The following is a 138,039-nucleotide window of genomic DNA, read 5'->3' as shown; positions in this document are numbered from 1 at the left end:
ACCCTCAGCCCCCATTTAACAACCTCTCCCCGCCCCCCTCACCAGCTGCCCTTGATGGGGCGCCCCTGTTCGTTTATTTTAATTTTTTGTTCGCCTGCGCTTTCGTTTTTCAGAGAGCGAAAAAAGAGGGATTTTCTGCTTTGGTTTTTCCTCCCGACAACAGGCAACATTTGCTTGGCACCCCCGACTTTTCCGCTTTTCCGCCGACTTTTTTCCTCTGCCGGCCGCGCAGTTGGCTCAATGCTCAATAGGTCTTGCGCTTGATAGGTCAGTGACCCACTTGGATGCGTTGTTGTTATCCACCATCATCGTTATCATCGTGTTGCTAATAATAATGACGTTGGGAATACGGCTGCGGATGATGTTGCTGCAGAAGGGTTAACACTGACTATGTTGCGCTTTAAATCTTTATATTTAGATGGTTAATTTGTTTTTATGTTTATTTTTTAATAGAATTTTGTAGAAATAGCAATATAAAGCCCTTGAAATATGCCTATATGTTTGCATATATTATTATATTCCTAATAATAATATTATTATTATATATATTGAATTTCTTAGAACTTCCTTAAAATACATGAAAAATAGCTTTCATTTCATTATTATCAATCTGCATTTTTAAATTTAATTTAATTTAAATTTAATTTAAAAGAATTAGAATAATTAGAATAAGCAATATATGTACATTTAGGCAACCTTTCCAATGCTTAAGTGGCACACTGTGTGCCCAGCCCCCTTTTGGGGCTGCGGTTGAGCCCCTTTGCTCGCCCCACCGCCCCCCCCCTCCTTTCAGCACTGCATCAAGTTCCCCACATCGTCATCATCGTGTTCTTTTCCCCCGATTTCTTCTCTCTTTTTTTTTTTAATTTTTGCCTTTTCCACAAAGTCAACGTTCTTGGCGTTTTCGCAGCTGCTTCGCTTTTTGCCATTGCCCCTGAAAGGGGAAAGGAGATGGGCTGATGCGAGAGTGTGGGGTGGAAGAGGGACAGCCTATGCTGGGGGCGTCTGTATGGGTGTGTTGTATCTGTGTGTGCTTGGAGCTGGCCAAGATTGCGGCACATGTGACGCTTTGGTCGCGTGCTGCCTTTCGCTCCTCATCTGCTCCTACTGGTTCTTCTTCTTTTTCACTTCCATCATCTGCAGGGACTACATTACACTGAACAAAAAGGGATAAAATAGATAAAAAGAATATATACCGATTACATATTATGTAAAACATTTTCAAATAATCATATCATAACCATATCATTTATCCATTTCATTTATAGCAACAAAAGGGTTACAAATTCCTGTCATATACTAACTAAGGTAACCTTGCAATAATTTTTTTGGTGCATGCAACTGCTGCTGCCGCTCGCTTCATTTGCAGCCACTGCAGTTGCGATTGCAATTGGCATGGGCGGTGTGAAAGGGAAGGGGGCGTGCTGCCTCCGCTCTTATCAAGAGCAGGTCATCGGGAGATGGCAGATGCTGATTGCAGGCGGAGGGCTCAGCAAAAGAAATGAGAAATGGGTGGCCATAGAAAGTGTAACTTCTTCAAGGGAATAATATTTAAGCTGCTGGAAAAGCGAGTTCGAGGGGAAAACTGGAGCTCTAAATCAATAAATTGATAGGGGAGTGACATCCACATCCTGGAGACACGCCATCGCACATCTACGATGGGCCTGGGGCCAGATCCCAAGGGCCATGTGTACATACACACATATATATTCCCCAATTAAAATGGCTTCTAATAATTTATTAAGCCATAAGGCATATTAAAGAAAGTTTAAAGACATGTTGCAAATATTATATTATATTACCAATTCAAAAAGAAAGAAATCTGCACTATAAAACTATTTAAAATACTATAATAACGAATAAATAAAGTTTTTATAAATACGTAGTTCTTTCTCTTTCACTTTTAGACTCTCCCTGTCTCTGTCTGCGCGTTAACTTTCCCGCTTAAGTGACGAACGCGAGCTCTTAATTTAACGGTAATTTGTGTAGAACAGTCTGCTGCTGCTCCATCGTCCGTCTCGCTTCCACTTCCTTCTGTCCCGCTCTTCTGGGGCCGCTGCGCAGGCGCACAATTTACTGTTGTTTAGCCTCCTAATTGATTGCCATTGTTGTTGTTGCTGCCGACTGCTACTTATGGCAAATATGAATTATTATTTATTTTTATTGAAGCGAACGGCGGCGTTTTCGTCACAATTTTTTGCGTAGCCAGCCAGAAATAATAGTAAACGCAAGCTGAGTGCAGAAATTTATTTGTTTTCATTGTTGTTGGGCTGCAGAAATTGTGTAATAAATAATTTACGCTCGCTTTTGCAGCGTGCCACATAATCATATTCAATAATAATAAAAGCAACAGCAAAATGGGCTGGGCCCCAGTTAAGGAGGTTGCCCACGAGAGCAAGCGAGACGGGCAGTGGGGAGCGAGCGGGATGGCAGAGTGGAGCTTGTTTGGGTCGCTGACCCAGAAATGTCAAACAGGGAAGTCTTTTAATTTGTATTTCTCCATACTCCATTTGATTTGCCTCTATCGCGTGGTGAGCTGATTTGTGGGACTTCAGTTCTGATAGGACTGGATATTTTTAAGTGTTCTCGGACTGTTAATATTGCAATGGCAGTGGTAAAAATCTGAATCTATCATACACAAGTCTTATCTTAATTTCGTTTTGAAGGTTAAAAATATAATAAATTTATGTTTTAATAAGTTGTTTAGATAAAAAAGTTTTTTACTCATTGTTTTTGGCATTGTTACTCTTGGTGGTTAAAATACATAAATTTCTTTTATTTAAAATTCATATATTTATGTTTGATATTATTTCAATTGAAAATAAGTTTAATTTTGAACACTAGATTGCTGTCAAATATAAAACTTCTTTAAAAAAGTATGGAGAATAAAGTTACTGTCTTTGTGTATCCAGAAACTGCGTGTTATTAAACTTATAACACTCCAACGTTGCCTCAAGTTGATTTCATCACCCCCATTCAAAACACTGTTATCTGAAAACCCCTGCCCTTTCTAAAATGGCCTGTTCAATCGTGCATTTTTCAAAACAACACATTACTGTTTATTTTGCTTTTTCTGGACACTGACAGCCAATTCGACGACACAGTGCACTCATATTACGCTTAATCAGTTTCGTATCCAAATATTTTGTATTTATTTTGCACTGCCTCGAGTAATTGGAGTTGCGAACGGGAAAGATATACAAATAATATAATAAAGGCGATCTAAAAACACAAGCAAAGCTGAGGGAAAACAAAAAATAAATCACAAAAATCGAGCCCCTTTTTCTGATTAATCCCCGTTTGCTCCTCCTCCTCCAACTTTTGTTCTTTTTGCTTTGGACTTCTTCGCTTGTTGCATGCTCGCACATGTTCATGTTTTTTATGCCGTTTTGTGCAAGAGTGTGCTTGAATTTCGTCATCTTGGGAAATCCTTGCATAATGTACATAAATATGTTTGTACATCCATACATACAGTTGTCGTCGAGTCGTTAGCCTACGTTATCGCACTTTTTGACCTCAATCTTAGTTTATTAAATAAAGAAAGTTTTTAATATGGATGAAAGCAAAAAAGGTGTCGGTAGGGCTAAAAACATAATTTAAGGAATCCAAACAATTATAATAAAACTAAATTAAATGACAGTGCATTTTCTTCAGATTTTTCGACGGGCCCCTTTGTTTAATAGTAGCTCATATTAAACTAGTTCTAAGTCTAACTTGTTTTTAATTATATTGCGTGCATTTTGAAACACAAAATTATTAAGAGAGCTACTACACACTACATATATACATACATATTTATGTATGTACATACATAGATACAAAGCTAATAAATGGATCTAAAGTAATGCCAGCTACGACAATTATTTCCCGTAAAATTTAAATTAAAAGCCAAGAATTGTTTTACGCGTATTTCGTAATTTTTTTCAAGCGTTTTCGCGCGCAAAGTTGGAAATGACAGAGAAGCCAATAGAGAGAGAAAAGGAGAGGAAAAAGCCTGTTTGTATAACGTGTGGGAGGGAGAGGGGAAGATGCAGAGGAAGACAAGAGTAAGAGCGAAAACAGGTTTTTCATGTTGCACAGTCAATTTTTGATATATGGTGAAATTGATTAAATATAGCCAACATCCAAATCGGAAATGTAATTAGCTAAACTCCTTATCATATATTCAAAATCACGTTTGAAATGTTTAGTGCGAATAACCTCCAACTTAATAATCTTTATTACATTGCTTGAATACACAAATAATAAAACAATTTAATTTATTTTGTTAAATACAATTTACTAAATAATCATTGTCTGCATATATGTACATTCAGGCAATAAAAACTGATTGTTCACGCCAGAAGGGCGCAAACAGTTGAGCGGCAGTGTAAGCGGCCAATGCTTTTACTCGAAGCTCCTCCACGGCTCGCAAGCACCGCTGCTCGCGCTCTCCTTCTCTTCTCTCGCTCTCCTCCCTTCCCGCAAGGTATTCACCACTCCGCGGTCCCGCGGTATTGCTACTGTTAATGTTAAGGCAGTCTTAAGTTACAAGTGCGCGAATAAAGACCGGAATTCTCGTGAAGTCGATCCCGAGTGTTTCATTACAGGGAAAAAAATCAGCAGCAACCGCAGCAACCCACACCCAGGATTTTTCCGCCCACTCCATTTCATGGTCCTTCGAGCCGGATGAGCTCTGATCCTGCCAGCGCTCCTTGCGGAAAATTCAAGATAAGTACGGCTTTAAATTCTATTCCGTCCGTGGTCGCCATTTTCGTTTTTCCAACGGCGTTTATTCTTTCCGTCCATCCGTATCAAGTGAAAAGTGAAAATATATAAGTACATGCGCCCAGCCACCGTGATTACTTTTTTTTAAGTGCATAAACAAGCACTTTGCCAATACCGGCCTCCTAATTACGGTGCTCCGCTGATATCCAAGCGCATGTACACACATATATACACTGTCCAAAATTCACTGTTATCGTCCGCTGCTAAACTGCTGTTTTTTTTGTGTGTGCCTCAATAAAATTTACAACCCAATACAAATAAAACTAAATTAAATTAAATATACACATATATATTAAATATATAATTATTGTAAATTAAATATAAACATACATATATTCACCCAATATATTCACATACAAAATATTCCAAATAAAGTTCACATACACACAAATACCCATAGCCATATACACATACATTACGACATATCCATTGTCAGACCTAGCTTCCAACGATATTGACATACACACAGTCGCGACTTACGCAGACTTTCCAAGTGCAAGTTCTTTCGTCTCCTCTTTGTTCGTTATTGCCCTGACAAAAACCAGCGCATAGCGACGAGAGAATACCCTATTGTCGAGACATAAAATAAAATAAAAAAAGTCCGACGATAAAATTTAAAAATAAATAATTTAATAAAAAAAAAAAAGGGAAATAAACGATTGTTTTAATTATTATTATTATTGATTATTATTTAATAATTATTATTTAATAATTATTTAACCCAAATAATAATTTTTTTTTTACAAGCTATTTCTGGCTCCCATTTCTGGTTCCTAAATTAAAATAATAAAATTGTGGTCCTAAATCCGGTAGCTATTTTTATAAATTTAAACTTGAATTTTCTAGCTATTTTCCATATATTAGCTATTTTTTTTTCGGGATTTCCAGTCGATAGCGATTTTTTATAAATCCTTGGCTATTTTCCAGACTCCAGCCGGTAGCTATTTTTATAAATTTAAACTTGAATTTTCTAGCTATAGCTAGCTATTAACTAGCCAATTTCTAGCTATTTTCTAGCTATTTTCTAGCTATTTTCTATATATTAGCTATTTTTTTGGGATTTCCAGTCGATAGTGATTTTTTTTATAAATCCTTGGCTATTTTCCAGACTCCAGCTGGTAGCAATTTTTTAGCGATTTTTTCAGAAATTGCAATTCATAGTTTTTGTTTTTATATAAATTTGAGCTATTGTTTTTCTGGACCACCAATATAGCTATATCTTCTTGTGGACTTCACTCTAGCTGTTGGTTTTCTTTTGTGAATCCTCCTAGCTATTTTTTTTCACACTGAATTTTAGCTATATTGTGCTTCATTTAAGCTTTTTTCAAGTTGATTGAAGATCTATTGGGCCTTATTTCACAAAGACTGCGATTTTTGTTTCTTTCGTGCTCCAATCTCCAGATCCCAATTGCAACTTTCTCCCGAATTCCGACGGGATCCTTTGTCTATCCAGATTTTGGTGCCCTCCGTATCTGGTTCTTTTTTTCTCAATTCCACATTTTTTTTTGTTTGCGTCGTGCAGGCCTTCTTGACTTCCTTCTCTTTGGGCATAGCTGAGCATGCCCCTAGAGGGAGACAAGAAAAAGACCACCGCACCTGGAAAAGAACAAAAGTTCAACCCGCAATCTCCGCTATCCACTCGCGGTAAGCCAGCACCCAAGTCCGTTAGTCCTAGGGTCAAACCCGCGACTCCCACTCCGAAAGCAAAGGGTTCGCCATCGACCAGTTCGAAGACAACTCCTAGGTTGGTCATTTCCCGACCAGTGACGCGAGCGTCTAGTGAGTCTTCTCTATCGAGAAAATCCGAGAGTCCCTCCGCTGTCGGGACTGATTTCCTCCGCGTCACACGCTCTAACACAAGAAAAATGGCATCCTCTGAGCAGCCAACGCCCGCAAACGCAGCGTTGCATAAATTCATCGCCGTCAGCGATCGCGTAAGCCTTTTCGAAGCGAAGATCAACACTCCTGATCAAGCCTCTCCGTCCCTACACACGTTACAAGTCCGTCTGCAACAGGTGCGAGCCTTATGGGACAAAGTGGAAAGAGAGTACGAAACATGCTCTGACCTAATGGCCCAAGAAGGATCCCTCGACACAGTGCCTATTCTCCAGGCCAAATATGACTACTGCTACTCAGTATACGAGTCATGTGCAGCACAAATTGGCGAAACAATCGACAGAGCAACGCCTCAAGTCGCGCAAGCACCCTCTCAGCCGCTAATTTCGTCCGGCTGCCGCTTACCTCCATGCGACACGGAAGTCTTCGATGGCGACTACCTCCGATGGCCCACTTTCCGGGACCTATTCACGGCAATTTACGTAAACAACCCCAGGTTGACTCCGGTCGAGAAGCTATTCCACCTCCTTACCAAAACAAGTGGCGAAGCAAAAGCCATCGTGGCGAAATCTCCTCTCACGAATGATGGTTTTGCTTCGGCTTGGGAGGCGCTTCGAGATCGGTTCCAAAATAAGCGACTTTTAGTCAACAGCCAGCTCAAGCTTCTTTTTAACTTGAGCTCAATTTCGCAAGAATCTGGTCATGCTCTAAAAGAGCTACAATCCACGATTCAGGGGTGTTTAACAGCACTAGAGCATTCCCAGGTATCCACAGAAAACTGGGATTGTATCTTGGTTTTCCTTTGCGCGAGCAAACTGCCCAAGCAGACCCTGTCCTTATGGGAACAGTCGCTAACTGCTAAATCCGAGATCCCAGCTTGGGAAGAAATGAATGCCTTCCTGAGCGAAAGGTATCGGACATTGGAAGCCATCGAAGATATGAAACCGACTCAGGCAGTTCCAAAAAGGCTTCAATCCTTCGAGACAAAGGTCAGCACCAAACAGAAAGGGTGTGACTTATGTTCGAAGGAGAACCATCCGGTAAGATTGTGCCCGCGTTTTCTTCAAATGTCTGTTGACTCGCGCTCCGGGTATATCAAAAAGAAGCAGCTATGTCTGAATTGTTTTGCCAGAGGTCATCAGCTACGGGACTGCACAAGCACGCACAGCTGCTTTACATGTAAGGGCAGGCACCATACGCTGCTGCATCGCAGCCCCCCAAATTCCGAAAATGCGAGTTTCTCAACCTCGCCCCCTACACAGCAACTTCCGAGACCCTCTAGCAGAAATGCATCGGCAAGCACCTCAGCGGTGCAAACTTTTTTCGCGTCCGGCACTTCAGCCGTCCTACTGAGCACAGCGATGATTGACGTGTGCCATTTGGGGATGAGCTACCGAGCCCGAGCCTTAATCGACTCGGGATCCGAGGCGACGTTCATTTCAGAACGCCTGTTCAACCTCATCAAGTTGCCATTCCGCAACACCCAGACCCAAGTCTCCGGGTTAAATCATTCAGTCTCCGCGAAGTCCTCGAAGCTGTGTCACTTCGGGATTCGCTCTCCTACTAAGCCAGGTCTACAGTTAGACACTGAAGCTTACGTCCTTCCGGAGCTCTCAGGCAAACTGCCCTCCTATCCGATCCCTCGGAATTCTTTGAAGGACCTGCCCGCACTCCGCTGGGCAGATCCTACCTTTTTTGAGAGCTCTCAAATTGATGTATTGATCGGGGCTGACATTCTACCATCCATAATGATGGATGGCACCCGACAAAATATTTGCGGCTCGCTCCTGGGCCAAGAAACTATTTTCGGGTGGGTGCTAACGGGGCCGATTTCCAAGGGCAAGCCGAAACGGGTCGCATCCTTCACGACCCAGGTGCATGAAATAGGCGACCCTGATACGCTCGACACGCTTCTCAGCAAGTTCTGGGAGGTGGAGGATCTACCAGTAAAGATGGTAAAAGAGTCGGACTCCTATTGTGAAAGGAACTTCCTCCAAACAACGACAAAAGACGCAAGCGGGAGATACGTGGTGACGCTCCCGTTCCGGGATCCCGAGAATATCGGATCCGATTTAGGATATTCAAGGTCCATTGCGCTAGCTCAGTTTCTTAGAAACGAAAATCGTTTAAAAAGAGACTTTCCATTAAAAGAGCAATATGACAGCGTGATCCAGGAGTACCTGGATCTGGGTCATATGAAAGAAGTTCCGCCGACTCACAATTCTCCATCGTATCATCTTCCTCATCACGCGGTAGTTAAGCCCGAAAGCACCACTACAAAGCTTCGCGTTGTATTCAACGCTTCAAGTCCGTCGGCAAATGGGACCAGCTTAAATGATATTCTTCATGCTGGTCCAGTCCTACAATCCGATCTAACGATCCAGGTCCTGAAATGGCGTTATTTTCAATACGTCTTCAGTGCAGACATCACGAAAATGTATCGTCAGATCTGGGTCGATCCGAAACATACCCCGTTTCAGAGAATTCTGTTCCGAAACAAGGAAGGAGATATCCGAGACTTCGAATTAAAAACAGTTACCTTCGGGGTCAACTGCGCCCCCTTCCTCGCCATTCGAGTCTTGCAACAGCTGGCAGAGGATATCCAAGTGCCATTTCCAAATGCCAGCCGCATCATCCAGCAGCACATGTACGTCGACGACGTTCTGGCAGGGGCGAATTCCGTAATCGAAGCCCAAAGTTCAATTCGAGAGTTGCAAGCAGCCCTAAGTGCCTCCGGGTTTCCGCTGAGAAAGTGGACCTCGAACAACAAAGGCGTCCTTAAAGACGTCCCGGCCGAACACCTCCTTCATAGCGAGTTCCTCGACATCGATGCCGAAAGCACGGCCAAGACGCTCGGTATTCGGTGGAGGGCAAAGTCCGACGAATTCTATTTCGTTCCTCCAGACATAGTTGTGGAACCCTCCTATACAAAGCGAGAAGTTTTGTCCCAAATCGCTAGGTTGTTCGATCCTGCCGGGTGGCTCGCGCCGTTCATAATCCGTTCAAAAATGTTCATGCAGGAGATTTGGTTGCAAAACTTAGGCTGGGACGATAAGCTTCCCACTGAAATGTGTCAGCGGTGGCAATCGTTTTTAGCCGAGTATTCCGACCTCAACCAGATCCGCGTTCCGAGATGGATCTGGTACCAGCCTGAGGTAATCATAGAGCACCACGGTTTCTGTGACGCGTCCCAGAGAGCCTATGGAGCGGCGATATACATCCGCGTCGAGGTGGGGCAAAAGATCCTGACTCGCCTGCTTACAGCCAAAACACGAGTGGCCCCGGTAAAAACCGTCTCCCTTCCTCGGCTAGAGCTCTGTGGTGCCGTGCTGTTAACCGAAATGGTGACAGCAATCCTCCCGCACATGCCCTCCGCCAGTTCAAATATCCGCTGCTGGACAGATTCCACAATCGTCTTAGCCTGGCTACGAAAGCCTGCGTGCAACTGGACCACATTTGTGGCCAACAGAGTTGCCAAGATCACGCAGGCGACGCCAGTCGACTGTTGGGCACACGTTCGCTCAGAACAAAACTCCGCCGATCTAGCCAGTCGAGGCGTATCCTTACATGAATTGGCAGATAACCATCTCTGGTGGCACGGACCAGAGTGGCTGCAAGGGCCACGAGAGCTATGGCCAGCACAAAGTGACACTCTTCCAGTGACCGAGCTAGAGCAGCGCGCGGTCAAAGTGCATTTTGTCAAGGCCCCGTCCATCGACTTTCTCGAGCGTTTCTCCAAGTTGGACAAGGCCCTGCGAGTTCTGGTCTATGTTCAACGCTTCCTTAAACGCTGCCGCAAAGGTTCGTTCTTGCCCAACTCACGCCCTACAAGTGAAGAGATCCGAGGGGCAGAACGAACTCTGACCTCCATTGCGCAGCGCAGAGCATATGGCCAAGAGCTTCAGCATCTGACCGAGAAAAGGCCTCTTCCAGTGTCAAGTCCGTTGGTGAATTTGTTCCCGTTCATTGACCAACACGGCCTGTTAAGGGCGTGCGGCCGTCTCACTGCCTCCAAAACCCTGCAATATGATGAACGTCATCCGATTATTCTCCCCTATAACTGTAGACTGTCGCGCCTTGTCGTCCAATTTACTCACCAGATTACTCTTCATGGCGGTAGTCAATTGATCGTACGCCTGATCCGATCGAAGTATTGGATTCCTAAAATCAAGAATCTGGTGAAGGCTGTGGTCAATCCTTGTAAGATTTGCACGATTTACAAGAAGAGACTCCAAACACAGCTGATGGGCGATTTCCCGACAGATAGAGTCTCCTTCTCTAGGGCGTTCACCTACACGGGTATCGACTATGCCGGCCCGTTCGAAATAAAAAACTATACAGGGAGAGCGTGTCTCATAACGAAGGGATATGTTTGTGTGTTTGTGTGCTTTTCCACGAAGGCTATCCATTTGGAACCCACTTCCGATCTAACAACCGAGAAATTTCTAGCGGCCTTCGCTCGTTTCGTAGCGAGGCGCGGTTGTCCTCAACGGGTCCATTCGGATAATGGTAAGACCTTTGTGGGGGCGGCAACTTTGATTTCCAGGGACTTTCTCCAAGCCATCAAAGAGTCCGTGACTGATGCATATAGCCATCAGGGACTCGTATGGCGATTCATCCCACCCGGGGCTCCACATATGGGGGGTTTGTGGGAAGCAGGGGTGAAAAGTTTCAAAACCCTGTTCCTTAAATCGACGTCAGCCCGCAAATATACATTTGAGGAGCTGGCGACACTTCTCGCTAAGATTGAGGCTTGCCTCAACTCTAGACCCCTCTCCCCTATGTCCGAAGATCCCTCAGATTTGCTGGCCCTCACACCAGGCCATTTCCTTATTGGAGGGCCGTTGCTTTCCACGGCGGAACCCGAGATAAAGGGCGAAGCCAAGTCGATAATAAATCGATGGCAACACCTCAAGGCACAACATCAGCAGTTTAGTGCACGGTGGAAAGAGGAGTATCTTAAGGAACTCCATAAACGAAGCAAATGGCAATTTCCGACCAGGAATCTCCAAGCCGACGATATGGTAGTTGTCAAGGAGGACAATCTACCACCGCACGAATGGCGGCTCGGCAGAATCGTTTCTGCCTTTCCAGGAGCCGACGACCGCATTCGAGTCGTCGAGATCCGTACGTCTCGCGGCACCATAAAACGCCCTGTCCACAAGGTTATTCTGCTACCGATGGAGGACAAAGAGTCCTCCGTTCCTAGGGATTAGGGCACTTCCCCCATTCCGGGGCCAAAAGAGTAGTCGGCTCATACTAAGCTTCTTCATTTCTTTTATTGGCAGACTTACTCACTTCCTCCAATAATGGCTCCGCGACCTCGTGCCACCCAGTCGTTGGAAAGCAGACGTACTCGAGGTATCAAATCCTACCGCTGCCGAGTCTGCTCTGGAATCCATGCACTTCGGAAGTGCAAGAGGTTCCACAAACTGAGCGCTGAAAAGCGCCTTCGGGCAGTACTTATTAATAAGTACTGCTCGAACTGCCTCGCCCATCAGCACTCAGGAGGAGACTGCCGAAGCCAAGAGGGATGCAAGAAGTGTGGAGGAAACCACCACACTCTACTCCACATGCACGAGGTCCGTCCCGCTCCGTCCCCAGCAGCGCTACCAGCTCCGACGCGCAGAGAGCGCCATCCCGCTGCACCTCGTCCGGTCCGGATTTCCCGCATTCCGCCACCAGCCCCAGTCGCCAACAATCAACGGCGTCCGAAGGTCTCCGTCGCGTCTCCGGCGGTGGCAACGGGGCAGCAGAAGGCTGTTCCCATTCTGCCTACAGCCATCGTCGTGCTGGACACGGGCTCGAAGACCTTCGAGACCGGGGCCATGATCGACCCATGCATGCCGGTGAGCAGCATCGACCGGTCGTTGGCGGCTGCGTTCCGGCTGCCCATCGCCCGGCTGGGAGGCAACGAGGTCTGCTCGGTGACACTCCGGTCCCGAACAAGCACCTTCCGACTCAACGTCGTCCTGAAGGTCGAACCCAGCCTAAGGATCCGGACACCCATCCAAGCTCTGAGCGACGCCGCCAGGGCCAAGTTTGACGGTGTTCGTCTCGCGGACGAGCGCTTCCACCGGCCGGCCTCCATCTCCCTCGTGTTGGGATCAGATGTATATGCCAACTTGATCCAACCGGGGTTCCTAAAAATTGATGATGGCTTGCCCGTCGCGCAGAACACGGTGTTCGGATGGACCGTTTCTGGAGCGTGCACGGAATGAAGAGGCCGATCCTGATGTCTAGCCGGCCAGGGATACCTTTGCCTACGCAAGGGGGGGGAGAATGTTCACGCCAGAAGGGCGCAAACAGTTGAGCGGCAGTGTAAGCGGCCAATGCTTTTACTCGAAGCTCCTCCACGGCTCGCAAGCACCGCTGCTCGCGCTCTCCTTCTCTTCTCTCGCTCTCCTCCCTTCCCGCAAGGTATTCACCACTCCGCGGTCCCGCGGTATTGCTACTGTTAATGTTAAGGCAGTCTTAAGTTACAAGTGCGCGAATAAAGACCGGAATTCTCGTGAAGTCGATCCCGAGTGTTTCATTACAGGGAAAAAAATCAGCAGCAACCGCAGCAACCCACACCCAGGATTTTTCCGCCCACTCCATTTCACTGATCTAGGCAAGTTTGATCATTTGTTTATCATGTTGTCATTCTTTAAATTTATATTTTAAAAAAAGTATTAAATAATATAACATTGTGAACTTCCCTTCTCAAAATATTTTAAAATGTAAAAAAGTAATCAAACTTTGCCTAAAAACTCCTTTTTTTCTACTACCTTTTTTACTCATTTAATCCGCTCATAGAATATACTCCCATTTATCATACTCTTTCTACTACGGTTTTATGGCCTCTTAAGAACGCTTGCTCTCCCTCCGCTCTCTTGTTTAAACAAATACAAATCAAAACCGAAAGCAAGAGCAAAGTGCAATAACAAAAACCACAAGCAAAGAGTGTTGTACAATTGCAGTTTTTGTTTTGTCTTGGCGTTCGCTGGGCAGCGCAGTCGGATTCACTGCCTCTTCGCTCCTTCTGATGACTTCTTCTTCTTCTGAATTTACCTGCTCGACAAGATCTTTGTGTACCCACACATACACGCGCACACAGCCTGCCCACTCACTCTTAGTTGAAACGAGAAAGAACGTTTTGTAAGAGTACCAACTAAGACATACCCTTCACATTGTTTGTTCATCTACGAGTTATAATTGTTACTTCAGCTAACAATTATATAATAATATTTTTCCAGTATGCGCAAGCCAATCACTTAAATTTTTACAATATTAAAACCCTAGATATGCTAACTAAGCTCCGGGATGCATATATGTAGTTGCATTTCATGGTAGATCGAGTATACTCTTCCTCACTCAGCTATTATAGGGTAGGCAAAGAGCGGGATTTTTTAAAATATTTTTTTCTCTGGAGTGTACCCGGCTCCCCCTCCCCATCTAACAACTACCTGCATGCATGTGCATGTGCAGGAGCGGGAGCGAGAGAGATTGCGATTGCACTGGCTGCGCGCCTACGCTGCCGCTCTGCCGACGTCGCGGTAGAGGCTCTGTTGCCGTAGTTTGAGGCCCCAGTGCGAACAGTTCATTTTTAGCCGCGGAGCCAGTAAGACGTGTTTCCTGCCCTCTTTCTTTGAGTCTGCGACACGTTTTAAGTGCTCTTCCCCAATTGACAACAGCAAAAGCAAAGAATACAAAAATAACAAAAAGAAAAAAACGAAAACCATCGTGAACAGTTTTGTGTTTTTAAATCAGTTCTAAACACGAAAAGGGTTGATGAAAAACGCAGAAGAATCCGAAAAACTAACTAATCGAGCAAAAACTTGACTTGAGTGTTCTTTGACAAATCAAGAAAGATAAAAACAAATCATAACAAAAAACTGCACGAAAAATGAAAAAGTTTCTAATATTCAAAATCTTGCACAAGAAATACAAAATCAATTAAAGTGAACTCTAACCAAAAGTTGAACACAAAATAAAAAGCAAAACAAACCAGCGAAGAACAATCACAAGAAGAGCAAAGTGCCAACAAAGTGCAGGAAGGAAGGAAGCGGATAAGGACAAAAAGGAAGCCAGCACACACACACACACACCCACACAATGGCCGTGCCCTTTTATTTGCCCGAGGGCGGCGCCGATGACGTAGCGTCGAGTTCATCGGGAGCCTCGGGCAACTCCTCCCCCCACAACCACCCACTTCCCTCGAGCGCATCCTCGTCCGTCTCCTCCTCGGGCGTGTCCTCGGCCTCCGCCTCCTCGGCCTCGTCTTCGTCCTCCGCATCGTCGGACGGCGCCAGCAGCGCCGCCTCGCAATCGCCGAACACCACCACCTCGTCGGCCACGCAGACGCCGATGCAGTCTCCACTGCCCACCGACCAAGTGCTATACGCCCTGTACGAGTGGGTCAGGATGTACCAGAGCCAGCAGAGCGGTAAGTCTACAAAGATCTCAATTCTCCACTCTTAAGAACTTTGAAATTGTGTGGTTAGTCAGGATATCCATGCAGTTTACCGTTTGTAGATACTCACAAAAAGAAATTTCAATTCATATACGGTTAATAATTGCCTAAATGTTTAAGAAGTTCCCACACATCTTCTTAATGTTTTAATGCCCAGAATAACAAATTTGTAAAGAACAACATGTGTAATACTTCGCCACTACTCAAGACTGGTTACCTTAAATTGCTTTATTCCTTTCAAAAAGAACTTAGCATTTTAAATTTGTTAAAGATATTTTCAAACTTATAAATTTGATCTATACTTTTTTTTATAAAATCGATGATTTTGGATTACCGCTTTTAATATCGAATATGGCAGTGCGAAGTTTTTAAGAAAGTTTCTGGACAGCCGGAGGGTTTCCCTCATTTTTAAATGGGTCAGCAATTAGCCAAGTTGTGACGTTATTTGTTAACTGCTTCAGTTCCCCTTGTGCAAGTTTCACTTTTCAAGGTTGTTGACTCATCCAGTTTCGAGTAACTGCGTCAACTGCATCCAGTTTGTTTTTGTTTTCTTTTACCCAGTTTTTTTTTTATATTTTGTGTATCAGCACTTTGTCAGCTTATCAGCGAAAAAAATGTAAAAGTCAGAGCGCAAGGCAAATTTCTCGGCCACAATCGAAAGGAAGCCGAAAAAAAGCGGTAATTCAATAAAAATTAATCGAACAAGTTTAAAAAGGGGAAAATTGAGAAGTAATTGAGAAGTTTCGATTGGGGGAGGGAGCTAACCCAATAAACGAAGTCACAAAACTGCAAAAAACACAAATATGGGGGAATTACTGTATCGAGTTTCAAAAGTGGGAATCTTACAAATTAAAAAATGTTTTACTGGAACAAAAATCGACTGATGTTATTCATAAATGAAAATAGATTAGTAATCGTGGTAACTAGCTCGAAAAATCACATTAAGGCCATAATCACCTAAACTAGGCTGTTAAATATCCCGCCAACAACGACTTAAATCTTTTAGTGTGTAAAGCTCTGAGAAAGAAACACCGAGACAGATGCAAGACAACTGCCGAGTTGGCTGTCATGCGATATTGTTCGTATATCTGGGCAAAAAATTGGGCGTGTGCTGAACAGGCATGGAAATAAAGACCTGGCTAAAACCAGGGAAACATAACCAACCAACGGCAATAAAACAGAGCTGGGAGCACAGAGCTAAGCACGTTTAATTGGCACGAGCCAAACTCGAGTCGAATGTCTTACTTTTGAGACTTTTGAGTGAGTGTGTGTGCCTGTGTATCTGGGTATCTGCAAGATATCTATCTCGAGCGTACTGCTCGTATATCTTACCACTCGACTAACCCAAATTATTAAACGCCATTTGACCTTAGGCAACTAGTTTTCCGATTTTCCAAAGGGGGCCAAACGGGTTGAGGGTGTGGGCCATTTGCAAAGTGTTTGACTTAACGGTTGTTTAAGTAGCTTTTGTGTTCGGCCACGTTGAGTGCGGTCAGTTTTTATTGTTTTTCTTTTTTTTTTTTTGCGCGCGCGCTTTTCATGTTTGCTTTGCGGTTTTTCATTCGCGTTCCTTAATTTTGTGTTGCCTTTGCATAATAGATTTTGTCGCTGTCGATGATTGCCAGCTGCGCTCTTTGGTTCCACCGAACAACCGAATTGTTACTTTATATTATTTTGCTGTTTTATTTGGTTTGCTGTTACCTTTTTTGCTGTCAGCAACAGTTGGTCAGCGTTCCCTTCTCGGATTTACAGTGAGTCACTTTTGGGCGTATCAATCTGTTTTCGTCTATAATATCATAATTTATACAGAGATACCATTTATTTCGCACAGTGGAAATTCGAATGCGCCGCATTTATTTTGAAAAACTTGCTAAAAAGACTCTAATCCACCTTATCTCATTTTCCCGAACCACATCTAAGCCCCTACTCAACGCATGCCGATCATGTACTTCAGTTAGCCACTCAAGAGGATAATTTATCTAATCGTGACACATCCCGAAACTAGTGAACAATGCTTGAAGCTCTTGAAACAAGAAAGGGATAAACTGTAGTTAACCAAGAAGCGAGAACCCTTTTTCCTGGTTCCCCCACATCTGCCATGCATACATGCAAGGCAGAATCACGGAATACTTTTAGCCAGAAACGCGCTTAGTCATCAGCCAGCAGCTATCAACCCTAAAAGCCTAAAAATGCGAGGCGCAAACAACCCCGACAAAAATTCCTAAATACCAACAGAGCTTTTCCCTACCAAAAGCATAAAATGCGGCAGGGAGCCTTTTGTTTTGGGAGAGGATTATGCATACAGCATCCAGAGCCCACCCCGTAACCCATTCCCAATGGCGCCCAACAAAAGGTGTAATGACAGCAGCGGTTCCCTAATCAGTGATGGGAACAGGTACATTTTATTTGCTGGTAAATTGGATGGAGATTGGAAGAACCTATCACAACCTTATAGCTTAATATATAGGTAGGCGGACTATTACATTTTTTGTTCAACATTTAGTTTTTAACCTAGATTTTTGTTATCATAATAATAATAATATTATGTACCCATGTAGGTACAGTACAGAGTACAAAAATGCTTCCCACCGTACTCAACTCCAATTTTTGGTCGCTCTGCTTTCGCTTGCAAATTCGCATCATTCGCTTTGCTGTTGCCAACAGCTGTTCTGCTGCTAGGCGTTGTTTTTCGCTGCCGGCGTCTCTGCCGCACTTGACATTTTCAACCATTTTGTTTTGCTCGGCAACTTCGTGTATGTGGACTTTAGTAGAAAAGAGGAGCCATAATGGCGGCAAAAATGGCGACTCCTGCCGCATCCTGCCTGGCAACAAAGCACAGCTGACTGCTGCGCAGATAGAGCGAGATGAAGCCTACGCCTGGAGAAAGAGAGGGAGCGCAGGGTCTCCGATTAACCGCAAGTTTTGAACTCCTCTTTTTTCTGCAAAGCATTCCGAAGGGGTGGGAAAATAGGAGGAGGGTTGGAGAGGAGGATTTGCCGCCGCTTTTCATCATCGTCATTTCCATCTCGATTTGCTTGGCCTGTTGCCAAGCTGATTTATACGTACAGGCGGCGAGGTTTTATTTTTTACATATTTTGCATTGCTTTTTTCTGTTTCTCTCGTTATCTGCTTTATTTTTTCGCTTTTCGTTGTTATTCCGGCTTCGCCTTTACATTGACCGTGATTTTTGGTTTCCTTTTGGTTTTGTTTTCGATTTTTTTATTTTTCCCTTGCAAATACATATGCAGCTTTTTTTATTGAGTTGGGTCGTTTGTAATTGTTACATTTCATTTAAGTTTTATATTGTCTTACAGCTCAGTTTTTTATGACTTTACTGCTTTCATAAATTTGGCATAAACATTCTTGACGATCTGCCCGAAACAGCTGCGACAAATCGAATCGGAAGTCTTTACTCGAAAACGATTTGATCGTAAAAGTTGAGAGTGGGTTATGAACAAAAACTTGAAAACCAGCTGTCAAACACATTTTCCATCTGAGCCCAGAACTTTAGAAGGAACTGTTTCACAAAAAATACACTTCTAAAAGGGTATAAAACTTATGTTATTAGTTTTTTCCACCCATTTATATATGTATGTTCAGCGTATTGAAACTTAGATAATCTGTCAGCTAGTAGTAAAAATAACATATCCAGTTTGTTTACATTTCACACCACTCAGCGCAATGAACTTTACACATTTTTCAAGTTTAAATGCCCGCCAGGCACTTTGCCTAATAAGAAAAAATATTACCTGAATGCGAATATAAACTTGACACTTTTGAGCCACTATAAGCGACGGGACACGGCTGAATCGGGCTCAGACGGTGGTAGTCAGCCAGGATGGCTAAGTTGGCTTTTGATTAAGTCTCCGCTGAGGCCGTGCTAAATTGTTTGCACTGAGGCGTTCGGGTTAAGTTCGTGGGGCAGTTGGGGGGGGGTGTTGGGGATAGAACGTGCTCAAGTTTTTGTTATGAAATTGAGCCTAGACAAGCTAGGCAAAACCCCATCTGCGCTGACAACTCGACTCCTTTTCAGGAACTAAGGACAATGCAACTTGTGCGACACGCTCAAGGCAGAAGTGGAAAAGGATATGTATCAAAAGGCGGAAAACTAAGAACAGGATATACTCCTCGGCACAAAACAGACGGCAGGGCAGACATCATACCTGGCTACTTGTTATAATTGGCAAGCTGGCAAACGCTCCAGACACCAGTTAACTTTCAAATTTTCCTCGCGATGAGCTCTCAAAGGAACATTCGTCGTTGAAGGTGTTCTCCGATTCCCAAAGGGAAAATGTTCCTTCGCGTTTTCCTTTCCTCATTTTAAAGAGCGCTGGGCGAGATCCAGTTTAAAGGGGCTTAAATGAGGAAGGATAGTGGAATGGTACTTAATTTGATTCACTGAGTTGAAAAACAAAAACACCATTTTGTATATTATTTTTAACAAAACCCTTTCATTCGGAAATTACCATTTAATGTTCAACACTAAGTAAACTACTGAAATATGAACTGGGCTTAGAACCCCGCTCCTATTTATCTACTGCTCGGGTGGAGTATCAATATCAACTTATTTGGTAAACAAATCAAATGCGCTTACTAAATGTGCAAACAAAGTGCCAAACGACAATTAAATCAACAAATAAGCTCGTGTAATTGTGTACGCCAAAGGCAGTCGGTGGGTGGATGTTTTCAGTGGCTCGGTGGGTTGGTAGGTTGGTGGGGCACATTCGATCCACTGGATCGAGTATAGATAACCCTACGGGCACGCAAGCTCCGAGTGGTTGTGCATTGGATGACGCAGCGAAGACAGCCAGTCTGGCCCAGTCGCAAATGCAATTCCCATTCATTTATTAATAACTTTTTGCCGCGGCTGTTGAGACGTGCAGTTTGCCGCTTTGCGGCTGCAGTTTTGCTTTTTTTCTCTCTTTTTAATTATTTTAATTGCGTTGCATCTGATCGAATGCTGGCGTACAGTTTTATTTATTGTTTAATTGTAATTTTCGCATTTACGTTGTTAATTGCAGCGTGGTACTGGGCGGAGATTCGGTTTAATCAACTACTAAATGCTTTTGGCTCGTTGCAAAGATTTAAAATTTGGTTAAGTGGCGATGGCATTTATGGCCATAGTTTAGTGCGGAAGTATGGAGAATTAAAATGTCTGATTTTCATATATAAGCACTAATAAGCTTTAGCGATTAACAAGGTGATAACTTAATGGAAAAGTTTAGTTCATCTGTAATATTATACTGAAACTCCAAACTAAAAAATTTTCAAATTACCGTGTAGAACATTTTCTTTAAGACTTTTTTATATTTGTTTGAACCTTTTTACACGCTGATTCAGCCAGTTATATTTTACTGTCTTCCCAAACCATTTTCAAATGCTCCGCTTGCTCACAAAACACATGCTCGCCATTTTCCACTCTTCCGGAAAATCCTTTGGATCCCCGGAAAATATGCAAACAACTGCAAAGACCAAAGACTTGTGTTTCGCTCAGTTTCCTGTCAATCGATGTGCATCGTATAAGTTGCTTGGGAACGTCGTCTTATGCCTGATTTTCCTTTGGCTTTTTATAGCCTTTTAAGCTGTTTTCCTTTTGTTGTGTGTGGAGTGAAGAGAGGAAATTGAAAAATTGCATTTGTCTGTCGCTGATAAAATATTGAGCAGCTTGCTGCACATTCTACCCGGTTTTAGCTGGGCTGTCGTGATAAGCGTTTGAGCTATTTCCAGAAAAAGCTCTCATGGAGATTGGCAAAGAATGAAAATGCGATGTGGGTGGGAGAATTTCGGAATTCCATTGAGCTGTCCCTCAAAAGGGTTTCCTCATTCTTTAAAGCCGTTTTCCAACGGCTCTTAATTCCTGAAATATTTAATTAAATTCTTTCATATTAGCTTCATGCGGGCTTTAATGGCTCGCGTGTTTGCTGGCCCCGTTTTTTTTTTATATTACGTATAACCTTGCTGCGAGAAGATTAAAATATTTTAAACGCATCACGATGCGAACATAACTGGACTGGGTTATAGATCATCAAAGCTATGATTTGGAATTGCCGACGATATGGGCTTTAATATCTTCATACACTTGACCTCGAGAATTTCTGCTGACTGAGTGTATTGTTTGTATTCTTGGATTCCCACACGATTGATGCGTGAATTTGATTCAATCGGGATTTGCCAAATCATCGAACAAAGAAACTTTCTCCTTGCCAACGAGACATTACGCAAGTTAATTAAATTGCCATGGTAAGAATCATCTTTGTAACATCCGACGAGAACTTTCTCCTTCTGTTTACATGAATCATTTGACATTACCAAATTTGTCATTAGCTTCCGCATATTTTTCCCCTCTCTCTTTTGGATATTTCCTTAATTCACAAACTTCTCGCATTCCACAAATGGCTAATTAGCGGCTAACCGAAATTGGCCACTAACAGCGGGATCTGATCTATAGATTGCGACTCGTACATAGATCGACACCTGATTGACATGCAGTTCGAGACAAAAACTGATCGAATTGTGAAAAACCCCAAAAAAGGCATTTGTAAAACAGTCGTCTTTTGTCATATATAGAAACAGCCAGAACACAGATTTTCTTAATCAGGAGTCGGCGCATTGTTTTCGGAATTCTCTACCAATTTCCTGAAGATCAATTAATTAGTCACTTGCCTTGGCCATGAGCAATTTTACCGTTCGACTGTGCGGCGAAAACATCGCCAGCTGTTGTTGCCTAATTAAATCGAGGTGACAGACCGACCGACCAGACGATCAAGTGAAACTCGAGTTGACCAACCAAATTAGTAATCTCGCATCGTGACAGACGACAAATCGCCTTAAATGAACGACTTCAAATGTAATTTTTGTGGGATTTTTATTTACTGTTTTTGGTTGTGGTTACAGCTCATACTGCTTCCTCTTCGTGTGTGGGCGTTATGTGGTAACTGTAAAATGAGTTTAAACACATTTCTTTTTGGCCAAGTTATTCGGCAATCCGACGGGGGCATATCATGTTGTAATCTTGGACTTTGCTTAACCCCAGTTTTGAGTTCTCGGTATGGAGTGTTTCTTTGTCCTGTCATCTTGAGCTTGTTTCGGCTCTGTTTTTTTCATGTTTTCATTTTTAAATTAAATATTCATCAATAAATGTCAATGTCAAGTGAAGTTGCCGCTTGCTTTCGAGAGGTTTCGAGATTTTGGGCGAAGAGATTGCAATTTGCTGAAAGACTTGGAGTTGTGATGGGCACAAATGAAACATGAGGTTATTCTGTGAATATATGAAGTATTTATACTTCACGTATACTATATATTGATTTTTGATTACAAAGATTCCAGTTTGAAGTAAAAGTTTTCTTAAAGTTTGTAAGTAACCTATGAGTTTATTATTAACAAAAACTTCGCTCCGCCGGTCAGGTTGTTGGCCACAACTTCTTTCCTATATCTCAGCTGGTCAATAGCTTCCTCACCCGATATCTGGCCGATTCATACGGCATTTCCCATTCCGTTCCACTGACCAAGTTATAGAACTCGCACTTTGCAAACTCGTTTAGCCCGCGATACCGATTGCGATCCCAAGTGCGACGCAATTGTTCGAGTTGGGCTGTTTGGAGATACGAGCACTCGAGCCCGTACTCGTATTTATTCATACTTACCCGTGCAGTGCGCGGTGGTGACTCTAGTATATTTTTATGTGTAGTTTTCTTGTGCATTTTTTCTCTTTTTTTTTTTTGCATTTAGTCAGCACTTCAAGGTTATAATGAGCAACATATGCTGCGGGTACGCCAACCAGCAAACTGCAACTGCAAATGCAATCAACTGCAAAGGCACAACTAAAAATGCATTTCAACGTTGCCGACGACGATTTGTTCTTTTGTGTGGCAACTAAAGCGAGGCATTTTTCACGTTTTTCCGCTGCCTCCGAGCTGTTCTTGAGCTTTTTCTAAGGCGTTCTGCTTAGTTAAACTTTTGCCTGATTGATGTTTGTCAGCTGCTGCCCAGCGGCCTTAGAAACGGTTGCAACATCGCCTAGAACCGATGGAGAATTAAAGTGAATTATACACATAATTGCATTTTTTTTTTCAGTCCCCGTTGTTTTGTCCAGATGCGACTGGCACTCGTAATTCAATTAAACATTTTGCCCATATTGTCGCCCGTGGAAATATAAGCGAATGCAGCAGTTCGAATAAAACAATACTGCTAACAATTGGTCACGTTTCGTCACCAGCAAATGCAGTGCTAACAACTATTGCATCGCCCGCATTGAGTGGTGATCATAAAAATCTTGCACCTTCCACCTTATAGAGATGGCCAGGAAAAGCCTCCTAAACTCGAAAATATATTACAGAAATCACATAACAATATTTAAATGGAAGACTACTGACAAGAACATAAATTTTCCCTTAAAATGCGTGACTCAATAGACGTGCTTAAATAAATTAACACTTTTCTTTACATGTACGAATTGATGTCAATATCTCATTATCACCTATTTATCGTGTAAATTATATAACGCATATAAGCCTAAGGTGCTATAATTAAGCGTTTAATAAATCAAGATAAATCAAACAACAATTATTTTGTGCGATAAAAAGAAACTATTGTTAAGCCAATTGTTTTAATAGAAAAATTCAAGCACGCTCACCTAAACAAAGATTAAATACCTTTGGATATAGTTTGCTAATCTAATCGTAGATTACATCGCAATCTATGGAAAATGCGCTATCTATCTTAGCTAATTCAAAAATATATATTAAATAACAATTACTCACTACAGTTACAGCTTGTAATGCTTTTAGCTCTAGAATTTCATCATAGATATTGTGTACGATGAGAAAAGCCTCTACAAATGTTCTTTATTAAGATTAAATAGGAAAGTTTATAATATATTTTAACAAATAGAAGCAAAGGAAGATGAGCACCATACATACATACATATGTGGATTTGATTAATATGAATATATAAGACAACAATTATTCTTTCTCCACTCATGGCTCGAAAAATTGTATCACCCAAGTGGTGATGGTATTTTTCTGTGTGTACCAGCATCGACATTGCATGGCTAGTTATATAAGTTGGCCAGGCAGTAATGATCCCTGCCGTTGGCTTCGCTTCGTTTCTGAAGCTGATGCTGAAGCCGAGGCAAAAGCTGGCAGATTTTCAAGGTTAACAGCGACTTTGCGATGGCGCGCGGTGAGCGCACGTGAGTTGCCTCAGCTGCTGCTGGCCAGCAGCAAACTAGTTTCAAATGCCTGGCAGTTGTATCTTTCAGATACAGATGGTAAGGCTGCGGCAAGGAGTGGCTCTTAACTCGCTTCGCCTCGGTTCGCTTCGGTTTCGTTTGCTTTGGTTCGGATCTTGGCCCGCAATTAAATACAGATTTTTTGCGCTCTTGCAACTGCAACTGCGAATGCAACAGCGTGGGCTCGTTTCGACTCGATTCGACTCGATTCGAGTTCAAGGCTATTGGGTCAAATTGCAAATTAGTCGCCTGCAGGTTGACAGTGAGTGACATTATTGTGTATCTGCACACTGACCACCGACAAAGCGACAGAAGGACAGACAGACAGACCGACGGATGGATGGATGTATCGGGTAGATTGTCGGGCATTCCCTGCGGTCAATTATCGTTCTTGCTGGCTGCTAATCGGTAAGATACACGTACTTCTGCCGCCGGCTGCTGTCGATTTGTATAAATTTTGCATTACAATCAATCATTTGTCGCTGGGCAATGGCTTTTTAAGTAAATAAACATTAAGAAATCATACAGATGAAAATGTACACCCAACTAATGGGGAGCTCACAATTTATGCGCATACCAAGTGGCCAGCTCGGCAGCGCATTTACCTATCAACGCTTTTGTTGGCGATTTGCATGAAATTGCAAGTAAAAAAAAAACAGGGAGGAGAATACAAAAATTGAAATACAACTGGAAGTCAAATCGCAGATACAGATACGCTTCTCGTTACATGCATAAATGATGCTAAGCTGGAAGATTTCGAAGACAGATACAGATACTTTTCAAGTTGGGCCACTCAAGTAGACCCTCTTGGCAATGTTTGCTAAAGATACAAAATAAAAAAAAATATTGTGGACCAAGTGAGCACGAGAATTGCCAATGACGTGTAAACAACTTGGATACAAATGTGTCTGCAGGCGGCTTTTAAGATACTTAAGGCTGCGAATAAGTTGAATATTAGTGGCCATTGTTCATGGATATGTATCAGAAGTGCAATATGTCGATAAAGTGGTGTATTTAGGAAGTTTAATAGTATTTGCTGGATGCACATTTAAGCGTTCCATATCCATTTATGATGAAAGCCTTAAATGGATAGTTGTTATATTGTTAAATAAGCCATATTACTTAATTAAGCAAAGGGAGCCGAAAGCCATTACAAATTGCAACGTTCCAGTTTTAGTGGTTTATTTGCTTTTATCTTAAAAACAACATTATGTGGCTTCCTGCTGCACCGGCCGAAGATATTATATTTTATTGTGCACTGAAGCCTGTAACTGGTAGGGGCTACCTGATCGTTTTATGGGTGGTTTTATGATCAGAGAGGACTTTATAATTGCGGCGGGTTTTACAGTCAGTCGGCTAAGTGGCAGTTGGCAAGACAATGGGATCGCCAGCGCCCCGACCTTAGACACTTCCCTACATTGTCACTGACTCAAGTTGACTTGATTTCAGACCCGGCCAATGCCGCCTTTGTTTACCTCATCCATTGTTGGGTGATCTTTATTACGGGCATAATAAGTAAGCGAACTGTACATCATCAAAATATTAAATATTTTAGACTTTTGCATAATAGTAAGTTCGTTTCGATTTCGATTTCCTTATTATGTGCCTACTGTATTTAAATTGTTATTCGCTTAACTTTCGTTTCAGCCCCGCAAATCTTCCAGTATCCGCCGCCAAGCCCCTCTTGCAATTTCACGGGCGGCGATGTGTTCTTTCCGCACGGCCATCCGAATCCGAACTCGAATCCCCATCCGCGCACCCCCCGAACCAGCGTGAGCTTCTCCTCCGGCGAGGAGTACAACTTCTTCCGGCAGCAGCAGCCCCAGCCACATCCGTCGTATCCGGCGCCATCAACACCGCAGCCAATGCCACCGCAGTCAGCGCCGCCGATGCACTGCAGCCACAGCTACCCGCAGCAGTCGGCGCACATGATGCCACACCACTCCGCTCCCTACGGTATGGGCGGTAACTACTACGCCGGCTACACGCCGCCACCCACTCCGAACACGGCCAGTGCGGGCACCTCCAGCTCATCGGCGGCCTTCGGCTGGCACGGCCACCTCTACAGCCCCCTCACGTCGACCTCCACGCCGTTATCGGCGCCAGTGGCGCCCAAGATGCGCCTGCAGCGCAGCCAGTCGGATGCGGCCAGACGGTGAGTAGCCAGCGATGCAGGGTGCCAAAAGATACACTGCGTGGGTGGTGCAAATCCAATCAAACTGGAATTTAGATTCAGATCGATGAGCATACAGAATAAGAGGGAAAGTTTCAAACTATGACATGTATTAGACGAACGATAGGATGCCATTTAGACCAACTAAAATATACAAAGCTATACAGTAATGCTTGTATTCGAATCTGAGATAAATATAAACTAAGCTAGGCGCTGAATTTAGTTAAAGAATAATACATATTTAACTTTTTATTATATCTAAATTCATTTCATTCAATTAATTATCCCCATGAGAAAAATATACAGAGACATCTTCAAAAGAACAGAGACTGGAAATATTACACACATGCTGTGAAATTGATTCGTACTGAAGTACCAAGCAAAATAGCTAGATTATTCATCGCAATCTCGACACCTTTCGCCCCACCCGACCCCTTTTCCAATTCCCACGACACAACGCCAAGTTATTAATTAATGAAATCGCAAAGTTGTCGCTGGATTATGTGCACACACAAGTGGCATATAGTGCTATACAAACCCGAACCCGAATCCGAACCGACTGATAATTGCTCATGACGTTCCCAAGTCAACCGTCTATATGTGCAGCGATATTTATAGTGCCCATTATGCGTCTCTTCCCACAGCAAGCGATTGACCTCGACGGGCGAGGATGAGCGCGAGTACCAGAGCGATCATGAGGCCACTTGGGACGAGTTTGGCGATCGCTACGACAACTTTACGGCCGGCCGGGAGCGTCTGCAGGAGTTCAATGGACGTATCCCGCCCCGGAAGAAGAAGAGCTCCAATAGCCACTCGACCAGCGGCAATAATCCAGTCTGCCATACCGACAGCCAGCCCGGTGGTACATCCCAAGCGGAGAGCGGTGCCATCCATGGCCACATCAGTCAGCAGCGACAGGTGGAGCGAGAGCGACAAAAGGCGAAGGCCGAGAAGAAGGTAAGAATTGGCCACCTATCCTAGAAAGCACTACGCATGCAGAGAAAGGGTATTTTCATTTCGGATAATCAGCATCACTTGCCAAATCAAGTTAGCCACGTCCGTTCTTCAGTACATTCCTTCCCAACTTAATCTTATGTTCAAGTTACTTAAGGTTTTAAAAAATGCCCAAGAAACTCAAAAGGAAGTATACAATCTTGCTGCAAATACATATAAGTATATTTCTTTGCTTAAGCCCCCCAAAACTATCCAGCAATTAGAATAACAAGAGGATATGAGTTGGGGAGTTCATTAACTCGGGACTTCACACATCTGCTAGCAGTTCGTGCCACTAAGTCCGTGGCACGTGGCAAACATTTTTCAAAGGCTCAACTAGAGAGAAGTGCTAAAAATACGCGGCAAGGAATGACAAATTGCCGTACGCGTAAGGAGTCGCAGATTCGGATGCAGATACGAATGCGATACGCTTGCAAATGTATCTGTATCTGTATTTAGTGGAGTGCGGCCCGGGCATGTATAACACTTTTGCACATGCTAAATGTGCGATAAAAATTAATTGCGCAGTGCGGAGTGAAAGAGTCGCTCTTGTCACTTGTCTCCGCTTTATGTTAATCAAGGCAGGCGCCTCTATATAGCCACATGTGCACCCTCCCCCTCCCCCTCCCCCATGCCCCTGCCCCTGCCCCCCTTAAGTCGGGCCTTTGTGTATCGGCCCTCATTGAGCTCACTTTTTTACGCGTCGCGTTTTTTAGTTTTAGTTTCTTGCGCGTTTGCCTGCGCAGTTGAAAGAAATGCAAACTTGAAGAAATTCAATCGCAATCGCATGACACATACATTGACTCAGACCTGATACCATTTGCAGTCCAGTTCAGTTCTACATTATGTTATTCCTATTCACTGCGATTTGTTTTTATTGTAATTCATATGGGCTCTGCTCTGGCCGTTCTTATCGCCCATCGTCGCATTGTGGGGGCTCATCCTTGGGGAAGCTGCCGACTGATCGGGAAGCTATATAGCGACTCCCTCGGCTCCCTCGGCTCGCTGGGATCTGACCTTATCCGAGACTCAGTCAGCTGCTAAATGAGAGCGTGAGAAATTCCGTAATCTGAAAAGCACAGGCATGCAAACTAGTGGTTCTGCAGATGTAAATGCATTTAAATTATTCTAATTAACTATAATACAGTCAAGGATTTGAGAGTGGAAAAATTGTAAGGAAAGGGAAACACAAATATTAGCATGTGACAAACTGTACCTACACATCTAGGATTAAAATGTTCCACTTAATTCATAGATACTCATAGATACTAAAGCACATTTTATTCGCATAATGGTGTGTATTTCACCATAATTTATTCTCCTGCTCATGCCAAAAATCAAATCAAAATATGGCCACATGTTCGATGGCCTTTCATACCATTAACCGCAAAGAAGAAGCCACAATAGTCCTATCAAAATATAGACTAAAATTCGAGCGAAAACAGCAGAAAAGCAAATTTGCATAATAAATGTGGGGTCAGTTGGATTTTTGGTGGTTGTAGTGCCACCACCACCTCATCATTCACACGTGCCGCACTGCAACCGTTGAAGCGTGGACTATTGGACAAATAAATGGTGTAAATTATCAAACCATTGATGCGGGTTGGGTGGAGTCAAGTGCGCTGTATAGAAAAATAATTACACCAGTGACCGGACAAAAGTTGACCGCCCATTTGGGTCAGGCCACATGAAGTTCATCCGCCGGACAGTCAATAGTTTCGCTTGATTTACGGTTCGAAAGAAGGGTGGTTCGGTCACGTGTGTGGTTTTAGATATTTTATGCCGCACAGGGGAGCTATTGGTTGAAATGAGAGTTTCATTGCGTTGTATTAAAGCAACTTGTTCTTTATGTTTAAGATTTGCCTTCACGTGCGCACCTGAACATAACTAAATGCTATTGTTTTATTCTCCTTTCAGAAACCACAGAGCTTCACTTGGCCAACTGTTGTGACCGTTTTTGTTTTGGCCATGGGCTGTGGCTTCTTTGCGGCGCGATGAAAGCGCAGGAGACGTGTAATCGAATGATCTATAGTGAAATCAGCTAGCCCTTAAGATACATGCCGATCTAAACATAGTTGTAGTTAAACCGTACATAAGTGCAACGAATTTATTGAACTGCAGGAGCGAAAGCAGAAAGTCATTAATTCGTAAATGGATTGTTAGATACACAAACAGCCAACATACACGAAGAGTGTGCCTATGTGTATGCCTAAGATTAAGAAGGTTGACGGGACACAAGAACAATATATTCTATTTGTCTATGGTAACTGCATTTGTATTTCTAAACCGAAACGAAGGATAACAATCTAAACTGCTCAAAGTAATGAAAACTCTTAGACTGGCAAGAGACTCAAATCACACTTATTTTTTTGCTGATGCATATTTTTGTACAACCTTTTGAGAGATATTTACAAATTATACTAGTACAAAAAGAGAGAGAGAGATAAGCAAAAGAAAACTGCCACATTTGAGATACTTTTGATAATCTTTGATTTGCATTTAATCATTTCCACACTTGCATTTTCATAAGCAACCGAAAAAATTACTTCTATTGTAGAACAAAGTAAACTGCAATTTCAATGTCTTCGCATTTGTAATTCCGAATTGCAAGAAAAACAAAAATATTTTAAATATGTTTAACTAGTAGAATTTTTTAAACATAAGTCCACAAAAACAAGCACACACCTAGCTTTAATTGTTGAAACAAAAGCAGAAAAAACGCAACAAAAAAAAAATGAATGAAAATCATTAAATTAATTTTGTATATAGTTTTTATGCCATTTTTGTGATGTTTTGTGTCTACGGTTTATGTCATGTTATTTTAGTTAAATTTCTTATGATTTATGTTTATTTGTAATATTTTTTGTCATTGTTTGTTCATCATCATATTCAAATTGGTCTCACAATATAATAGTTTTAAGCTCCACGCCCAGGAGGTTGATGGCAAAACGATTGAAACTTGGCCAGAAGAGAGATAGTTTTCCCATTCGTACACAGTCTTTTTTGGAATGCACATTAATGATCTCTCACCATGGAAATTAATGAAAATTGATCTCCGCAGCTAGCCAAAGTTAAAAAAGAAATGAAGAGGAAAACATATTTTATAGGCAATTTTTCAATGCTAATCGAATACAGTGACATGAAAGCAAACATAGCGAAAATATTAAGAAAATCAATCAAAAAGAAAGAAAAACCAATTCCCAAAAATCGCATTGATCTCATGGATTTATACAATACAATTACATCAACCGTTTTTTACAATGAGAAATGTTATAAAAAGCAGAAAGTGAAACACAGAAACATAAACAAAAATTAACGAAAAGCTTAGAATTAAGTTCGCCAAGCGTTTTAGTTCTACTTTCTAGAATGTCTAAGTCGGTTTAGTGAGTTTATTACGCTGTCTTCGGACACAAGTTTACTTGTATATAAAGCAATATTATTTGTGTAGCCTAAGTGACAGTCCCAATCAAATCCAAGCCAATCCAATATCACCCAGTCCCGGACATTTCCCAGCAAAACAATAGACTATTTTCGCGTTCACATGTATCAATCTTAATTTGAATTACCACAAAACAATGAAATACTACAACCATACCCAAATGAAAAATTATTTTTGTAAATTGTTTGCATCAAGTGAGCAGGGGATTAAATTAGGGAACCATCCTTGCTTTATCCCCTGCTTATTGCTAATTAGTTTTCACGATGATCTCGGTAAAGTTTTGTGGCCTTGCGCCCAAAAGTCGTACAGATTTTTGGTTTGCCATGAAAACTCGAACAAAAAGTTAAAGAAAAACGAAGCAAATGGAAAAAAATCAGAATGAAACACAAGAAATTTATATTTTTGACCCAATGCTACTTAATCCGTTTTTTAATTTAAGTATCTTTACTCGACCTTGTATATAGCGCAGTTCGAATCACAGAATCAAATGCCATTTTTGTATAGAATTTTGTTTGGTGCCAAAACAGTGACAGATAATTGTCTATGAACCCGTGTATTTCGCATATTATACATTTATACATATATTGTAACTTCAATGCTAAGTTTGATTCTGAAATTTTGTCGACTCAGTTTAAGAAACATTTCTGTTGTAGTTTAGTGATTGCTAGCAGAAAGCACTTTGTTTAATTGTACATTTTATATTATGCTGTAATATTTTAATATACATAAATATTATTACTGATCTCATGAATATGTTCATAAGACAACAAAAATTATATATATGAATACATCTATGTGTATGTGTAAATGAAATAAAAGCGCATAAATATTATGTAAGATTTACGGAACAAATGAAAATAAAAGTGAAAAAATATTTGAAAAAATTAAAAGTTTGTTTTTGAATTGAATGGGTTGTCATAGCTTTGTCAAGGCTTTCGCTGACATCTAATAATTTATTTATTAATTTTAGAAAGCTATATACTCATCCGAATTTCAAAAATCTCGAAAATAATTATAATTTAATTTGAATACCCAAAGAAATCTAAGTAAATATATTTGAAGTATTTTACATCGCAACATATTTTACATGGATTCTTACACGCTGATCACATGTAAAATAAATTTTACAGGCCTACTTTCAGGCAGGTATGAGAAAAGATCGCTGATGCATTGCGTGTGTGAGAGAGTTTTCCTCATCCCCTGAAAAACGAACCTTTTGTTAATTTTGAGGGTTGAAGTGTGCGTGAGGAAGTATTTTTGTTCGATTTAAATGGCCACTTGGACGGCAAATAACCAGGCGAAAGCCTAAACCAATTTGTAGTTTCAATTCCTTTCGTGGCTGCGGATTAAGTGGCCATAATTGCTGCTCCTGCAGCCGCGCCACGCGACTTGGTAACGGGATACTGGGCCACGTTGCTCGTGTCACAAAAATGATGTGTTATTAGCGGCTTAAGCAGGCGATGGCGATTATAATGAAACGCGGCACCAGGCTGGGCAATTATGTTAACCTGGCCACCGAAAAACCTCAGGCTCAGCGGTCATGACATCCGTTTCCGCCTTAAATCACGGACACATGCAAGTGTCAATCAAAACGGCATATTTAATTAGAAACTGATATTTTCATTGAATTTTAGGCGCGTGTGCGAATCACTTGAACGGACATCAAATAGCGATTGCTAATCGGACAATGGAAATCTTACAAGTTTTCAATTAAATGTTAAACAAAACTAATCAATAGACGCACACTCAGTCCTTTATTTATGATAATTACTTTTCGGTTCGACACCTGCCAACAGCATTAAACAATAGGTTGCCAATGAATTGAGGAAGTTAATGGAAAGGGACGAAACCTATCGAAAAATGTACCACAAACCAAATTGATTATTCAAATAATTTAAAGCCAAATTTGTGCTATACAATTGTCAATTTGCCGCGAATTAAACATAATTGACTGGCTGCGGTTTTAAGGAAGAAATGCTGAATATTAACTTATTCGCTGTACTATATTGTAAGTACGGTGGTTAACTGATTTAAGTTACTTTTATGTATGTACATGATTTTTTTTACCATCCCATAACATTAACCCCTTCAAATTAGTTTTCTTTACCCTAGCATAATGTTTTCATACGTTTTAATTAAATTGTATCCTGCTTAACTATTTGCCACTTGAAAGCCACTTAAAAGTAATTCAATTATAAATAAAACTCATTGAGAGTGTAAGGCATCTGCTTATTTCACATTTTAGTGGAAGGAAGAAAAAGTTAATTTCATTAAGGGAGAAACTCTCCCAGACATCGAGAAGCTTAACCCACGTTGTGCGAAACACACGGCCAGCAAAAATGCATTAAAAATTCATACGTAGTGCACACGAAGGACAAATCCTTCCCCTTCTTCGCAAGGAGCTACAGGTTTGAATGTGGATAAGTGGCTCATGGAACATGCACACAAATGTAAGAAACTTGTCTCGTTTGTCTGCAATGTAAATCCCATACCACTTTAACTTGCTGAAAACATGTGAATTCTACCACACATATTTTCACTTGTTTTAAAGCTTAGTCTGGAATGGGTTTGGAAGATAAGCAAATGGGAAATAAATAATCAATATTTCATATTTTACCAATAATATGTTTAAATTAGGCCTAGGGCATATTTTCCAATTTGCCATATATTTTAGTTACACATGTATGTTTTCCCTTTTCCATTAGCATTGATTATAAATATCATAAAGTTTATTAAAAATCTATGCTTAAGCCAGTAATAGAGAAGTTGGCTTCAATTAAATAACATGAGACACTTACTAGTTTCATATCTTACAAAATATCTTGTCATTTTAAGATGCCACAATTTGATTTGCATTCTAAAAAGGTCTGTTTACTTTGGTTGTTTTAGGCACTGTGATATTTGCTAAGTCGGAGCTAGACATGGAAAAGCAGAAAACAGAAGGAATAGTATCTCAAAGACGTGGAGGAAACATTAAAGAAGTATGGCGAATGGAAGGACATCATCATATGTATCTGGAAATTGGTATGAGCACAACTGGCCTTCAGGCCATCAGCTGGATAACTCATAAGAGCGGCAATATATGACGATCATAATCAACGTCTTTTGGCACTTTATTGACAAACTAATAAAAACCCAGGGAGCCAGGATATCCAAGCTAAAAGGATGTCAAACGGGAGACGAGTAGGTAGATGCTAGATGGTAGCAAACGATTTATTAAAATCCCTGTACATGGCATACATAATAAAAAGCAACCAGAACAGCAGACCCTTCCTTGCTGACCGTTGATGTGATGAGTAATTTGCTTTTGGCTTTTAATACTGACCCGTTACATTGTGGAAAAATATTCGTATTTCATTTGAGAATATCATTTTGTGTGCCATATGGTGGAACTGATCAAAATAAATTAAACTTTAAAATAGAAATCAAGTATTTTTCCACGTTTGAATAAGGAGACTCGAATTTTTTTAAGAAGTCTGACAAATTTGTTTTGAGTGCATGAACCCGACCAGACAACGAATAGTTGCAGGACACGGAAATTAGTGCGGAAACGCTTACTACGCTTAGCAATCTGTCAAAAAGCCAAAATGTAATAAATGAGAGACCCGCACGATGCTGGGCAGGGATGTGTGGGGGCCATCAACATAATTCATACGACATGCCAGCGCAGGACAAAAGGCTGACCAGCCAAGGACAAAGGCGCCAACTGGGGCTGGGCCGCGTCTTTTATGGCAGCAGATGCACCATATTTCATTACACGTTGATAAGTGGTCATTTGTCTAGGACCCAGCACGGTCGGAATATGGCTCGAACTGCGCGCAAAGTTGGTTTCCTGCATGCCAACAGGCATTTCATAATAATTTCAACAACCTCTGTACACAAACCTGCAGCCAGGAGCCCTTTGATTAAATACAGAGGACCGACTTTTCATTTAAGTCTCTTTACCAAGTCGGGAAATATGCATGTATATAAGTTAGCTCACGTGAGATGATGGGTCAGTAAAACCTTTTTTCATTCTATCACGATTATACGCATCCGTGCACTTCACAATTTGGCAAACGTACAATTATTAATAAAAATTATAATGCGTAAAATATTTTAAATTTGTAATATATTTTTATTACATTTAGATTTATTTTTATTAGCCACTTATGTTATCATGCTACATTTATTTTAAAAACCTCTAATGAGCCAAAAATGCAGTAAACTAAAATTGTGTACTTAATAAATTGAATATTAATAATAAATATTTTTCTTTACGAAATATAAAATTTTTAAACATGTTGACCAAATTTCTGTTTGGCGGTCCCTTAAAAATGTTATTTCGCAGAACTTTGTTGTTTGGTATTACTAAAACTTAAACAAACTTTAAAAAAAAATGTGCCTTGAAAAAGGTTTGGTAACTCGATTGCACTTCTTACCGCTTTAATTAGCTTATTATGAATATATTTATAATTATAATTGATAATAATTACTAATAATTTTTAAAAAACTTTTGATATCATCAATTACAAAGCAAACAACCTTTTTTCGGCATTTTTATTTTGACCAAGCTTGCATCTATGATTGCTGTCTTGGGCTTTACCACAGTAACGTGAGTTGGAAACCAAATCGACGACTCATCGACGACCTTTCATGGTCGTGCAGCACACCCAGATACTCCCACAGGCGGATATAAAAATCCGCCGACTTGCCCATTCATCAATCATGACCCGAAGAAGGCAGTTCGAGCTTTTTGCATAACTCGGCCGAAATGTAAACAAATTGCGAGACTGGCGAAAAACAAAAAAGCGAACCGGGTTGAATGACAGACATTGGCACAGATTGTGAGCCATTTGGGATTCAGTTCGGGGAACAGCCCACGATCTTTGGATGATATTTGGTTTTGCTTTCGTTTGACCGCCAAATCTGTCCCAACGAGAGCCCGTGGATGCTGGGTTACCTCAGCAGCGATAAAAAACGTGTAAATTATTATTACCAACAGCTGGGATGGGAAAAGAAAGCCACTTTTGGGGGGACTAGAGCAGAAAATTACTCAACTCGAGTCAGTTTCGGTTTCAGTTGGGTTCAGTTTGGCTGTTGGGGCTTGTTAGCTGGTTTGCTGCCCCAACTTTCACTCAGACTGGCCAACAATTTTCTGGTCGCCTCCCGTCTTTTGTCCCACTATAATTAAGCCATTTGGCTGGCCAACTGCCTCGTTGGTCAATCATTTCTCACTCGAAAAGTGTAACAAATGCGCCAATTAAGCAGCGCACTGCAGATGTAATTGTAATTGATAACGCCGTGGGTAAGCGAGTTGAGTGATCTGCTCAGAGTTAAGTACTGAGAAATCGTTTTGGTTAGTGTAATAGTTTAAGTAGTTCGTTAGCTATGTTGCAAGAATGTATTTATGGTTATAAAGCTTAAAAATACTTAGTAGGTTTAATGAGTTCTTATTCGATCCTCAAATATACTTTTAGATTATTTGTTATCAACTCAATAAGAGTAATAACAAAATAAAATAGCTTATGTGCCGTAAAAACTCCTAATCTGATAATTGGATCTTGTTTAGTGAGAAACACACCTAAAGTTCATATTTTAAATGTATACCTTGTTGGAAAAGCCCAAAACTTCGTTTAGCATTTTAACTTTAAACCATTGACCTTCAAAGAGACCCAACTGGTCGAGCTTCTCTGTACCCCCGTTAACGCTTATCCACCTGGCCAAGTCGAGTGGTAGTGGAGCTCTCTCTCCGCCAGGCCATAAGACTTCGGATATACATATCTGTAGAGAAATGGCTTGGTGGCTTTTCTGCGCCGGCGTCGCGTGTCAAACGATCGCCGAACTTAAAGCCGGAAAGACGTCGTCGTCGAATCGTCTGCGCGCTTGGCTTTTAGCTTTAGTTTTACAACGCTTACGTCCTCTGTTGCGTAGCTTTAGCTCAAAAGTTAACCAGTTTCGAATCGCATTTCGCTTTCAGTTTCGTTTGAGACACGCGGAGAAAAAGAAGCGGCGGCGAACACAAAAGTGCAGTGAGTAAGTTTGGGAAAAAACCCACGGCGAAAATCGAAACCGAAAGTGTGCAAATCGAAATCAAAAGCCGGGCCCCTAAATAAACTACTCCTCAAATGTAGCAATTCAAAAACCAAACAAAGCATAGCATTTGTGCCTAGAAACGCACCTGGGCAATTTTCGAGTTCAGCCAGCCAGGAAGAGCGAAAAGAAAGTTGTAGATTGAGGTGGAAGCAGCGAAGAATTGCGCAAAAATGGCATTACAAAAATCGGTGTCTCATTGGGTGCACAATGAAGTGGTTTAAATCAAAATAAATCTCATATTTAAAAATAAAAGTATAATTTAAAATAGTTGCATTTATTTGTGAAGTGAACCAAATGAAAACAAACTCAAATTAAATAGTAAATAATAATAAGATATTTTAAAGCTTCAACTGTGTGTCGCTCTAAAAACTTCAATCTGGCCGAAGCTTCCAAAAATATGAACTTCCCCATTCTGATTTAATTTTTTGTCTGTGCGAGTCCTTCAATAAGACTCAATTCGAACCTCAGCACGCCTTGGACATTAAAGCTAATTGGTGGGCGTTGGAGCAGGGAGGCGTGTTGAGTGGATTATGTAATTTGACAAGCAGGGGATACTTCCCCAAAGAATTCACAACACGTACGCCATATCCGCATCCGTATCCGTGTTCGTCTTTGCCCGCACAATTTGGAACGCATCTCGAGCGTAAAGTGTCCTTTCGTGTCGCCGCCTTCTCGTTTGGGTGTCGTTGTCGGTGTCCTTCCCCCACTTGGCCACTCCCCCCTCCCCCTATCGATGTGCATTTTGTGATCCTTGCACCTGCTGCAGTCAGCCGCCCCTTCTAATATTAGCTGCCATTTCTTGTTGTAAACTTCCATTGCCGTCTGCTGTCTTTTGGTTTAGTGCAGCGCCCTCTGGCGCCAGCCAGCGGCAAATGCAGTTTTCTGGTACTTCCCCGAATATCCCCGCCATATCTTTCCCCCCCGGATGGCATCATAAAATTTTTGGCTGCAATTACTGCTGGAAAAGTCTGTTGCCCGTCTCCGTTTGCAATTGCAAGGAATTTAAATTTTATATTCAACAAGACATTTGGCATAGGAGTTTTGTTTTTATATCGCACAAGCACAAACATAAATAATATATTTTTAACTCGGCACAGATGCTGCGAACACAGTAAGACTTTAACCACATATTTTCGAAATTTTCTGTGCGTCATCTTTAAAAAGTGCTTTATATTTCCGTTCACACACACAAAGTGTCTGGTAAAACAACCTTGACTCCCTTTAAATGCAAATGGAAATCGAAGAGCGCTAAAGACGCACTAAACAACGCGACAAACTGTGCATATTTTATGGTGAAATTTATGGTTTGCAGAAGACAAAAAGAGTTAAGGCCACCAAATCAATAAGTGTGTGCCAAAAACCAAAGAAATCAAAAAGATATTGAAAAAAGGTTTGCTCAAGAACATAAGGCACACTTTCACTGATTAATAAAATCTGGTTTGTAAATACGATATAACAATAAGAATGAAAGTCTATTAGAATAGTGATTAGTTTTAATATTTTAGCATGGCTTTTTTAAACTCGACTAGTAATAAGTAATTTATAAATATTTAGGCCCAGCTTTAACTAAATCATTTATATGGCTAATTTTTTAACATGAATACAGTTGAATCCGAACTTTCCAAGTCTATAACTTATATTTTTATATGAACAAATATTAAAGAACAAAGACCAATCATGGCAATGAGTATATTCCCAACCAGACTATTTAGAACTTGGCTATATGCACTCTAGACACTTGTCCTAATAGAAGCCGAGTATAAAAAGAAACCAAATCGCTGTGGGCATTAAACTTTTAGGGCCTGTCAGCGTCCCGCCAAATAAAACTTGACAATAATCCGAATAATTTTGCATGGTTCGCCGGGACTGAAGATGATGGTATCCGATTATTTCTGGCGGTCGTGCGGTTGCATAAACACGGCGCAATCATAAAAAACCGAATTAAACAAATGTCGGCAGGGAGAACTCCTTTCGGCGGATAGCACGTGAGAATTGCATTAATATGAATGCAAATGTACATTCCCGTGGGGTAACAGTGGGTGGTAAATCTATAAATTTATGTGCAAATGTAGCAAGAAAATGTCGAGCACAAGTCGTCGGAAATTGTGCGAATTCTTTTGTAGTTTGAGTTTGACAGCAAGTTTTTATGATGTTTTCCACCATTCCATTTTCCCGCTTTAGGCGACGTGCGAAGACAGTTTGGCTTGAGCTTATGAATCGCTGACGTGAGCAGCGGGATTTTCCACATTTTCCTCAAACTCCACCCGCAAAATGCAATTGCTATGGGAGCCGCGAAGTGTGCAATGCAAAATTGCAATTCTAATTATCGCATTAGTCCTCGACGTGTCGTGCATAAGAAATGGCAACGGGTAAGTTGATTGAGCTCTCTTGATTATGCAAATATTCCTAAGCCTCTGTTGTAGAGATTTTTCGTGTGCTTACTTAGTATAACTAATTATTATAATAAGTAATCCTTATCCCAAAAACTATAAAATTATAGAAAAAACATTTTCATATGGCTTTAAATCAATAAGATAAATAAATATATCTTGGCTATATTTTTTTAGAGACACTACTAAGATTATTTACTTAAAAATGCATAACTTTTTTCCCCAGTGAGGACGAACAGATATCCGTGAAACTGAAAAACTTCTTTCCCTCTGAAGAAGCTTCAGTTGGTCAGAGTTTTCCTGAAACTTCAGCCAGAGTGACAACGGGCGGAGGATTTAGACCCTCTCAAATGCTGGACTTCACGCCCTCCGATGTGATGCCCCAGTCTGGTTACACCCGTTATCCTCCGAGCTATTTGGAACCGAACTACAAGCACGAACTTCCCAGTTCTCTGGGACAGCAGGTGGCATTGGACAAGCAGTTCTCTTTTCCCCAGGAGTCACACTCGGTGTTTCAGAGCACACCGCTGCCCACAACACCGGTAGTTAGCTACCTGGATCCGTACACCCAGCAGAACTATCGCTACACACCCACTCCGCCTTCCATAATTCAATATCAACGTGAGCAGCCAGCCCAAGACGATCAGGCCTACACCGTGCAATCTTCCCTGCTGGTGGGAAGTCACCAACAAAACCACCAGCAGCCGCATCCTGGCCACGTGGAGGATGTTTATCTAAAGCGACCTGGCTACGTCTTCGATGAAAGCCCCGCCCCCTCGTATCGACGCCCCACAAGGCCACCGCCCTCGCTTCCACCACCGCCCACCACCGCCGCGCACAAAATCTCCTATGATAGCCATGATTACCCACCGCCCAGCTATGCGGCCGAGCAAACTTCCAATTTCGTGCCCCAGCAGCCAAAGCAGCGACCGCTGTACCAACGCCAAGACATCAAGCCAAATCGTGGGGGAGCAGGGGGATCAGGAGGAGCAGGTGGAGCGCCACCTCCAGGCTCGTCTAATTATGCAAACAACTTCGATAATTATTCGAAGCGGCCAAACCCACAGCAGACACAAATACAGAACCCAAACCAGGTACACCAAGGAAAAATCATATATAAGAAAGATATTAAATGGAAAATAAGTATTTTTTACGTATTAATTTCAAATCAATACGATATTTATTTCCAAATGAATAACAATATATATTGGTTTAGTATTAGGGAACTACATAAATATGCAAAAATATTTTACAATATTAAATTTCCAATCCCACACCATTTTTTTTCATTGTGCAGATTCAGACGCAGTTTGGAAACTATCAGTACAACCCCCAGAATGGAGGAGCAGGAGTTCCTGGGGCCGGACTACCCCAGCGGCCCAGGCCGGGACACAATTACTACGAGTACCAAATTGGCGAGATACCACCACCGCAGTCCCTGCACTTCCAGCAGCCGCAGCAGCAGTTCAACTATCGTCCTGCCACTCAGTCACCGGGTGTCGGTGGCTCCGGCGGCGGAGTGGGCGGCGGATTGGCCACCCTGGCCTCGCTGTACGCACCGCAATTTACGAATCTCCTCCTGGGCGGCGGTGGCTCCCCCTCCGCGTCCACGCAGTCGTCCAGCCCATTAGGCAGTCTCCTCGGCGCTTTCGCCGGCGCACAAGGAGGAGCAGGACAGCAATCCGGGGGGCTGGGAGGAAGTCGACCGCCCAACACACAGCTCATTAGGGCACTGGAGAACATCGCTCGCAACGACGATTTGCAGTGCGTGCCCAAGGTGCTCTGCCAGATGATTGCCGGTCAAACGTTACGTGGCCAATTGCCCGGATTCGTTACATCCCCGGCCATAACCAAGTGAGTATATCAGAAGAGTGGGAGAATAGTCTGATTGCACTGAGAAAAATAAGCAATAATATAATATTAGCACATAATATTTCAGTAATTCTAATTTAATTTTCATAAGATACAAGTGTAATGCCCAAAATAAGTCCGTCAGCTTAAAGGTTTTTAATTAAAAATAAAATTATAGTTTTATATAATCTTATATTAAAATGCTTCTTATATTTTTTGAATTTTTTTACTTGAATAGTTTGCTCTCTCTTTAAAACAAAATATTTGCCTATAATATCAAATATAGTATCACTTTGTTATAGTATTGTTTATCATTTAATGTTTCACCTTTTTACCTTTTTTGCAATTATGGTAGAATTTGTTTTCAGTGGAATGGAAGGGGCTGGTCCCCATTTTGCAGGGGCTTTAGTTGTGAGTAAATATTATTAAATTTGCATTTTGAGGCAGATGGGGGCATCTTGGTTCTGTGGTGCAGCGTTAAATGGGATTAGACTTCATTACTGCCTTGCAGACCATATTGATTGTTCCATTAAATGAGCTACGTCTGGTGGGGATTTTCTGCGGAGAATGGGAAATGGGATGGGGGTTGCGATAGTACCCATTGTAAATTGAAATTGTTTTGGCTTTGGCAAATTCTTGGCTTCGAGTCAATTAAGTTTTATAAGCGGCCTAGAGAGAGTCCAAAGGGCAGATGGAGTTGCATTACTTGTGTAAGTTATAGGAAAAGCTTAAGGGGTGAAATTTTCTGGCAACGATTCTAGGGTATTATTGTGGAATGGACACAGCTACTGAACATCTAACTAGGCTTTAAGATAATAATGGGAACATACATTTTAGTCACTTTTATACCCTTTCTACTGTTTGTAGAGTAAGCATATGTACATTAAGTTAATTCCTGGTAATGCTATAAATTTGTAAATTGAAAATGTAAAGATTTAATGACAAATTTCTTTTACCTTTTAATGCAGTTTCCTCGCTGGATTTCCAGTGGCATCACCTGCTCTTATTTATGGAAGAGCTGCCCTTCTTGGTTTGAGTGGTGGAGAGAAAAGTTGTATTCAGACCTACGTAAAGTGTCCCAAAAATGATGTGAGTAATTTTATATTGTATATTTTTACTTTGGAAAACATTGTCGTTATTTTAATTCATGAAAACCTTCTTCATGAACAGATGGAAATCATTCACTATTTAAACAATCATCGCGGCGGATTTTTCAAATTCTTCAGCGAGCCAGAGGAGAAGCCAGTGGCCTCCCAGCAAGCAGAAGGCGATTCGGGCTCCTTGCTTAGCATTCTCTCAGCTTTGACAGGAGGTGGTGGAGGTCAGAGTTACACCACCCCACGACCCGCACCGCGACCCACTAAGCGTCCCTCCACGGATATAACCAGCGGAATCGGAAGCTTTTTCACCCAGGTGCTATCCGAATACCTAAATGGAGTCGAGTACCAGAGGAGGAGAAGGAGGAGGAGCATAGATTTGGATGAAGACTTCCATGACGAAGAGGACAACCTGGACACTCAAACGAGTCAGCTGGTGAAGTTTCAGGATGATGAAGAGGAGGAAGCTGCCAAGGCGCACACAGAACTCATTGGAGTCCTGCAGTTTCCCGAAGATGAAGGAGAAGGTCGGGTGGTTAACTTTAAGGACATTCAAAGCGAGGAACAAGTCGAAGAAGGATCTGTCCGATTTCCGGATGCCACGCCAGCGGATGTTATCCGGGAGTTTAACCGCGATGCCGCCCAACGAAAACTGAAGTTTCCTGTAGATCAAGATGAACCATCTGAAAGTGTTCGACGTGGCAAGGAATTATCGTTCATGGATGGATGGAAAGTTGTCCTTCCCAATGGCCTGTCACAATCTGACTTGGGCGTGGATAAGCGCAGAGGAAAGAGGATTGTGTTTAGGGACACCAACGACCATCTGGACGAGCAGAGGCTGGAAGAGGAAAGGATAAGGGAGGAGGAACAGTTCAGAGAAGCTGAATTGAGAGAGGCCAGAATCCTAGAGAAGCAGATCCGGGAACTACAAATCAAAGAAGAACTCTTCCGAGACGAGCAAATCAAGGAACAACAGTTCCGAGACGAACAACTCAGAGAAGAGGAAGTTCGCAGGGAGCAACTTCGGGAAGAAGAAATCCGGAGGCAGCAGGCTCAGATCCTGCGCATTCGAGAGGCACAATATAACGAGCAATCCTTTAAGGATGACAGCCCTGCCCCAAATGCAGTTTACGATGATGCAGCTCCTCCGCAGCGAGGAGCTCGTGTTATCTTCCCCGATCACTATGAACAGCACATTCGCAAGGGCAAGATCCTTAATCGCCCCACTTATGCTCCCACCTATGAGTACAATGAGATTGGAGAGCCCAAGGAGGATCGCTTAGTGGTTAGCAATGAGCATAGACCCCACAACCACTACCGATTGGAGGGTGGCTTCAATTCCCTGAACTACGGAGAATATATGCCAGGAAACAAGGTTCGCTTTGAAAATCCCACAAATGAAAGACCACATTACAACTACCCCAATGCAAACTACATCAGCGATAATCGTTACGGGAGCAATCAAAATCAAAAGCCCCACTACGAAGATGACAAAAATATCTATGTTACCAACTCGCAGGGTGTTAACGAGTACTATATACGTCCAGATGGCAGTAAGGTTTATCTTAAAACAGGTTAACATAGATTTAAAAACTTTAAGATGGGCTTAGAAGAAATGAATAAAAATTGTGAATTCTTCTAAAATTGTAAATAATTTTTCAAAAACGATGTCGTACTTTGATTGTTATAATTCTTAGTAGCTTAACTAGAACAGTTTTGATTTGTATTTGTATTGTTTAAGTTTCCTATTTTTGCGTTTATAGAAACTATTATGGGTTAACAATGAAGACCCACACAGAGGCAGGCCACCACTTAGTCACATAAGTCTGTAAATATTTAACTCTTTAAACACTTATTTATTAATAAAACATAATTCAATCAACCGAGTGTATGCAAAAGGAACAACTTTCTTCATCGGCGACCATTGTTTCAACAAGTAGAACGAGCTGCCAGCGGAATTGCCGCATAAATCTAAAGGCAACAGGAATACGTTTGAAAAATTAAATGTGATAAACCGGGACAATAATGGAAACGAAAAAATGAAAAAAACAATTTGTTCAAATCATTTAGATGAAATAGAAAATACCCTCGTTTTAATATGAAAAGTTTAAGGAACCAATTCAAAGACATATTAACATGAATAAATTTATGCTTTTCTGAATAGATTTCTTTCATGTTTGCTTATTTATTTATATTTAAATCATTTATTAATTTTATTTGTTAGCACTGTTTTTTAATAGAGGGTACAAACAAGAAGTCAGTAGCAATGCAGTTCTAGTTGAAGTCTCTAGGAGTGCCCTGAAATAAATTTATTCTTTTTTCCCCGACAGCATTTTCCCAAATGGTCGAGCGTTTGTCAGCAGGAAAATCACACAGAAAATTCAAAAGTGCACAAAAAGTGCAGCATACTTTTGTGCGGCCCAGGCGACCAGAGTTGTCAGGGTTGCCATGGAAAAGGGAAAGCCCCCGGCGACATTTGCTGCTGCAGTTGCTGTCGTCTTATTTTATTTACAGCACTCGGGACGCCGACAGCAGCCGCCGTTTGTATGCAAACCATATGCAACGAGTTAATAAATGGGAAACACAGGCTTGGGGATTTAAAATTGGGGTTTGAGTTCAGAGACCCCCTTGTTTTTTAGTCTGTTGTTCTAAGAGGAAGGGCATAGGGGAGTACGAAAACTTCAAATCAAATAAAGTAAAGAAAACGACGACTAGATAGTACTTGGCCAAAAACAAAATTGTGGCTAAATTCAAAGGATGGATTCTGATTGTTGACGGACTCGAAATGGGGAACCTCAAATATTGCTGTTTAAAAATAGAATTTTTAAAAAATACTTTTCAACCGTCAACTTTTAATGATTTTCGTACATATATATTGACAACATATCTTTAGTTTAAGGAATTATCCTTTCTGTATATGCAGATGCATCCACACAATTTATAGGGTATTTGGAAGCCCATTCCCCTGCATCTTAATGCCCTGCGTCAACAAATTGTGAGTGGTGTTGCAGACGGCCCGAATTTTTTGCTGCATGCTCTTTGGGGTATCAATTTTCGCTTCTTTACTCGGCGAAAAAATGGGGAACGGGAAATGCATTGTCCGAGCGGAAAATTGAGGGACTCCAGACATGTCCCGGCATAGGAACACACAAATTTGGGTTGATTTTTTCCAACTGGTTTGTTTATTTATTTGCTTACTCATAAATCTAAGCGCCTACGTCTGTTGGCGGTCGTTCGTTTAAATTAAAACCCTTAAAATCAACTAAAAGTACAACGAAATGATGTGGTGTACAAGGACAGCACATGGCAGCTGGATGTGAGTGCCGAGAGATGGATGATTAACAAAGATGTCCGATGCGACTGACTAAGGGGACTCCATCCGGATGCTCATCCTCCCTCCTCGATACGAAATGCCCCTGAGTAGGCGGATCCGACCAGATCTTCACCGTGGTTGGGGCGCCGGCAGAGGTCCGACTCCTGGACAGGGCATCCTTTTGGCCAGGTGCTTGCACAGCGGCACATCCCGCACAGCATCGCCGATGAACAGGGACAGCAGGTACCATTGCTTCATCCCACTGACGCCCGATTGCACTTTGTAGTTCCTGTTGGCCGTTGGATATCCGTGTTGCATGTTCCGGGCGGGGGGAATCGGAAAGCGGATTACAAAAATAATTACTCATAAGTAAGTGGGTAATATGCACACACATAACAACAGAGGCTCCATCCCTGAACTAAAAACAAAAGCAATTTTCAACAGCAGCCCCAAAGGAAGAGTTTTCCTTCACAATGCAAAATGTGTTTGGTGGGGAGTGGGCTTCACTTGGGTTATTTGCATAATGGTCGGGATGTGGATGATGCTTATAAGGGGGTAATGAGTTGAGGCGGAATGTATCAAGCAGGGGAAAAAATTGCGATTGATTAAAGCCACTATTCTTGCGGGCTTTACTTTCATTGATCGATTTTTTATGTATATATGAATATTTATAATTTATATTGAAGTCTAAATATAAATGCAATATATTTTTTAAATAAATGTGAAATTAAAGAATGTTAGTATTAAACTATAAATAGTTATTAACATGCATGCTTTGGAATAGACAATATATACTAAATGAATTAACCTTCTTCTCCATTTAACTTATCTCTTGAAACTAACTCAGTTATTTATAATGTGCACAAATATATGTATTCCCTTCTCTATTCAGAAGAAAATTGCATATGTAGCCTTTTTGGACAGGACCCTTCTGATTACTTTGTGATAACATCCCATTCTGCCGCATAACCCTTTGCTTCACACCTACGGACCCATGGACAGTTCAAATTTCACACGTCTGCAGTGGCATAATTTAATCAACTCGGTAACAAACACATCTGCAGCTGCCCTCCGGAAAATCGGTGTAGCAACAACAAAGAGACGTGGAAAACTGACCAAGAGCTGGAGGAAAGCCGGCATTGGCATGCCATTTCCCACCGGGCACTTTCATAAATTTAATCAAAAACTTTAATCATATTTTATTATTACAAAACACGTCTAGTTGCAGAGAACTTCTTCTAATGCCAATTACATTTGCAGCGCAACGAAAACTAAACAAAAACCAAAACCAGTCTCAGTTTGAGACTCAGGTCGGGTCAGGTCAGGAATGAAGGTGAGGGCTCAGACAGACGAACATTTCAAAAATAATTTTGAATATTTGCTCTTGACACGTTGGCCAAACAACTTTTGTCCATTTTGGGTGATGATGGGATGAAGGGTGAACATTTTTGCACATTAAGTGTGAAAGTGTCAGATGCATGTGGAAACCTTTTTGCGATATCACAAAATATTAAATAGAATAAATGGAGAGTGGCCAAACAAGAAAATGTTACGCATACGACACGTCTGCCGAAGGGCCCTCCTAAGAAGCTTTTCTTTAAGCTGCCCTTTGTTCGTCCTGTACGCCTCAAATACGAGTATTTTTAAATGGAAAACTGGTGGAACAATAAAAATGTTTTACTACCACTGACCAGTCAAGCTTCCTTTCTTTTATTACGGAAAAGTCCCAATGAAAAAATCAAGGAAGACGCTGCAGAGACAAGCGCATTAATTATGAATCACAGCAGTTAGCAGGGGTTATCTGGATACTTTTGACGGGTGAGAAGAATAACTTGATGTCTTCCAGCATTACCATGACAATGGGAAGCTGCGAGGGCAACCAACTCATCAGGAACTGGCAAGCCAAACTAAATTTATGTAAACTTACAAATTGAAATCCAAAGTCGGAGTCCAACTCGTGACATGCAGTTTTAAACTTGGGGAACCCTGGGATACATTAAATTATGCACAGATGAGTTAGCAATGCCAATGACAATGGGCAAACTGCGAACTCCAGGATGAGACAGCGACAACAAGGAGATATAAAAATTGATTGGAAAACATTTTGCTTTAGCTAAAAACAAGCCATTCATTTGCCAAATGACAACTGCAGCAGCGCCAAACTGCAAACGTGGCCATAAGAAATGCAATCGCAGAACAGAAAAGGAACCAAATCCAACTGAAGTTCAAGTTGTTACAGCCAGTTTGAGTTGAGTGAGTGAGCCATAAAGTCAGCAGGAATAGGGAAAAGTACTCAAAATCGCTGATTGCAGCCAGGACCCTCTTGGATTTCCTTAAGACAAGGGTATGATAAATTAAATGAGAATCATATCTTTAAAGAATTCAAGGTTACTAAATTGTATTGGCAAGCTTAAAGAACTTGAGTTCTTGCCCTATTTTTAAGATTTTAGTGCATGCTCTTTCTAGAGATTTTAAAAAATTTAACAACCAAAAATACTAGAGCATTGAGCTATTCCTATGTTTATATTCACACAGAAAGCCATAATGATGTCAATTATTATATTTAAAACAACCACCATAGCTACATGCGTTTGATTTATAATAGCTTTTGTGTTAGTAGTAGCTTAGCCTTTTTTTGTATCTATAACCTACCTCAACACTTCCGACCAGGCAGCATGTGGCTTTGCTTTTCCATCAGGGAATCGGCCATCAGAACTGCCTGAATATTTGGAGGCGTGGACACGGCACGGCTCCTCCAGGATGCAGGCTTGGGGTCCGAACTCACCCAGGATCTGTTTCTGGGCCAGTTCAGCATCCAGAGCCAGAGGATGAGCGGTATCCCTTCTGGTGCGAGATCTATATGTACCTGTTCGAAGAAGAATCGCATTTATTCACATTTATTTGTTTGAAATTGTAAAAAATTATCATTTAAAATATTATATTTAGCAGTCCCGAGTTCAGATATAGCAACATAATTTAATTGTTAAATGTAATGAAAAAACTGCATTATACGATTTGAATAACCTTTTGATAATATGACCAGTAAAAATATTATCATAAAGAAACGGAGCTTCCTAAATGACTCTACATTATCTAATATTTTGGTTTAAAACTATTAATCAAGCTTATAAAGCGTAATTTCCAAAGGCTATTGAACTAATAAAACTTTTTCACTAGTCCCTCCCATGCAAATTGAATTTCCCCCCTATACCATCCAAAGTTATCCAAAAAGTGCAGATAATTATTGAAGTTTCGGGGTATTTCCCTGATTACTCATGCCAAAAGTGTATCAACTCAGCTGTCAACATCTTTTACTGATATTTGGTTTCCGGCTCGGCGGAGTGGCAATTTATATGGCTGAAGCCACTGGCTTGCAGACAGCCTTGACCCCATTTCACATTTAGTCGGCTAAGTGGACGACCACGATGGTTGGCAGCCGCTTTTGTCATCGCACTTGCAGATCAGGTTTTTACAGTCCAGAGCAATGAGCAACAAGTCACAACAATCAGCAATAGACACGCATTCACAAAATGGGTTGATGTGCCTAAACGGACAGTGTGAAATGTACGAAGCCACCAATTTGCATTTTGTATTATAAGTACCAAAGGGTACATAAATTATTACATTGTACATACATACAATATTTATGGAGGGAGGATATTTCTTTATCAAATGTGAATTAATAAAAACCACTTTGAATGGTGTTTTCTAATCGCATTGCATTAGCAATCGATGAAAAAATAGGCTAGGAACTGGATAAACTTAAAAAAGTTGCTCCAGAAATTTACCAAGAAAAATATTGTATGATTATATTTTTTTTATGAATTATTTAACATCAATAACATTAATACTTTTTAAGCCCAAAGCGTTTGAGTTTGATAGTTTTCCAGTCGAATTATAGATTTAATGTTGGGATATTAAAAAACATTTAAAAGATAATTGTGCATAGGAAATGTTGTTTAAATATAGTGTTATTTTGCCACACTTTATTGTTTTACCCATAATTACTATTTCAATGCACTTCACTTCATTCAGTTATTTAAGATGTATTATTTAAAATGGGTAAAGCTCACTCGAGTGGAAAGGAGACGTACAACAATTTGACTGCTTAATTTGGGAAATTTCTCCACCGAATTCCTGCACTGATTTAAACAATGCAAAACACTTAATTTATGCACAAAATATTTTAACTTTCACTCGATTGGGCGAAGAAATTATAAGCTTATTGCGATGGGCGCGGAACTTACTGGGACTGAGGGAGTAGGCCAACTTCTTGGCGAACTGGGACAGGCGGACGGATAGCACGATTACGGGGAAGCCGACCAGCTGGACGGGAAGCTCGAAAAGGGGGTCGGAATTCTGGGCCAGGCCCTCCTCTACGAATTCCAGCAGAAGCACCAGCAGCACGCAGAGCGTTGGCACGAGAGCCACAGTGCAGATATACCGCAGATTCATGGTCGCCGACAGTTGTTGGGTAATATATCGTAACACCACTGTGTGAATGTGTGGGTCTCCGAAAGACTCGGCTTTTTGGAGTGGAGCGGCAGGCGACTTGGTGCGCTTAAAGTCTTGGACTGACTGAAGCGACCTGCTGCCGCTTTAAGCCGCAAAAGCGCCGCATAAAAAACAAGCATACGTTAACTTCAACTTAAACGTAAACAAAGAGCAGCGGAGACCGACAGTCGCTGGCCGAACCTCAAGTGTAGGCCCCAAGAAATCACTTGTTGTGTAAAGCTCACACTCCCCTGTGTGGGTTTTGGGCTCCAGAGGCGGTGGGAAAATCGAAGGGGGATAGAGAAAATTTAACATTCGCGAAATTTTTTTTAAATCATGTTATGTGTGCCGCAAAGGGTAATTAATATCAGCTTAATCTTAAGCGTTATAATTACTTTTTTTTATTCATTTATCTGTTATATTATACTATTGATTTCAGAATCCAAAGAATAGTCTAATTAAATTAATATTTCAGCATATTATTTGTTAAGGATTTGCCTTTTTAAAGCGATTTATTCCCACCCGCTTGTTTTGGCGCCCCTGGCTGTTTAGGTTTTTTTTTGCGGGCCAAGTTTGTTTTGCATTTTGACCAAGTTTCGTGCGGAAGCCGAAGAAAGACCAGTAAGTGAAAGTGAGGCCCACCAAGCGGAGGGCGCAGCATAGGCTCTACGCTCTCTCTCTCTTTCTCTCTTGAGTCCCCAAAGTCGAGCGACTATATTAAGTCGGGCGCAAGTCTTTTCGCTCCTGCTTCTCTCGTCGTCTGGGCCATTATGAGAAGTTATGAAATCTTTGAGGCAAATGTCTGGGCATTTCGCACTTGGCTAGTCGGGATTTCCTTCCACGCTCTTTACTTCTGCGGTTTTATTTTGGTCTTGGCGCTTGGCTTGCATATCAATTACCTCATTTCCGTTAGATGAGGTGTTGCCGGGTGCCGCTGGTGAACAAATGGCCAGATTTCCTATATGGGCGAGCAAGTGATTTGAGCAATTGGATTCGCTTGGATTGGCTTGGGTTGAGGGTCAAGAGGCTGAGTTTAGTCGACCAACAACAGGTGAAAACGTGAGGTGTAACAAATCCAAGTTAGATGCAGTCGAAAGTTTAGTTCTGAGCGAATTTATTTAGCCAAATAATATATATTAGGTTTTAGAATTGGGAATTTAAATTAGGGATCAATGAAACCTCAAAGTCTTAAACTCGAGAAAGCATTTGTTGTAGGTGCGGGGAATAGTATTGCTTGATAGTTTGTCCCTAATTATTTTAAATCTATTAAATACTTAAACTATTTTACTCAATTAAAATTGAACTAGTTCCAACAGTAAACGGGCACATCTAACGCCGCTTAGCCAATCCCACCATTCACCACTTGCTTTGTTGGCCCATTTAATTATCAGCATTGAAGTTAGCTGAATGCCTATGCTCGTGTTTGCCAAATCGGTTATCAATCGGTGGCATGGAGCACGTGCCTTTGACCAGGTTAACAAACCAGAGAAAAGTGAAGTAAGGAAATCAAATCAGCATCGAGGAAATCCACTTTGAATAACTGTGCAGATGCAAAGAGGCCTCCTCCAGTAATAAGAATAATTTACTGGAGGCAATCGTCCAGCGAAGAGTGGTTCAATCAGTCAGTTGGCCAAGTAGCCGGGACCCGTTTGAAAGCACTACTGCCAGATCACGTAGCCGTCCCCGGAGTTACGTAATCGTAACCCAATCCACAGTAAACACTCGCAAGCGGCACTTGGATTGTAAACGCTCCAACTACCGCTACGGAAAATGTGATTTTTCCTCGTAACAGATGCAAAGTTTGCCTTACATTTGTGCACATCTACCGTACATTTGATTTTCTCCACGGTTATGATATTTCTTGATGTGCAGCAGGAAAGTAGGTTGGGAAATGCAACTTTTGTAGTTGGAAGTGTTCGAGTTTTTCCAGTTTTGCCGAAATGGTGAATCGATACTCTTTCTTTGAACATCTTAGTACCAATGACAACCAAAGAGATTTCTATGTAAAAAAAGTGAAATATTAAATATTATTTCTTTAATTAAATATAGTTATGGGAAAAACGTTCAATCCTGCACTTTGCGTATCTTTTATTTGTTTAAATTTTAATTTTTTTTACAAATAGTACTTACTTTTTGTATTATATGTGTATTAAAATGCATATTTTTCTAAAAGATTATTATACAATTTTATATTGGATGTATTATAGAGTATTAAAACTTCGTTTGTGAACAGCTCGTGCCAAAAGTTTGCTTTCATTTTCGGTACGCCAAGTATGCGGAAATTATGAAAAGAAAGAAAGAAACCAGCCGCTGACAGAAGTCTGGGACAATGCAATTGCACCTGGTGCAGCAGCTCCTCCCATAATCCGAGCCACCCCCCTGATGGATTGCATAAGCCAAACAACTTGTCAAACGTCAGGCCAAAAGCAGAAATTGAGCCGGCTTTAAGCCAAACATGAAATTTGGGCCAAGCCAAACAATGAAAGTTGCGCACTGAAACACGCAACTAGCGTAACAACAAAAATGCTGAAGCAGTTAAACAAATCTGACCCAATTTCTGTTTGATATTACGAATTTGTTGACTCTTATTGTTTTACTCCTTGTGCAATTTCTGGCCAAATTTGTTGCCAAACTGAGCGCGTATGTAATTGGAATTTCAATTAGGAATCGATTTTCAATTCGTTTTTTCACTCCCACCGTGGTTTCGTTTATTTATTGCCTCGTGTCACTGACTGATTTATGAATAATCGAAAAATCTAAAAATAATTTCTTGTTTTTGTTTACTTTCTAGAGTTTTTTTTAATTCAGCCATCAATATGTTTGTCATAATTCGACAATTTCACCGGAATGTCCACATTCGTTTTTTTTTCTGGAAATTGTGCTGTGAATAAATAATTGGTCAGAGAAACAATTGTAAACAAAGCGAAATATATTCTAATTTTTTTGCACAATGCCATTTAGGTAATCGAATTTGCATATAAAGTGTGCACTTAAATGTTCAGCTTTGTTTTAAGCTTATATTTCGTTCAAGGTGTGTGGTAAACATTTGTAGCTGCGCCTGAAAGTATGCGCTGAAAAGCTTTGTTTTAATAATAATCAACCCAAAGGTTTAAAATACCTAAAAATAACAAGGTATAACTATTGACTGATTTTTACTTACCTTATCGATTTAGGCAATAAACCATCTTAAAACCAATATCTAACTAAAATCAGCTTGGGATTAATAAATGCATTTTAAAATGCAGTTTGCAGATATCCATATATAGTATATCTTTTTTATAGTAATCGTATCACCCAAAAATACATTGAATAGGTTTTTACTCAGCTTACTTTATTTTTATTTCTGCCATACTTATTGCAAAAAATGCACGCAGCTTATATTAATCAACATATTTCTAAAGATGGATTTTCCATCTGACTTGGCATGCGATGTACCGCTTTAAGTCACATTATACTAGGCCAATTAAACTCCACCCAGTCAAACGAGAAATCTCCAATAGTAGATGGCCACATTTGATGACGGAGGCAACCTTCCATTGCATAACAATTTCTAAAAATAAGATTTCATTGCCAGCTGGTTGATATCGCTTCCTAGCAATTACGAATCTCGCACACCTATGAACTTGGTAGCCCGAATAAAAAGTGTTAGCTTTTATCGAAGTCATTTCACAAATCGCCCGAAGGTGAGATGGCAACAATTAAGATGGATAAAGGCAGACAATTGGGGAGTTTGCACACCAGAGTGTAATTTATTAACAATTACAGGAGCATCCAACTAACGACTAGGCGTAACGCTAAATCGGATCGTGACTAGTCACACGTACTATGTGTAATTACAAGCTACATAGGTCTTGTAGCCCAGAAGATACAGATACAAGAGGTTACAGTTCTACAGTCACTTCAGTCAAGTCGGGACTTAGGTCTAATTTACAAGATAATTTACGAGGTAAGCTTATCGAACGGTGAAGACATATGGTACAAAAGTTGAGGGGGCCTCCTACATTCTAATACTTAAGGTGCGGATCCAGTGGCTAGACCCTCACTTTGTAGCTGAGCTTCATCAGCTTCTTGGAGCTGATCGGGCAATTTGGCCAGAGATTGGCGCATCCCATCGGTCCGCTGAGATTGTCGCCAGTGTGACGCATGAGTTCGCCCATGTGGGCCGCGAAATACCATTTGCTGGGCGGCATGTTCATCATCCAGGGCATTGTTGGAGATCTGCAAATAATGGGCACATTAGACGGAAGTTTCTCTGCAGCCGAAACACAACTGAGCAAATGTTAAATATTATAATAAGCCATTATCATTTCACGCTTCGCTTGACGGTGCGCTCGAAGTTTGTTCAAGTTTCGCTTTCAGTAGTTTTTCGTACATCTAGATTCTAGAATGCCTCAGCCATTCACCTTGCTGTTGACTTAGTCGACTCTACACACATAGCTACGCTGGCCTGACTTTTACATTAGCTTCGCCTCACCTTCGTCTCAAGTGCGAGGTTACAGCTGAAGTTGAGGTAGGTTACGACTGCTGATCCATGGGCTTAGCCGGGCTCAAATATTTGCCGCATTTAGCTAACCCAATTGGCGCTTTTGTTTCCCTAAGTGCTGCACTTTGCTCGTGTACTGAGTCACCCGCCGTATAAATAATTGTGGTGTGCAGCAGCGTTAATAGAAATTTAATAGATTGCATTCGTAGAATACTAAACTCAAACCCTTTCAAACCTGTTTTGGATACTTTCGTAATCGCTTAGCATGCAAATGTTTGGTAGATCAGCTCGAACTGGTTCTACTTGTTGCACTTAACGGACAAATGTTCGTAATCGTATCTATTCAATTAATATATATAATATATAAATGGAAAGGCATAGAATCTACAGATATTATTTGGTATTTCAATTAAGCCATACCACCACAGGCATGGCTTAAATAAATATAAAGATATATTTAAACGATTTCAATTTAACTTATATATCTGGAAAGCTCCAAAAAACTGATGTCAACTTTAACCTCTTAAACCTTTCTAAACAAGCTGCAGTATTTATTGAAACTAACATTATTTTATGCTAATGCTCTTGTATACTTTGTGCAAGTCATCAGAAACCAGTTTCAATAATATCTTAAAACATCCATAAATTCATGTGTTTGCTGACATTTCAGTTTGTTGTGTTTGCTTATTTATTTGCTGGCTTAGAAACAGTTAATCAACTTAAAAAATGCATATAAACGCGTTTAATACTGGGAAAGCCATTTAAGTATTACCAGAAATTTATCAAACTTCCCTTTTTCACAATTCCTGAATATTTAAACTTTACTTTATGTACCTTATCTTTGGTTTATTCATTACTTGCTCACATTTTTTCCAATTAAATATATAGCTTTTTGAGATTTCCCTCAGTGTGTTTCCACTCACCTGATCAGTCTTAGCAGTTCCCGCTCCTTTTCGCTGAGCTGGTAATCCGCCTTGGAGGCCAGTTCGCAGAGCATCTTGGGCAGACATGATTCCTTGATGGTGTCCGTGAGTTGGGACTTGGTCTTCAGACTAGCCCCAGTAACCACTGCCATTCCAGGCTTGAGGGATTGAGCTGCTGCTGAGAGTTCATTGAAATCGTGCTCTAAAAAATAAAAAAAAAATAAAAACAATTAAGTCAGGTATGTAGGTGTATTAATCAGGGGGCTGGCCCCATCCGATTTGGCATTTGGGTTTTTGTTTTACTCGCTGGTGCTCATTTGCATAGCAAACTGCTTTCAAATTAAGACTTGAGATTTCGGGAACTGCGCACAACATCGTTAGGAAATATACTTGGGAAGAAGCCAGATCGGAGACCCCAACTCCAAGGTCGCCAAATCTGAGGCTAAAACCAAACAATGACTAATAGATGGCTTAGGACTATAGCTTAGAACATTTTGTCAACAAAAGGCAACAAATTGTGAACAATTGAGCAAATATGCAGGTGGGCAAATATGTACGGGTAGAAATTGAGAGTGTGGAAAGCGTATAAACAAAGCGAGTATCTGTTTAATTTTTTTTTTTCGAGTGCACAGCGGTGAGTAAGCCAAATATTTATTTGGCTATATGGGGTCGGTCATCTGTTGCGAATACATTTCCAACACTTTATAAACGATTCCTATGCCCCGAACAAGGCCAAGTCAATGCGTTGAACTTTACTTTGCATATTTGTTCAGTCATTCAACGCTCAGTTTTATTAATTATGGTCTTCAGTCGAATAGTCATTATGCTACTACCAACTAAGGCAGCTGGTTTGGTCGGATTTGAACTCTGAATGCGGAACCGATGCAAACCCTATCGAAGTGTAAAAATCTAAATTCAATCTGTTTCGTATTAAAAACGTGTTAGTGCAAATTTGGCTTCGAAAAAATGCAGTCAGACATAAATTAGCTGGATAAATAGATATATTTCTTATAAAAATAAATTCTCTTTTTAATGTTTTTGAATGAAAACATATTTACTTTACAGGTTTTAAGTCATATGTTATTTCCAAGAACATAAAATTCATATTTTAAACTACTGATTATTAAATACTTTGGAATTCTTGAAGTCCGTTTAACTACGATCTTTTAAAATGCTACAAATTCAGATTATTCAGCGCTACCACAGATATATAAAGTCAATTAAGGTGTCTCTTCGGTGGAATCGATTTGCTTTCCAAGTGCACGTAATTGAATGGAAATAAATGCGAATTGAAGTGCTAGCTCGACATGTTTATCACGCACTGCATTCGTCAGCTAAAGGTTGCAGCAAAGTGTTTTTCATTCTTTTTATATTTTGTTTTTGGCCAAGAGCGTAGAAAGACGTGGAAAGAAACCAAAATTGTCAATTCAGATTATTTCCACCGGCTATGGTAAGATTGGAAGGGCACGTGATACATCTTGAATAGCATTTACAAGCGATTAACGTTCAAACACCAAAGATCATAGATATGAACTCACTTTCCGTTTCCGCTGAACTCGTTACTAGCTCAAACAACTTCTTCAGTTGGAATGGATTACGTCTGGAAGCGGAACCGGTTGTGATCGGAAATATGGCAGAATATTTCCCAAGCCCAAGCCAGCGACTTGGCTTAGTTCGATAAATTAAATGTCACAAACAAGTCAAGTTTCCATCACTTCCTGTTCGAGTGAACAAGCTAGAATACTGAACTTAGCGTAGAAATATTCACTTTGTCTAGACACCGCCTATGAAACTGGAATATTGAGAGAAAACCCTATTCTTAGCCCAACTTTTGGACTTGGCCCACGCTAATGAACTGCTGCTCCCTGGGAAAGTTGCGATGCAATTTAATGCCCTCTTTTGACATGCAAAGCGAAAACTCGTTGCTCGCTTGGAGTTTTATTACGTCAAGTTTATTTGCCTGGCATTTTTCCACTTTCACTGCACGAAACACAAAAGAAATGCCAACTTCCAATGACTTGGAGACGCCTCTGCCGTCCTAATGAACTGTGAAGTGGTTCGGCTTATTTTGTATATTATAATATACAAATTTGGTAAATGGGATCAACTTTACTTGAACCAGAGGTCTCAACTTGAAGCCACCTTGAATTGACAGCTTAAGCTTTCTATATCATGTGTTATAGAACGTATACCAATATATATTATGGGAAAATCTGAAAACAGACCTTGAAACCTTTAATACATATTTGTTTAAACGAACGAAAGCTGATGTATTTTAATGCAGTGTCAATTTAAATGTCTAGTCAATCCATCAAAATCTGAAGTTCCTATACACTGAACCCTGGACTTTCCTTTGATTTCATTAAAGTTTTATTGTTTCTGAACACATTCGTTTGAGTATCTTTTCCGGTTTCTTTTGTTTGACTTTGGTTGTGCAATGCCCAAATGTTATGTCATACGGATAGGGCTCGATATTGTGTATGCAAATCAACGAGAAAGTGTCGGGCGATGAAAAAGTGTATTCCAATCACCTTTGAGAGCTCTTTAACGATCGGTTTGAACATGAACTTCGGCTGTGATGAATAGTTTGAATAATTTTCAAACTTTTGTGCAAAAGTTTAATATGCCAAGTTTTAGCTAAATTTAATCCTAAAGTCAGGCATATTACATTTATTTAAGCAGCAAATACTGTTCATGTTTTCAGCAATTCAAATGAAGTACTGAAGTCACTTTCCTTAAAAGCTAGGTCATAAAAATCGTAATGACTTTTTTGTAGTTTGTGGAAACTTTTTTGCCGTCTGGTGTATCTGTTTATTATGCTATACAGTTTTAAGCTATAGGAAATGTTTGGGTACTTAAATTGTCAAAATATTTCCTAGAAAAGTATTGTTCAATATACCAAGAAAAGTGTTCTATTCTCATCATATTAACCGCATCATTAGAAGTTAATGTAGTTGTCTTTAACAAAGTGCGCACCACAAAGTACAAATTTCTTTTGTGTTCAAAACGTAATTAAGGAATGTATTCTAAATGGTAGATGTATTTAAATTGTTCATGTACGCATTAAGCCTCTAATGTATTTTTTAATCGACTTCAATAACTTTTCAGAGCTCAGCTTCACGTGTGTAATAAACAATCGTACATTAGTCTCCCCTCGCTCAGTTCCGGTTTTCACCTACCAGGCCCCCAACAAAAAGCGTTATTAAACATTTAAGCCCGAATCGAGGCTTACACGTGCCAACAGCATTGTATAAGTAAGCCATTATTTATAAAGCGAAATTAACCTTGATAAGCCCACATATGTACATTCGACAAGTGTGCGATATAAGCTCTAAAAATATTTTTCGTTTAGTATAACACTATTAATTTGTTTAATGTACTGAGTAATAAATATGAAGTTTCGCATCCAACTATTATTGATTTAAAATACATTGTTTAGTTACAAGAAAACAATTAGTAGGTAATATTTAACAATATAATTACAAGTCTAAACATACATTACTTTTCAAAATTTTTAACGTCAAATATTATTCTTTATGTATAGTATGTATAAATGTAATTGTTCCGAGTTGGAATAAAGGTAACATTTTATAAGTATATACATAAATCTATTGAATGTTTAAATTTTACATTTTAAATATTTATCATTTGAGTCCCAAAAAAAAAAGAATTAAACGCGTTTGACGACTGTATGACTGAATTCCAAAATAATTTGACAATGGCAAAACAGCGAGTAAAACATTTTGTCATTGTAATATGGCAAAATGAAAAAACACCAAAAACAAGACGGGATGGTTGGCAAAACTAACCTTCAGTTATGTCGATTTCGGCATTTTTGGTCTGGAACTTGCTGGCCGCTGCAGCCGCCGGACCCGTTGGGGCACCTGCCGGCCCCGCGCCGGCCGCCGATGGCACCGAGTGCGGATTGGGGTGGTTGGACTTCATGCCGCCGCCGTATCCAAAAAGATCGCCCACAAGAAGCAGCGAGACGATAAAGAAGATCATGAGGCGACAACGCCAGGCGGTGTTAAGGAGAGCCATAATATAAAACTGTATCAATTCACACGCGTTTCACAACTTTATACTTTTCGGGATTTTTTTCTTTCAAATTTATGATCTCTGCTTTGGTTTGTTAGCACCTGAGCTTTGAAACTATTTTCAATGGCAAGCCGACGAGCAAGAAAATGGAAAGTTGGGGGGGAAAACGAAAGTAGTTTCCTAATCGCTTCACGAAAACGTTTTCAAATTGTTGCTGACGAACATGCAAAGAGCGGCAATTAAATTTGGCATTCAAGCGCACATAACTCGTTAGTAACTGTAAAACCAAAATACAGATACAGGTAACACACGCGAAAGCCACAGGTCCTAAGATAAAGCGACGATATGCAGCGGTACGTCCGATTCGGCCAAAAGTTGCGATGCCACTGAACTGAAGCGGGTCCAAGATTTAACACTAAAGCTGGGCCCAAACGATCAGCTGGTCGGGAGAGGGAGCGCAAAGAGCCGGAGAGCCGGAGAGCCGGATCAAGCAATGCTTAGGCTCAGGAACAGCGTTACCGAGAGAGGCTCTCGAAATTACTCAGAGAAATGGAAACTAATCGGAGAGGAGTACCTGCCTGTTCGCAGATGTTTAGCACCCACTGTACCGTATTCGCTCGTGTTAATTGTCTGCGGGCAGTCGCAACCACAGCCGTCCATCATTCGGATGAAAAAAAGGTTTGATTAAGCGCACAAGTCACTTACTTGCTCACGTACTAACATAGTTACATATACTAAAGTGGGCTCACAGGTTCGATTACCCGACCGTGCTAATGACCCCAGATGGGGAATTATGGCCAACTTCGTTTGGCGAACTGGGTAATGAAATTCCTCGAGTTGTTGGAGAGAAAATACAGACAGATACAATCCTCCACGTGCGGGTTTTGTAAATAGAAAAAAGTTTAAAAAGTTACCCATATAAAATTTAATAACACAAGAGAATAAGTCCCTCTTATTTAAAAAAAAAATTGAAAGACTTTTATAAGATCTATTTTAGTACCATAATTCTTAGAAATAGTTTCCTTTAAATAATTTTATTTATTTTAAATTTAAATTCACTTAAACATATTTAGTTAATATTATTTTGAACTTAAAAAAAACCTTTTATTACTTGGAACATTTGCTGATACCTCTCATATTTCCATACAAAACTATGCACAGCATGTGTTCATTTATAATTAGACGACTATGACTCTTTTATATTTTTGGGGATCGCCAAGTACTTTAGGTACATTCAAAAATTGAATGTGCATATGTTTTTCGAAGAAATATAATCATCAAGAATTTGGTGGGCATAGAAGGTAGTCAAAAATCCCTTCACCCACGAATAACCAACCATAAAAGCCAAATTCTTTACTAATGGACTGATGAAGTCAGTCGCGTGCCCGTCACGTAGGCCACTTAGTGGACCTGTAAACATTTCGGGGACTTCCTCTGATTTTATTGATTTACAGTGGCCAGGACAGCTGCAAATTGAGTGCTTATCGAACAGGTAGAAAGGTCATCGGGTGGCTGACAGATTTATGATTGCGCTCACGATGCAACGCAGTAACAACATTACATATATAAGTAAAAAAAAAGCCTGACCCTGCCGACTGTCAGTATATGTCAGGCAGCCAAATGTTGCAATGGCCAAAAAAAGGAGAGAGACTTTTTGGCCAAGAAACTTAAGCAACCGGACTGCAAGTTGAATGCGATAAATGTGCAATCGGAACGTGACTTAGCCGTGGCCAACAATCACCCAAAAAAACACGATAAAAACCAACACCGAAACGTACTCAAATTAAAGGTAACAACAAGAACAGCGACAACTTTTTCTCCAGCTTAACTTGGCCAAATTGCAGTCAAGCGCAGTGCAACCGTCGAGAAGTCGAGGCAACTGCCACTGCTAACTGCAAATCTTGAGGTTGACCAACTACCCAAAACTAATTGCCAAGTGAGAACGAAAGAGGGCCCACTGACCAAAATTATTATATATATATATGTATAACCAAAATGGCTAAGTTATCACATTAATTACGCAAAAGAAAACAATAATAAAATTTAAAAAAAAATTAAAAAATATTAAAAAATGTAAATGAAAGATTATTGTAAAAGACGATTACAATAAAAATATTGGCACTTAATAACACAACTCTTTAGAGATTTCAGGCCAAGTTTGTTCCCAGTGCAACACCAAAAAATGGAGCTACCAAGTCGAGGCTTCAAGTAAGGGGTAATTGAGAGTTGTCTGTGCCACTGGGAACTTCGCTCAGAACAGCTGCAAAAAGTATGCACCCCGCTCTGTCTTCGGCTCCCAGAATTCATTTGTTTTGCTTGCCTTCAAATTGCAGTTGCTGCTGTCCTTCAGTTGCAACGACGCCCTGTCCAAAAAACAACACAATTAAATGAAATGCGGTTGGTAGACTATTGTATACCCTAATAACATTAACGCACAGTGAAAGGTTAAAAAAATATCATATAAAATTCACTTACTATATTGCAGCAGCAAAAAGGTCTCAAAAACCTTAAGAACTATTCAGAAAATAGTGTTATAAAGTAATATAATGCAATTTGCGTATTTCTTCGTAGACAAAAACGTTTCTTACAAGTCATCAGCTTTACTATCAAAAAGAGTATGTGGAACGAAATACGTACATAAGTAAGTACTCGTTTATAAAAAAACAGTTTGCACCTCGAAGGTTAAACATCGAAAACCCCATACAAGCCCGACGTGGAAAAAGAGAAAAAAGACTTCATCACTGGCGGAGCGGCCAAGCATGGGGCTTAAAAAAAGGTAATTTAAAATTATTATTTTACTTCATTAATGCCGCCAAACACCTTTGGGTCTGATGGACCGATTAAGTTTAAGGTTTCTTCGGCCAAATGCGAAATGTTGGCACATCATTTTGATCGGGATAAAAGTCAAGATTGAATAGTTTGAGCCTTATTACCGCATGTGAATTTAGTCGAGCTAAACGGGTATTGAGCATTATCATCTGAGAATAGTTTGTGCAACTTTAAACTTCAAAATTATTGCGTAATTTTTGGTTGGGGATTACACGCATATTCTGAGTTCTTTTTCTTTACACGATTATTCTAAAATTGACATATATTCACCTAGTTAAACCCGACATATATTTATGAATAGGAACATATAGAGACTAGTTCTTATTAGAGCGCAACTCAAATCTGGTTCACTGCTGTACTGACAATGAAGATACAACAATAGCTTTTATGAAAGTTGATTGAATCGATCAGCTTATGGTTAGGAGAATTCAATTTCGTTTTTATTTATAACTAGCTCCGACACCCATATGGTACATACAAAGACAAAATTCGCCATCCTAGGAACTGTTTAAAGAATAATAGCCATTGAAAAATAATAAATATACATGCAAGTAGATAAATTTATTGATTACCAAAGAAAACAATGTGCTTGTAAGGCTTATGTATTGTTATATGTGTATACTATTTTAATGACTTTGAAGAGCCGGAGTTATTTAATTGAATCAACATTCGCTAATGAAAGACATTTAATTCCCCGAGCTTAATGAAGCCTTAGATTGGGCTGTCAATTAAATTAAGTTGAAGCAATAAATACGCACGTAACACCAACCGATTGAAGATCCCAAACCCTGTCAGAGAAACGGAAACGGAAGCAGCCGTCGAGTCTCGTTTTTAACTTCCTCAGGATGGGCGGTCTCGGCTGAAACCGCCTCAAATGCCTCGAAAAAATGAACGCAGACCGCAGGAGCAGGAGCGGAAGTGAAAGACACCGCCCGCGGCTTCCATTTACAGCCCGCCTAATTTATGCTAAACGCGTCGCGTCTTTGCATTTAATTGTGAAATTAAATTTGATGCGATTAATGTTGACACAACATGCGATTAGTGCGCGAATTCTACACTGTAAAATACAATTAATTTTGGTGGCATTTTGCTAAGAAATTAAACGAATCATATGTGTTTATCTTATATAATACATATAAATTATTATTCTTTTATATGTATAATTATATTTAGTTGTAATATTATTCCCTGTGCTTAAATACATTTTGCAAAATACTTTTCTTCAATATTAACAAAGCTTAACATTTTTTAAGGTGTAATCCTTCGCCCACTTGCGGTTGCCCTTTGGGCTTTGCTCGGCTCACCTTTGCTGAGAGATGGAGATACTGGCATATATCTATTAGCCAATCGCCTCGCATTTGGCAAATTATCGTTGTTTATAATATGACAATATTGGATGGCAGCGACAGCGACATGGACAAGCCTTACATAAACAATAATTAAATGTAGCCAAATTAAATTTTACACAAAAGCAGAACACAAAGTGACAGCTGGGCGGTCCCTTCCACGGCCTCCTGGCCCATCCAGCGCTCCCTCGTCCTCGACTTGGAAATGTCTGCATAATTATGTGGTGCACGTGGGTGGGTGGGAATGCCTCAGTTGAGAGTGGTCGAGGGCATGTGTGAGTGTCGTGGCTGATAATTTGCAGTTTAATTACAGAACACCGATGCCCACAAACAACAATGATGAGGGGACGTCGAGTTCCCCAGCACTCGATAGTCAAATACTCTAGCCGCAAGTCTCTTATAACTTGATTAAAATAAATAATAAAAAATATTTAAAATAGAATAAGCCAAGTGGATTCTGCATTTCCTATTTAAGTATGATGGGATTCGTGTTTTGAAGTACAAAATGTTATGAGGCTTGTGACCATATATAGTATAAAGTATATACGAAAGCAAAGAGTACTCACCGCATGGCCAACACTTTGCTGCATAAATTCAAATTAGTTTGTACAGCCCTATCCCAACTTGCAGCAAACCGATGAAACCCCTTTCTCGACTCACCTCCTTTCGTGGCCACGCATCACTTTTAATTTCGATGTGAGACAATGTTCTTGGTCCTGTCAGGTGCATAACTGCATTATGTCCTCATATGTGTGCACAGGCGTCCTGTGCGCGTGCGGAGGGGGATCACAGTTTATTGGCGTCCATTAGATAAGGAATTTACGCGAACGCAATTGTTGGGCTTCGCCTCGACTTCAAAGGGTTATTGTCGTGCTTTGTCCAGTTAGTTCCGATTAGTGGCATTGAGTGGCATCCGCGATTATGCGGAGGCATTGAATTGAATTTGTATAGGCGCAAGGGGCATGAAATATTTGAATGAAATAGAACAATGTTTTCGAAGTTTTAAAGTATTTATGTCTACTAGTACTAGAATTTTAACCTAATTTCACATCTTATTATAACATCAACACAACTGCGTTAATGAACCTAAAGGTATGCTGCACATTTTTTCCTTTTCTTATGACAACTAAAATACTTGCAACATACTAATGCTGCACAGCTCTAAACTAAATAGTAAATAAATACCGTTTATTTAATATTCGGAACTCAAGTAGTTGCTTAGTTCAATGTTAAGTATTTATTTCTTTAGTGAAACTAAGTTTAACGTACTTTTTATTAATAAACAATGGATAAAAGTTTGTTTACTCATTTGTTATACACACTTACGTGACTACTGAAAGCTGAGCCTACTAAAATAATTTTAATTAAAATCATACGCATGTCATTCAATGTCCTCTTATTTAAATAAAAATTTCTGAAACGCCGGAAGAGAAGGGAACTGAAACATACAGATATGTATGTACACGAGTAGCGAAGTGAAGGATGAATTTTTTTTGTATAAAATGGTGACCAGCGAATATTAATTGCAGCCCAGACCCATCCGCTTTAATTACAATTACTCTTGTTCTTTTATTGTGTATTTTGTCGGCTGATAACTTTTTTCGTGTTAATTAGTGTAAGCGTGGAGCAGGGGAACTACCTTAGTTATTGTACCTGTCACTATTTGTATATTTGAATTGAATGGCAGTTGGTCGAGAGGAAAACCAACAACACAAACTCCTGAAGAGTGTATTAAATGACAATCACAATAAAGTTCTCATAACTGTAGAGCGAATTTTAATGAATGTGTATTCTATGCGTAATAATGAAAATAAAACAGATATTATATAATTGACAAATATGACACACTGTTTACCCATTAATTGAGGGGAGTTAAAGCCAGTTACTCGTACAGTTTTATTTGTTCTTAGCTGATGACTCAGATAATTGTAATTTTTTTTCAATTCAAAACTTTCATTCAATAAATATTCACTTCATGTTCGTTAACTGTATTTGATGTGATATTTTTTTTGGCATATTTCCAAGTATTTATTTTTATTGCCATATTTGCGGTAGGAAACTGTTCAATATCCTGGTACGCCTACTTCGTTATTCCCAGAAAAAATTATTTCAGTAAGCTAAATTCTTTTATATTTGTTTATAACATTTTAGGAAATTGAAATCACAATTTCTCTCCACGTATACACATAACTGGGTGGGCTCAATAATTCGTCAAGTTTTATGAGCTTTATGAAATTGGTATGCAACCGACAAAAGTACAATCGAAATTATAATTCAGCAAATTAAACGAAAAGGTAATAGCCTGCAGCATCGATGAAATTGAAGTGTATTTGCTTGCGAATTTTAGCACGACGAATCTTGAGTTCAGAGATGTTACTACTTAGTTAGATGTAGAAAAAAATACTTTTAAAAGGTTAACTTTTACAATGGAAACAAGAGTCAATATATTCGTATTTTTGTTTTCTTAAAGTTTTGTTATACAATTGGTGACCGTGAAAAATATACTAAAATGGTTTAGCTGCAATTTCCAATTACTTGATTATATGATCTGAATATTTCATCTAGTGATAATCTTAGTGGCTTATACTAAAACTTTAAACTTAAAAGTAGCAAATGCATAATAGAAATTTCAAAATAATAGCGAAGATTTGAAGAACCTAGCACTGCTATCCTAGAGCATTGCGAATCCGACTTAGAAATCTACGATTCCGATTCACAACGTATTGTTTACATCTCCGATGCCCGATGTTAAGTACTTAAGCGACTGGGGGCGAGCAAAAAGAGTCACTTCAATTTCGCTTCCACATCGATTTGAATACGCTTATAATATACATATTGGGGTGTAAGAAATTCGTATAAATAAATATGCGCAGTGTTAATAACGCAGTCGACCCGACAGTTGCTCTTAATCGCGGCGCTTTTGCACAACACTAAGCCAGTGCAGAATATTTAAGATCGTTTAGTTTCGTGCACTCAAAAAAAAGATGTTAATGTAAAAAGCAGAAAAATAAATACAAATCAAATACATCGACTTTACTACTGTGAATGACTAATATTATAAGAGTCAAATGATTTCATTCTATTACTATTCTCATTTTGACAGGTGTGTTTATGAATTGAAATAGAATGGTGTTAAAATAAAATACATAAATTGCAAATCGAGTGCTAATTTTATTTGGCACTTTTATGTGATAATTAATCATGTAGACCGCACATAATATCAAAAATAAAAAACCCAATTAATAATAACATTTCACTGTGACTAGTAAATGACAGCTTGTGTGAAATATGTCGCTGTACACTATTTTTTAAATTTATACACTGTGCACTGATTCGGTTTTTTTTCTTGTGTAAATTCGCTTGTTACCCAACTTTTATGACCCTTGGGTCCGGTGACCCTTTAGTAACCGTCTGATCTCTGCGTCTGTGTTCCGCTTAAAACGCTTGATGCGACGCTGCAACGAGGCAGTTGCTCTTTAGAACGTCCGTCGCAATGTTCTGGCTCGGATTCGGATTGCTGTTGGTCGCGTTGTCCCTATACCTGCTATATGTGTTCGAGCGGCAGAGCAGGATCGACCGGCTCACCCACAATTGGCCAGCCCCACCGGCCCTGCCATTCATTGGCCATCTGCACATCCTAGCCAAATTGGTGGGCCCGCATCCACTTCGACGTGCCACCGAAATGATCGATCAACATCTGCACGATCACCGCGGAAAACTGTGGATGGGCACCAAGCTCTATCTCGTGGACTGCAATCCGAAGGATATACAGGCTCTGTGCAGTGCCCAGCAGCTGTTGCAGAAGACCAACGACTATCGGGTCTTCGAGAACTGGCTCTGCGAGGGCCTCTTCACCAGTGGATTCGAGAAGTGGTCCCATCGCCGGAAGATCGTAATGCCGGCATTCAACTACACGATGATCAAACAGTTTGTTGCCGTCTTTGAGAAACAGTCGAGGATTCTTCTGACGAATGTCGCTAAATTTGCCGAGTCCGGGGATCAAATTGACTTCCTTCAACTGATCAGTTGCTTCACTTTGGACACTATTTGTGAAACGGCCCTCGGAGTCTCTGTGGGTTCCCAGTCGAGCGCCAATTCGGACTACCTAGATGCTGTTAAATCGTAAGTAAACTACACGTGTAACGTCCCTTGGAGACAACTTAGTTTGTTTTAAATCAGCAACTATGATGCGATGAGTCATAAAATTTTCGCACATTAATTAAACAAAACAAACACTTGAGAAGATATAAAAGACTCATCTAACACGCTTGTTCAATAAAAATTTCGTAACCAATGATAGACAGGTTTATAGTTTATTAGTCAGAGCTTTTTTATTAACTTACTTGGAAGCCGTAGAAAAAATGCAAGTTATAAGTTACATTATATAGTTATTAAAATTTATATTATATATCTTCGTTTGCTTACAGAATCCTTGTGATCATCGATAAGCGACTGAAGAACATCTTCTACCGCAACTCGTTTATATTCAAACGCACATCGCATTATAAGCGAGAGCAGGAGCTGATAAAAACGCTTCACGGATTCACAGAGGGCATTATCCAGAAACGTATTGATGAAATCAACCAGGATGCGGAGAATCGCAACTACCAGAGTAATGATGCGGAATTGGACGGAGTGAAGCGGACCCTTTGCTTTCTGGACACCTTGCTACTGTCCAAGGGTCCCGATGGGAAGCCTTTGACAGTCAAGGATATACGCGAGGAAGTGGACACCATCATATTTGGGGGCTTCGATCTCACGGCCACCACCCTCAACTTTTTCATGTATAACATGACTCTTCATCCGGAGCACCAGCAGCGATGCCGCGAGGAGGTGTGGTCGGTATGCGGCAAGGACAAAAGTGAACCCATCACCATAGAGCAGGTGCGCGAAATGGAGTTCCTGGAGGCGTGTATAAAGGAAACACTGCGGATGTATCCTTCAGGTCCACTCACTGCCAGAAAAGCCACAGCCAATTGCACAATTAGTAAGTACATTTTGTTATTTATTCCTAGTTATATACTAATATCTTAAACTTTCTAGATGACTTCTTCATACCGAAGGGTAGCGATGTTATCATTTCACCAATTTACATGGGGCGCTGCAAGGACTTCTTTCCGGAACCCATGGTCTTCAAGCCAGATCGCTGGGCGATTGGAGCGGAGCCCAAAATTGAGGCCACCACTTTTATACCCTTCATGGCGGGGGCGCGGAGTTGCATGGGCCAGCGGTATGCAATGGTCATGCTCAAAATGGTGCTAGCCCACCTGCTGAGGAACTTCCTGTTCGAGCCGCTTGGCGAGCGACAGGTGAAGTTGAAGCTCAACTTTGTGATCACCCTGCACACCGTTGAACCCTATCTATGTAGAGCTAAAGCTTTAGATTGAGGCTAGCCAACAGTTTTTCACTTAGCCAATACGTTTGTCAATAAAGTTAGGTATTATTGTAGGTACATTCCGCTTATTATAGTCTCTCGTGTATTTTTTTTTGAATGGATTACTTAGTCATGCTGAACTCAGTTAAGCTGCTTCTGTACTGGCCAAAAGAGTACAGGTATTTCTATCTGTAAAGTATGCCTCATTTAATAATTCAATGAAACAGATAGTAACTCTAATTTTATCAGGGATTTCTTAAGAAAGTTCAATTTACAAAGGCTTTTCAACTTCGAACTCATTTTAGAATAGAATGCTATCAATTCGTTTCACTTGGATCCTTTCAACGCGTTTAGTTTCATTGCAACGCACAACATTTCCGTTTTTAATGATATACTCGTATAAAAAAAAATTCTATACGATTTGAAGTATTTTTTCGCCTGCTCATTTTTATGCGATTTAAGCAGGGCGCGTTCGTCTAGAAAATAATTTCTGGCTGGCGTGGATTTTTATTGTGGCAACCGAGCAGCGGAAAATCAACAAACATTTCCTGGCGCTGTAATAAATAAAAATGCATAAAGCAGCCACCAAACCGTCGCCAGTCAGTCACTCGGTCTGCCCGATCCTGCCACATCCTGCCTTATCCTGGGGAAAGTACACACACTCCCACTCTCGAATCCCCATTATCCGCCAGCATCATCATCGAATTCCGGTGCAAATTATGAGCGTTGCCTGCTTATTATTGCGGCAGCCACGGGGGCGCAGGATAAGGCGGAATATAAAATGCAATTTATTTAAATAAAAATCAAGTTTAATTCGCAGTGTCGTAAATTTTTCTTTTATTTTTTTATACTCTTCAGCTCGTCCCGGGCATTGAATTTCACGCTTTTGTTAACAAGCGCATAAAAGTTTGTTCTATCTGCCAACTGATACGATTCTGGCATTCAAACCGGCAGAAGGGGTTCGAAGACTGTTGAACTCAGTGGCTGATTGGTGGTGCGATTTTGGGGTGGGTTGATTCTCATATTATGGCCGACTGGTACATGGAAACGGAAATGATTTCAGCCAATTTCCAAGCATTCCAAATCGATTTTAATCAATGATAAAGAAATACATACTTAGATAAAGCCAGCTTAAAGGTTTTGAAGAGTTAGTAGAAGGTAGCAAACATACTGTAATTAAATGATATTTTCAAAATGCCAAGTAAATTTTATTTCTAAATATACAACATACAATAAATGTCCAAGTGCTTATCTGGTTAAATATAAATTGTTTTAAGTAAAATAATCAATATGCCAAATAAATGTCAGGTCAAAGCACGACAAAATAAAAAGGTGAACAAATTTTTATTCTTTACATAATTTAAATAATTTTCCCGCTAAACCGGATCTTAATTTTGAACCCGGTAACTTTCGTTTTAAAATATAAATAAAATAAAAAATGCTCGCTGACGTCAAAACGGAATAAATTTGTAACTCAAAAAATGAGTGCATTTGATGGCGCTCGCTTAATAACGTCCAGTTGAAATTTTATGACCACCCCCGCCATCTTAGCCCCGTTTAAAATCCATCTTGAAATTAAAATATGCGCCTAAGGAACATGTTCCCAAAACTTTGAGTGCTTGGCCAACATTTTACGATCGTTTTATTGGGTTTGCAATCGCGGGGAGGCTTTAACCCTTCTGTTGGCACCCGCCATAACTTAATTATCCATATGAATCCTTGCAGGCTTTTATGGCGACCCAACCCCGCGGCATTAATTATGATGAGTACTTGGTGTCTCTCCTTTTTAGTGTCAGCTGTCATATTTTTATCTATCTTAATTCGCAGATCTTCACGGTGGCTTTCTCGGGGTGTCGCCGCCCATTAAGGCGATATGGAATCCCAGGTCCGAATCCTAATCCCGGTCCAGACTTGACGCAATGTTTTATTGCTGCTGACTGGGCGCAGTTTTCATTTACACAATTTTTATGCCCAGCATCTGTACATCGGGCATAAGTTTATGATGGAGCATAATTCACGGCGTGGGCATCGTCAATGTTTAATGATCAAAAAGGCCCAAGGCGAGGGTTCTTAATTATAATAAATTCGGAAAGTATGGGGGTGTTTTGCATTACACATTTTATTTTGGACTGACTTGGAAATGTACTTTGCAAATTCCAGCCACTTCGATTTGGTTTTATATAATAACAATGAATTTCTTCATTTTTTTTGTATAAATAAGTGAAAAAAATGATTGATTTTAGTGATTTACTTAACTGTTGAGGGTCAAGGCTACTTCTAAGTACTGTTACACTTTAATAACTAATTTTTTAACAAGCGAAATTCATTTGTCGTCAAGTCGAAAGTTGCTTTTACGACCAAATGTGGTTTTGCTTGCCGCTTTCCGGTTAATTCACAATTCTCATTGTTTCAAGTTAAGTAAACCAGTCGGCGCCCCAAAATGTGAAAACAAATTAAACCCTCCGAATTGTGGTCGTTTGAGGTGAGCTATGGCCAAGTGATGTGTGATGGGGCTTGGGGTTTGGGCTTTTGGGGTTTCATGCGGTGGGATGTGGTTTTCGATAAGATGGGTGGGATGGCGACTTTGAAGTAATCGGCCCCGGTGACATTGCCCTACGGCTAAGCCTCATTTGTGGTTAAATCGTGTCGCCGGTCGGCAGCTGAAAGTCGATTATGTCAATATTGTCCTAGGTTTACGACGGCCCCACGGCTAATGGCTAATGGATGGTGCCCATTTGCTTCTGGATCGCATCCGGGGTTTGAGAATGCATATTTGCGATAAGCTGCAAGTTTGCGGCCAACTTGGCCGCAGCTCATATGCTAATTAGTGTGGCATACTTTAAGGCGGCTCACCGATACGCATTAAATCGGAAAACTTTACGACGTGAAAAGGGGGCGGCACCCCAACGCCCATATGCGAACAATACCGCTATAAACTTACTGTGGAAATGCATAAAAATGCGTTGGAATAAATTTACGAATCGAATTACAAGCGAGTTGCGAAAAAAAGGGAAAGAAATAAAAGGAGTAGCTGTGCTACACATTAAAAACGCATAAAAACGGCCAAATAAAACACTACAGCGGCCAAAACCGAATGGAAATGCTACACATAAAGTGGCTATGAACATAAAAATCTGGATGGCATTGCAGTTGGGCGGGGATGAGGAGATGGGAGGCTTCAGCACAGAAACCAATTGAAGCAATCAATTAAAATTGATCAACGAAATTGAATCACGTGTTACAATTTTCCGCATCCACTTACATTGAGCATGTGGAAATGTAATAAAGTTACGATAAAATTCGAGACCATTAAATTGTCTTAAGCTGGAGATTTTGTACTTTAAAGTGCGTTTTTTTTAAATATCTATCTATTTTGAATCTTGCTACTTCTTTGATGTATTTGTATGTTCCCTTAAAGTTTATAAACAATACTAAAGAAAGTTTTACCTTTCCATTATGACATCAGCAAATTCCGAAAGGGAATTCGCCAAATGCAAAGCAGAATCGCAACCGTTTTGCTAATGTAATTAACCAGTCTGCAAGTAAATGCACAAAGCAAGAAATTAGTAAGGAAATTGGGTAGAGAAAGAATGGTAATGGCTCGCCCAGAAAGGGGTAAGAAAATTACAAACTGTTGGTCCAAAATGTCAACTTAAACTTTTTATGCACCGCCGGGAATAGGAAAAAAGCTGAAAAGCACAGCTGTCTTGGTCAGAAGGTGGCTAATTACACTGCACAGCAAACAACGAAATGAAGCAGAAAAAATGCGACTGCAAAGGAAAAATTAAATGCAGTCCCTTAGGGGGCGGAATTTGTTTTGGTGAAGACATTAAACAGAAGCCAAGCCAAGCCAACAGTGGGAAATTCCCGGCACGTAGGAGTCACAAAAAATAGTGATACAGAATTAATTAAAACAAAAATTGCTTAAGGAAATTGTATTTTATCTATATTATTGCAGATACCGAGACAGGGGAAATTACGCAGCTTGTCAGCAGCACATGATGCGAAAACTCAAACCAGCCACAGAACAATAACAGAAAACAGAGAACACAACCCGGCAAACAGTTCGCCCATATTCAGTAAAGTTTTGTGTGTTTTGCATAAAGTTTTGTGGATCTGCAAGCCAAACATTTATACATGGCAGCCACTTGAATGTAACAAGCCAAAGTTCAAAGCTCAAACTTTTGCCCGCACTTCAAACACCGAAGTAGCAACAATGTTGAGCCCCATATCACATTTCCACGGATGCATGTGGTGCATTGAGTGTGGTCAGGGTGGTTCAAGTTGGACAAACGAAAAGTTGGGTCCACATAAAAGCAAAGGTGCCAGTTCAGTTCCCAGGATGACAGGAAAATGTTTTTCTCCATCGAGAAGTTGGAACCTATTAAATAACAATACTGAGTACACGATTGTCTATTTGAAACATTCTTTAAGATAGAAAGTATTTGCATTACTTAATTTGTAATTCATATTCAGTTAACAGCCTAGGTAATGGTATCAAAAATATAAGGCCTTATTTTGTAGAGCTACATTATAGAACTCAACATATGTCATCGATCCCATTTATAAGAACAAGGCTTGTATTTAATTTGGCTGCAAAAAGGGTGGAAACCCCAAAAGAGTATTATTCAAATGGTAAATTACTAAAGAGTTGTCTAACAGACCGAAATTAATTTAATAGTGTCCAAATGTATACCACTTGGTAACCCTTTTATACAACCGCTAAGTGTTTCAGTTTTTAAGCCTATTAGACCTCTAATAAACCCTCGTTTGAAGATGAATAACATTTAAAAGTGAAATGTTAAAGAGTTGCCATTTTAATTACTCGCAGGGAATCGTACTCAATTGGATAGAAAAGCCAGAAATAGAAAATATACCCCACTCTCAGTGGCAACAAATAAAGATACAAATATAAATGCCAGACTCTGTCAGCCAGATTTCAAGCTCAACTAATGAGTGACCATGCATAAACAAAAAAATAGGAAACGAGGGGGAAAATGGGAATTCGGACTTAAGTCCATTGCCATGGACGAGCACCTTGAACTGGGAGACGCTTGAATGTCTCAAGTCAAGCGGCTCCCTCGGCCAACACTTATTTTAATGAGAAATTCTAATTTCACCAATAACACAAAAGACATCCTGCAAAAATGCACAAACAAAAAGGTAAATAAAGAAATGCGGCGAAAGATATTTCTGCCTGCTCTGCTTTTCCTGGCAAGGAGCTGTCCTGATTGCTTTTCGCCACTCGCCCGTGACGAAAACAAAAGAGGCCGCTGCTGTCTTTTCCCCTATCGAAATGGCGGAAAAGCCCCGAACGGAAAAAATACGAATTGCCTGCATAAAAATATCTTGAGTATTTGCTAGTCTGCAATTAAATGAGGGCTCGCTTCTCCGTTTCCCGAGCTTAGCAATAATAATTACAGTTTGGATGAGTTCGGGGTATATTGCTGAAGTGTTGCGGGGGCTAAAGTTCTTCTGATTCCGCTGAGGATGGGTGGTGATATGGGGGTTTTAGTAAGGAGATATCAAGTCAGCACTCAGAACTGACAGTACGAAGAACATAAAGACCGTATTAAATTGACAAAAATGCAAAAAAGGAAATTAGGTATCAGCTTGTAAAAATCGCTTGAATAAATAAGGAAAAATATGAAATTGAAAGGTGTTAGTCCTTAAATTATAGAGAAAACACTCTACTCCACAATGTGATTTATTTTTAACAATCTTTTTAAATAGAGAAAACAGTCTACTGCAAAATGTAATTTATTTTTAACAATCTTTTTAAATAGAGAAAACAGTGTACTGCAAAATGTGATTTATTTTGAACATTCTTTTTAAATCAAGCAGTACTTGCTTTTTAGCTGAAAGAGTCGAAGGAAGTCCAAGGATATAAATTTAACTAATACACCACTACGGAAGCAACTTATATACATCCCAATGCAATGTGACCCCCGAAAAGGGGGAAATTTGGGGAGCCAACGCCCCCGTCTCGAAATGTTCCGCAATAATGGAGCAGGATTTTGCCAAGTCGAATTACAGTTACAGTTAAGGTAACGGCAACGCATGGCAATGTACATAAAATGACACTGAGTGTCAGTTTCAATTAAACATGTTGACAGCTGTAAGGACACGGCCTGAACTCAGAGCCAAGCCCAAATATTCACTCCCCCCATCTCGCAGAGATACGTTTGTCTATGTCTGGGGTGGATTCCTGGCCCTTGGCCATTTCGAATTTAATACAAGAAATTCCTGGCATTGTCGCCTGGCCATAAAGAAGTCGAAGGGAATACGTCGAAGGAGCCGAACTCGTATGACAACTTTATCGGGCCGAAAGAAGAATATTTGCTGAGATTTTCAGGTGGTTTTTAGACGTTGACGTTGTCTTATGGCTCTTTTAACACTACCCTAAGAAGTCGTCTGGTCACATCTGTGAACCTATTTACTATTCCCCTTTCTTGATCTTTCAAAATAATTGGAAAATATTATAGAAAGTGCATTAAAACCTATGATAAATATGTTGGTTATAATATTTAAATTTCTAAAAAGTCTTAAGAATGAAGTGAAATCTCGTAATTTGTAAATAAAGTGCCTTGCCATATCGACCTTTTATATTTTAGGCATTTGCATGGAAATGGCTATCACTTTGTGACAGCCAAAGAAACTCAATGCAGTTTTAAGTAATTTTATGTGTATTTGTTTTAATTTACATTCAAAATGAACGATAAGATTTTCTGGCCAATTTTCTGCCTTGTCCTCTGCATCTTGATGCATTGACAACTTGTCAAACATTCTAATATCCTGTACAGCTTGTGTTGTCCATGGTGTCGTGATGTGAGCATTATGGGGGAATTCGGTTTAATTAAACTGCATTCATACATGTGCAAATACATCGATTTTGCTGTTTGCATATTAATTCCAGTAATTCTAATTGAAGACGGCAGAAATTACGAAAATTTCTCAGGTAATCTCAGATGGGTGATGAACAAATGTCTATTAGAAATGGAAATGGTTGGACTGTTAAAGAGGATTATTATATTGGAAATATCTCAACTTGTTTTTGACAAACTGAAAGGTGTTTTATATTCATCATATTTTGTTCAATTTTCTTTTAAAGTTGTATATATGTATATCATTTACCAATTTTATTTTATAGGTGTAAGTGGACCCTTTAACCATTTCGAGCTCTCAAACGCTTTTGAACGATTGATTTAAATTATTCCGATTTGAGTATTCTTTTCTCTACCCTCCCCAAAATCATCATTTATTTTCTGAATCTTGAGGGTGGAAAGTTAAACCACTCGATGTCATTTTGACGCCAGTGAGCCAGTGACTTTTTCCAGTATTTGCCAAAAATATTAGCGTAATGCCTTTGACAAATCAATCGGCAAGCGATTGACTTGGCAGACAGAAGGCTAAGTGTCATTAACCACACCCTCAATGGGCGTTGGTCACACCTCGTGCCAAAATTATTTGCCCAGGATGCTCCAAGAATTCGAATAAAAGACCTTGTTGACGGTGCGGATCAAACGCGAACCAAGCTGTGACAAAGAGATCTTGAAAAGCGTTCTGTTTGACTTAGCAATCGTTGAAGTAAGGGATCAAATGGAAAATGTACGACCAGTAATGCTTAATTTTCAAAAACATAATTTGCCTATGGTTAGAATAATAGTTAAATGAGCAGAAGCTAAAATGAATTTATTATCACCGATTACAAAAAATAAATATGAAGTTAAATTTCTTGCGATTCACTTCCAAGCTGAAGCAAATTTTGTAGCCGCGAAAACCCATTTTACAACCCCAAGCAAAAACAAAGCTATTTATGAATAATTTGCATAATTCATGTAAAAAGGATATTTTTAAACAGATGACACGAATTGGCAACAGGTGCTTTTGGCGGGTAAATGTTGGGAGCTTTCTTGTATCGGTGTATCACGCATCTCGTATTATAAAGCATATATAAATATACATAATAAATATAGAAGCTCCTCAACTAACAGATACCCTTTTTGCAGTTAGTGGTGTTAATTACAATATTTTCCATATCAAATGTGTGAATGTGAAAATTTTAATCAGTTTGTGCCAATTTTTTGAAACAAACTGCATGTTTAATTTAAACTTTCCAGCTTTAATAGTTCACATAATCTCGGCTTTTATACGCGAGGCCAGAGTGGCACAGCCATAAGTATATACATATAGACAAGTCTAGCAATCCTGCTCAAGGGTATAATGTATAGAGCGGAAAACGTTTCGTTTCACCTGATAGGATACCTTTCACCAAATCTAGTACTCTACGAGTGATAAGTATAAAAAACGAAATATAGTCTAGTATTCGAATAATTTACTGTCGTGGCAATCGTATCCAAGTTTTTGTAATTTGTATATCTTCTCAGTACTAAAAGTCTTAAAAACTCAAAAAAATATGGCTACAAGCGCGAGCCCTGTTAAAGTTTCTGGAGCCGATGCGGAGCTAAACGAAGCTAAACTCATCTCCATCTGGGAGGGAATAACTGAGCTGATCCTGTGGCGCAACTGGATAAAGTCGATGCTTGCATTCGTAATCCTACAGACCATAATGTATGATATGCTTTCGGAACCATTTGTGTTCGTGGTGAGCGTATGGGCTTTGATAATCATGGTCATATCAATGGGGTACCGTTTTTTGGTTCAGTACACTAGTACCCATATCCAGAACAACAGTTATACGCAATATTTTGACAAAGACTTAAGAATCTCTCAGGAGCTATCTAAGCAACTGGGTGTTCTAGTTTCAAGCCAAGTTGTTGGGTTTCTCAATAATATACGAGAGATATTACTAGTAAAGAGCTTTTCGAAATCATTCAAGTGGCTTGGGATTCTCCTACTAATTAGCAAATTTGGAAAGCAGATTAACTTTCTTATTGTTGGCCAATTAGGTAAGTCTATCTTTAATAAATAAAAAACAACATTACAAAATTCATTCAACTATCAGGGCTGTTTTTACTCTTCACAATTCCCAAAATGTGTGAAATGAATAGACGTTTATCAAAAGTTGTAGAACTTCCTAAATTTAATAAACAATGTCAAATTACCAAAGTAAACGCTTCGACCGAGACCCAGAATGCAATGGACATGGAATCCCTAAAAGAGTGCAACGGGGACACCATAAAGCTAATTGAAAAGCAAACAGAAGGTATGGATCTCTCACTCGGCTGTGATACAACCAAGGAGTCCCAGGGTGCTGGCGATGATCATAAAACCTTTAAAGTAAAGGCCGAAATAGACAGTGATGATTTTGAGCGACTTGCCGATTCCTGGTCCGACGAAGATACACTTACTGAACAAAAAAATTAATACAAGACAATTCAAACAATTTATGTTTATATATTGTTAAGCGTTTGGATAAATAAAACTCATAGGGGCACTGTGCGGAGCAACAGCTAAATAAATTACTTATTCTAATAGGGAAATACCTTAAGCTAACCCGAACTACTGCTTTCGTCGCCATCGTTCACAAATTCAAAGGCCCTTCTGGAGTGGAAAGCGCGATAGGGTCCTTGCTTCGGCTGTCCTGCTTGAAATTCACTCCTAATCCTTGACACCACTGCATCGTTTTGCGGTGAATAGTTTGCCTTGAAGATCTTTAGGAATGACGGAATGGGAGGCACAATGCCATCCGTATGAAACTGGACAATCCCCTGGATATGTTGAGGTCGCAAGAGGCTGCAAAGCTGCCGAAGATGCATCGTGGTCGGAGTCGGTGTCCACTTAAGTTCCTTTAGATCCAAGGAAACTACCTTTTGATAGTAATTAAAGTCCGTCGGACAACCGCTGACAAAAACCCTTGGTACATAATTTTCTTCCAGAAAACGCTCCAGATCAATGCTAAGGCACTCATAGCTTTTTGCAATATGGTCGCCCAAATGAATATGCCCGCGAAGACTTGTGTGTGCCAATCTCCACAACATTTCCTCGTAGCCAAATTTTGGCACTTTCAGGTGCACCACACTCTGGTCATTCTCTGCTCCGAGATCCTCGATGAAATGCGCCATCTCATCAAAATCAACATGATCAAATGGCAAATTTACAGAGGAGAGATTCAGATACAGCTGCTCGGTTCCCTGGGCTATCCAAGAGTTGAAGACAGAGTTGCCCAGTAGACGACAAAGATTATCCAGCCTCATAGCCGAGTAGCAGTACAGCAATCTGTTACCCTGCTGCCGCCGGATAAGCAAAATGAGGCTGTGCCCCAGATGACTTCCAGAGCATAGCATCCCCTCCAGCCGTTTTCCGTCCTTAAGAAGCAGTGCGAAGGGCTGACCCTCCTCCACCACGAAGAAGTCCTGTTCCGAAACGTTCGCTTTGCGGGATTGCAGATACTGAAGCAGCTGGATGGCCAGTGGACGAGTGGTGTACATCCGACAGAATCGGCGTGGCAATAGTCTGAGTTGCTCATCCACATCGCACAAGCTTGTTAGAAACACCTTGGAATGGGCATCGTAGAGCTTGGGAATCACGTCGAAGTGCAGATCGGGATGATCCTTGGGCCGCATGTTGATGAGGACAATTCAAAAATACACTGCAAGTAAAGTATATTATTAAATTAAAAACAATACTTAACATTGAGTGAAATTGATAAATGAATTTATTAATATTTTTGCATTGTTCTATATACAATTAATATTATTATGCAAAAGTAGGTTAGTTGTAATACCTGTTTGTATAGGTATATTTTGTGAATATCTGTAAAAGAAATATATTCGGGTTGTAAACTTGTTGTTTTTCGCGCAGTAACTTCCTTGTAATAAATTTTTAGGAACTTTGCGAGATCCACACTACTTATATTACCAAGACATGACGAAGTAAATAGAGGTTGAGGGATATGAGCACTATGAATAATTTTTGTTACCCATTTTGAGAGACGACGCTGCACTTTTATGGACCAACAAATTTTCCGCCTTAACTCGCTCAGACCGAAAGTGTCATAAAACCTTTCTCGGATGGAAAGAGACCATTTTATCGATTGCCGTATTCAAATCCTATGCAAAATGACATTAAAAATTATATTGAAAGTGCCGAAACCACAACGACCATAAAAGTTTTCTCAGCTCCCCTGTAAAAACTCCGTTCGAGGTAATTAGTTTTTGGCCCATGTCTGTGTTGAACCCATAAAAGTTAGCTGCCATCGACCGCTTAACAGAAAATGTCATTAGGATTTTATCTAAAATAGCGCAGTATTTCTTTATTTCTATACCAAAAACGTCATAAAGAAGAGAGTTTTGACAAATTTCAAATGCTTTTCACAGTAAAATCAAGTCAATAAAATTTTTTAATGAAACGGAAGACTTTTACTTGTCAAATACAGGAGCACCTATTTAACTTAATTGTAATATATTTTTATGAATTAGTTAAGCTAATCTGGTTATACGGTTAGCCAAAAATGGTTAAAAATTATACACATACAAACAGAATTTCCCTTTCAAAAGTGTTTCTTCAAAACTTCGAAAAGCCTCAGGCAATCAAAGTAATGATGGCCAATAAATAATTTGCCACACACAATGGACCAAAAAGACTGAATGTACTTAGTTGCAAGACTAGAAACAGGACCTGTCACACCCTGCCACAAAGAATTTACATATGAATACTTGGGTATCTGAAGGATTTAATCACACATAATCCCACCCCTTCTGGCATGGAATGTGAAAAATTGTGGAGGACACATGTGATTACGGGGCTTGTGGGGTTGGCCAATGACTAATGATGCTTTCATTTATCTTTAGACAGTTGCCGTGAAAGTGTTAATGCGTAGAGTCTCCACATAACCTTCTCTGGATGCCATGTGGGCACATAATTACTTGGATAGCTGGAAAAGCTTTTGTCATCACTTTGAAATTATTTAAATTTGGCTCCGAAATGACTAACTGACTAATCGCAATCTCGCGGAGATCGTTGATAAATGAGCCACTGATGAGTGGCGTGGATGAAAAGCCCCAACTAAATGAAAAATTATCGCAATTTAAATGTTTGCTTTTAGCTTTTTTGGTTGCAAATAGGGGATGTGGTCCAAAGATTCTAGCTGGTAATTATAAGAGATTTGCATATGTACTTTTCCGCTCTCTAGGACTGAAACTATCAAGTCATGTAATCTTAATATGCAGGTGGAGCACTCTTAAAATTATAAAAAAATGTATTTCACATTAGCTACTCTTAAAAATTCGCTTGTACAGATTCTCATCGTTTTAACTCCAAAAAAATATTTTTTGAGGCAATAAAAGCCTAATCCATCCAGTAGATCCTTTAATGTGTCTAATTGATACTGCCAACCATAAAGCCGAGTAAATCCAAAAAATAATAGTTGGGGGAGCAACACGAATTGTGAACGGAAAGGTCCAACAGAGATTTGCCAAATGAAAGATTTATGGTGTGCCAAGGAAAACATTTGTGTTTATACTTCAGTGTTGGTTTTCCACTCCCCTCCAAAATAAGGGATATGTGGCGTTTGCGGCGGAGGATGTGCCAAAGTTCATTAATTATGATTGGAGACAGTTGTACAATTAATAAACGAAGCGAAGCGACTATTTCCCCGGATTGCGGTGAACTTCCTTGGATAGGAACTTTTTGGAAAAAGGCGGGGAAAATTCGGGCGGAAGCGAGAGCTTCGTTTTTGGGTTTTTCTCTCTATTTGCTTGGGCTGAGATTATGATCGGACTTTGATTTATGGTTGCCTGTGCAAATTTATTGCTTTTAATTGTTTGCCCCACAGGACTCGGACTTAAACCGTAATTTCGCAAACATGAGCCTTACGCTGAGTATTTGGCAGCTAATTGATAAAAGTTTCTTGAGTTATTCAGATAGGAAATGGTGCGGGACTACAATAAAAGGAAAGTGTAGAGGGTGTCAAGGGTTCGAAGATTAAAGAACCTTAAAGTTTTGGGACAGTCTTATTGTTTTCCTAAGTTAAGATTTCTAAGGCTCTAGTTATGTATTAATTAGTTTGTAAAAAGTCGAATGGATATACACAAGATTCGTCTAAAAATCAATACCTCACTCACTTCCTCGAACTTCCTGTGTTATTTTTGAGCGCCCCCCAAAGAATCTTAATTTGCACATCGTTTTTTCTGTGCATTTCGGTTTCGAATGCAACTTCTCGTCTGCAGACGTTCGTGGTTGGGTGGATTGGCCTCCCAGGGCCTCAAGGCATTAATTGCATTCTGCAGCATCGCATTGCACTTTCAATTAGTTGCAAATGCCTTGCCCGAAAGTCGCAGACTCTGTATCAAAACCCCTTCCCCTGCCCAGGGTAACAGGAAACGGAAGTTAAGTGCTGAGGCGAGGCGTTAAGTAAATGCAACCCCAGATGAAAGCAAAGGAAGCAACTTCTACCATGACACTGGAGAAACACACATTAATTGATAGGTGACGAAGGGGGCTGGGATTTCGTTCTTGGGGGTTGACTCTGCTGCAACTTTTGGCCACTGACCAGCTCCAGAAAGTTGACCCCTTCGAGTTGCTGAAATTCTGCAGTCACTTGCTCGAAGCCATTTCCTTGACAAAATTGGGGAATGGGCAGATGTGGCGGCAAGTTACTTGTCTCTAATGCATTTCAAAATTGATTTATGAGTTTCTTTCGACTGGTTGGCAGCCTTAGACAGATTTCTGTTTGCTTTTGGGCCTACGTGTTTGTTTTCCATGTTAATTAAGCTTTACATTTCAGCCATTGGGACTCGAAAGTGGTAAGAAGTGGGGGAAAATGGTAATTGACCGACAGTTGAAACGATTAATGTAATTCAAAGGATAATCCATTGCATTATAGGTCTAAAAATTATGTTTAACACTTTTTAAAGAAAACTATTATCAAGCATTTATATAGAATTTGCAAAGATATGGGTTTTTTCAAAAACACTTGAGCTTGTAATACTTTGCCCCGATAAATAAATTCCTCCAAAGGTTTCCCTTTTCAAAGTCTAGCTTATAAAGGCTTTAGTTGACTGCTTTCGAACAATAGCAATAAATTGCATTTTAAACACTTGAAAGAAGGACATGAGTGTTTGAAGTAACATTGGCGTCAAATGCACTTTGGCTACCACGCACCACCACGATATTCCTCCTCGATTTTGGTCCTATATGCTCCCCGATGCGCTTCGCTTGGCTTCAGTTGGAGCCGAGTTGGCTTACACTTGGCAGCTGACAACTTTCTAAGAATAACTGCAAGCGATTTGCATATTTAGCTTCAAGGAGGTGGATCGAAATGGAGGTGAGAACTTTATCGCTCTTAGTGCAGCCAGCCGAGGCACATGCATCACACACTCACACTCGTAAATCTTGGCCAGAAACTTTGGCAGACAACAAATTTATTTATAAAGAGCAACACTCCGAGTTTGGTTTCCTCCCTTTAACAAAAAGTTGGTTGTAAATGGAGAGGGACGGAGGTTAATGAATCAATAATATAGAAATGCAAATGAAGGAAAAAATAAGTTATATTCAAAAATCTTTTACAAACAACTGTACACTTCTTAATTGAATAAAGTAAGACATTAATTTGTTTAGCTATTAGTATTTGTAAGTTAATATTGCTCATTTACACTGTTGATATTAAAAAATCGGAGGAACTTGTACCACAAAAAATACTGACAAGACAAACTAAGCACTTTATAAAACAAGAAAATAGTTTTTTTTAGGGGGTTTCTAATATACCCTCACTATCCAACATAAGCAGAGTGGACTTTATGGTTTGACGCACTCGTTCGTTGGCGAATAGTTGGTGTCGCTTCTTTAACATAGCATCCGTATCTACGAAGGTGTGAACCCCGAAATCCACACTTGCCTCAGGAGAAGAACAACATATGGGAAGTTCACAGACTACGGTGTAATATCCATAAAACAAACACCGTTTCATCTCATCCTTTAACTGGCCAAAAGTGGGCAGTGTGTCTTTATAGCCGCAATGCCGCAAGGTTTCCAGAAGATTGTCGAAATAGTGATTCAGAATCTCATCTTGACTATTTAGCAGTAATTCAGGCTTGAGGCTGGTGTAAAAAAGAAAGTAGAGGTCTATGGCCGGGCTACCCCAGTAACAGTTCTGGAAGTCCACCTAAAAATGGTAACAACAATGTTAAAAACATTTTGTAAGCCTATTTCCGATTATTGGTACTCACGAGAGTTGCCTTCTTATTAATTGAATCAAACATAATGTTATTTAACCAGGGATCGCCATGAATAACTGCATTTAATGATGACTTGTTGGGATCAACGACATCTCGCATTCTTTTCGTATATGCGTCTGGAATTTGAGCCTTCATTTTCTTTGATATTTCCGGAAGTTCTTTGGCAAACGCTTCTGCGGCGTACTCGGTGCCCTCCAGGACAAGAGCCTGGGCGAAGCGATCGTTCAGTCCATTGGCATAGTGAGATGGTGAAAGCCTTTGAATCAATTCGGGTTTCTTCTCGAACAGAACCTTGGAGGCACCGTGGAACTGAGCCAGTTTCCTAACGCAAATCTTGGCTTCTTCCAGATTTAAGCCTTGACGGCGATCAAAGGATCCGTATCCCAGGGCGCCCAGATCCTCCATGATGTAGAGCTCTTTTCCAGCAGATATCTCGACTAGCAAGCAACTTAAATAAAGAGAGTACATGTCAATTGGATTTTCCCAAGATACCCAGAGTTTTGGGAAAGCTGACGAACTTACTTTGCGCTCAGCTTGCGCTCGCCAATCTCCTTTGGAGCTTCTTCGAGAATGGCTTGCATGGCAGGCAGGAGTAGCTCGAACATATCCTTCTCGTTGGTGCCCAGTGCAGCGGCGGCGGGCAGCAGATCCTTGAGAATATATTTTCCTGATTCGAGAGCGCCACCGGGGGACCTGCGAAAGTCCAACGCCACCCGGTAGATGACGCTGCAAAAGTTCTCGCCCTTCTGGCTCACCGCCTCGATGTGAAAGTTCTCAACGCGAAGCATTTCACAACCATAAGCTCTCGCCAAAGCTCTCTCGAAATATTCCGCACTGTAGTTTTCCCGCTCCATAGTTAAACGACTTTTCAGATGAGACCTCGCCAACCGACTGAGCCCATGTATGGTGCACTAGTTACGAAATTATCTCGGGGTTCCCTCTGAATTACAACTAGTATATCTGGAAGCTTTGCGGTTATCACTGCATGCATGATCAGCACAGAAAACAATTCACTTATCACTTCAGATTCTTCACATCTTGTAGATTTCAACATTGGCGAAATGGTTTCATTCACTTATTTAATAGTCACATGTAATACATAGTGGCTAAAAGTAGATTATAAGCTTTAAATATGCTTAGGTTTTTCGATATAAAACGTAATTTAAGCCCTTTGTAAAGAAAATAGATACCGTTTTGGATGTTGTGATATAAAGTCTTCGATTTTTTTCTTTAAATAAATTGACAATTTAAATAATTTAATTTTTTATTTTATGTTATATTTTTTTTTAAAGTAAAATTAATCTGATGAAGAAACTTTTCTGTGTGTAGATGTAGAGAACATCGTTTTGCGGAATTAAATAATAAAACGTGTTTTGGTAAGCACACCCCAAACAAAGCGCAATTGTCGGTGGCTTAACTGAACCACTTGATAAAATTATAATTTATAAAAATTAGTTAAGTGTGGAGCCCTTGGCCATCGGTTAAGGTTGTCAAAATTAAACTTTGCACATGAGGACATGTTTTGGACTTTGTTAAGCTACGTGGAAAATCCTCATAGATATGCTAATCGAAAAGTGATGATATTCTTGAGCTGGAGATGATAAAGATAAGATTGTCTCACGGAAATGTTTTGAGGATCACGTTTCAGGCTTAGCATTTTCCGCTGTTCTACACAGTAATTTCTTGAAAATATAGTGAGGCTTAAGCAGTCTTTAGATGAAATTCTGAAGTAAAGATGATGAAAAGAAAATAACGAGAAGGAAAGAAATATCATTTAAGCTCAACAAATGAGTAATTAGCTTTTTCGTTTTTAATCTATTTAAAAACTAAAAAATTTCAAAAATCGATTTCAGAAATTTAGTTTTGGCATTGTTTAGTTTTTGTGGGTGTATGAAATATTATATACAATTTAACATCCACATTTTGCAAAGATATGATATACACTTAAATCAGAGTTTAGCTTAATAATCGTTTAACGGGTAAAAGGAGAGGTATTTAATATTCTGTATATGCGAATAAGTTCTAATATCATGGATACATGATTTGTATTACATTGGAGAAGGATCATGTTACATACCTACATAAATATTTATATCATACATACATACATCACATAGGTGTATATGCATACACAATTGCATTTTAAAAGCGTATAAGTGAAATGAAAAAAACAAGTGTTCTCTGATGTTCTGTTCTATGCTCATTTTACAATTATAATATCTTAATATTATGAGAGGAAGTATTTGTTTATTTGCACGTACCTTTGCGATTGTTATTAAGTTAACAAATATAAGCATTTGCATTGAATCACGTTTGTTGCAGTTAGTACCATAAGTGCACGTGAACTTTTAATCAGAAAACTTTGTTTTATACTCTATAAACAGAGGTTTGAACTATAAGAATTGAAAAACAACTAAATATTTACAAAATTAATATAAGCGACGCGCTTACAAACTAGTTCCGTGCAAACTGAACTAGTTCAATTGAGCAGTATCAGCTGTTTTATCCAGTTTCTTCGGAACGACAAGCTGAACCGCTGACAAATATATTCTTTTATCGATTAATAAATTGACATCGGAATGCAAAATCGATTGTTTAGCGGTTTATTTAAACGCTGCTCAGTTGGTAAGCATTACATATTTGTATTTTGGAATCCGTAATTTAAACTCCACATTCGCGCAGTAAGGCTTTTCAATTTTTTAACATATTTTTTAAGACCTCACAATAAATTAACACCACACCTATAAGTAAGTTTAAGTCTATTACTATAACGTTTAAACTAACTATAATTACTCAAAAGTATTCTCCTCCCGTTTAAGGGCACTAAAGAAGTCGGTGTCGAGTAATTTACTGGGATCAACTGTCACAGCCGACTTCACAGTCCTTTGGTCATCCGCATTCTTGACAATACGCTTCCATTCGGAGAGGTCGTTGACTGGATTATTGGGCTTGGCCTCTAGATGAAGGGGTTTCAGCATGAAATGGGCTTTAACCAGTTGGTTTAACAAACGCACTAAATGGTAGGAAAATATTAAAGAAGTTAGGAACGGAAAATATAGAGTGTTGTTAGTTCATTTACAATGTATTGGCTGAAAACCAAGCAGGTCCGCATGCTCGCTCCACCAGTTGCATATAAGGCTGAGGTAGTGTTTGGTTGTCTCCTCGGAGTCGCGAAACAGACAGGTGAGGTAATACTCGTGAAAGACAAGGGACAGCAGGTGCACTGCGATGCGGGAGATCTCCCCAACTTCTTCGGTGCCTAAAAAGGGAGTATAAATCTTGATTAGTATTATTATTCATATCGATAATTTTTTTATCTCAAACGCACCTGCTTTCCTGTTGTGCAGCATCCATTGGTGCATCACCTGGAAGACAATTGTTACCGCACTGAGGCACAACTTTACATAGCACTCGCAGCCTTTTCCTCGCTGCGTTGTACTCGAATTTGAATTTTGATTCAGGTTTGAAACAGATGCTGATGTCGATCCGCTGGAGACCGATCCCTGCACAGCTCCTGTGGAGTTGCAGCTCAGACTGGTGCCTGTTTTCATCAGAGTACCGTCGCTGGAGTCCTCGTCGCCATCATCCGCAAAGTACGGCAGCATTTCAAGTATGAAATCCGGTGGGTTCTTGAAGCACTCGAAAGCGAATCGCACATGATTTCCTCCGATCTTAAGCAACAACTGAAAGTAGTCCTGCCGCAGTGGAGTTTCACTAAAGAAGCATAGCTCGAGTAAGCCCGCGTAGACTTGAAGTAAACAGGAGTCGGGACCAAATCGATACACGGAGCGAACGCGATCCGATACGAAGCAGTCCTTGGGACTGTTCACACACATTTTATCCATAAGTTGGGGGTGTCGAAGGCAGCTTAAGAGGCAGGAGCTAAGCTCAGCAAAAACCCAAGGACTGGGACGAGTAAAAACTAACTGCTTAAGCAGATCAAAGAGTAAATCCTCGTTATGTTGAAGAAGGCCATTTCCTTGTAGGAGGCTATTTAAGAGGGAAGTCAAGGCTTCCATCAATCCAAAGTGTTGCCCGACCTCGTAGGAAAATCCCAGTTTTGTGATAGCTTCAATAGCCATATCTAGCAGTCCCAGATCATTTTCTTTCCACTCCGTGAGACCTCTACAAATCCTTTCCTCTTGCCGGCAAATCAAAGCCAAGGTAGCTATGAAGCGACGCAGCGGAACAGCCTTTTCGTTATCATACAAACAGCTCTGATGGGTGAGGGAAATGCGATGGACTTCCTCCTCTAGGTTGTGGGGATTGTAGGGATATAACATGCAGTTGTGTGGAAAGTCCAAACTTTGAGCATACGAAGCAAACTCCGTGAATACCTTGCCGACCGACGAGAGTATTCTTGGCAGGAGGTTATCCACAGATTCCGGCTTCGCCTGCAGCCGAGCGTAATGAAGCAGCAGTTGCTTTAATTCGAGTTCAAAATGATTTCTCCGTTTCTTAGTCTGTTCCTCATTTTCGCTGTATTCGAACACACTGCTATTATCGGGTTTCACTCCGGGCACAGATCTGTGTATGTTAAGCCTATTCAAGCGAAGTGATAACCGTTTCTCCAAAGGATCGGGAGCAGTCTGCAAAATGCTCATGCTGGAATTCATACTTCGTTCATGGGCTTTTTGCTGTGTCCTCAACTTTGAGAACTCGGCATTCTTAATCTTCAACTCGATATCCTTGGCCGCAATTTGTTTGGCCGCTTCCGCCACTTTTTTGTTGCAATCCCGATTCGTTTCGTCGGCCAGAGCCAGCTTTTCCATTTTACTAGCCTGCAGCTGCTGGCGCAAGTGCTTCAGCTCATCACGAAGTAAGGAAACCTAGGGAAATAAATATAACATGGTTAGTTTCTGTAAGGTCTAGAATCGGTTTTATAGTTGTCCACCTACCTCACCAGACTTGATTTCATTGCGTTCCTTACTGTCGCCCAAATTCTTTTCCAGCTGCGCGTTTTCCCGCTTAAGGGCTTCAATCCTATCCATGAGAAACTTTAGCTGATGCTCCTGCTGGCGGGATTGCGTGGCATTGATGGACGTCGTGGTCGTCGTTTTCTGCTGAACACTGATGCTGGTGGTTGTGATCCTACTTGTGCTGGGCTTCGGCTCCGGCATCTTTTGCGGCTCGCTGTCCATGAGGGTAACGGCTAGAAAATCAAAATCATCATCATCCGCGAAAATGGCATCCATATCCAGGGAAGTAGGCTTCTTTTGCGGCGGCGGTGGGGGCGGAAACAATTGCTGTGTGCTGGTGGAGCCCTGAAAAGTGGGTGCAAATTCGCTGAAGGTGACCTCGCTGTGGCCGATGTCCACCTCTGTTCCGCCCTTCTTCTTCCGCTCCTCTGCCTCGATTTCAGCCTCCGCCAGCTGGGTGGCCATCAGGATGACGTCGTCATCGTCGTCCCAGAGAATCCCATCGAAATTGTTCCTTGGTGGACTGGGTCGCGCTGATCCGCGGGTAACGCTCACATCCAGGCGCGGTTTCTTGCACCGCGCGAAGTCCTTCATGGCAGAAAAGCGCTTGGACGCCATGGTTCCTCCAGTTTCCTCTATATTTCGTTACTTTTTGGCCATGGAAAGTCGTAGATTGTTTTGCCGGTTTGCTTTGTTTATAAAATGCAGAGCTCAACTAGCGTTGCCAGATGGAGTTGATCGCACCGATTGCCCAACCAAAATAGAGATTATGTATCGTATCAATGTTGCATTCAAAAAGACTACATTATTGCAATATCACTCTTTGTTATTATGCTGACTATGTTTGTGTTTTTCTTCGAATGGAAGTATTATGATTGGTTTTTTTTAAGCGCCGATAGAACCCTGCTGCAATCGCAGTTTCAAAATCCGATAAGTATTGAGCAAAATCAAAGGCATCTGGCAACACTCCAGTCTATCGACTGCGGTGTATCGGCATGTGGTGTATCGACTCAGCTTTCCCATTAACCTCAAAGGAAAATCAAAGAATTCTGCGGAAATTCTAGCGCAAAATCCACGGACTTACAGGGAAACCAGAGCCCAGCGACTTCGGTCGAATTTTTGAGGGGACGGGCGGCGCGAATGGAACGCCATGCCAGCAAAGCGGATGACGGTCACCACAGCAGCAGCTTCGTCCATCAGTGGAGCCAGTGGGTCCACTACGAATAATGGTCAGTCTGGGGGCGGCGCACGCCCACTGGAGACGCTAAACGGAATGACCAGGCTGACCCCCGCCCGCGACTTGACCCTTGGTGGGCGCGGCGCTGGGACAGCCAGCAAAAAGGTCTTTGCTCCCAATTTGAATGCTGTGCGCAATAAGAATGCGTGAGTTCTGGAATGACCCAAGGAGAATCTTTGATTTCATCATCTCATTTGATTCACAGCAATGTCAAGACATCCAAGGACACCACGCAGCCAAGGAGCGGCCGCAGAGGTGGACGTGGCAACGGCACTGGAGCAACACGTGGTCGAGGTGGAAATTCCGCTGGCGGGGGCAACTCCACACTCATCCAAACCCAGGGACTCTTCTCCGAAGGAGCAGGCGATGTTCATGTTCGAAGGTCGACAGGAAATGGAACGGCATATGCACGGGGCGGTGAGGAGGTGGCCGTGACCAGGAAACGGGTGGATCGCAAGGACGACAAGAGCCAGGCCGAGCGGATCAAGGAGCTCTTGGGCGAGTCGGAGGCCAGTGGCGGTGAGCTCAGCGAAGAGGAGGCTAACAAGACTGAGATGGCACTCAGGCCCATCCTGCTAAAGGAGGGTACGTTTTACAATCACTTTTTGATGCACACGGGCAGAAGAAATGTATGCTTTTTTTGTTTATAAACTTTAGGACTCTGGGTCACCCAGAAGACACCGATTGCGAAGCAAGAAGACGCAAGTTCAACCTCAAAACTAAAGGGTAAGGCACTGAGCTTTAAAAATGGCATAATCTAATTCGATTTCGCTCCTAGACACTTTGGCAGTGGCCCAGCATTTGCAGCAGATGCATTTGGCTGCCCAGACAGCCAGTTTAGAGGAACCTCCACTGCAGTACGGTCGCTACCCACGCACCATTGGTAACTTTCTGGACTCCAGCGAAGCGCAGATCTTTCTCATGCAACTGCCAGATGTGTTGCCATGTGTGGGCGACGATTCCGAAGATCCGGAACCGTCCAAGGGAGATCATCAGGCCACCAGTGAATCGGAACCCGCCAGTCCTGCCGACAAATGCTCCAACGGACCCAAGGGTAGTGTACTACGGCAGCTGGAAGAAGGGCAGATCGGCAAGATTCTGAGGTACAAATCCGGCCGCGTCAAGCTCCAACTGGGGGACACGCGCTTTGACTTGGACATGGGTCTCGATCCGGGTTTTCTGCAGGAACTCATGTCTGTAACCGCCAATCGCGAGCAACGCAGTGGAAACATGATCAACTTGGGACCCATTCAAGCCAAACTGAAGGCCACTCCGGATTGGGTGCACCTTTTCCAGCAGCAGGATGCGGCATCCAAGCGAACGAATCCAGTACCGGGCACGTAGCACCCACTTCCCCATGGTAGATATGTAATATAGTAAATAGGCTGCGCCTAATCTTAAGTTATTCCTATTCTAAATGCCGTATATAAAAGTTAAATATAGAAATTTTTGTAATACGAATGCTTTTCAAAAGGTTATTAACGATTGTACTCGAATATGGATCGATTTCGAGTCGAGAAAGATGGTTTTGGAGCTTGGGGATATGTAACGTAAATTACATTAATACTTAATGCAATTAATTTTATTAGTTGATGGATTTCTGATATATTCTATGTTCAAATTAAGTGATTATTATAATTTCCCATACGGTCTTAAAATTTGAACAGTATTCTAGTTCTAGCAAATCGCTTTACCATAGCTAGGTTATCCAATTCTTATTTCTTTTACTGTTTATTGTGCAGAAAAATAAAAAAACATACGGACTTTTAACTTTGGTTAGAAACCTATAAAAAGCATTTTAATGTAACAACAAACTAAGACACTTGATTAATTACTCAAAACTTGCTGGTTGGGTTCGGGAGTGGCGTTTGGGAGCTGAGAGGTGCTTCGTCCCTGGTAAAGATTACCGGCCATATCGATGGCGAAGTTGTGATCCACGGGATTGGCCAACGCAGTCTCAATGGCTGCATCCAAGTTCTCCCTAGTGATATAGTTCTTGGAACGCTCAATCTCGAGCAGAACCCGCTGGTTGGCCTGCTCCTTGCGTTCCTCCTCGCGCAGCTGTCCTAGCTCCAGTCGCTCCTGAACATAGGCCACCTTTTTCTCGCGCTCCTTCGCCAGTCGCTGATCTCGCTCCTTGGCTATGGCAGCGTTCCAGGCATCATTGGCATCCAGGCACTTCTGGAACTCGGCCTCCTCCTGCTCGGGAGTCAGCACGATGTGATCTGCTGTGGAGGTTTCCTCGTGGCGGACGACTTCCTCCCGTAGAAACTGGCGCACTGAGCGAAGCTGCGTTCTGAAATCAAGGCAAAGATTGTTTTAAATAACGTCTTTTGAAACCGATTTAAATTATCTCAGACGACAGACAGAATCTGCACCAGCTGGTGCACCTACTTGTACTGGTTGTGGAGCCTCATGAGCTCCGTGCGCTCCTCCTCCGACTGCTTCTTGCGTTCAGGCACGCGGAACATCTTGCTCTTGGCCACCGGCAGCCATCGCGGTTTCCTGCGCCAGCGGACGAACTCGAGTGCGAAACTATTTCCGACCGTCTTCCCGGTGGGCAGGGTGGACTGGGTCAGCAGCTGGCATCCCGCTCGCAGCATTTTAAAAGCAGTTTAATTAACAAAAGTAAATTTTACTTCGCCGCTGCTGAACTGTTGTGCAACTCTGTTGTTAATGAACTGGTTCAATTGCTGGTTCCGTCAGTGATGAGCAATATGAAAAATCGATTAATAAAGGAAAAAATCTATCTAATCAAATCAAATTCAAATAGAAAGGCAATAGTAATTCGGTTGGCAACAAAGAAATTTATTGACGTATATATTAATATTAAAATGTAATTAAGTAAATTATATACTCAGCTACATAGATATATTTATTAGCTATAGCTTAATTTTGCGTTGATTACAAGTTTTTGTAACTAAATTGCGCAGGTTATGAATGTCCCAAGATGCAAGCTTTGAAATCCCGACAAATTTGTCGTGAAAATAGTCAAACGTCCAACGCACTAGCGCGTTGCTCACAATTGCGCTACGCTCAGCTCGGGCTTAAAAGCTTTTGGCCAGGTGAACTTGACGGGAAGGTACGAAAAGTAACTGCTCACTCAGTCGCCGATATATCGCCGCGCTGGCCGCATTAAAATCCGAGCTACGGAACTTCGCTGTTTCGCCACTTGTACGTGGGCTAACTTAAAACAAAAGTGGCTTGCGCAGCCGGCGCGCCTTGAAAGTGTGTGTGTGTGCGTGTTTAAAAAAATAGTGTTCGTTATTGGAAAGCTAAGTCAAGTTAGAAGCAGTGTGGAAAGTGCATATTGTATATATCTCTTGCCAAGGCTAAAAGTGTTAAAAGTTAACTCCCAGAAATGCACACACGCATACCGATGCAAGCGAAAAGTTAAAGCGACGATCATTCATTACTGCCTCTTCTTCTTATTCATCTGCTCTTTGCGACGTGTTTCGCTTACCTGTCCAAAACGCGCGTGTATTGGTGGGCTCCATCGCTCCATAGCCCCCTCTCTCTCTCGCTCTCTTTCGATTTGCACATGCAAAAAGGCAGCAGCAGCAACAAAAACAACAACAAGAACTCCGTCTGAGAGTTTTAAAGCCGAAGTTCTCGACGCAGACGTCGGCGGCAGCAGAGCGGCAGCAGCGCAGCGGCAGCGAACAACTCGTACAGGTTTGTTGGCATTTTTTTCACATTGGCTTTTGATTTTTGTTTACCTCTGATTGGAATGGCAATTCGTACTGGTTGGACTGTAAATATTGTCTCATATGTGTGTCTCATGTATCCCAACCGCTTACCACGCACAGAATCGAATTGTATCGCTTCGTAGCTGGAAATTCTTCAAAAGCGATCAATTTTGCATATCGAATTTGTGCAATTGCTAGAACTGCACAAAAAAAAAGCAGGTCTTCTATTGTTTTCTGTTAAATAAATAAATAAAGTGGGCAATATAAACTTTCCATTTGATAACTGAGGGCCTTAAAATTAAATATTGGGCATTAATTGAATTATAGAATATCACAATAAAGCGTTCTTCTTTTTTTGTAAGTTACTTTTAGTGTGCCTTAACTGTAAAAGTTAAAAGTTTACTGCTCAAATCGTTGGAATGTTCATCTTATAAAATTTTTTCAATCTGTTTACTTACACATTCTTCAGCATGTGGGATAAGATTTCGTATCTAAAAACGTGATACAAGTAAGATTAAAACAGAAAAAATGAAAAGTATCTGAATGATAATATACAGACAGTATATTTATCCATTGAATCCCTTTATTTTAATATAAATACTTAATATTCCAAACTATCTATGTTAGCTTCTTTGATAGTTTGGAATTACCTTTCAAATTATGGGTTTAAATTATTTTCCCACCAACATAACCTCATTTGCCTTATCAACAACGCTCATTAAAAATTCCGAAAAAGAGTTGCAACTTCGGGGCACTGCACTACGCGGCGCAGAAGTCAAAAGTCTTGCCTTGAACGCCTGAGCAAGTGCAAAATCTGCTTGCTAATTTATTTGCCCAGCTCCAACTGAGGTCTTTGAAAAGCTAAACACAAAAATGTGTTGGAAAATAATTATGCCAGCAGCAGCAACAACATCAGCAAGTAAAACAGTTTAAATGACTTTCAGTCACGGCAGCTCAGCAGGTGTTGGCTAAAAGGGGAAATCCGGGGAATGGGCGCTGACTTCAACTTAAATATGCAAACTTTTTCCGCGCTTGGCGAACATTCGCAAATTCTGATAAGAGTTCCCCCCAACTGTAAAACCTAATTAGCAAATGTTGTGAGGCAATTAAACCAAATTACAGTTCTTCTTCTTGCCCGTGTTGCAAGTTGAAAGCAAGTTGAAAGGCAAAAACAACAACAAATTTGTCACAAACTGTCGCAGTGCGGTTTTGCACTTAATTAGGAGAAAAACAAAAGCGAAACGTGAATTTCAAAATAAAACTTATAAAGACTAGCGCAACAAAAATTAGTTTAGAAGTAATTAAATATATGCAATGCCTGAAATCTTTGCAAATTTTAATAATGGATAAGAGTTTAGGTCAATAACTCCATGTAACCACTAGAACAAACCAGTAATTGCCCAAAAAACCCTTTTCTGAATTCTAAAAAACTAAGAAAATTGCAGCACTTAAGCTAAATCCCTTAACTTGAAGTATATTTCCTGGTCATGACATGAGTGTTTTTTTTTTAACAATCTTAGCCTGCCATCAGAGCGACCAGCCAAGCGAAAGATTGACAAACTATATTTACGACTCCCTGCTGATGATCTCAGGCAAATGATGACAATCTGACACGCAAGGGAATCCATTACATTTCGTTCTCGCAGATAAGAGCTTCTGGCGAACTCGACAACAAAGGCAGGAACCTGCCACATTTAGATACTCGTCTGCTGACGAACTGACCTCAAACTTAATTACCAACTTAGCCTTTTTGGCCAACCGAAAAGTGGGTGCAGCCCACTGTGACCTAATCCTGACCGAGTTGACCTATTAAGCTGATGGAAAAGTCAAGCCAGGTAAGGGAAATGAGGACATTCGTGGCGGGATATGCTTACGTAAAATTAGCTGTAGCCCCAAAGTAAGCGAAAGTATTGGCCTGCTCAATGAACGCTTTATTCTTAGCCAAGCGTTTTACGTGCTCATAAAACTGGGATAATAAAAAGTTTCCGAGGCACGACAGAGTTGTGCCATTGGGTCTATTTTGGGGACACCGTTTTATGTATTGCGCCCCCAAGAGCAAATTAAATAATAAACAATCGAATTTGGCAATGTGCAAGGAATACGAAATGGTTGGTTAAACTTCCAATATGAATCTTGTTTAACTACGAATACTATGATTTAGGAATATCTCTTCTAAGAAAATAATGTCAATTGATTTTCAAAAGCTCATAATTCTGATAGACATATTTTAGTACAAGATAGATACACGAATAGAGATACAAAAAGGAAGATATTTCTTTGGCCTTTTGCATACCAATAAAATGTGTATTCAAAAGTATGTAACAGGTTTATAAAACATTTCCAAACATAAACAAATTTATATTTTATTTATCTCATTATTTCATTCTAAAGGGTTTTCCTTGCAAGTAAACCGGAAGTCATTTAAAATTTGCTTGCAGAGCAATAGGTATATGTTAGTCGAGGTTACAGTTATGGGGGAATGATAACAATGGCGACAACCCCTTTAACTCAGAGATGACAACTATGGCCAACTGTATCTATACATATTATACAAAATTTTGTTTGAGTTTATTACAAATCTTGACTTTTCTTAGCCTTGGCACGGGTTTTCTACCAATGATTTTCCAATGTTTTCATTTGGTTTCATCTTTCTTTTATGTGCGATTGGAGGTGGTCACGTTTGGTCGTCTTATCTCTCAAGTTACTTATCAAGTTTTGAGGAGTGGTTCGGCTAAATGGTTTTAATATGCAAATTGTGTTTCTATGAAACTGGTTATAGTTGATGGCGAAGAAAATATCGTTATTATTTAATGCTTTCTAACCAATTTGGAGGCTTTGGGAAGCTTTTTCATTACATAAATGCATATATTTTATGAAGCATAGGCAAGTATAGTAGAAAATATACTTTTTTTATTGTATTCATGAGTGTATTAAATTAAACTGAAGTTCAAACCTGTGGCTCATTCCCCATCGGCATGAAAACTCGGTCAAAACTCCACAGGCCAAACGTTTCTCCTCTCAATTTCTTCTAACTGAATTACAAAATAAATTTCGTTTTCAATGTTCAAAAATTTGAAGAAAAACAAAAAGGAAAACCGGTTTTAACGGTTAGAGGAGCAAATACGCACACACACGCATATAAGAAAAGGTATTTCATCTACCAAAAAACCAAAATCCAAAGTGAAAAGTAGGTGACGTCAAGCACCGTTAGGTCTTAAAAACTGAAAACTGGTCGTTGGTATTGTTCTTCTTCTTATTGTCTTTGCTGCACAGAGAACAAAAATGTACGAACCATTTATTTTTTATTATTTTCTTTACAATAAAAAATAAGAAAGAAATTTAAGCAGAGTTCAAGCGCGTTGAATTTATTTTTAGATTCTAATTTCCTCTATAAGATATTTATAAATACTAATTTTAGGAAAACTACTAATGCACCTAGCTTGCTAGATTTATAAATTTAAATGATTAATTTTAGTTTGTCCCAAACTGCTGTTTATTTGCTGTTTTTTTTTGTTTTATCTAAATAAACAGAACAAATATGTAAACATTTCCAAGTTGTTGTTTGGCAACCACGCCTATCGGATTTTTCAACTTTACATAATGTGGGCAGGTCGACGGCACTGCGTCGAATGGGGCAGGGGGCGTGGCAGTGGGAAATGGGGAGCTGTGGTTGAGTGGCCAAATAACGTTGGACATGAAAGCAACAACTGCGCAGACGCAGCAGCAGCCGCAACAACAACAACTGGCGACGTCACACTTGCGTGGTCAGCTTTTTGTGCATTGCCAAGAGCGAGAGAGGAAATGGGTTAGAAAGAGAAAGGGAGAAGGAAAGGGTTAGCAAGCAACAAGCCTTGGTTATTAAACAGTGGGTCAAACCAGTTACATAAATCATTTCAATTGGTTCTTTTGTTAATATTAAGTACAACGCGATCGTAGTTTCTCGAAATGGAATTAAAATAAATTAAGAAGTTTTAAAACGTAGTAAATATTCTTTAGTAATGGTTCCAGCTTACTAAGTTTTTTTTTTAATTAATGTTACAAATAAAAAACTTACAATAGCAGTTCCACTGTAAAACCGCATTGTCTGTGCTTTCGACTTCACGGTCAACCCAAACTTTTGCTTGTCTTATGCAAATTTACTTATTGCATTCCCCATTACGAGTGTGCGCTATGCCTGTCCCTTTCTAGCTTTCTTGCTCTCACATTCGCACACTTTGACTGCGTAATTAAGTGTTCTTTTAATTGAGTTTGGAATGGATTGCTTCATCTTTCAAAGGGCCCAAACCCTACGAATTAGCGTTTTAAGTCTTGTTGTTATTTTTCTTATTTCGCTGCATTTTAATTGAAATTTATGCAGCTATTTAAGTGCACTGCTCTCGTTTTTTTTTTTTTTTTTGGACGGAGGATGTGGTTCAGCGAGTCTTTTGTTAAAGTTTTGCGTAAACTTTGATTACATGAATCCATTTTCTGTTCTATATAATGTTCGAGTCCATGAGGGGGCAGAACCCACAGCATTGATTCGAAATTGAAACTGCTTTTGGCGTTGTCGAACAGGAAATTAGATGGAAAGTGAGCTGTGCCAGACGGAAGCTTTTGGTTCCAATTAATCGGGGTGAGGCTTCCAACGAAAGTGCAGCACTCAACTTTTTTCCAATCATTGTTAACTCAACTAAATAGGCTGTCAAAACATTGGATTTCTGCTTGGAAACATTTGAATAATGCTTAAATATCTGTGCATATCTAATTTCCAAATTGAAAAATCAATTCTCATTAGATTCTGGTTGTATATTTACTTTTGCTTAAAATGCTTATTTTAAATATGTATTATTAAAGTTCATAAAAAAAAAATTCTCATTCGATTCTGGTTGTATATTTACTTTTGCTTAAAATGCTTATTTTAAATATTTCTTATTAAAGTTCATAAAAAAACAAAAGAAAATAACAACACTGGTAAAAATTAGAAACCGCACTTCCGTTTTCCGTTTTAACCTCGCATGTAGATCAGAAGTAAGTTTTCTATGTCATTTAGGTAATTGTGATTTAATTTTAATGTTTCCCTTTTAATTTCAAGACATGCAACGTTAAGAACGATAAGAAGAATTGTACATACGTCTATTTCATTTTTAATTTTCATTAATTTAATTTTGTACAGATTTAATGTTATAAATGATTTGATTAGATTTTAATGCCTTTTATTGAACATGTTCATAAATCTTTCGCTGCATCTACAAGACAATCAATTTTCATTGAATTTATGAAGCTTTCATTACGAAATTCTCTTTTTCCCGAAATTGATCGACATTGTTTGAATTCTTTTTTGGGTGGTTTCCAATTGCTCAATCAAAAATGCTTCCAGAGGTCAAGACTAAATGCTTCAACTTGCATAACGCAAAACTCACAGAAAGAGACCACAAAACACGACAACAATTTGCTCGCCTAGTTTTCAGCTTTTGTTTGGAGGGTCAATTATAATTCATGTGAACTGCAAGTCTCTAATTAAAGTGTTTTTTTTTGTTTGGTGCCCAGGCCAAAGGAAAAGACGCACGAGGAAATTAGAAAGCCATCAACGAAGCTATTTCGAATTGTTTGGATGCCCGTCAACTTTCGGTTAGGTTTTTAAGTACTTTTGATTGCGTTTCACCCATTGTCACGCCGCTGACTAACGTGATTCACGCAATTTTTGTGACAGGGGTGGCGAGGCGAACAATTGCGAGGGGGTTCCATTAACTACTGTCACTGCTGCGCAACTGGCATACAAATTTTGTTGAAATTTTCTTGCTCGACTCTCCGGGTCTCTGGGGTAATTGTCATGCAATTTTAACTCAGCGATTCAAGGCACGTTGGTCGGATCCCCTTCCACGTTTTTGATAAGAGTTTAAGTAATTGTTGCTGTACTTGATGCAAGGGTTGTTAGTGAAGTTGCGTTTTAAGCTTATCTTTTAATTAGAGGAAGTGATTAGCGTCAGTCGATTGTAACCGCAATCGCTAATATTCGGTGTTATTTTGTAATTGATTTAAAGTCGTTTTCATAGGTAATTTCCCTAGTAGCCAGTTTAAAACGGGTTTGTTAAAAAGTAAAGTAACCCTACTGGCAAATACTACTGACTCATTGATTTTAAATATTGCAAACCACTTATTTCAATCTCTTATTTGTATTTGTTGCCCCTTTCAGATAGGGAAATTCCTTGAATCATGGATTATAGCAGAAGGAAAATAAGAGCTTACCTAATTGAAATGGATTCATAAAATAAGTTAAAAGTAAGTTAACAAGTTTATATTTATAATATGACACCGTTATCAGCCACTTTTGCACGCTTTTCTTTTGAATATTAAGCTGTTCAAAACATTTTTAGCGTTTTCTTTACCGAGAATACGAAATATTTGCCGAGTAAGCTCTCATTCCACTCCAACAAAAGTCAAATAAAAGAAGGTTCCCCACTCTTTGGCTTCATAAAAATTCGCGGTCAAGGTTGTTAACCTTAACCGCGCCCGCCTCTGTCTTATATTTTTCAATTCTCATTCTTTTTAATTTGAACGTATTTTTATGCACAAGGGACGAATGAAATGAAACTGGTCTTGCAACATAATAAAGTTCTAAAATTGTGTATACGCCACGTGGGCCTTATTCAAAATAAGAAACAATAAGAATAAGAAGGAAATTTCACTAAAACCGCTGGATATATATAAATGATTTGGGATTTGTTTTCAAGCCTAAAAACAAAAATACTTTTCCGTATTGTGTTTCGAGATCACCATTTAAGTTTAACAAATTGCATAATGTAAATTATCATTATTGACACAATACACCCTTGATCTCTGAACAAAACAATCATAAATAAATGAATGAATGAGCGAGGGGCGATGGGGAAAGACAACAGCAGCCGGTTCAATAACTGCCAACTGGAATGAGGCAGAAATTAAATTACATTAAAAGGGCAGCGGCCAAAAGACGATCGGCGATACTCGCATGACTCAACCGAAAGATACATTTTAAATATGCCCATTTAATCGAGCTAGAAATTCTCAAGTTACGATTGAAGTATTTGCGGCGGCCTCATTAGAGGCTTTTCTTTTCGCTAACCTTTGGCTGCCCCTTCATTACAGACAATGAAAACTTGTTTTTCAACAATATCTACGTCTGATTAGCATTATGTTAATTCACTTTTGATGTGGGAGTTCGCAGAGATATAAATGTATTTGCACATGAGGGAAACTTGTCTAGTAGTCAATTGTTGAATGGGATGATGCCGGGCGAAATATGAAATATTTCTATAACTTTTACACGCTCAGTTATGCGTCTCTCAACCTTGGCTTTATATGCGACATAACTTTCTTTAATTATGTTAGAAAGCGCTCCCTTAAGTCGCCTAAAAAGTTTATTGCCCTCCCCCTACTTAATGCCAACTGCTTCTACGTAAGTAGTCTTTGACGTGCTTTTGATTGTTAATTAGATGGCCAAAACACTTGCCTATTTAATTAGTCGACCAAAAAGTCTGAGCCATGGCAACAGCTCCTTTTAATTTTGCATTGCCACGGCTGACACAATCACAATCACAATCGCCTTTTGAGATGAGCAGCGCACGTGATTTATCGACTGCATCGCTGGGCACTTTTCCCCTGAAAAGCCAAACCTAAAACCAAATCCAGACACACTTGAGTGCCAGTTGGCCATCCACTCATCCATCTGAGCAGTTTATGGAGCCTCTGGGAGACGATGGTACCAGGCGCTTCGGATCGGTTCTGTTCTGTTTATTTATTTATTGGTGAGGAGTTGCAAGTGTCGAATTAATCTGATAAAGCTGAAAAATGTATTTGAAGTAAATTGAAGCGAATAAATAAAGATAAGGGGTGTTTAGTGAACTGATATTTAACATCACACACATATAATAAAAATATAATAATAATAAAAAACATAAAAAATAGGTAGGCTTTTAATAGGTAGCTTATGCTATAAATCATTTCCAATATTACTTTGTATGCATTGCTGATAATCCAGTATTCATACACAAAAGAGATATTTTAAATGAAAATGCAAATTTTAATTAGTAAAGTTATTAATTCAAAATAAAGTACCTTCCCTGCTTTTCCATTTACATAGGTTTTTAATATTGTAATACTGTTTTATGTTTTCTGATCATTACACTTTGGCAATACAAATACATTTTTGTATTTTGGGGCTCAATGATCTTGTCCAGTATAAAGAAAGCAAATATATATTTCTACAGCCACTAAATAATACTTTCGGCTTGTTCAATTTTAGCCAGCGGCTTAGCTTTAGGCCGAATTAAGCAAAATAAATGGCAATTACTTCTTGGAAACCTCCTCGTGCTTTTTAGAATCCACATAAATCCCATAGCTTCCGCCTTTTCTGGGGCTATAAATCGCCTTCTAGCCAGATAACGGACCATCTTTGGGAGTTGGCTAGTTAGTTAGTTAGTTGGCAACGCCTTGGGGCGTGTGAGCGGCACGCAGAATTATTAACTGACAGCGGCAGCCATTAACAATGCGCACACACATGCACACGAGTCGTTCTTGCAACATCAGCAGCAAGAACAGAGTGAGTTGCGGCAACATTGCACTGAGAAAAAAAGGTTGGGCAGTTCAAATTATATCAATTATAGAATTAATATTTTATACTGTACATATATATTTTAAGAGACGCTCAGTAAATAATATTTCGCAACTAATAGCTATTGTGTGATCTAAAGAATCAAATCATATGATTTATTATGTTATTATGTTTCTTTGAAGTTTTTCAGTGTGCGAAAAGACATTGATGCATCTAGATAAAATATAATCTTTGATCAGATGTTCGGGAATGAAGAGGTACATTAATATTTTTCATATCACTTGGGATCAGTGTGGCTATTTTTTTTTTTGAGTGCAGCAGCAGCATCTGCCGCTGGCTCGTTGCACTTTCCATTTGCCAATTCAGTGAGCCGCAAGCCGCTCCATTCTACTATCATCTTGGACCGGCGAACGTCCCCGATGCATTGGCTACTTTAGCTAATGACTTTATTGAATCGACCGAGGCATATCCCCGGTCCAATCCCCAATCCCCAGCCCCTGGACCTCTGCTCCTCAATCTGTTCGGTTCTGTTGACTCTGCGTGTGACTTTTGCCGTATCATGCGAGAAATTAGCACAAGCAAATTAAATGAATAGACGACAATGGGCCATCATCATTATACAGAACGTGCTTGTATCGCCTTGGGTGGTTTTTAAGCAGATCAAATTGTGTTACCATGGAAGTGAAGACTTTCAAATGGGAGTGGAATGGCGTAATTGGTCTTTATAATGTTTGTTTAGTTTAATAAATATATATTAAAATATTATTTATAGCACTATATGTGTTAATATGACATTAGTTGGATAGGATCGAAATTTTAAGATAAGCAACTTTTAAAAAATTGCAAGGCAAGTAAGAGTAGACTTATATTTATTTATTCTTGTGATAAGGACACACCTTAAAATCCTTGACTAGGTAGTATAAAATGATAAGAAATACGTGAATATGCATAAAATTTGTATGTTTTAAGCCCTGTTTACAACGTAACTCATTTGACTCGAGTTAATGCGTAAAACGTTGGAACATGTTTGTTTCGACAATGAAAATTCGAGCTTACCCAGAGCTGAGACTTAAACCTAAGTCTTAACTAAACATGCCCCAAGCAATGCCCCTTTGTCGCCTCCCCTCTGCCCAACACTCCTTGTTGCCTGCCTCACAGCAATTATGCTTAATTGTTTGACACGGCCAAGAAAGATGGTTAACCGTTTCATGTAAAATGCAGCACATGTATGTAAATAACGGTTTTACCTATGCAGCAACATAACAACGAAGACATGGGTGGTGGTGGTGGGGGGCTTTAGAATACGATGGGGGTTGCGATGATGGAAACGATGGAACGTAGGCGCAAAGTGGGACACCAACAGCTGGCCACAGAGCAAATTGTTCTCAGTGTTGGCACCAGAGACGCTTTCCCACTTTTCCTTCCCGCTGCCTAATGACAATGCCTGACACACATATGAAAAGCGGTTGGGAACGGGTGTATTTTGTGGGATGGCTACACAGGACTAAAATTAATTTGCTACAATATTATGTAATTATGTGGGGTAAGTTGTTTATACGGTGTTTATACGGAAACGAGGATCGTAAGGGGTAATATTTCGCGGAATAAATAAGATACTATTTGTTTTGTTATTGCAACGAATGGTTACTGATCCAAAAGACGAGTTCTTTTCCAGTGTAAGGGATGGCTAGCAACTTTTTGAGGGCGTTGGCAGTTTGATTGTTGTTTGCACAACTTGTCGCACTTGCAACATGCTGCACGCTTGTCATAACGATAGATAAATACTAACTGAAAAGTATAGAAAAAGAAGGAGAAAAACGCTGACAGTTTACTGAACTACTTATGCCTGAGTGCGACCGAAAGAGATCGCACCACATAGATAGCGTATAGGGCTTTTGTTAGACAAAAACTTTCACCCAAAAAAAAAGAAAGAAATGAAGTGTTTAAAGAAGCGGCCACAAAGTAAAAGTTTTTCACAATTCACCGAAACGTGAAAATCTTCCACAACCGACTGGGAAATAGGGATCGCCAGATGGAGACAGCAAACGGGAGCTTCCGTTGGTAGCCCGAAGTCAGATGTGTTAACCACAAATCAAACAAGAACGGCAATTATAAAGCCAGCAGGAACGATGACAACAGAGATGAAAACAGCTTTAGCTAACATATTTTCATTTTTTTGAAACAAGTCTGACCCATTTACAAGAGCATCCGTACTGCATTATTTTTCTTTTTTCGAAAAGTTATAAATGGGGTTCGCTGGAGTCTGGGAATCAGTATTCTCTCCAGCTTCTTGAATAGCTTTTAGATCATCTGATCAAGCGGAAGTTTACTATTTGCTTTCTTTTTCGCTTCCGCTGTCATATACATAAGTTGACTATACTAAAATTACCATTTGAATTGGAATATATTGTCTAACTTTGTTCATTATGTTACCCAATAATCAAAACAAACTGGTATCTTAAAACACACAAAATATAATTAATAACAAGTACAGCAGAAAATACCGAAACACATACATTTCCCATCCCACTAACTGTTCGGAAAAGTAAATTTAGCCAACCCCAATTTAATTTACCAAAATAGCCCCAAAATTTCGTTAGCTGCCTGCTCCGTCACTCAATTAAGACAAGTTCTAACCTCACTTGACTTTGGCTTGCCAAGTGTATTTACTACCCCAAAAAAGAGGAGCCGCTGGCCAAATTAAATTTCCACTGTGCCCAATTTTACACAGTTTTCCAAGGCAACGGCACAAACTTTTCCTCAGCTGTTGTGGCCTGTTTTGCACTTTGCCATGGCAACAAGTGCGCCCAAACATAAACAAAGCAAAGAAAATTCAGCACGGAAAACTCCTCACTCGCGTTGCCAACTAACTACGATTTAGAACGCTGTAACTGATTTACAGACTTTTAAATATCCCTTTTCAAAAATATACGTATATTAAATTGCCAGTTGTATTGATTTGTTAGTACTCTTTTTTATAATTAGCATTGAGTTTGGGTGTTTAATGAATATTTTTGGCTGCTGAGTAATTAATAGAATTAGTAAACACAGCTTTATTCTTAGATCGAATGGTAGTATCCACCAATTACAGGGTATTAAAACCAAACAATATTTCCACAGCGATTCGCGGGGGAAAATCAATAGCAGAAAGGTGGGGAATGCAGGTGAGGAAATGTGAGTCGAGGGGTGGAAAGGTGAGAGGCACCATTAGAGAGTCCGCGACACGTTTTTCCATTTGATTTGCAGACCTGCGAGTCGATCCCCGTCCAGCTGGGCCGACAAATTGAAGTAAATTTCCTGTCTGGGTTCCTCGTCCGGCTGACTCGCTCCCACCGGTGACCCAATTTCCGCGGAAAAGCGACTTTTCATTAGCCTAAGTTCCCTTTTATTTGGGTTGCGCTAGGTTGGCCCTAAGTCTGGAAAAATTTGCACTTTTGTTGGTTAACTGAGTGCGGCTAATGGGTCTGGAGTGGATTGGTTGGGTCTGGACAGTTTTCAGAAGGTTATTGGCCTTTCTTTTCCTCGGTGATCTCCGTTAAATTGCTTCATTTGGCTGGATTTCCTTTCCCAAGTTAATTGATTTTACTCGGTTGAGATGCTAATGGAGGTACGGAGTGAACTTTAGGTTTGGAGTTGTGTCAGAGACAAGTCGAAACGAGGTGACTAAGTCGCGATTAATGGCTTTTAAGCACGACAATGGTCGGAGCTGTATTCGTGTTAAATCAAAATGCTTTAAGGGTCGATGCAATAAACAGTAGCATGGATACATGCAATATATGAATATATAAATAGGAACATGGCTTACTATGAATAATATTACTGCTATGTTGTTTTTAATACAATTTCTAAATAAAATGTTGCCTTTTTTTTAGTTAGACAAACTTAATCTACCAGCTTTCTATATACTTATTTGACCAAGAAATGTTCGCAATTGCAGTTTTGATTCATGGTTATTGCTCTATGCCTAAAGATCGACAACTTGGGCAACCCACTCAAAGTGGCAGCCTCAGTGGCAGTGGATATGCCAGGTTGGCATATGACTTGGCTTGGATGCCCGCTGACAATTAATGGCTTGTTGAATTTTTTAATTTACTAGTTGTGCTTGCCACTTAATGGAAAGCAAGCTAGAGTTCTAAACTAAAAACAGTAAAAACATTTACTTGAAAATTATAATTATAAAAATGTCATTTCAAACTGTACTATTTAATTATAAATTTGCACCTTCGGACTTCCCACTATTCTTAGACTATACGCTCATATAAAAATCATTGTGCATTTTCGTAAAGTCTTACTAAAAAAATAATTTTGTGGTTTCAAAAAACACTGTACATTTTCACTGACACCAACGCAAGGCGTGTAAATCATATAAACATATGCACATCACCTCTGAATCACGCTCTTAGCCGGGCACTCAAAATGGCCCAGAGCTTTATGGCTCAGTACCCGGTTTCAAAACCTCGCTTTGGGACTTTTCTCCACCTTTTCGACCACCTACACACGATCACCGATGTGATGGCCACAAAACGAGGATGAAGCTAAAATAAAAGAAGCCACGCGACGAGTCTTTTGGGCAATCGGGAGGGAAATGGATAGGATTATACCAACGGGAAATTTATGCAAGTTGAAGATCGTGACACAATTGAGAAAAGTTCATTCCATTGACTTTGACTTGGCCTGGCTTTGCCTTTTGATTTGCCTTTTAGCTGAGCTTCGTCTGAAGATTGCATCTAGAGGTTAGTAGCCATTTGTTAGTCCCACAACAAAGTTGCAGAATGAATTAGGAGGATTAGATAGAAAAACTAGAGTCTGTAGAAAAACAGAAAACACCAGATTTTTAATTTGGTAGGTAGGTGGTAATAGCTAATACTATTTAATAGTTAATTGAAGTGAAAACATATACATACATACTTATCAAATAGTTTTGTGTTTAATTACCCTACCTTACAATAGTGTAAAATAAAGATATTATTGCATGCGGTATCCCAAATTCCCTAGCTGCGAAGAACCATTCTTTGCGGCTTTTCGAAATCTTCGTTCCGATTCGGCGAACAAAGTCAAGCCTTCCTCTTGGCCAACTTTCGAGCCAAGAAGCAGAACCACCATTCGCGGCATTCGTTGGGGTAATTTAAGACGGGCGGCACACATTCCCCTCCCCCAGATTCGCCTTTCTGCATTTACCGCTAAGAGCAACAAACAGCGTCTGGCAAACATCGTCAAAATCAGAGTCTCTACTCCAATTCAGTTGCCCAGTTGGCTAGGTGAGGCAACCTCATCTCGGATTCATTTGGATTTCTTGGGCAGAGGGTGTCTCCAGTTTCTATTTCTACTTATATTTTCTGGCATTTCAATGCTCGCTGCGATCTGTTGCTGTCATTGAGGACTCTCGACTTACTTGCAAGTGATACTATTTATGCGAATACGTGGGGAGTGGGGAGTTTGAGTGGCTCATTGAGAAGGTTGCTAAGTTTATTAGCATGAAGGTAGAAGACATTCACCGTCAAGATCTTCATTAGATGCTTGGAAAAGATTCCAAATGACAAATGATGATTGTAAAGTAGGTCTGTAAACGTTAAGTGTGGTATTGAAAGACAAAGAACTTTAGATTTTTATAAGAATGAATTGACTTATTAAATAACGTGTGCGTTCTTATTGTATTATATATTCTTTTTTTTATGTAATTTCCCTGAATTATTAACCAATCATTTAAAGAATTCCTTTACCACATAAACTTCATTCTGCGTTATTTCTTACAAAATCAAATTATCTGAATTGAACGTTTATTTACTTGATAAATAAATGCCCTGTTTATATCATTAGACCAATTTTCATTTAAATGCTATTTTTGCACGCGGTCTTTAATAGCTCATCAATTAGCTGAAAGCTGTCAAAAAATAACTGGCATTCCTCGTGTTAAGCATGTCTTTGGGGTAGCTATAGATACTCGAGAAATATTTTATAAAAGCATTTTAATTACATGTAAGAGGAATTCAGCTTACTGCTGAAATCCGCTTACAGAAAGCAAGCGAACTGAGAAAAACTCAATCGAGAGCTTGTGTGTATCTTTTGGATACAGATACGAGTGCGACCTACACAAAGATAGATATTTCTCTGCGTAAGCATTATTTTTTCTTGGCCTTTTTAATGCAATCTCAAGGTCAGCGGCAAGTAGCTCTTTATGTATGAATGGGATCTAATTGTTCGTGAGGAGACAAAGTGCTCGGATGGGTGGGATATGACATGTGGGTGGGTGGTTCCTCCATAAGTACATTTGCTAATGCATGTAAGGAGATTTTCGGGGAAGAGCTAAGCTACTTTATCGTCGTGTTCGCATTTCAAATGCGCTTGACAATGACAATGTTTTTTTCCTTTGGATTTGCAAATGTGGCTCAAAGTCAATAGACATTTGACACAATTTGGCAGAACGATTATTTAAACAAGTGTCTGTAATAGAATGCTAACGTCTGTTCTTTTTTTTCAGCTCGTTGGATCTCAATTGCATTGTTATCGTTATGCTGTACAGTAAAACATGGCAAAGTCGACACTTTATGCTGCTGGGGTGACCTGTCTGGGCTTTATTTGCTTCGCCTTGGCATCTGTGGCCATTGGCATACCCATTTGGGGTTACTACGATAGTCCATCGGGTGAGTGCCCAGTGTATTTTTACACTTTAATTTGATTAATCTAATTCCATTTCCAAATTAACAGGCGGCTATGACTTCGATCGAGGTTATTTCGGGCCGTTTAAGGTCTGCAAGCAATTGACTTATAATCGCGAGAAATGCGGCAACGACGTGTCCAAGTTTAGATTAAGCAGTAAGTATTCTAAGACGCTTAGATTGCTGTCATATGGGCACCGAAAATATTTTAATAATATTCGTGGAGAAGTAGACTCTACTATTAGTCATTGCATCAATTGTATTAATTCATTTTATTTTTTTTAGATGCGGTTTTTGTCAGTGGACTCTTGGCCATTGGCAGCTCAGCTGTGCTGGGCATCTTCTGCATTCTGTCGGTCATTCAACACGCGATGATCTCATCCAGGGAGAAGGTGGTTATGCCCTACACAACTCTAGTGATAGTGAAGTTAATGTTGGCATTGCTGGGAGGTGAGTGCAGATGGGTTTGGCTATGAACGATAAAGAAATGTTATTTAATTTATATATACTTCCAGGTGTACTGGCCATCATAGCGACGGTTTTGTTTGCTCTGCAAATTGATGAGCAGGAGCGCTATGGCTTCAAAGTATCGCGGGGCATTTCCTTCTATATACAGGTGATTAATGGTCAATTACTCACCTAGTTGGTGGAACAGTGATCAGGCGAACTTAAATACTTTTAGCCTAGTTTAGGATAACTACAAATGTCTTATTACCAAACATATTTATTATCTTAAATTTTTGGTAAAGATACAAAAATCCTGTGCTAAAAGTAGGAATTCGCTCTTTTATACCACTACATCTACTATTAGCCATACAATAACGGCTTTCATTTAATTTTACAGATTGTGGCTATTGTTTTGACAATTGCTCTGTTCGTGGCCGCCCTGTACGATGTGATCTACTCGCGTAGTCCAGGCGGAGATCCCACAATGGCGCTGGATGTGTCATCTCCGGGCAGTGCCACTACGTTCAATAATCCGGGTTTCAAGGAGCCGCGCAGTCGCAACGGCGTTTCGGTGACGGACGCATCCGGAAAGCCCTACAGCGGAATCCGGAATGGAGCGGGAACGGCGGGCAGCGTGGCCTCCATGAGCACCACCGTGACCACCGTGTCCAATGGTTCCACCCTCGACTCGGTGACGCGTTCACCGCTGCGATCGAGTCTGAAGAAGCCGAGACCCCGGCCGGATCCAACGTTAGGCATTCAAAATCCCGGCTATTCTGGATCCGGAAGTTCGCCACCCATGCGGCGCAATGGAAGCGTGAAGAAGGTCCGAATTCAGACGCACAGCACCGAGGTGTAAGATGGTTTCAACCAACTAGAATTAAGCCCTTCAACAAGCAGCAAACGACAAAAAAACAAAACAAAAAAATATACAAAGACTGTGTACAGTAGCAAAAAGACACAAAGAAATGTTAAGATGAGAAAGATGTAGGTGTCCCTCATTAATTAATTGATAGTTTCCAACTGAAAATTGAAAATTCTTTTTCATTTGTCTTCCAACAAGGATGCATTAAATTCAATCGGCCGAGGCCAAAAGTTCTGTTTCGTAAGCAACGGTTTCCGTCCACGGGCAAGGCAAGAGTATTTAATTCAAATTGAAAGTCCCCAAAAGTATTTGAGTTTCCATATACCTCCCAAGTGCCCTTAAGACCCGCCCCAGTCCCGTGCACTTTGGAAAAACGAATTATCCGCAAAAACACTGGAACACCAACCTACAAATATAAATAATTTGCAATATTCTTATTTAACAGAAAAAAATAAACGTAAGCATTATAAAGCTACATTTGTAAAATACATTAAAATAAAAATGACACAAATTGTTATTTATAATTAAGTTTAAGTCAAGGCGCATTGATGGCCTTTCAATTAAATTTGATAATTGTATGTTATTGTTAGCAATACTTTAAATTAAACGCGTTAATTAACCTAACTGAATAATAATTGTTGCTCTAAGATTTCACTATAAAAGACACTTAGATTTTTTGCTAAGCTTGTTTGTTTAGTTTTTTGTAATTTAATTGAAAAATGTGTTTCATATTTTTCTCCGTAAGGTAAGAAAATACTGAATAAAAAGACAAAATAAATATTTGTTGACAACTTTCTTAGATGTGTGAAATATTTGCATGTTTTAAACTTTAATGTTATAAAAATAAATAAATGCGATTGCATGATTTTTCATTTCCGTTTGAACTGGATTTGAACTGCTTGGCATGAGTTTCTCGTGCAACAAGCAGTATGCACGAAAACTTCGTGACTACAAAGCAGTAAACGACTTCATGCAAACAGTTCGGGAAGCAGTGTACTGTTATAGTTATGTTAGCAAGAACTGTTAAGCTTAACAGTCACATATTTTAAATTTGAACAAAAGAATTACAGAAATATGGCAAAGGTGAAAATATAAAGCAAATTAATTATACCCGTTATTTGTAGAGTAAAAGCACAGACACTAGAATTGTTAATAGAAATGTTTTTATTAGTCTTGTAAATTTCTATCGATTTTAAATGCAAAATTTTTTATAGCATTTATATATTTATATGTATATATTTATAAAGCATTTTTTTTTGTTTTTTTTTTTATGAATATACAAAATAATATTTTTTCTTTAAACCCCTTTTCATTGTTTGTATTCCCTACCAGCAAATTTAAATAATTTTTACGTTTAAGCATTTATTGGGCTTTTAAAAATCATCTTTCTACTCTGATTAATTCATTGATAATGCCATAACGGTCACTACAGAGATTTTTCCTTTGTTCTCAGGGAGATTATATTCAATAATCAGTTATAGATTCTCAACCGATCGATGCTACAGCGCTCAGCTTTGTTTACAAATAGATTTTATTCATTCAGGAAAAATTGATAAGTAGACTCTGTGTATACCAGGTAGATAGAGCCGGAGAACAGAGAGGTCGGGAAGAACGCCAATAATCCCGAGTTGCTCAGCCGATCGAACAGTTTAAGCTCAGACTGCTCGGAGTGAGGACGTCGTCGTCATCGAAAGATAATTTAGAACTGCTGCATCTAGTATAGGAAGCCAGACAACAACAGTATTTGTTTATATTTCCACATAGACCGCATATAAATAAATTATGAAATCAGAGGCGTTGCACAAGTTTCTGGCGTTGTATCCGCTGCTGATTGCCTGCGCGTGGAGCGCACCATGTAAGTTGAGCTTTGTAATCTCTGTGTCATTTCAGCGTTGTCTATGTGCTTGGGATTGAGCCAATAGCTCTTCTTTTTAAGTAATTGGTAATAGTTATCAAAATACTTTCACCAGAAAGACATAAACTTAAACAGTATTACAAAAATTGCAAATTTTTCAGTGAATCCATCTCAACAACAAGCAACGTATCAACAAATGCCTGCAGTTCAACAGCCGGTTATCTTAGTTAAACATAATATAGGAACGGAAAATGCCGAGAATTACCGGATTACATTACCGTCGAAGGAGCTCAAAGCAGGGGAGCCTTGTCTTACGATCACTTGGAAGACCAATCCAGATGGCACAGGTCCCGATGAACCACAGATCTACATGGGCGATGGCTACTTTAGAATATTGCAAGTAGCCCGAGGACAGAACAGCCAATAAATAGAAAACTATATTGTATTTAATTTACAACTTTTACTGGGTATTTCCATTTTGAAAACATTTATGTACTATTTGTTGTAGTAAGGTTAAAATTGTAAAGTTTTGACTCGAAAGGGATAAATCAGTAGGCCCCTCATCAAATTAAATATAGAAAAAGAGTGGGTGGTAGTGGTTAAAATATTGTATAGACAGTATTTTTAAAGTATTTTATTAAAAAAAAATTACGTGTTTTCTATTAAAAAATCCATTGGTAAAAACAGGCTCAGTAATAAATGAAATTTTGGTAACCCACTCCAATCTTTATCGCCTATAACTCCCACCGCAACCTACTCTCTGCTGATTTTTTATTTGACAAAATAATTGTACACTGACCCATTGCGCTTCGGGGGAGAAGTTGGATATTTTGCTCGTATTTTCAGGGCCCGGTTTTCGCAACACCCAGTCTGGACTCCGGAATATCGGTTGGTTGTCATGACAACTCTGCGCGTGGAGTTCGAAGCCGAGTCTTTGGGTTTGGGGCAGGTAGTCGCCCAGACAGTAGAATCCCAAACTACGAAACAACTCCCCAAAAACTGAACAGAGCTCCCTTTGCAATTCCCAAACTCCCACTGTCTGTGTCTGCAAGTGACAGAGATGGAGCGACTAGGATGGAGTGGAAGTGGAGAGAAAGCGGCGGACCAGTCAGAGTCCTGGCAGAGAAAGAGAGGCGGAGAGAGAGAGAGAGTCATCCTGGCTGGATGACTCCAATTTTGCAGGGCTGCACTTTTCGGGACGACTGCAAAAAATTTCGCTTTTTTCCATGCCCAGACTTTCGCTGCAGTTTTCATTTCAGAGCGCAACTCGAGAAGCAACATCAAAATCAACAAGAACAACAACTGCATGTCGCAGATAACGAAAAAAAAATGTGGCGTGGGAGTGTGTTAGTAATGCTAATTGACTTACATTCCTCCAGGGTCCACGGGTGGTATGATGAATACTCGAAATCGGCACTTACTAGTCGTATGACTATCTATGTATATGACCATCTATTACCCCAACCGCTAAATGTTATTTACAATAAACTTATGAATGTGCAGTTATTTTAATATAAACAAAAAATACGCTAAATAACTTTTTTGTTTTCATTACTTTTATGAGAATCAATTTCTTATCAATGCTGAGTGTGTATAATTTGTTTTTTTTATCCAGGGACCTTTTTTTCTTGATGCTGATCATTTATGTATACATCATTAACATCGCAATAAATTAAAGCGTCTTCCAAATAAGAAGAAATTGTAATGTTTCAAAATAATTTAATTTTTTTAAGAAACGGAAAACTAATAATAGCAAACTAATAAATCTCCTGTTCTTACGATGTTAAAATAGGATACCCCATCTTAAATATAATCACTGTAGGCATCGATATCGATTACTTTTTATTAAATGTCAGAATAATAATGGAAATTAAAACCACTGGCTTGCTTTTAAATATAAATCAAAATTCTTAAGTTTATTTTAAATGTATCACCAGAAAGCAGAAGTGATTAAAAAATCACCGTGAAGTCAATTTAATGAAAATTGCGTAGTCTTTATAAAGATGTTGTTCATACTCCTGGTGGCCTGCTTTTACCTCGCCTTCGGATTTCTTATTGTATATTTCATATGCCTTCTTTTAGTAATATGCTTGTCTATTTTCTTTGACTTCGATCCGATAAACAGTTTATGCATTTCTTTCGGATAGAAAATAAACATGTTTGGGGTAAGTGGAATTGTTTTCGAATAAAGCAACATACTGTCTAAACTGAGCCAATTATCCCTTTCTAATCCTTGACTTTCTCCTGTTCCAGATGGCGAAAATCAGAGAAATCATAAGGCGCGGCAAGTCAAGTGCGTTTCGAGAAATATCATTAATTTCCCGTTTTGCCGGCAACAACCCCGAAAAGCTGCCAGACAGGAGGTAAGTTCCACGATAAACCCCCAACAAAAGTTGACAAAAACTTTTGTGCATTACCTTTGTCTACATTTTGGTCAGTTCGCTGGTGGGGAAATGTGGGGATTTCGGTGGTGTTTAAGGACCGTGGCCAAGACAACTGGCAATAGATTGTGTGTTTGTTGTGGGGTTGTTGCTAATATGAATATGTTTGTTGTTATTTTATTTAACGCTACAATGCACTCGACTGCGACCCCTTTTTACATTTCGAAGCAATGTCAAACTCTGTCTGTCTGGCAATTGGGCTGGATGTTGGCCAGGATAGTGGCTTCCCCCCTTTTTGCTCAATTTTTAATCAGCCTTTTGGCCCGTGGCTTCCTCGATTTGATTGAATGGAATAAAATATTCGAGCTTCACTCTCGCTCCACATTTTTCGCTCTTCCTGTTTGCTGATGTTCTAGAAAATTTAGAAAGTTCCATTGCGGCTGCATCCACCCCTAGAGCGCCACCCCCACCCCTGACCCCATCAGGACTCCACAGCCCACCACTCACTACCCACATTTCGCCCCCGTTCCCATCAAACCTTCTCCACTGCGTCACGTTCGCCGCATGCTGTCTGCCATTTTGGCTTTTCCTGCAGGAAGCTTGCATATTTCACGTTCGCCATGTTGTTTTTTCCTCGCTGTGTCAGTGTGTGTATGCAGTGCGTTGCTGCTTGTGTGTGTGTGTGTGTGCGGTGTCTGTGTGAGCTGGTGCCCCAACTCTTCACTTTTATCGATTGAATTGTGTCTCCGGCTGTGAAATGCAGGTCATTGATCTGTTCGTGCCAGCTAAAAACGACGAAATGCTTTTTCGGTTTTTTCGCTCTCTCTCCTTTATATCCCTTTCTCTTTTCCTCTCGTTCCTCTTCTGAAGAAGTGGGAGCTGGGCAGGACAGCAGCTGTGGACTGCAATTCATCGTCTGGTGTTTTTATTTTTGGAGTTTTTTGGATAGTCAGCATATGAACCGTGCTCTTAGTTTCCAGTAGGCAGCATCATAAATCAGATTTAACTTTGATAAATCAATTATGTGTCAGCGTATTTAGATGAATGTCATTATAGGTGAAAGAGAATATAAAACCCAAATGAATAATTATAATGCTTAATTTGAAATAAGGAAATTACTTAGAATGAACTTAATTATTTACTTTCTCATACATATATACAAATTCGTAAGCCATCTGTCAGCTCAAAAGTAGGCAGCACATAATTTTGAACTCCAGATGGCGCCACTAGTCTATAAAATTAGAGGACCTTAAATTTTGCTTTAGAGCTGGAAAAACCTTCCACAGAAGTTCCATAGCCGATCACATTTTGTTTTTCTACCATCACCAACATAACGACTGTGAAATATATTTTCCTATTCCAAGCTTTGGGGTAGTGGAGCATCAGCAAACTCTGTCTGGAGTTGTTCTCAGAGTACGAGGTCTGGGATTGGAGCTGAACTGCCAGCAGAAATATATCCAGCGAAGGGGCAAACTGTACCGTGGCAGTAGAAACACAGCGGACAGACAGTGGCAGAAAGGGAAATCTACTACGACTTATAGCACCAGGATATGTATTTTCGGCATCGGAGCTTCCGCCTCCGGTTTTTGGGGGTTAAATAAAAAGTACTTGTCCGTCTGGCGGTTCAATGACCATCCAGCCGACCGGCGACGATGCTATCTGGGCAAAGTATATTGCCATCGACCATCCAATGCTCCTTACCACATTTACTAATGGGGCTTGTTTTACCTATCGCTGGAAAAACAAAAATAAACAAAACGTAATGTGCAGAACGAGTTGCAAGGTCGACGAACGTTGAGTGCGGTTCCCAAGCCCAGTTCTAAGTCCCGAGTTCCCAGATTCCGGGCCCAGGTCTGTGCAGTTGACTTAATGCCCGGCTCTGTGAGCCAAACACGTTTTTCGCTAGCGCATAATTTGTGGGTAAGTTTTCAATCATCGAGCTTCAAGGGAATCGCATCGGTTTCCCTTCTTCTTTTGCTCCACCAATCATTTTGGAATGCAATGTCGACTTTCACATCAGACTAATGCCTTGGACATTGTTTGGTCACTCTCTCTGTGTCCCAGTACCTCACCAAATTTTTTGGTGGGGTAATCTTTCAGTTCAGGTCCATCAGGGACATGTATTCAATGGCGTTATCGACTTTTAATAGACTCAGAAATGGAAATAGTATATAATATAATATCATGATATTGAGTAATGAGTGAAATATAATACAACTGAATTTACTTATTTTATCGCCATTTTCATTCACTTTCTTGTTTCCAAATCTTATCCATAATTTGAAGGCAAGATAGCGCATCTCGGAAACTCCACGGTCATTGGAATTGCACAGCACTAAAGACTCTCAACCAAATGCAGAACGTTAAGCGCAGGCGTCGTCACTAGAGAAATGCAGAGATTTTGATATGTGGCAATTGAGAAAGAGTTACCGTAGAGTTCTCTCTGGCTGGGAATCTTCTCCCCTTAAACTCCCAAAGCCAGGGGCCTATCGCTCGGGCTAATGGCCTTTCGAGTCGCCAGCCGATGCTATAATCGTCGGAGTCGTGCCTCTAGCTTTTGTTGCATTCCACAGCGCCGAGGTGGTTTCTCTCCGCTCCTCCGATTCTCGGGTCTCGTGTTCACCAGCTCCCCGGTTCTACCATTCCCTAGTTCTCTGGTTCCCCTCCCACACTCTCACCCAGTTTCAGTTCAGGTCAGGTCTGCTGGCATTGACACTGACACTGCGCCTCGATGGCATTGGCCATGGCATTCTGGGTGCTTCTCGAAGCGGCTTCCTGCACCGTCACCTTGGAGCCCCTTCTCCGATACTCCCCACGTTGCTCTCCTGATCCGAACTGGTCTGGCATTCATCAACCTCGTTTTCAAGGAGGGGTGGCGGTACCTAGCACTCGGTGCACAGAGGGAGCCTAGGAAGTTGCTGTGGCCTGGGAATATTGCTTTTATATTCAAATATTTATATTCATAGTATTTAAACTTATTTTAAAAATAATAATAATTTAATATAAAATATAATGAAAAATATCTTGAATCATTAAAATCTTCAAATGTTTGTTTTAATAATTTTTAAGCTCTATTATTGTTAGTATTGTTAGAATACTCCATTAAAATGGATTTTTAAACGTTATTCGTTTAAATTTCATATAGGTCCAAAGAACGCATAAACTGACTGCCAACTTGAAAATCCATATTTGATTACGTTATGCATTGACAGGCTTCTATTGTGTAACCAAGACCTATTCGTGGCCTTTCTGTTTGCAGACCAAAACCATCAGAATGCCCAGCTCCATGATGTCCGTGATGATGATTACGCTGCACTCGCTGAGCCTGAGCTGGATTTTTAATTGGCCTAGTCCATTGAGTGCTCCATTTGCCGGTTTCCCATCTGTGTACTCATCAGATATCTGCTGGCCAAGGTGCCAGTGGGGTGAATTGCAGGACAGATGCCCAACGATAATGGACAGCTGAGATTTGCACTCGGATAGCAGTAACTGTGAAAACAAGTTTGAATTGCAAATGAGTGAATTGCGAATGAACTGGGAATTTTCCAATTGCTATTTGAAGAACTAAATGGGCTTTACGCAGAAAAGGCAATATAGATATCTGGGCGACGAAACCAGAATCGATGAATTCACATTGGAAAGAAAATTAAGCTTTTATATCTCTATTGAAAGTAAATTTAAATAAAATGTTTTAAATTTAAGTCAGTTGTGTAGTTTGAGTGAAAAGTACTGAAACATCTTTAGGTCATAGAATATATTATATTAATAAATCACTCAGCATAATTGAAGTCAGACATCCATATGTTATCTTTGTGGCTTTTGAGGGTATTTGTTTATATGCATGTTGTATAACATTCTGTATAAACTGTCAATGGCATGGTTTATAATCTTCTCCAGCTCCAAAAGGCTACTTAAACAATACTCTTTTATCATGTACACGGTCCTTAATTTGTCACCGAGTAATCCCATCTCCAGGATTTCAGTTCAGCGCTTTTCCCCAACTAAACCATGTGACAGTTTAACTACTCATCAGTTGCAATCAAAAGAAAAAGGGACATCATAATTAAAATGAAAATCAACGAAAAGCGAAAACTTTTTGTCATACATATTCTGTACTTTCCTATATATGCGGAGATACATATATAAACAAGCGCACACGGACAAATTGTAGTCCTCACAGACAGAACAATAACAGACTAACCTATTGTAAAGTGGGGGAAATATAAAGCTCAACGGCAAATATGTATGCTTACATAAATATACATATGTATGTGTACATCCCTTTTGGCCATGTGTCTGTGTGTTTATGCACTTGTATGCACTTGCGACAAATTTTCCAAAATGGCGTCGACAATGACTAACCGTCCGACGTGAACTCCCTCCCTCCTTCCCCATTTTTCCACCCACAACGAAATGTGTAGGGGTGTTCTTTTTGTCTGCCTGCGAAACTCCAGAACTCCAGGTCAATGATACCAAAAGTTAAACACCCAGCCAGCCCACGAAGTCCGTGCCAAGCCCCCCTGCCTTCCCCCAGTCTGCGTCGCACTTGAGCAATTTTCACAAAAAAAGCAAAAAAAAAAAGCGAAAAAAAAAATGAAAATAAACATAACAAACTGCAGAAAAAAAGAGGCAAGACTCGATTGAAAGAAGAGAAGGAAAACAAAAAGCGACGGGCCGCACCCTGGGGCCAAAGGAGTGGGAAAAATGGAGCGGGCGGGTGGAGTGCATTCGACGTCAGTGTCAAGTTTACGCTAGGTTCACCACCCTCAGCCCCCAGACCCCGATCCTCCCATCAGCCCACGAGTCGCCTTTTTCCACACACAACTCCATTTTCAATGGCAGCACAAAAGCACTTTTATCTTTGTACGTTTAATTTGTGCAGTGGAAAGCGAGCAGGAAAAGCGGCAGATCGGATTGTGAGGCTAGTGGGTGCACTGTGAAAATATGCTAGTTAGTTCGAGAGCTTAAAAAATGAATTACTCTCTCCCTTATTCATTTATTTATCATTATTATAATTTATATGTTTGCTTCATGTTTAAATAATGTAACAACATAATTTTATGTAGGTTCACACATTTAAACTTTGTATTTAAGCTTTCAGATTAATATTAGAAAATATATATTTCGATCGATAATTTAAGTTTTGCTCTCTTTAATGAATTGAAAATTTGCTCTTTAATACATTTGTCTGTAGATCTTGGGATCCATATATAACCTAAACATGTAATCTTATACTATGTTCATATATATTTAAAACTAATAACGTTTTTTTATGTGCTTTTTGGGGCTGGGGGGTGCATAAGCGAACGCGTCACCTAGCGGCTAGAGCACGAAGCTGCCGCCACCACCGCCCCCTTTTCTAACCAGCAAAACAATCCGCAACCATCTGCACTCATGCATCATTCGTTGTGCCTTCCTCTCTCTATCGCTCTCTGTATCTGCAGCTGCTTTTCCTGTCTGTGTGAGCACACATATACACATATATCCATATGTGTATAAGTGTGTGTGCATGGAGCAGCGACAGCAACAACAACCACGACAACTTGAACAACGCGGTGAAGGTCATTGCTACCAAAATTGTGTCTCCCTTTTGTCCTACTCTACTCTCGACTCGATTCGCTTCGTCTCACACGCACACTCGCACAGAAGCGCACTCACACTGAGGCACACGCTCACACAGACAGGAAAAGCCCAGTATCTGTGTGTGCTATCCATCCATCCTAGTGGTATACTCCACATCCCGAAAACATACTACATAAAACTCGAACGGGGAGTTGGGAGCTCGGTTCTGGAAATTGAGACAGCAATGGAAATGGGAAAAAGAGAGAGAAAGGGATCTGGAGAACTGCAGTGCTTGTTTGGGGGGTTTTTCTTTTTTGTTTGGCTTTTTTGTTTTCTATGTGCACGCTTTTCGCCAGTCTTCCCCTTTCGTCAGCTTTTTGATAAGGCATGGGTAAAGAAGTTGCCAGATGTTGAAAATCCGATGATCTTTATAGGACGAAAAGTAAGTTTTTTTAATATACAGATTTAAAAAAATTTACCTATATCTCCGATAAGATAACTTAATAATGAAAATGTACACTCTTTTGTAAATTGAAGATTAAACTAAAACTAACCAAAGGAATTCCTTATCCGATCTAATCCTATCTAATACAAAAAACGTAGCATACTTTGCAACAATTCGATCACCACAACTATTTGCTAACTTAAGATCTGGATTTTATTTTTAATGTTATAATATATTCTTTGGAAATATAGTGGTTTTGTGCTAGAATTGAAAAAGTGTGGCAGCGCTGTAACGACACTTGGCTTACGATTACAAAATCGCAACAGTGCCTCCAACTCCGCAACTGAAAACTTGTTCGTTCCAACTTCTCCAATACCTACGAGTATGTCCTCCCTTTCGCACAGACATTCGTCTCGCTCTGGCCGCAAACTGTGTCTGTGTCACTCAACCCACTAAACTAGCGCACAATGCGAATTGCGAAATGCGACGATGACGCTAGGCAACGACCGACGTTATTCCGTTCCCCCAGTTCTTTGTATACACTTATAAAAAGTGTTTCAGTTTGGCCGATCTGTATATTTTATATTTATGCTAGATAGGATATAATTATATCTATACAAAAACATAATTTTACGAATTTATGAGTCCTTAAAAAGGTTTTAAATTAAATCAAATAAAATTAATTTATAAAAGAACGTTGCCCAATGCTTGCATTGACAATATACAAGTAGGCCAACCTATCTGTCTTCAATAAACACTTAAAAAACTAAGATTTTATACATTTCAATTGTTTTTAGGGTATTCCGAGTATCGGTCTGCATGGTGCCAATGTTGTGTTCTCTTTCGCCCGCCATGGCAGACAGTGCACTGCTATTTCGCCGTCTCTCTCTCTCTCTCAACTCTCTGTCTCTGTTGGACATTGTGCTCCATTCACGTGCTGCACGCTTTTCGCGTGTGTGCCTTCCAACGCCTGCGATCCCCCATCGCCCTACGCCCATCGCTCTTTCTGTTTCTCTCTTGGCTCTCAACGGAAGTTGGAGTGCGCAACTGTGTGTGTGAGTGCTGGGTTCAATGTCTGGTGGTTGACCTACCCATACCACTAGGTTTTCCCAGGAGTCTCGCTTCTCGGCTCCTGCTGTACTCCGCTCCTGCTTCCTTCTCGGTCCTTTTCGCGCTTTTGACTCATTCGAATGGCTTGTTCTGCCCCAGCTTGGGTATTAGAAAGTGCCGCACCCAGAAACAAAAAGAAAAACAAATAAAATAAAAAACTGCAACTCGCACTCCCGTCTCTTCTGTGTGACAAGTGAAAACTAGAAAATTCTGCTGCTCACCACTCACTAAAGTAAAAGTTGTCTTATCAATGCGCCGGGGCTTTTAGCAGTGGGTGGTGCCTCGGTGACGACAGCTCATTTGGCGTCATTGCGTCGAGACAAGGGCCTCATAAAGATGTTAACCAGAGATTGCATAGTTTAATACTGATTTCCAAGCTGGTCTGGCATCAACTACTTGGGAATTGACCCAGGACATGGTTAATATCGTCGAAAACAAGCTCAGCCAATTTTAACCCTTACTACTTAGTTTTACTTATGATCTCAAAAACGGAGCTGCGTTACTGAAAGCTACACACTTATATTGCATTTCCGAATTTTAATTCAAGGCAGCAAGAAAGCAGTTTACAAGCCAAGATGTATTTTAAAAAAATCGCATTTTTATTTAAGTTTACCAATACTATTTTCTTACCACTCATATTTACAAAATATATCTATTTTTTGAATAAGTTGTATTAAGGAATTGCACAATAAATTTTCAGCATTCATTTAGGTTTAGTTGGTGGAAAACTTCTAGTTAGTCTTCCTATGCCATTAACTGGTTTTCCACTTGCCGCAGATTCAAGGCTAACTCCGTTGGGTCATTGCCATTGCGAGTTTTTCCCCAGTGCTGGAAAAACTAGTTGCATTCACCTGGGCTCGCAATATTTGTTAGACAGATTATCCAAGAACCTGCTGGGCGAGTTTTCTTCAACCCGACTTCGTCACAGGGAAAGTTCTGGAGGGAGAGTGTGCGCTAATACCGGAGAAATGGAGAAAGTTGCAAGTGGCAAAAGACACTTCAGTCAGCCCATTGTGCAACTTCTCGCACTTCCACTCCATTTCCACAGTGGAAAGTAGGTGAGGTGAGTCACAGTTGCCAGTGGCAAATATGCATACAACATCCCCTATTACTTACTGCAATTCCTAAAATAATAAAGGTGGGTGGTTTGGTTGGCTTCGCTCTCGAATGAAAAATTATCATGCAGAACCAGTCTGCGGAACTTCCCATTGGCAAGTGCTGCACTCTTTGTTTTGTTCACAATTCATTTGGAGAATATTGTTCAAAGGATCTTCTCTTCAATAAAAATAAACTTTAGAATGTTTAAGCTAATTTTAGTCACCAGTCTGTTGGATTATTAAGAATTGTTTATCATTTTAGATTGAATATATGTAGGTGTTTTATTTATTTTACGTATTTAACATTTATCTTATTAATACAATTTTAAAAAACATTTATTTTTTACATATAATTCAATAAATATGTTTTAATCATACAACGGTATTTAAAAATGCTTAGTTTACTTACAGCTAAAAAAAAAAAGTAAATACTATCCCCAGTAAAAGCTTGCAACCCTTTTTCTCATGAATTTTTACGCCGTTCCCTCATTCTTTGGATGGTTTATTGACCTCCATGCTGCACTGCATTGCGTCAGCGGCTCATCTGGTAGCCTCTTATCACGCAACTGGCATCAAAAGTGTCAGCCATAGCCCTACACTGCTAAAAAAAGAAAACAATAATAAAAAAAAATGCGAAATCGATTATTTTAAGAATAACCACTTTAATAAATAAAACAAGGAAAAATGCTATAGTCAAGTTCTCCGACTATCAGATACCCGTTACTCAGCTAAAGTGAATGTTAACGCAAAATTTCATCATTGTTCTGGCATATCGATATTGCGGAATAAAATGAGATATTTTTGCTGATCAAGAATATATATACTCTATATAGTCCGAGACGCTTCCCTCTGCTGTTACAAACTTTTAACCAAATTTAGTTTACTCTTTTACTCTACAAGTAACTGCTATAATAATAAGTATAATAAAAACTGCTTTACTTTTTCAGTGCGCCCCTTGTTAACTTGCTTGACTGTTGCAACATTACATGTTATCGAAAGTTTTGGGTGAAGAAGGAGGGTTGAGAGTAGGGTTGTCACCAAGGGTTGGTGCATTACGACAGTATAATTACTGTAATCTATACCGATTTGCCGAATAAGCTTGCTGTTTTTGCCCAAGCAAGTGCACATGAGGTGCAGGCAGCTTTGAGGGTAACCGCAGTGGGACTTGCCTTTAAATGAGAATTTAAGTGGAGACATTAAATTGTTATATCAAACTGACCTCAACATGTAGATATATATAAATACGTGCCACTATAGTTACTATATTACTACTATATTTCTATTAGTATTGTATATTTGCTGTTAGTAATAACGAATTGGTGGTGATCGGATCAAAATTTCGACTTTGAATAATTAAGAAGTCATAAAATTAATTTACAATAAATCATTATTAAAGATAATTTGTGGATTAAATTAATAACTTCAGTTATTGATCTATTATATATTTTATTTCTAGAGACAATATTGCAATTGGAGCCCATAATGAAGCAGTGAACCCAGAGTGGGACAATCTCTTGTATATTTACTCTCATGCTCAATAGCGTTGTATTTCAAGAAAAAAGTTTTGTTTGCATCAGCTTGCACTGCACTCTCCTCACTCTCCTCAAAGTGCATGAAAAAATAGCGGTATAATGTAGTGCATATTTATACAAACATTAGCTTTAACAATAAATAAGATATGATAAGTGCAACATCATTATCATAATTAATCCTTTTAGGACAAGCTATTGTTTTGCACGTGAAAAGACTGCAAAAGATTCTCTCTTCTCTCTTTTTCTCTCTTCGATTTTACAGTTCCACTCTGCTCTTTTCTCAGAGAGCTGTGACACAGTTCTCAGTTCGCTTTTCGCTCTGATGCCAGAAGCTCGTAATGGATTTCCAACGGAGAATATACGATGTGCCATTCGAAATCCTCGATCTGATATTTGAAAAACTTGATAGTTTACAATATAAAGTTAACTTAGCTCTGGCGCACGAAAAGCTTGCAAAAGCTTTCTCCTTTCACAGCCGCAACAAATTCAGGAAACTTACGCTCGACGGACGGCTAACACTTGATTCCTGGAACTTTTTAATACGGGAATGTGGCCCCACGATTGAAGAATTTGTCTACGGTGTATGTGGTAGAAATGGGAAGAGTCTTTCACTCAAGGTGGTTGAGAAACATTGTCCCAATTTAAAATCGGTATCCGTTCAGTACTATTTATCTGATCGGGAAAACATTCCGTCTTTCTTAGAAAATATGAAAAGCTCTCTGACATCGGTTAAAATAAACCAACAAAGTTACTTTCCGGCTACCATCCTGATCGCGGTGAGTGAAATAACGCAACTAAAGGAATTTTCCTTCAAGGGATACGTAGACGAAAATGGTGAGCTTCATGAAATTATTAATGTTTATCTCTAACTAGGGTCTTGTTCTCAGTTCGCCACTTAGATAAGTTGGTTGCCCTGGAGAAGTTAAGCATCACAGATATTGAAACTTTCAGTACGCCTCCTGTGGACTTACTACCAATTTGTGCATCACTGAAGAAGCTGCGCAATTTAACTGTGGTTAAGGTTAAAATATTGCCTTATGATGAGCCTTATTCCACACTTTGGTCCAGCTTGGAATTCTTGCACTTGGAGTATTGCGAATTCTCCATCGAATTGCCAGACTGCCCAAACCTCAAATATTTGGATATGCATTACCCAAAATGTGCCATCGAAGGCTATGTTTTAAAATTTATTCTTAAGAATGGAAAAAATCTGACAGAACTGCGCGAAAGATCCGTTCCGCCAATCAATGGCAATGGTTTTCTCGACCTGCTTCGCGGCTGCCCGGAATTGCGGCGTCTACACACTACAATGGAATTCATAAAACTCCACGCTGGGTATGTGTGTTCTATGTTGGAAATTTTAAAGGAAAATGGAGTTACGCCGGAGAACCCATTAGAACTAATTATATGTAGGCGGATAAAATGGAAGTGGTTTCGACGACTAGTAAGTGCAAGAAAGCAATAAGTTATGAGGTTTAAACCAATGAATATTTGCAGCACCGTCGGTCTCCCAATGCTGAGTTAATTGATTTGTACGAGGGTACTTGATAGTTTAAAAAATAAAACAAAACATAATTATCACTCGGTTGTTTTTTTTATTATACATAACTTTCATCGAGCTACAATCAAAAGCTTTTCTTCCACGAAAATGCATTTCTCTTGAGAAAAAAAACTTGTTTTAGACCTGACATTAAATAATATTTTATATAATTCGTTTAACCGTGCTGGCCTAGCTCTGGTTAAGGATATAATGGTGGTGGAACATCAGCACAGCACAACCCTGAAGTTTCTTTTTGGAATTTGCGTGCGTTACAACACTGACATAGGAAAAAGTATATATATGTATATAAATGTATTTAATATTGTAGAAAGGACATTAGTGTGAATAAATGCAAAGTGGATATCCCATAATTTGTACGTATTTATGTATAAGTAGTAACAGTAATGTCAGTGAACTCTAATCAGAAAGTACAAAAGCTTTTCTTGTGCTTGTCTCTTCGTTCGCGAATGCATCTCTCTCTTTAGTAAATTCAGTTTGCCAAATGCCTCAGTTCGCATTTCGCTCTCGACGAAAAAGCTTGTGATGGATAACCCGCGGAGCATAACCGATTTGCCGATCGAAGTCCTCGATCTGATATTTAAGCATCTTATTTATATGAATTACAAAGTGGAGCTGGCTAAGGTCCACAAAAAGCTCACAGAAGCTTTTGCCTATCACAGCAAAAATGAATTTAGGACGCTTAAGGTAACAAGGTGGTTTTCAGATGAATCATTTTTGTTGATAATACGAGAATGTGGGCACACAACTGAGGAATTAGTTTTCGATAGAAGTTGTGCCTTCTGGAACGATATTCTAATCGAAGCGGTTACCAAATACTGTACCAATCTGAAATCGTTTAAAGCAGTTTTATATAGAACGGACAGTGACCAAATATTTTCCTTTTTGGAAAAAATAAAGAAAATATTATTATCAGTTTCATTGGAACAACGTGAGCGATTTCCATTAGAAATATTAAAAGTTGTTGGTGAAATGACGCAATTAAAGGAACTTTCAGTAAAAGGATACATTGACGAGAACGGTAAGCATTGGAAAAGAAACCATTTCATGTTTTTTCTTGTAATCTAGTTCGTGTTTGATTTCTAAAAGCGTTTCATTCAGTTTACGAAATTCAGAAATTGGTCGCCCTGGAGAAGCTGAACATCGAACACCATTATTATCTAGACAAGCCTGATGTCAACATACTGAGAATCTGTTCGTCACTAAACAAACTGCGAGAATTGACTATAAATAATGTTCATATAATGTCATGTGAAGAGCCCTATTCAAAAATATGGGCCGAACTGGAGTCCTTAAAGCTTATTATATGCGCATTAACACCCGGAATACCAGACTGTCCTAATCTAAAAGTTTTGGATATTCATTACCTCCGAAAATCCGAAGGCTACATTTTAAAATTTATTCTTAAAAATGGAAGAAATCTGACAACTTTATATGAAAGATGCCATCCACCGATCGACGCCAACGGTTTTCTCCAACTGCTTCGAGGCTGCCCCAATTTACGATATCTTTACACTCCTCTGGAATATATTAAACTCTATGCGGCCTATGTGTCTACTATTGTGGACATTTTGAGGGAAAATGAAGTGACGCGGGAGAACCCATTTAAACTGGTTGTGTGTAGACGAATTAAGTGGAAATGGTTTCGAAGATTGGTAAGTGCACTAAGTTATGATGTCTTAAATGTTGGCTCATTTTAACCTTTAGCTCCGTCGGACACCAAATGCTGAATTGATAAGCCTTTATTTAGCTGAAGAATAAGGAAAAAATAATATTACAATAATAATAAAATCCAGTAGTGATTTTAATTTATATATAAAAAATATGTTATGATATTATAAATATACATATATATGTATAAATATCAAATCTAAAGATTATAAATTATAAATTAATCTAAGTTGTTTGTAAAATAGTGTTTGGGTAAGAAAACACATATTAAATTAAATAAAAAAATAATAAAACTTCTTATTTAGTTTTCTTTATATTTGCATATTCATATTTTTGTGAATTCTACAGAAATGAAAATTTTTTTTTATATCGGTGAAAAAGTTGAAATGCTTAAAGTCGGTAGATACAACCTTCCAAATGTATCACAGCTTGCGGGAATTTACGGTTAGTTCTCCTCTCTCAATTGGAGGTCGCTGAAATTCCCATCCCTATCAGTTTTGCATTAGTCTTGCGTTTGGCCTTCGCTCTCGAGGGTATGGGTACCTGCAATGAGCAATCAACGGACTATAACCGATTTACCACTCGAAGTGCTCGATATCATATTTAGTAACTTACGAAACCTAAGGGACAAACTTCGACTGGCGCAGGTTGATGATTATCTAGGAAAAGCGTTTTCGTACCACAGCCGCAATGATTTCAAAAAGTTCTCACCAAAAATACATTTTCCCGTTCGACTTTATCGAGTTCTGCTGGCGAACTGTGGCCCTTCCATTGTGGAATTTACCTGTGGCTCGGACACCTGGAGCGATGTGTTGGCCAAATCGATTGCGAAGTACTGTCCCAACCTGGAGACGGTGAACATCAGTGCTTCATTAAGAAATAGTCACAGTCTTCAGTTTTTTCTGTTGAACTTGGCGAATTCTTTAATATCGGTCGAACTGAAGCTCAACGATAGTTGCCAATCGCCGAGGATACTTAATGCCGTGGCCGAGCTGAAGCACTTGAAAAAATTCTTGTATGAGGGATACATTGATCGGGGAGGTAAGTCATTTAAGAAAATAAATCGAATTTCCAATAGTGTTATATTCTCATTTCATTCCGGCGTCAACGGGTTAAAAGAGTATCGAAGTAAATATAATACGAAAAGCGGCTGTTTATATTCAGACTCGGCCGATATCAAACGGTACATTTTTTTCCGTTTGACGATTATCAGATTTCTGTCTGTCTTCCTTTTGTTTTGACTCCCGTTCGGATAATATAACATTGCAAATTATAATGTTTTCTTTCGTTTTCAAACTTATTTACTTAGTACTTGCATATGTTTACCTCTCTCGTATTGGGTATGAAATAGTAAACTTGTTATTTTGTTGTCCACACTTTTCAGTTAATCAGCTGTGCAAACTGGTTGACTTGGAGGAGCTGCAACTCATCTATCAAGGTAGAGGATACAGATGCAGATCAGTTAATCTGCTTCAAATTTGCGGAAATATGACAAATCTCCGGCGTTTGACTGTGAGCAATATATCTATATCTCAACCAGAAAGCTTCCATCCCATGATATGGCCAAATTTAAAGGATTTGAAAATGCAGAATTGCGAAATCTCCACAGTGATACCCGATTGTCCCAAGCTGAAAAGCTTATATATCAAATTCTGCAAATGTAGAATCAAAGGATACGTATGCAGTTTTATTTTGAAAAACGGCAATAATATCGAGGAAATCGATGAAAGCTGTGAACCGGCACCATTTGATGGGCAGACTTTCCTTCAAGTTATTCGCAGCTGTCCAAAATTGCGAGTGTTGTCCACTCAAATGGGGGGTATCAAGATCTACCAAGCTTTTGTTACATCCGTAGTGGATATTCTCAAGGAGACCGCATCAACGCGGAAAGAACCATTCGAACTTATATTGTACTGCCGGGACAAGCTTAGATGGTTTCGACGATTTGTGAGTGGAATCTAACATATGTTTACTTCACATACACTTTTCGTTGTTAATTTTCGTCTTTCAGTTACAACGGACTTCTAATCCTGAAGTGATTCATACGCTTTACCTGTACAAGTTTTAAGGACTGGCCAATTGTATATCAGAAAACCGAAATCAATTAATTATAAATCATTTTTAATTTTTATTTAACCTGTATAGAACGATTTTACAATTTGTAAAACTTAGAAAATAGTTGCTTTTTATTTTTAAAATTGTATCGAATTAGACTTGAATAATAACAATTGCAAATATCTTATATAACTAAAAAATGTATAAATTTATTTAAAATACATTAAACTTACAATATTTATAAATAATTGCACAACTTTAAGATGTAATGTCACTTAAGAGAGTGGAATGCGTTCTCGGATTCGGTTTCTCTCACTTAACTTTTCTCTCTCCCTCTCAATTGGATTTTTAGCTAGCCGATGCTCTTGCTGCAGTTTTCAGTTCGCATTTCGCTCTCGGGCGAAAAGCTTTGCGATGGAGAACGAGCGGAGTATAACCGATTTGCCGATCGAAGTCCTCGATCTCATATTCGAGGAACTGCAGAGTATTGTAGACAAACTGCAACTGGCACAGGTGCATGAAAAGCTGGGAAAAGCGTTTGCCTACCACAGTCGAAGTGCCTTTAAGAAGCTCACACCCTTCTTTGGAGTAACTCAAGAATTGTGGGTGGTTCTTGTGAGCCTATGTGGATCGACAGTTGAGGAATTTTCCAGCAGACAAATTTGGAACACCCCATGGAGTGATATACTGGTTGAGACGATTGAGCAGCATTGTCCCAATTTGAAGTCGGTGAGAATTGATGTGTACGATAGCAATTGTGACAGCGTGCGGTCTCTTTTGTTGAAAATGAGTAAACTATTGGTATCAGTTGAACTTACTATATATACAAGAAATTCGAAAACGATTTTCGATTCGCTCGCAGAAATGACAAATGTGACACAATTAGCATTGAGGGGTAATATTACCGAAGATGGTAAGTTAAATATATGTGTGATAGCCCAATTTAAATACAAAAATATTATCAATATTTCAATACTTTTTCTTATACACATTTATACCTTATTAAATTTTTGAATAACCAATACATTCGCGTTTTATTTAGTCTGCCAGATTCAAAACTTAACTGCTTTGGAGGACCTAGTGATCGAATATAATAAATGCTTCAATCCTTATACACCTTTAAATCTTCTCGAGATTTGTACACCACTTACGAATCTCCGCTCCTTGACAGTACGCAACATAACTATATTGCCCTCAGAACAGCCGCATTCTTTGATTTGGCCGGAGCTGGAGGATCTAAAAATTAACAACTGCGAAATTTTTACGGAATTGCCCGATTGTCCGAAGCTAAAAACTTTAGACATGATAAACTGCAACTGTCACATTGAAGGCCTTCTGTTTGGGTTTATTCTGCAAAATGGAGTGAATATTGAAAAGATGAATGAAAATTGCAACCCGCCTCCATTCGATGGTGACAACTTTCTTCAAGTTCTTCGATCATGTCCAAAGTTACGTGCATTCTATACACCAATGAAGGCTATTAAAATTTACCAAGCTTTTGTGTCGTCCATTGTTGAAGTTCTCAAGGAAAAGGGCGTCAGGAAGGAGGAACCATTTCAACTAATTATTTACGCTCGTGCAAAGTCAAAATGGATTCGCCGATTAGTAAGTGGAAATAAATAAGAAATAGTGGGAAGCATTATTTATTTTCTTTTTTAGATTCCACGGACCTCAAATCCCGAGTTGATAGATTTATATTATTTGTATGATTTTGCATTTTAAATATCAACTCGGACTCCATGGCCATATGTAATATGTTACTAATAGATTGGCCTAAAATGATTAACATTAAGCTGAAGATAATGTTACAATATTACGAAAATATATATTTATTTTCAAAAAATGCAAATTTGATGTTGTTTTTTATAATTTTGGATAAGTATATCAATGTGAGTATATATTCGACGCTTTAAATATATAAAACATTCAATAAGAGATATCACCAAATATTTAAAGCAAAGCATGCACATGGAACAATTTAAACAATATGACTAATGCCCGACCAAATCCAAGCCCTACTTGAACTTTGAACTTGCGCCTCTGAACTTGCACGCCATGCCCATCCATTTCAATCTTGTCCTTTCCATCCAGGAGTGCGTGTCAGGTGCAATGGACACGGTTCCCGAGGAAGTTCAACAACATTCCGTAGCTTACTCATCAGGTGGTTGGGCGCTGGGAGCCTAAAGTGGGAGTTTTTGGAACAATGATTCACCTTCGTTGGCTGCAGGTTGGAATAATACAATGGGATAAGCAGCAATAGGAGCATTTTGTTTCGAACAGGTGAACAATCTAAACTTGTTATCCGCAAGCATGATATCCTTTATTTATGTATACTTTCAAAAGGTGGAAGATTGTACATATATTAATAAATTAAGTTATATTTGTCCTGATTTTATGTTACAAAGTGAATAAAATTAAACAAAAATTCTTAGATTATCGATTAGCATCGTTGTAGGGATTTTTGTGCAGATACAATGCCGAAAATTCCCATATTTTCAACAACAGGAGAAGGGGATAAACTTTTGCTAAACCCAAATATTGCCACTGAGTCACCGACCCGACACGCCTGCTCCTCTGCCATAAATAAGGAGAAATACACCCTCCGGACTCCGGAGCTCCTTGTCTCCAGCTCTGCGGGTCCCCATGAAAATTAGTCTCAATGAACCCTCTGGAGGCGAGTGACTTATAGCACACATTTGGCCACTTTACGCTTTGACTTGGCCGAATCAGTTCAATGCACGCACATTGACCCAATAATTGGCTTAGGCCCGATATTGAATTTTGTTTAGTTTGGGGCTAAGTAAATTCGGTAAATTCGTTTTATTCGCTTTGGTCAACAGTCTTACTAATTGGTGTAGACAATGTTTTTGTATGTTTATTTGCGTACTATTTGCGTTTTTATCACAGAAAGTGTCTGCTTGAATAGAAAATTTATGGAATAAACTTTTATTATTGATACAGAAAGATTGCTAAATAACATTGTCTATATGAACCTCATTACGTATAATGAATATTATTCCCAATAATTATTATTTAAGAATATATGCTACATTAGTTATTCTTGTGGAGCAAATTATTGTGAGTTGCTTTAAAAATTTAATCCTCATATAAAAGATGTATCAGTTATTGTAAATAAAAGTTTAATTTACATATTTAAAAAAATATTATGATGATAACATTAAAGCGTGCCAAACATTTCAACATTTTAGTTCGGATCTGGACAAGGACTTGTTTGTGCTGACCTTTTAATGACCGTCGTTGCAATGTCGAATTTTAGCGACCGCGTGAGTGTGGGTGACACGTGTGTGCCATATATCCTTGCACTGCATCGGTTGCATTCAGTTCACAATTTGTCAAGGAAATGCAAAAGAACTGCAGTGTGCAGCCCTGAAATTAATCTGCTCCTCCCCCAAACTTCCCCCTCTATATTTGCTTTCACCCATGTCTGCCACCCACTCAATGTCATTTGCAGGAGTTTGACGCCTGCATCATCGAACTGTACAGTAAAGTGTAAGACTGTCTGCCAATTTGGTAAAATAAGGGGTAAATAAGCAATTTATTTAAAAAATTTAAATATTTAAGCGTTGGATGGAAAAAATCGAACTTATGAACAATATAAAAGGCCTCTCTATCATACAATTTTAATAGCTAATACTAAGCAATTTGAACCAGTTGTTTAATTATATAAGTGTTAGAATTAGTTTGGTTTAGATATGCATCATAAGGTAATACAGGAACTTTTATCAGTCTATAGTGGGCATCACTGCCTTCCCCACGCCTGGGACCTTGGCAATGAGGCACTTCTAGCCAAGGATCCGAATACGAAACCGAACCAGAGCCAAGGACCCGACTTCGGATGCGGAAATGCGCATGCCTGCGTGTCCTTGCCCTTGGTCCTTGGTCCTTGGTCCTCGCCCGGTGGAGCAGTAGTAAGTCTCGTAGTGCCCCTGAAAACTCTTTTAACCTTCGTGCAGCCGTGTGGCAGGTGCATCGTTGCAGCTCCCAAACATGCGCTTTTGCACATCCGCTCTCTGCAGAGAGAGAGAGAGAGAGGTTTTTAGCTGGAATCAGATTGGGTTGACGGGGCATCCTCTTTAAAGGACCAAGGGTGGCGTCTGGTTGCCCCTGCCACGTGTCGCCAGTTGCAAATTTCACGACGCTGTCATTGACCATGGTATCTGGCCACTATTATATTAGGGCTGCCAGGGCCAGTGTCTCAATGCAACGCCCTCGTTGCATTTGGAGGTCCTCAAGGGGACAGATTCGGTTCCAAAATGCCCCAGAAGACTGAACCTCAATTGACTAAGGTTATTAGCAAGGTTAAATTAGATTAGCTATAAGTTAAAACTTAAAAAACTTAACTTAAAACTTAAGATAAAAAGCCCCGGTATTCCATAAAATAAAATAGTGAATATGCAATTTCAGAGTTTCTATTAAAAATTATAATAGTGTAGTGACGAGGGGGTATGAAATGCTGTCCTGAACAGTGATGATAAGTTCTTGAAAGTTAATCCCGTCTTGTCAACAACAATGGCAAATAAGAAAATCAAGGTTACAAGATGCTGTTCCCTTAAAACTTATCCCACAGCGTAAAAGACAATGGAAGCCAGCTCCATTAGAGTGCAACCCCCGATGCTGGCCAAAATCGAAGCTCGTGGAGGAAGTATCTCTGCTTGGGACCGACCTTACCAAACAAAAAGTAGCCCATCGAGTGTCTAGGAAACCGCTTGTCCTCTTACTCCTTTCTCGCCTTTTCTGCCTCACGGCCCTTTGATTCCCACTCGCTTTCCACACCCCAAGTCCGAGAGTCTGAAGTTTGCTTTCATTTCGTTGCCCGAGGGGTTGCAACTCCAGACAGACAGGGACCGAGAACCAGGATCAGAAAACCCGAGAAATCCACCCACTCGCCGACTTTTTGCAATTATTTTTAATTTCTGTGCTACGACAACTCCCGGAATGCCAAAACTTTGCAACCCCAAAAGAAGCACGCAAAAGGGGCAAGTCACTCCAGGCGGGAACCACGATATGTACTGTACACGTCAGAAACATGGAAATAAGCTTGGAAAGCGCGGTACAGGACAACTTGAAATGTTGCAATGGCGAGATCATTAATTTGGGCTGTTTAGTTGGTTAATGATTCATTTTCAGAATTTATCATATTATTAGTAATTCATAATTTAATGAGTTCCTAATAATTTGAATATAGGTTAGTAATGGGGCTTTTACATTTTTCAAAGATAGAAGTAAAATATATTTGGCCTTTCCATAAGTTAATCATCCTTATAATATGCATCAGCAATTTTCTTAAAAATGCTTTCTAATTTAGAGATGAATTCTAACCGGCTAAAGCAAAAAACAATTTTTTTTCTACGTAAGGCTCTGAAGAACTTGCGTTTGTCCTGTAATATTTTTGATTTTTGTTTAAGCTTTCAGATTTTTTAAACTGAAAAATTAGCACAATTTTAATTTCCTTCTAGCGGGCATCCACTGTGGCGACGTACACGTCCGCGCCTGAGTTCCATGTTCGGCGTCCATTGCACCCCCAATCTGCTTTGTACATTGACTTCTCTGCTCCGCTTTGTTCTCTGCATTCGCTGCAGGTTCTGGCTCTGTCGGCCTTCCGCTCTGCTCTTTCTCTCTATCACTCTCTGTAATGGTGATGGTGCTCTCCCTTTTCTCTCTCTGTAGCCACTGTGCATTCCCATACCACGACCTACCTTACCCACACCCACAGTGCGCTGCCGCTGCACAACTCCCGCCCAGGCAGCGCAGTCGGCGTCGACGGCGACAGCGCAGTTCGTTTTCATATTGAAAGTAGAATTTTTCACTTTTGCGAAAATTTGCAGTCCAGTCTCGGTCTGGTCTCAGTCATTTTGAATACGTCATGTGGAACGCACCGTCACCGTCGCGTTCCGTCCTCTGTCGCGCTTTTCCTCTTCTGCGCAATCGTCTTACCAATCGGCTGTTAACTTTCGTTTGTTAGCACCAGAATTCGATCGGGACAAATAGCAATCTTCTGGATGCAGATACAAAAAGTATCTGCGTGATGTGTCCGAATAAGTGGACTCTTTGTACGTGGATATTGGATTAAGGCAGTGTGTTGTGTGAGCTTTGTGTGCCAATTCGATGCTATATAAATATCACAATTAACAAGGGAAGCACAAGGATAGTCTTTTCAATCACAATGAGAATAGTGCAAACAATTGGTGAAGTTTAAAATATTAAGTTGTGACAATATTAAATACAATATTAAATATACATAAACAAATATGTTGTAACATATTTTTTGATTCATTTTTTTGAATCATCATTGAAAATAATTCAAATAACGGAAATCTTTGTAAATAGGATTTGTGAAATGCGTGTAAGAAACAGAATATGGACATATTCTTTAAATAGCAAACTTGTGTTTAAACTTATGAACCATTCAACGAAATTCATTTAACTGCGCATAACTGAATGATATTAAGCATATACGTACAATGTACATTTGTATGGGCATTAGGTGACTCATGAAAGCATAAAAAATGGTTAAATAATATCAAGAACGAAAAATACGCATTGAAATGCTCTCAAACTGTTTTAAAATAGTAGACGAAGCAAAAAGTAAAAATATAAAATGTGAAATAGCTGAAGAAATGTGTGCGAAGTATTTAAAAGTTTATACAATCGAAAGCCTAAAAGTTAAAAGTAAATTAAAATAGCCTATAGAAGCAGATTGTTAAACTAAACAGCACAATACGAAATTCGACAAAAATAAGAGAGAAAAGTGATCATTTTAAATTCAATAAAACCATGTAGAAGAGTCGCATGACCTTTAACTCTCGGATATCAGGCGTAACTAAGTCCTCAATTAGATGGTTAAATTTATTGACCATTTAAAAAAAAACGAACTCGAAAGCACTTATCCTTCCTGCTGAATAAGCTCCTTTTTTGGACCCATTCCCCGGCTGTCTGACTCATTCCACTTGGACGAAACTCCGTCTGGAGTTGCAACCCTCATTAGAGGCGAGCCACACCCCCTGCAAGCAGAGCGCAGCCCCACCACCCAACGCCCCCTGGCAACTCCGCCGAAATGCAGAGACCCCAAGAAAACAGAGGAGGAAAGCTAACAGGGGATCTGCAGCCCGATAACAGAGCGCTGCTTGCTCAACTGTAGACGCCCTGTTAGACTCGCCTTGGTGTGGGTGAACTTGAACACACATACACTCACGTGCTCTATTTCTCTCGGCGCTCTCTTCTTATTTGCACTGCTCTCTTGCTCGATTTATTCTATTTCAAGTTCTTATTTTGCAATGCAAGTGTGTGCGATGTCGTTCAGTGTTAAGGTCAATACATTGCCGCCTCGTGCTCTAGTGTGCGTTTTTGATTGCTGTCTGTGTGTGGGCTTGCACTTGAAGAAAATTTGTGATCACAGTAAAATTTATATTTAACCGTAACGTAGATTTTCATTTAAATTTACTGTGGTTAACAATATAGTTTTAATTATTATTAATAACATTTTTTTTTTAATATCATGTCTAGTAAGAATTTTGAAATCGATGATCTACAACATTGTGATTGCAAAATATTCCAATGAAAGCATAACATTGCATAGATAATTTTATTAAAATACATTTTTCTATTTAAAAAGGCTGTTCAACATATTCACTCTGTCGAATTCCACATGGTTGCAGCTCGTGAGGTTGCATTTTGTTTGTTGATTACGCTGCTATTGAATGTTGCCATGCACACGCGAGTGCACACACACGCACACCGAATGTCATCGCCTTTGCTCGTTTGTAAATAGCGGTTTATTCGGCGCCTAGCGTTTGTATCTCCGTACATTTTTGTGGAGGTCTCCCCCACTGACGTTTGCGGAAGCTTCCGCTATATGGCCGCCATCGAATAGACAGGGAATTGTGGGGCATGAGGCATCATCTCATGGCGCTTGGAAGAAATATGCATTTGTTTCGCCAATGCCAGATGATTGCTCTGATTTCGTGTTATAGACAGGTGAAAGTAAGCGATGTTGATAGTATTTCTTATTAAGTATTAAACTTCTGATGCTAAGTAATATTGAAAACGATAATTTTATTAAATTAGATTTATCTCTAACAGGACTAAAGTAGCACAGCCTTTCTTTTTATAAATTTATCTACAGACTAG

The 138,039-nt window shown here is 39.9% G+C and overlaps 19 protein-coding genes and 2 long non-coding RNA genes across 28 annotated transcripts; 14 read left to right on the top strand and 7 right to left on the bottom strand.

Annotated features, from left to right (window-relative positions):
* Positions 1-4,677: 4,677 nt before the first annotated feature.
* On the top strand, positions 4,678-12,990 carry LOC120284724. Its single transcript, XM_039293215.2, has 2 exons — positions 4,678-4,714; positions 11,892-12,990. Exon 2 carries the CDS (start codon positions 11,913-11,915, stop codon positions 12,822-12,824), a length of 912 nt encoding a protein of 303 aa, XP_039149149.1. The 5' UTR covers positions 4,678-4,714; positions 11,892-11,912; the 3' UTR covers positions 12,825-12,990.
* Positions 7,965-11,110, top strand: LOC123327199. Its single transcript, XM_044922900.1, has 4 exons — positions 7,965-8,175; positions 8,755-8,855; positions 8,988-10,921; positions 11,074-11,110. The coding sequence occupies exons 1-4, from the start codon at positions 7,965-7,967 to the stop codon at positions 11,108-11,110; spliced, it is 2,283 nt and encodes a 760-aa protein (XP_044778835.1).
* Positions 12,991-14,086: 1,096 nt separating the features above from the next.
* Positions 14,087-31,258, top strand: LOC6738555 (cell death protein hid). The gene is made up of 4 exons (XM_002085324.4): positions 14,087-15,031; positions 25,936-26,443; positions 27,106-27,418; positions 29,372-31,258. The coding sequence occupies exons 1-4, from the start codon at positions 14,701-14,703 to the stop codon at positions 29,450-29,452; spliced, it is 1,233 nt and encodes a 410-aa protein (XP_002085360.1). The 5' UTR covers positions 14,087-14,700; the 3' UTR covers positions 29,453-31,258.
* Positions 31,259-36,671: 5,413 nt separating this feature from the next.
* On the top strand, positions 36,672-44,197 carry LOC6738554. 2 transcript variants are annotated; one of them, XM_039293572.1, is made up of 6 exons: positions 36,672-36,904; positions 39,150-39,337; positions 39,585-40,452; positions 40,656-41,212; positions 42,178-42,298; positions 42,380-44,197. In XM_039293572.1, exons 2-6 carry the CDS (start codon positions 39,240-39,242, stop codon positions 43,883-43,885), a joined length of 3,150 nt encoding a protein of 1,049 aa, XP_039149506.1. In that variant the 5' UTR covers positions 36,672-36,904; positions 39,150-39,239; the 3' UTR covers positions 43,886-44,197. The 2 variants fall into 2 exon arrangements, with proteins under 2 accessions (XP_039149506.1, XP_002085359.1); XM_002085323.3 differs by having other exon boundaries at positions 36,672-36,908.
* Positions 44,198-45,465: 1,268 nt separating this feature from the next.
* On the bottom strand, positions 45,466-50,216 carry LOC6738553. Its single transcript, XM_002085322.4, has 3 exons — positions 49,867-50,216; positions 48,272-48,485; positions 45,466-45,908 (listed from the first exon to the last, which is right to left on the bottom strand). The coding sequence occupies exons 1-3, from the start codon at positions 50,072-50,074 to the stop codon at positions 45,749-45,751; spliced, it is 582 nt and encodes a 193-aa protein (XP_002085358.1). The 5' UTR covers positions 50,075-50,216; the 3' UTR covers positions 45,466-45,748.
* Positions 50,217-53,834: 3,618 nt separating this feature from the next.
* On the bottom strand, positions 53,835-59,962 carry LOC6738552. The gene is made up of 3 exons (XM_002085321.4): positions 59,329-59,962; positions 55,520-55,721; positions 53,835-54,331 (listed from the first exon to the last, which is right to left on the bottom strand). Exons 1-3 carry the CDS (start codon positions 59,558-59,560, stop codon positions 54,145-54,147), a joined length of 621 nt encoding a protein of 206 aa, XP_002085357.2. The 5' UTR covers positions 59,561-59,962; the 3' UTR covers positions 53,835-54,144.
* Positions 59,963-60,698: 736 nt separating this feature from the next.
* On the top strand, positions 60,699-63,934 carry LOC123327215. Its single transcript, XR_006541775.1, has 3 exons — positions 60,699-61,346; positions 61,402-62,333; positions 63,640-63,934. It is a non-coding gene; the product is annotated as an uncharacterized LOC123327215 (long non-coding RNA).
* A 3,072-nt stretch (positions 63,935-67,006) lies between these two features.
* On the top strand, positions 67,007-69,200 carry LOC6738551 (probable cytochrome P450 312a1). The gene is made up of 3 exons (XM_016169302.3): positions 67,007-67,854; positions 68,160-68,719; positions 68,776-69,200. The coding sequence occupies exons 1-3, from the start codon at positions 67,226-67,228 to the stop codon at positions 69,117-69,119; spliced, it is 1,533 nt and encodes a 510-aa protein (XP_016032403.1). The 5' UTR covers positions 67,007-67,225; the 3' UTR covers positions 69,120-69,200.
* Positions 69,201-77,418: 8,218 nt separating this feature from the next.
* LOC27208726 lies at positions 77,419-78,524 on the top strand. The gene is made up of 2 exons (XM_016184288.3): positions 77,419-78,015; positions 78,072-78,524. The coding sequence occupies exons 1-2, from the start codon at positions 77,523-77,525 to the stop codon at positions 78,431-78,433; spliced, it is 855 nt and encodes a 284-aa protein (XP_016032402.1). The 5' UTR covers positions 77,419-77,522; the 3' UTR covers positions 78,434-78,524.
* LOC6738550 lies at positions 78,444-86,729 on the bottom strand. Its single transcript, XM_016171694.3, has 2 exons — positions 86,505-86,729; positions 78,444-79,658 (listed from the first exon to the last, which is right to left on the bottom strand). Exon 2 carries the CDS (start codon positions 79,630-79,632, stop codon positions 78,559-78,561), a length of 1,074 nt encoding a protein of 357 aa, XP_016032401.1. The 5' UTR covers positions 79,633-79,658; positions 86,505-86,729; the 3' UTR covers positions 78,444-78,558.
* Positions 83,539-85,319, bottom strand: LOC6738549. The gene is made up of 3 exons (XM_002085318.4): positions 84,766-85,319; positions 84,235-84,691; positions 83,539-84,170 (listed from the first exon to the last, which is right to left on the bottom strand). Exons 1-3 carry the CDS (start codon positions 85,095-85,097, stop codon positions 83,754-83,756), a joined length of 1,206 nt encoding a protein of 401 aa, XP_002085354.1. The 5' UTR covers positions 85,098-85,319; the 3' UTR covers positions 83,539-83,753.
* A 101-nt stretch (positions 86,730-86,830) lies between the features above and the next one.
* Positions 86,831-89,931, bottom strand: LOC6738548 (ATR-interacting protein mus304). Its single transcript, XM_002085317.4, has 4 exons — positions 89,142-89,931; positions 87,572-89,072; positions 87,323-87,502; positions 86,831-87,256 (listed from the first exon to the last, which is right to left on the bottom strand). Exons 1-4 carry the CDS (start codon positions 89,778-89,780, stop codon positions 87,033-87,035), a joined length of 2,544 nt encoding a protein of 847 aa, XP_002085353.2. The 5' UTR covers positions 89,781-89,931; the 3' UTR covers positions 86,831-87,032.
* Positions 89,932-90,119: 188 nt separating this feature from the next.
* On the top strand, positions 90,120-91,860 carry LOC6739662 (DNA-directed RNA polymerase III subunit RPC4). The gene is made up of 4 exons (XM_002076520.3): positions 90,120-90,545; positions 90,605-90,984; positions 91,057-91,125; positions 91,178-91,860. The coding sequence occupies exons 1-4, from the start codon at positions 90,313-90,315 to the stop codon at positions 91,741-91,743; spliced, it is 1,248 nt and encodes a 415-aa protein (XP_002076556.1). The 5' UTR covers positions 90,120-90,312; the 3' UTR covers positions 91,744-91,860.
* Positions 91,861-92,099: 239 nt separating this feature from the next.
* On the bottom strand, positions 92,100-93,108 carry LOC27208190 (probable 28S ribosomal protein S26, mitochondrial). Its single transcript, XM_016183799.2, has 2 exons — positions 92,794-93,108; positions 92,100-92,695 (listed from the first exon to the last, which is right to left on the bottom strand). The coding sequence occupies exons 1-2, from the start codon at positions 93,000-93,002 to the stop codon at positions 92,227-92,229; spliced, it is 678 nt and encodes a 225-aa protein (XP_016032400.1). The 5' UTR covers positions 93,003-93,108; the 3' UTR covers positions 92,100-92,226.
* Positions 93,109-93,478: 370 nt separating this feature from the next.
* Positions 93,479-111,249, top strand: LOC6738547. 3 transcript variants are annotated; one of them, XM_016169305.3, is made up of 8 exons: positions 93,479-94,074; positions 95,609-95,923; positions 100,261-100,346; positions 109,136-109,298; positions 109,363-109,470; positions 109,599-109,763; positions 109,829-109,929; positions 110,158-111,249. In XM_016169305.3, the coding sequence occupies exons 4-8, from the start codon at positions 109,184-109,186 to the stop codon at positions 110,617-110,619; spliced, it is 951 nt and encodes a 316-aa protein (XP_016032398.1). In that variant the 5' UTR covers positions 93,479-94,074; positions 95,609-95,923; positions 100,261-100,346; positions 109,136-109,183; the 3' UTR covers positions 110,620-111,249. The 3 variants fall into 3 exon arrangements, with proteins under 3 accessions (XP_016032398.1, XP_016032397.1, XP_016032396.1); XM_016169304.3 differs by lacking the exon at positions 95,609-95,923; XM_016169303.3 differs by lacking the exons at positions 95,609-95,923; positions 100,261-100,346.
* A 999-nt stretch (positions 111,250-112,248) lies between these two features.
* Positions 112,249-112,930, top strand: LOC6738546. The gene is made up of 2 exons (XM_002085315.4): positions 112,249-112,480; positions 112,642-112,930. The coding sequence occupies exons 1-2, from the start codon at positions 112,408-112,410 to the stop codon at positions 112,905-112,907; spliced, it is 339 nt and encodes a 112-aa protein (XP_002085351.1). The 5' UTR covers positions 112,249-112,407; the 3' UTR covers positions 112,908-112,930.
* A 1,409-nt stretch (positions 112,931-114,339) lies between these two features.
* Positions 114,340-126,446, top strand: LOC27209054. 4 transcript variants are annotated; one of them, XM_044922860.1, is made up of 4 exons: positions 114,734-114,843; positions 125,310-125,441; positions 125,495-126,051; positions 126,105-126,446. In XM_044922860.1, exons 2-4 carry the CDS (start codon positions 125,315-125,317, stop codon positions 126,153-126,155), a joined length of 735 nt encoding a protein of 244 aa, XP_044778795.1. In that variant the 5' UTR covers positions 114,734-114,843; positions 125,310-125,314; the 3' UTR covers positions 126,156-126,446. The 4 variants fall into 4 exon arrangements, with proteins under 4 accessions (XP_016032394.1, XP_016032395.1, XP_016032393.1 ...); XM_016184567.3 differs by lacking the exons at positions 125,310-125,441; positions 125,495-126,051; positions 126,105-126,446 and adding exons at positions 114,340-114,645; positions 118,094-118,517; XM_016184568.3 differs by lacking the exons at positions 125,310-125,441; positions 125,495-126,051; positions 126,105-126,446 and adding exons at positions 114,341-114,645; positions 118,007-118,143.
* On the bottom strand, positions 118,249-122,453 carry LOC120284766. Its single transcript, XR_005544001.2, has 3 exons — positions 122,200-122,453; positions 121,960-122,077; positions 118,249-118,350 (listed from the first exon to the last, which is right to left on the bottom strand). It is a non-coding gene; the product is annotated as an uncharacterized LOC120284766 (long non-coding RNA).
* Positions 126,447-126,545: 99 nt separating the features above from the next.
* On the top strand, positions 126,546-127,981 carry LOC27208359. Of its 2 annotated transcripts, none has more exons than XM_016183950.3 (3): positions 126,546-127,186; positions 127,255-127,820; positions 127,873-127,981. In XM_016183950.3, the coding sequence occupies exons 1-3, from the start codon at positions 126,691-126,693 to the stop codon at positions 127,924-127,926; spliced, it is 1,116 nt and encodes a 371-aa protein (XP_016032391.1). In that variant the 5' UTR covers positions 126,546-126,690; the 3' UTR covers positions 127,927-127,981. The 2 variants fall into 2 exon arrangements, with proteins under 2 accessions (XP_016032391.1, XP_016032390.1); XM_016183949.3 differs by having other exon boundaries at positions 126,550-127,186; positions 127,267-127,820.
* A 333-nt stretch (positions 127,982-128,314) lies between these two features.
* LOC27207702 lies at positions 128,315-130,083 on the top strand. Its single transcript, XM_016183384.3, has 3 exons — positions 128,315-128,877; positions 129,221-129,783; positions 129,848-130,083. Exons 1-3 carry the CDS (start codon positions 128,385-128,387, stop codon positions 129,902-129,904), a joined length of 1,113 nt encoding a protein of 370 aa, XP_016032389.1. The 5' UTR covers positions 128,315-128,384; the 3' UTR covers positions 129,905-130,083.
* A 183-nt stretch (positions 130,084-130,266) lies between these two features.
* On the top strand, positions 130,267-131,740 carry LOC27208790. The gene is made up of 3 exons (XM_016184345.3): positions 130,267-130,804; positions 130,934-131,496; positions 131,551-131,740. The coding sequence occupies exons 1-3, from the start codon at positions 130,306-130,308 to the stop codon at positions 131,611-131,613; spliced, it is 1,125 nt and encodes a 374-aa protein (XP_016032388.1). The 5' UTR covers positions 130,267-130,305; the 3' UTR covers positions 131,614-131,740.
* The last annotated feature ends 6,299 nt before the right edge of the window (positions 131,741-138,039 follow it).

Source organism: Drosophila simulans, chromosome 3L (assembly GCF_016746395.2).
Source record: "Drosophila simulans strain w501 chromosome 3L, Prin_Dsim_3.1, whole genome shotgun sequence".
NCBI classification, from domain to species: Eukaryota; Metazoa; Arthropoda; class Insecta; order Diptera; family Drosophilidae; genus Drosophila; species Drosophila simulans.
Note: the sequence above shows the minus strand (reverse complement) of the source record. Positions and strands in the feature narration are given on the sequence as shown.

Bases quoted from the DNA above. Each gene is read 5' to 3' on its own strand.
- LOC123327199 (XM_044922900.1), top strand. From the start codon at position 7,965: ATGATTGACGTGTGCCATTTGGGGATGAGCTACCGAGCCCGAGCCTTA. The intron at 8,856-8,987 runs GTAGTTAAGCCC...CTAACGATCCAG, and splicing joins ATCATCTTCCTCATCACGCG to GTCCTGAAATGGCGTTATTT. The intron at 10,922-11,073 runs GTTCGAAATAAA...CTCGTTTCGTAG, and splicing joins GGTATCGACTATGCCGGCCC to CGAGGCGCGGTTGTCCTCAA.
- LOC120284724 (XM_039293215.2), top strand. From the start codon at position 11,913: ATGGCTCCGCGACCTCGTGCCACCCAGTCGTTGGAAAGCAGACGTACT.
- LOC6738555 (XM_002085324.4), top strand. From the start codon at position 14,701: ATGGCCGTGCCCTTTTATTTGCCCGAGGGCGGCGCCGATGACGTAGCG. The intron at 15,032-25,935 runs GTAAGTCTACAA...CTTTCGTTTCAG, and splicing joins GTACCAGAGCCAGCAGAGCG to CCCCGCAAATCTTCCAGTAT. The intron at 26,444-27,105 runs GTGAGTAGCCAG...CTCTTCCCACAG, and splicing joins CAGTCGGATGCGGCCAGACG to CAAGCGATTGACCTCGACGG.
- LOC6738554 (XM_039293572.1), top strand. From the start codon at position 39,240: ATGCAATTGCTATGGGAGCCGCGAAGTGTGCAATGCAAAATTGCAATT. The intron at 39,338-39,584 runs GTAAGTTGATTG...TTTTTTCCCCAG, and splicing joins TGCATAAGAAATGGCAACGG to TGAGGACGAACAGATATCCG. The intron at 41,213-42,177 runs GTGAGTATATCA...CTTTTAATGCAG, and splicing joins ACATCCCCGGCCATAACCAA to TTTCCTCGCTGGATTTCCAG.
- LOC6738553 (XM_002085322.4), bottom strand. From the start codon at position 50,074: ATGAATCTGCGGTATATCTGCACTGTGGCTCTCGTGCCAACGCTCTGC. The intron at 48,486-49,866 runs GTAAGTTCCGCG...TTCTTCGAACAG, and splicing joins GGCCTACTCCCTCAGTCCCA to GTACATATAGATCTCGCACC. The intron at 45,909-48,271 runs GTAGGTTATAGA...AACGGCCAACAG, and splicing joins GCCTGGTCGGAAGTGTTGAG to GAACTACAAAGTGCAATCGG.
- LOC6738552 (XM_002085321.4), bottom strand. From the start codon at position 59,560: ATGGCTCTCCTTAACACCGCCTGGCGTTGTCGCCTCATGATCTTCTTT. The intron at 55,722-59,328 runs GTTAGTTTTGCC...TTTATTTTTTAG, and splicing joins CGAAATCGACATAACTGAAG to AGCACGATTTCAATGAACTC. The intron at 54,332-55,519 runs GTGAGTGGAAAC...CATTATTTGCAG, and splicing joins GAACTGCTAAGACTGATCAG to ATCTCCAACAATGCCCTGGA.
- LOC6738551 (XM_016169302.3), top strand. From the start codon at position 67,226: ATGTTCTGGCTCGGATTCGGATTGCTGTTGGTCGCGTTGTCCCTATAC. The intron at 67,855-68,159 runs GTAAGTAAACTA...GTTTGCTTACAG, and splicing joins TACCTAGATGCTGTTAAATC to AATCCTTGTGATCATCGATA. The intron at 68,720-68,775 runs GTAAGTACATTT...TAAACTTTCTAG, and splicing joins CACAGCCAATTGCACAATTA to ATGACTTCTTCATACCGAAG.
- LOC27208726 (XM_016184288.3), top strand. From the start codon at position 77,523: ATGGCTACAAGCGCGAGCCCTGTTAAAGTTTCTGGAGCCGATGCGGAG. The intron at 78,016-78,071 runs GTAAGTCTATCT...TTCAACTATCAG, and splicing joins TCTTATTGTTGGCCAATTAG to GGCTGTTTTTACTCTTCACA.
- LOC6738550 (XM_016171694.3), bottom strand. From the start codon at position 79,632: ATGCGGCCCAAGGATCATCCCGATCTGCACTTCGACGTGATTCCCAAG.
- LOC6738549 (XM_002085318.4), bottom strand. From the start codon at position 85,097: ATGGAGCGGGAAAACTACAGTGCGGAATATTTCGAGAGAGCTTTGGCG. The intron at 84,692-84,765 runs GTAAGTTCGTCA...TCTTTATTTAAG, and splicing joins GAGCGCAAGCTGAGCGCAAA to TTGCTTGCTAGTCGAGATAT. The intron at 84,171-84,234 runs GTGAGTACCAAT...TACCATTTTTAG, and splicing joins TTAATAAGAAGGCAACTCTC to GTGGACTTCCAGAACTGTTA.
- LOC6738548 (XM_002085317.4), bottom strand. From the start codon at position 89,780: ATGGCGTCCAAGCGCTTTTCTGCCATGAAGGACTTCGCGCGGTGCAAG. The intron at 89,073-89,141 runs GTAGGTGGACAA...TTATTTCCCTAG, and splicing joins ATGAAATCAAGTCTGGTGAG to GTTTCCTTACTTCGTGATGA. The intron at 87,503-87,571 runs GTGCGTTTGAGA...CTCCCTTTTTAG, and splicing joins GCTGCACAACAGGAAAGCAG to GCACCGAAGAAGTTGGGGAG.
- LOC6739662 (XM_002076520.3), top strand. From the start codon at position 90,313: ATGCCAGCAAAGCGGATGACGGTCACCACAGCAGCAGCTTCGTCCATC. The intron at 90,985-91,056 runs GTACGTTTTACA...TATAAACTTTAG, and splicing joins GCCCATCCTGCTAAAGGAGG to GACTCTGGGTCACCCAGAAG. The intron at 91,126-91,177 runs GTAAGGCACTGA...TTTCGCTCCTAG, and splicing joins TTCAACCTCAAAACTAAAGG to ACACTTTGGCAGTGGCCCAG.
- LOC27208190 (XM_016183799.2), bottom strand. From the start codon at position 93,002: ATGCTGCGAGCGGGATGCCAGCTGCTGACCCAGTCCACCCTGCCCACC. The intron at 92,696-92,793 runs GTAGGTGCACCA...CCTTGATTTCAG, and splicing joins AGGCTCCACAACCAGTACAA to AACGCAGCTTCGCTCAGTGC.
- LOC6738547 (XM_016169303.3), top strand. From the start codon at position 109,184: ATGGCAAAGTCGACACTTTATGCTGCTGGGGTGACCTGTCTGGGCTTT. The intron at 109,471-109,598 runs GTAAGTATTCTA...TATTTTTTTTAG, and splicing joins GTCCAAGTTTAGATTAAGCA to ATGCGGTTTTTGTCAGTGGA. The intron at 109,930-110,157 runs GTGATTAATGGT...TTAATTTTACAG, and splicing joins GCATTTCCTTCTATATACAG to ATTGTGGCTATTGTTTTGAC.
- LOC6738546 (XM_002085315.4), top strand. From the start codon at position 112,408: ATGAAATCAGAGGCGTTGCACAAGTTTCTGGCGTTGTATCCGCTGCTG. The intron at 112,481-112,641 runs GTAAGTTGAGCT...CAAATTTTTCAG, and splicing joins CTGCGCGTGGAGCGCACCAT to TGAATCCATCTCAACAACAA.
- LOC27209054 (XM_044922860.1), top strand. From the start codon at position 125,315: ATGAAAAGCTCTCTGACATCGGTTAAAATAAACCAACAAAGTTACTTT. The intron at 125,442-125,494 runs GTGAGCTTCATG...TCTTGTTCTCAG, and splicing joins GGGATACGTAGACGAAAATG to TTCGCCACTTAGATAAGTTG. The intron at 126,052-126,104 runs GTAAGTGCAAGA...GAATATTTGCAG, and splicing joins GGAAGTGGTTTCGACGACTA to CACCGTCGGTCTCCCAATGC.
- LOC27208359 (XM_016183950.3), top strand. From the start codon at position 126,691: ATGGATAACCCGCGGAGCATAACCGATTTGCCGATCGAAGTCCTCGAT. The intron at 127,187-127,254 runs GTAAGCATTGGA...GATTTCTAAAAG, and splicing joins AGGATACATTGACGAGAACG to CGTTTCATTCAGTTTACGAA. The intron at 127,821-127,872 runs GTAAGTGCACTA...TTTAACCTTTAG, and splicing joins GGAAATGGTTTCGAAGATTG to CTCCGTCGGACACCAAATGC.
- LOC27207702 (XM_016183384.3), top strand. From the start codon at position 128,385: ATGAGCAATCAACGGACTATAACCGATTTACCACTCGAAGTGCTCGAT. The intron at 128,878-129,220 runs GTAAGTCATTTA...CACACTTTTCAG, and splicing joins GGGATACATTGATCGGGGAG to TTAATCAGCTGTGCAAACTG. The intron at 129,784-129,847 runs GTGAGTGGAATC...TTCGTCTTTCAG, and splicing joins TTAGATGGTTTCGACGATTT to TTACAACGGACTTCTAATCC.
- LOC27208790 (XM_016184345.3), top strand. From the start codon at position 130,306: ATGGAGAACGAGCGGAGTATAACCGATTTGCCGATCGAAGTCCTCGAT. The intron at 130,805-130,933 runs GTAAGTTAAATA...CGTTTTATTTAG, and splicing joins GGGTAATATTACCGAAGATG to TCTGCCAGATTCAAAACTTA. The intron at 131,497-131,550 runs GTAAGTGGAAAT...TTTCTTTTTTAG, and splicing joins CAAAATGGATTCGCCGATTA to ATTCCACGGACCTCAAATCC.